The sequence below is a fragment of the Bos javanicus genome, chromosome 11 (assembly GCF_032452875.1).
Source record: "Bos javanicus breed banteng chromosome 11, ARS-OSU_banteng_1.0, whole genome shotgun sequence".
Classification (NCBI taxonomy): domain Eukaryota; kingdom Metazoa; phylum Chordata; class Mammalia; order Artiodactyla; family Bovidae; genus Bos; species Bos javanicus.
In genome coordinates this window covers 62,764,347-62,886,242 of record NC_083878.1, presented here as the reverse complement: position 1 = coordinate 62,886,242, position 121,896 = coordinate 62,764,347, and the positions used below count along the sequence as shown (strand labels likewise).

At 39.3% G+C, this 121,896-nt stretch overlaps 1 protein-coding gene and 1 non-coding gene across 4 annotated transcripts; both read right to left on the bottom strand.

Annotated features, from left to right (window-relative positions):
* Positions 1 to 7,442: 7,442 nt before the first annotated feature.
* Positions 7,443 to 82,058, bottom strand: AFTPH (aftiphilin). 3 transcript variants are annotated; one of them, XM_061432791.1, is made up of 10 exons: positions 81,759 to 82,058; positions 45,771 to 47,724; positions 32,714 to 32,865; positions 30,739 to 30,865; positions 30,268 to 30,324; positions 26,771 to 26,893; positions 21,381 to 21,441; positions 19,774 to 19,857; positions 15,685 to 15,808; positions 7,443 to 8,582 (listed from the first exon to the last, which is right to left on the bottom strand). In XM_061432791.1, the coding sequence occupies exons 2-10, from the start codon at positions 47,691 to 47,693 to the stop codon at positions 8,435 to 8,437; spliced, it is 2,799 nt and encodes a 932-aa protein (XP_061288775.1). In that variant the 5' UTR covers positions 47,694 to 47,724; positions 81,759 to 82,058; the 3' UTR covers positions 7,443 to 8,434. The 3 variants fall into 3 exon arrangements, with proteins under 3 accessions (XP_061288775.1, XP_061288776.1, XP_061288777.1); XM_061432792.1 differs by lacking the exon at positions 19,774 to 19,857; XM_061432793.1 differs by lacking the exons at positions 7,443 to 8,582; positions 19,774 to 19,857; positions 21,381 to 21,441 and having other exon boundaries at positions 15,679 to 15,808; positions 81,759 to 82,008.
* TRNAS-GGA (transfer RNA serine (anticodon GGA)) lies at positions 40,293 to 40,364 on the bottom strand. Its single transcript has one exon. It is a non-coding gene; the product is annotated as a tRNA-Ser (tRNA).
* Positions 82,059 to 121,896: the final 39,838 nt, after the last annotated feature.

Sequence of the window (121,896 nt, the reverse complement as noted above, 5' to 3'; positions counted from 1 at the left end):
GGTGACGCTGGCCCGGTGGTAAAGAAGAGCGACCCTGGGAGGGGGCATTTGGGTCCTGGAGAGCAGCTGGCCATCCTGGCAGAGCCTGCCGCACATGGGTGCAGCCCCAGATGTTTTGTGATACACCGAGGAGTTCAGACTTTGTCATGAGGGCAAAGGAGCACCGGGAAGGCTTTCTGATAGAAGAGCACTCTGCGCTCTGCCAAAGGTTAGATGCGAAGGGAGGCGAGGTGGGGTGAGTCAGCATGGGCTATCACAGTGGTCACTCAAGAGACTCTGGGGGCCTGAAGATGGAGGAGATGGGGGTGTAGGAGGCATCACTGGTAGGAACTCCAGGTCTGAGAGGATTAGGCATGAGGCAGAGGAGCAGGCCCTGAGCAAAGGTGGGGTTTGGATGGTTAATGGGGACAGGCCACCAAGGCCAGGGGTGAGGGTGTGCAGGCAGGGAGAGTGCAGCTTTGTGGTGCACATACTTCGATGCAGAAGTCTGTGGGATCCTGGGTTGGGGTGGCGGGTTTCAGAAGCCTGGGGCAGGGCTGGGGAAGGGGCAAGGATGAGGAGCTTGATCAAGACCGTGTGTTACCTGTTTGGGCTGAGGACCCACTGGGAAACACTACGTCGGCAACCAGGGAGCCCCTTTCCCGAGGCAGACGCAGCACCCACTGACCTTGTGATTTTCTGTGGCTCTAGTCACTGACCCCCAGGAGAGAGATGACCACGTGGGGACAGGAGCGTGAGCGTGGTCCAAAGGTGGGTCGAAAGGTGGAAGCCAAAGGAGCCGACGTCGCCACTCACACTCTTGGTCAGGGTGGGTAAGGGGACCATTGTCTAGTCCTTAAATCCTAGTTTTGGAAAGCTGAAGGAAGGGAACAGTTCTTGAAAGTGGTAAATCTAAAATAAAATATATGAAATGATATGAATTCTAGCTTCAGAGATTGTCCTGTTGAAAAGATAAGGTAACATGCGGAGGCATGAGACACGGAGGGCATCCAGGGACTGTGGATGTCAGGCGGCCTTTCTGACTTACTGTCGGGAGGACAACCATTGCTCCCAGCCTCAGCCTTTTCTCTGTATCATCAGTGATGGAGTGCTGACCTGGACGAAGGATGATAATACAAAATTATTTACTGAGTGCTTCTTATGTGCCAGTGACTCTATGGATTATCCTCATTTAATCTCCCATCCTGAGTAGATGCTTTTATCTCTTACTTGTTTTACCATCCTTACACTTTGGGAGCACCAGGGCACAGACATTAAGCTGAGTGAAGGAAATGCTCAGGATGTCCATGAACTGCCCAGAAGCAGAGTGAGAGGGATTTGGCAAAGCTTTGCCTACTCTTAGGATCCGTGGGCAAGATGGAGAAATGTGAGTGTCCCTGTGCTGGGAAGATGTGTCCAAGTCTTCCTGGCGCTCTGCAAGGGGAGTTGTGGGGATTTGTACAGCTCAACATCTGGGTCGGTGATTGGATCACACAGGTTATTTGTCAATCTGTGGATGACAAAGCTGAGGAAGGAGGGGGAGACTACATGCTAGATGGTACAATTAAGATTTGATGAGATGGACAGGCTGAAATAGTCATCCAAAGCTAACAGGGTAATGTTGTAAAAGGACAAATGAAGAACTGTTTTTGGTTCTTAGAAACTCAAGGACACAAGTAGATGATAGAGAAAATCTGGCTTGATGGCAATTACGGGGAAAAGACTTTATACAATCTAGACAATGTTGTTGCCATAGACAGTATGGTAACATTACATTACAATAATGCAATTGTAGGCTACATTTGAAAGAAGTGTCTGAAATGAAATAAATATGAGCCCTCTGCCAGTGATGAAGCAACATCTGGTCCAGTTTCAGGAGCACATTTAAAAACATTAATTTTATTTATTTATTTATTATTTATTTTGGGCTGTGCTGGGTCTTCGTTGCTGTACAGGCTTCTTCTCTAGCTGTGGCGAGTGGGTCTACTCTCCAGTTGCGGTAAGCAGACTTCTCATTGTGTGGCTTCTTTTGTTGATGTGCCCGGGCTCTAGGCACATGGGATTCAGTAGTTGTGGCCCCTGGGCTTAGTTGCTCCAAGGTATGTGGAATCTTCCCGACCTGGGGATCGAACCTGTGTCTCCTGCTTTGGAGCCAGATTCTTTACCACTGAACCACCAGGGGAGCCCTCGAGAGCACATTGTAAGAGGAATTATGGTAAACTGGAATAATATGCAGGGAAGGATGACAGGTATAGGAAAGACCTGGCAGCCGTGTTGTCATGGGTGACCTGGTAGAAGGCGGGGACAGGGAGCATGATACTGGTCTTCAGTATTTATGGTAAAGGGATTAGGTTTCTCCCTTGAATCAACCTTATCCTGGCGCCCTTCTACCTAACCGTCAGTTCTGGCCTGCAAAGCAGGTGTGTGTGTGGGGGTGTCAAACAACCTGTGAGAGTCTGAGCTCACATGAGGTCCTGCAGTTGTACGGGCAAAGGCTAAACTGGCTGCCTGTTCAGAGGGGAGATGCAAGAGAGCGTAAAAGACCGAGAATTAGGAAACTGGATTCAGGTAGGGCCCCTGGTTATAGATGAGTAACGTTGTGAATGCCAATTTCCTTTTCCAGGCTTCAATTTCTTCAGCTCTGGGAATGTAATCATCATTGGCTCCCAACGTTTGACAGCAATGGAACCCTTTGCTCCAGTGAATCTTCTGCAAATCTCCCTGCTCCCCATATAAACCCAGTGTGTTACTATGGACACCCCCATCGCTGCAGGGCCCAGCCCTCCTGCAACACTGCTTCTGGGAGTGACTTGCAGAGCACTGGGCCAGCTGAACTTTCAGTTCTAAAATTCTGATTCTCTAAGGTTTCTCCAAATTCGCTTTTTAAAATTGTTTTTTTGAAAATCCATGTTTTTTTCATTTGGCCGCTCAGGTCTTAGTTGTGGCACTTGGGATCTTCAATCTTTGTTGTGGTATATAGGGCCTTTAGTTATGGCATACAGAATCTAGGGGGCTTCCCTGGTGGCTCGGTGGTAAGAACCCATCAGCCAATGCAGAAGACACTTGATCAAGAAGGCTTGATCCATGGGTGAGGAAGATCCCCTGGAGTAGGAACTGGCAACCTTCTTCAGTATTCTTGCCTGGAGAATTCCATGGACAGAGGAGCCTGGTGGGCTACAGTGCATGAGGTCACAGAGTCGGAAACGACTTAGTGACTGAACACACACGCAGGATCTAGTTCCCCACCAGGGATCAAACCCAGGCCCCTTGCACTGGGAATGCGTAACCTTAGTCACTGGACCCCAGGGAAGTCCTCCTACTTTAGCTTTTGATTCTGTAGATTCCGACCCCTCATTTTATGCATCAAGTACCTGCGACTTAGAAAGGGATTTATCCAAGATCTTAACAGCTGATTAGTGGCAGAGCTAAACTTAGAACACACAACTCCTAGCTTAATCCAGTGTCCCTTCTACCTCCCCAGACTGCTCCCTACTTCCACCTGTGATTTGTCTCAGCGTTTGTGCCTCTGAAAGGTGCTGGTAAACCTGAGCTACCCCCTATTGATCTCTCCCCCTTGGAAAAGCAACAGAAAGGTGACAGATCCCATTTGAGGCATTGCTACAGCCTGAGACAATGGTCCCAGAATTCATTTCGCTATGTACTACTTTAGCTCCATGACATACTGTTTCTAAGGACCAAGAAGTGAAAAGCAAGAGTGACTCAGACTTCTGGTTGTCCTACATCATCTGTTCTCTTTCCTCACTACTAGAATCCCTTTAAGTTGGCCACCCAGGATAAAGGTATTTCCCAGTCTCTTTTGCAGCTAGATATGGTACTGCACATCTTTTGCAGTTAGATATGGCACTGTGTGAATCACATCACTGTGGAAAATTCTTCAAGAGATGGGAATACCAGACCACCTGACCTGCCTCCTGAGAAATCTGTACGCAGATCAAGAAGCAACAGTTAGAACTGGACATGGAACAACAGACTGATTCCAAATTAGGAAAGGAGTACGTCAAGGCCCCACTTATTTAACTCGTATGCAGAGTACATCATGAGACATGATGAAGCACAAGCTAGAATCAAGATTGCTGGGAGAAGTATCAATAACCTCAGATACGCAGATGACACCACCCTTATGGCAGAAAGTGAAGAGGAAATGAAGAGCCTCTTGATGGAAGAGGAGAGTGAAAAACCTGGCTTAAAACTCATCATTCAGAAAACTAAGATCATGACATCTGGTCCCATCACTTCATGGCAAATAGATGCGGAAATAATGGAAACAGTGACAGACTTTATTTTTGGGGCTCCAAAATCATTGCAGATGGTGACTGCAGCCATGAAATGAAAAGACGCTTGCTTCTTGAAAGAAAAGCTATGATCAACCCAGACAATATATTAAAAAACAGAGACATTACTTTACCAACAAAAGTCCATCTAGTCAAAGCTATTGTTTTCCAGTAGTTATGTATGGATGTGAGAGTTGGACTATAAAGAAAGCTGAGCACTGAAGAATTGATGCTTTTGAACTGTGGTGTTGAAGATTCTTCTTGAGAGTCCCTTGGACTGCAAGGAGATCCAACCAGTTAATCCTAAAGGAGATCAGTCCTGAATATTCATTGGAAGGACTGATGCTGAAGCTGAAACTCCAATACTTTGGCCACCATGTGAAGAAATGACTCATTTGAAAAGACCCTGATTCTGGGAAAGATCAAAGGTGGGAGGAAAAGGGGACCACAGAGGATGGGATGGTTGGATGGCATCACTGACTCGATGGACATGAGTCTGAATAAGCTCTGGGAGTTGGTGATGGACAGAGAAGCCTGGCGTGCTGCAATCCATGGGGTCACAAAGAGTCGGACACGACTGAGCAACTGAACTCAACTGATGGCACTGCAACTAAGTTCTGGTCAATGGGTTGGAATTAGAAATACTGTCTATACCTTATGGAAAGTGTCCTTAGCGGAAAGGAGTATGCCCTTCTCCCATCATGGCTGGAATGCAGACTTGGCGGCTGAATCCCCAAGAGAATACCTGGACCATAAGAGAGACCATGTGTTGAGAATCGCAGGACAGGATGCTAAGAGTTTCCATTTTGGATGAGCTTATGAAGCCTCTTTACTATCCCCAGACTGTTTTCTGATGTTGAACAGGCAAGAGAAATAGACTCCTAATGTGGAAGCCACCATTACCATTTCCAACCAACTCTGTCATTGAATGTAAGACAGCATTATTTTATATATCACTAAGAAAAAGAAACTGCTGCCAATTAAACGGCTACCCCATCCAATTGTATGACACACGCCAATTTCAGAGAAGTTCAAATGTGACGAAAGTATGAGTCTTATTATATGTAGTATTTTTGTTTTTTGTTACTCACAGCCAAGCCTAATCCTGATGCAAGAAACATGAGGGAGCAAAAAGACAACAAGTTCTAAATAAAGAGCATGACAATCATGTAGAGGGAAGAACAAGTCTCTCTATAAATGACTGACTCACAAAAATAGTAGTGACACATGACTCAATTTAGGGAAGTTTCTCCTATAACTTTGTCGTTTGACTTGAATTAACTGGGGGATTAGGTATGGCTATTTGGATTTGGCCATCAAGTAAGATGAGACTCTAGGGCATGAGTGTACTGGTTTTAAGATGTGGAAGATGCAAAGTGTGTTAGTCGCTCAGTTGTGTCTGAGTCTTTGTGACTCCATGATCTGTAGCCTACCAGGCTCCTCTGGTAGCTATCTGTGGGATTTCCCAGGCAAGAATACAGGAGTGGGATGCTATCCCCTTCTCCAGGGGATCTTCCCAATCCAGGGATTGAAGCCAAGTCTCCTGTGCTGCAGGCATCCGGATTCTTTACCGTCTGAGCCAAGGCTAAATCAGTCTTCACTGTGTGTGACTTGGCTTTTAGGGTCTCTGACTCCTTGGTTTCTTCTCCCCACCTCTGCAGGGTCCTCTGGCTGACTTTGAGAAGGACAAATGGGCAGCTGCTCTGAGAAGCAGCTGAAGATCAAGACAAACGTGCAGCCAATAAGCTCTCCCGTCACTGAGATTCCCATGGAGATGTGCAAGGCTTTTCCCGCACCAGCCCTGCTAGTTACTGCTTTCCGGTGTAATTCAAGCCTTGATCTGGTGCAAAGCTGAGCTGAAAAGCTGAAAAACGGAAAGCTGAAAAGCTAAGACTTTTGGTCCTCAGGACTAGACCCCTGAACCTTAACCTATGACAACCAAGTGTTAATGTACCTGTTGTGACTAAAACATCAAAGGCCAATATGACACACGAAAGGGAAATGTGGCTTATTGAAAAGTTGAGTTTAAGGCCAATTATTTACTTTGTGTGTCATTAAAGCAGGGGCACTTTCTTGAGAAATGTCCACCTGACCACTTTTAAATTATAGCACAGTAACTTAAGTGATCCTGTTTCCTGTGACTGCTTCTTGAATCTACTGGGACCACAGGGGCCTTTATAGATTTTGTGAACTATGCTCTATCGTTTATTGATGGTTTCCTCATGTGATAAATGTTTTACATTTATTATTTAATACATCAACCCCACAGGTAGGTGGTATCATTCCCATTTTTAAAGACAGTGGAACTATGGCTCAGAGAAGTTGATTAACTTTTTCATGGTATCACAGCTAATAAATGGGCTCTGAATTTAGGCTGATGAAAGCTACCATTATACTTTAGTTGTAATGGACTGTATAAGCAGCCCTTCAGCTTCAATTTACTGAAACAAGTAAAAGTCTGCTGAGGAATACTTTTATCCTTCCATTCAGAAGGTCCACCGGGCACTGATAACTTGTGATTATTCTGAAGGAAAGCCTTCTCTGAAAAAAAAAAGTTGGGGGAAATGGCAGGAGATGGACTGGATAAGCATCGTTGCTTCAGGCCTTACTTAATTTACACTCCAGCAACTGTTGCAATGGCCCGTGTAATAACCTGGCAACACAGGAATCTCTGTCAATGACAGAGGTACAGAAGAGTTCCAATGGAACACTCCCGTAGCCGATGAGGTGGACTACTGTTGGGCTGATTGCCTGCTTCTAATGAAATGGGTCATGTGACTTTGCTAAAGCAACACCTAATCTAGTAACAATATTTTAAAAGTGCTTTTGAGAAATTTTCTGCTCACCTTAGTTTCATGCATATATTTTCTTAGGAAGAAAAAAAATTCCCTATACATCCCTATTTAACTTCACCAGTTCTGCCAAAGATACATTATCATGAATCATGGAAATTTCTTGTATGCTCTCATGTACTACATAAAAACAGCTTAGCTATTTAAAGGGTTGTTTCAAATTCCTATGGGTGAGAATCTAATTCTTCTTGGTTTTAATAAAGTGAAAGCCCTACCAAATGATTTTCTCTGGATTGAAATACATTAATATGAGATAAAACTTAATGTCCAAATTCATGACATTTTCCTTTAGATACCAAAGTACAGACACCAGGCTAAATTTCTTTTAAATTATTTTATTTTTGTGTAAGCTAAAAGGAAATTTACACACTGAAATCTCAAAAGACCTTAGGCATGCACATTAACCTTGTTAGAGGTTCTTCTACATGTCTTTCTTTTTTCCATAGGAATTTCCCCAAACATTTAAAACCCATAGTTTTTACTGTATATACAGCCTAAACCATAGCAATCTATGATTATGTCATTTTACACTGTGCAAAATCCTCAAAAAATAGTGGTACAATAGAACAAAAAAAAATCAGTAACAAGTAAATTTCATTGTAAGACATTCATGTAATTTGGTCCTTCTCCAAACCAAACTGATTTAAAACACACACAATCTCTTTAAACCCCTTCAATCAAGTTCTGACAATGATCCATACCCTATAACAAAAGACCAATCAAAGCAAGTACCTGGCAAAAGGTCAAACAGCAATAGGCCAGATTGAAAAGATTAAAAAAGAGCACAAAAATGATAACAAAAGCCAGACCTGAAACAAACCCACCACACATAAAATTAAAAAAAAAAAAAATTAAACAGGGACTTGGAGCTTATTTATGATAGCAAAAGTAATTCAATATACAATATGGAAAATTAATGGGACATTCAATGAAATCTGAAAAGGCTGAAGGGGATTTCATAGACAGTGGAGATTTGGGTTTTTAATTTTCATTTTTTATTTCAAAAGTTGTGTAAGAAGGACACCACCAGTGTATTTCACAAAGACATAAATGTATACACCCCAGCAACACAAAAAGAATAAATCTTCAAAAATGTTCACCCCCGATTATTTACATTTGTTTCTAATATAAATTTATGACTTCAGTATGTAAATAAATATACATTACTATGTATACCTTTCTAGTGCGGCTTACCAACAAATCAGCTGAACTTTTAATTTTTTTTTTTTTTAATTAGAGCAGGTATGCTTTTGATGGTAGGGAAGGGCTGGAGGGAAGGAAAAGCAATTGAAACTGTCCAGTTCACATGAGTTATCCATCTGCCTTCTCTTGGGAGCTTGTGGAAGGTGTCAAGGTGGTCGGGAACATCAACACCTTGGCATGCATGAACGTTAGGTCAGGAAGGCTGGCGATCACCTTGATGGCTTCTTCACTCAGGTGCTCTTCTCTTTTCGGTTTCCTGTTGACAAATGAAGAAAGACAAGTGTCTTAAAGTGACTTTAGCTATGGGCCAAATGGGAGAAAATCCACTCTCAAAGCAGACAGCAACCTGTGGGGACCTGAGTATCTTCTCCTCTGCCAGTCCCTGAACCTCATCATACCTTGGTGTTGAGTGCTTTCTGTGCCCGAGGTGAAATTTCTTCTGAAAACTCACACCGCATTTATGTATGTTCATTACAGTTAGACATGCCTAACTGTACCCGTGTACAGCTCACAGCTCTATTTAAGGTTAGAAGAATCTACCCAGGCGTACTTTTAAAATGCTAGGGACTTCCCTGGTGGCCCCGTGGTAAGACTCTGAGCATCCACTGCAGGGGGGCATAGGTTTGATCCCTGGCTGGGGAATTAACATCCCGCATACTGTGCAGCGCAGCCAAAAATAAAAAACAGTTACCAAGAAGAAACATAATGCTGAAGCCCTAGTAAACTCCACCTGATTAGATGTCCCCCTCCCCACTGAGAAACTACCAGTTATCTCAACATAAAGTATGTCTGGCACAAGCCCTCATTAAGTAATTTTCACCTCAGGTGAAACCCCAAAGGGGAATTCCAGGACAGAAAGCCCTCAGCTCAAAAACACCCAGCCTCTGCTCCACTGGGATACAGATGGTTGGTCCAAAGCCTGCAGCACTAGGACCAGCTGCTGAGGCCAAGAATGCACCCAGGCAGGAAGGACTCAGGGAGAGGGGAGTCTCGAAATCTGATGGGTCCTGTAGATGAAATGCCCCTAGTATAAGAAATGAGCAGTGTGGGACCCAGGACAGAGAGGAAGAGCTCCTGCTGACCTGGGTCCTTCAGTGTGCTACAGAAAATGCCAACCGAGTCTCAACTGTGGCTCACATTGAGCACAGGACTGTAATTCAACCTTTATTTTTTCTAGGATGTTAAATACACTGAAAGAATAGTTGCAGTCATAATGATATTAATTTTAGACCAAAGTTCGTTTACAACTGTTGACTCTACAAGGCTCCGTTCTCTTTATGGTACTCTATTAGGTGGGACACAAGTCATTTCTTCCACTTAAAATTTTTCTTTGTCCTTAGGATGTGGTGAAGGAAGTCAGGAGATGAAACAAGAAAGGAAAGATAGATGCAAGCCTTTAATACCTGCACTTTTCTGTTGTAATCACATTTGAGTTCAGGCTGAAACAAAAATATTTTACAGAACAACTGAAAAAACCAAACATCAGACTTTTAGGACTGGTCTTCCAATATGAAGGTCAGCTTCAGGCACACTGAAACCATCAGCAGATCAACCTCAGTTCTAGGGTTTCTCAGAAGAATAGAATTAACACTCCAAATTCTTTCTGATTAAAATCTACATTTTTAATGGCATTTAAATCACAGAAAAACTATGAAGTGGATGGGAAACTATCTGCGTTATTCCAAAATGAAACCAGAGAGGCTGGTGCACTTCTTAGTCTCAGAGTGAACAGCTGGAAAGCTCCACGGGAAAGGGCAGCCTCTCACCAGTAGTCGATCTCAGCATCACTCACAATAGGGTCAAAATGACATTGTGTCTTCTGATGTGACACAGCACCTGTGATGTCTTCCAGCCAAAATGTTTTACCTGAATCCATCAAACCTTTAGACAGAATATCCAGTTGATAGGAAATAAGGGAAATGGAGAAACATTTGAAAACTACTTGAAGGAAGCAAATGGACAAATCCAGAGGTTGGGATGTCCTCTAGGACACATGGACTGATCTTTTCAACCAGCGAGTGTGGTTACACTGAGAAGCCAACAGGAGGGATGGAGGTAGATATACTAGGTTGAAAGTGACCTAGCCCTAACAGTTAAGTACAAAAGTCCTAGACTAGATTTTGATCTGGAGAAAGAAGAGAGAAAGGACACTCTTGGGAATTTGAATACATACAGCCTGAGTGTTAGATGAAATGAAAATTGACTGAAATCGACAGATGGAGACCACTGACTACAAGAGTAGGCTCAATTTGTATAGACTATAAAATCTCATTTTTGGTTAAAACAACTGTATGTGTATATTTGCAAAAATAAAGATCTGAAAGAACTGAACTAGGGAGTTATAGTGATATGACTGGTAAGAATGTGATACTTTAATTAAAAACATTTTGTCTGTATTTTCTTTCTATTCTTACTGCTTTTGTAAAGATAAAAAGGTATTAAAAACAGTAATAAGTAAAATCGCACTTAAATGCACTTCCTCATTTGTGGAGCGCAGCTGGGGTGTGGGGAAGGAGAGCAAAGACGTTTTCACCCAAGGAATGGTTGGTAAAGATTATTCTAGAGTTTCTACCAATTGCCTTCTTTCAGAGGCACTACTTGAAGGCTATCTGAAGTTGGATTTAAAAATAAGAGAAAGTTTACATAGTTGACATATTTTGTGCATTTATCTGTAGTCACTAAGGAATTGATGTGCTCTAGTTTTCTTACAATATAAGAAAGAAGAAAATGCTTGAGAATTTGAAAATAAAATGTTACATCGTGGCCTTTCCCCAAGAGGCAGAGGCAATGACCTATTTTTGATTTATATTCTCCCAAGATTTATCCTTTTGGCCAATGCAATACAATTAAGGGTCTAGAAATAAACCCATACAATTATGGTTAAACTGATTTTCAACAAGAGAGAAACTGGGAAAAAACAGTCTTTTCCACAACTATTGCTGGTATAACTGCATATCCATGTGCCAAAGAATGAAGTTGGATCCCTACCTTACATCATATTCAAAAATTAATTCAAAATGGATCAAAGAACTAAATGTAGGAGTTGAAATTATGAAACACTTACGAGGAAAGTTAGCGCAACACTTCCTGACCTTGAAGTAGGCAATGGTTTCTTAGACATGGCATCTAAGGTACAAGCAATGAAATACACATACATGTATATATGTACATATATAAATATCTATACAGGGCTTCATCAAATTAAGAAACTTTTGTGTTTCATAGGACACTAACCAAGGAAGTGAAAAAACAGCCTACAGAATGAGAGAAAACATTTGCAACTCATACCTGATAAAGGTCAAGTATCCAGAAGAACTCTTACAACAACAAAAATGTCCTTAAAGAAGAGACACAACTGTTCAACAAGCACCTGAAAAAATGCTCAATTTCACTGGCCATCAGGGAAACGTGAGTCAAAATGCCAATGAGATGTCACTTCATACCCACTGGGATGGTTATAACCAGAAAGTCAGACAATAACAAGCCTTGTGAGAATGTAGAGACATTGGAACTCTCAAACATTATTAGTGGGGATGTAAAATGGGGCCACTGCTTTGGAAAACAGTTTGGTAGTTCTTCAAAAAATTAAGTGTAGCATAACCATGTAACACAGCAGTTCCACCAACAAGAAAACTGAAAGCATTTGTCCACACAAAAACTTGTACATGAATGTTCATGGCAGCACTACTTATAACAATCAAAAGGTGAACACAACTCAAATGTACATTAATTGATTAATGGATAAGCAAAATGTGGTACAGCCATACAATGGAATACTAGGCAGCCATAAAATGGAATGGAAAGTACCAAAATATGCAACAATATGGCTAGCTTGAAAATATTATGCTAAGTGAAAGAAGTCAGACACAAAAGGCTATACAATGTATTATTCCATTAGTATGAAATAACCAGAATATGAAAATCCACAGACATAGAAGGCAGATTAATGCTGCCAGGAGCTAGAAAAAGTAGAATATAGGGAGTAACTGCTAATGGGTATGGGGTTTCTTTTAGGGATGATACAAATGCTCTGGAATTAGATCGTCGTAATGGTTGCACAGTGACAGACTTTATTTTCTTAGGCTCCAAAATCACTGCAGATGGTGATTGGAGCCATGAAATTAAAAGATGCTTGCTCTTTGGAAGAAAAGCTATGACAAACCTAGACAACGTATTAAAAACCAGAGATAATACTTTGCCGACTGTCTTTACCGTCCGTCTAGTCAAAGCTTTGGTTTTTCCAGGAGTCATGTATGGATGTCAGAGCTGGACCATAAAGAAGGCTGAGCACTGAAGAATTGATGCTTTTGAACTATGGCACTTGGACTACATACAAGGAGATCAAACCAGTCAATCCTAAAGGAAATCAATCCTGAATATTCACTGGAGGGACTGATGCTGAGGCTGAAGCTCCAATACTGTGGCCACCTAATGTGAAGAGCCGACTCACTGGAAAAGACCTTGATGCTGGGAAAGACTGAAGTCGGGAGAAGAAAGGGATGACAGAGGATGAGATGGCTGGATGGCATCACCGGCTCAATGGACACGAGTTTGAGCAAACTCTGCGAGATGGTGAAGGACAGGAAAGCCTGGCATGTGCAGTCCATGCGGTTGCAAAGAGTTGGACATGACTGAGCGACTCAACAATAACAATGGTCGCACAACCTTGCAAATACACTAAAAGCTACTGAATCGTATACTTGAGGAGGGTGGATTTCATAGTATGTGAATACATGTCAATTAAAAGGTCAAAAAAAAAGAACAAAAAAACCATGTATGCCTTTTGGCAACTAGTCCTTTGGCTTATATAAGCTTCAGCTAAAAGTCTGTGGCTATTAACTAGCTGCTACACACTGATTAAGATTAGGAAGTAATTTTTCTCTGTATTAGAAAAGGTAAGCTAGAAGATGGAACTATTTTAAAACTTGAGAACTTCCATTTCTTTAAAAAGTAAGTCACTTTCACAACCTATGTTTAGAAAGAGAAGAGCACATGTATTTTCTCTTACGTATATGCAAAGGCGTTTGAAAAGAGTATGGAATGTTGTTTGCTATATGGCAAATTCCCTCTACCTAGACCACTGTTTCTTAACCCTTCCTCACACTACAGTTCCTCAATGCTTTTTCACTGTGTCTTCTGTGTAATGACAAAAGCCAATATTTTGCTGGGGTGTACGCTTCAAATTTTGTTTTAATCAAAAACAAAAAAAGAAACAAAACCTAAAAATAACAAAGACACTTAAAAAATTCTGTTGCAACTATGTCACCACCCTCTCTCTTCCCTGTACAACTGAGATTCACTCATGGGGACATTTTACAGTATTACCTTCTAATAGTAAGACCTGTGAATATTTGCACTTCTCACCATTTTCAAATAGTTAATTCCTCAAAACAGAAAATTCAAAGGTGGCAACTTGTTTTCCTTTCAATTTATTGTGTTTTAAATGTGAAGCTGGACAGGTATTAGTGACCAATTCAGTTACGGCACTAACCCCAAGATGCACGCTATAGTTTCAGTTCATCCCATAACAGTAAAGAATAAGAGAAAAAAATGAAAATAACTTAAAGTTATTTAAGTTGGAAGAGTGGAAGAGTGCCTTAGTGTACAGAATGTTTCAAGGGTGAGCTGAAAAGTTAGGAAAGCAAGCAGGTTAACTATGTGGCTTAGAGCTCCTCCTAATGGCACAAACAGTAAATTCTCACCACAGAGACTTTCAACATTACTACCGTTCACTCAGTGAGACTGCAGAGGAAACACCAGGACTGCCCTTAGAAAAGGCTGTACACAAAGCAGCAGGACAAAGCCCAAATGATAAAAAGAGCATCGCTTGTTTGCTTGTTTTTAAAGTCATTAGCCTCTAGCTAACATATATAGAAAAAATGGATGAGAAATTTGTGTAATAAGAACATTAAGTTGAAAATACAACTTATTTGGAAAGAGAAAAAATTAGAAAGCAAGCAAAAAATCCACACTAGCTTGATAGGAGGCTTAACTGTGCCAGGTAATATTACCACAAAGAAATGAGCGACGAGAACGAGGGAGAGAATCTGTGGCTAAGCAAGAATGAGCAGACTACAAACCCATTCCTGGGAAGAGTTCAGGGCAGCCTTGCTTATAAAACATATAATAATGGATTTTCTTAATTATGAACATTAAGTGTATTAACAATAGCGATTGAATGGATACTTCAGCACACAATACAGTTTAAAAGGCCATGTGAGAATTCAAGCCTAAGTGTTAAGACAGGTAAGCATTTATTATTCACAAAGAAAAGGGTTAGTTTTTAAATGGATATTTTTCTACAGAAGAATTGATTTAAAAGATAAATCAGAATTTGACATGTGAATGGAATGTATTTACCCAGGAGAAAGTGCTATAATATCTCTGCCTAACTGGGCAAAGGTAAATATTTCCACTTTTTTTTTTTGGCTACACCATGCAGCATGTGGGATCTTAGCTCCTCAAACAGGGACTGAACCCGTACCCCCCCACCTTGGAAGCGTGGAGTCTTAACCACTGGACTGCAAGAAGGGTCCCAATATTTTATTTTAAAATGTTGATGAATCACAGATTTGGGACAGCAGAGTTGGTATCCCAATCAACACTGGTATTTGCTCTTGCAGTAGAGATTACCTTCATAACCATTCCTTTATAATGATTACCTTCTTATTAGAAACTGCCTTATTCTATGGCTAACATGTCAAAGCAGCGGGTTATTTCAGAGCTTAATTATGTAAAACTAAAGGTTTTTTGAATCCTACACACAAGCCCACATGAGATTCCTGGTATCTGAGAAAACTGCTTTTCTAAAGGTCATGAACCTAAGGGGATCCCAGAAGGCTTGTTAAAAAACAAGGCTTCAGGACCTAAATCAAAGGTGCCACACGTCAGCAAATATTCAGAAAACAAAACAGTGGCTGTGCCCTTCTCTCTTAGCCTGGAGGTGAAAGGATTAGCTTACATGACTCTGGGATTATCAAACTCGGACCCCAAAGATGATCACCGCAGTAGTTAGGAAAGAAAAGGAGGAGCATTTGTGCAGTGGTTTTATGATCTCAATTCTTTAATCAGACTCTTCTTTTGTTACAAAGTTAGGTATAGGCGTAGGGAAAGAGAAAAAGACCACATCTGTCAGCCCTTTCCAGTCTCTCGTGAAATAGCTCTCCTCTTGTAAATTCATAATTAAATGTAACTTGATACTATTTTCTAGAATTGGGCATCCATTGCATTTATATAAATGTAAAGTGAATTTTTAATACAGTATATTGAAATACCACCAACTTATATGCTTTCCCATCTGGGCTACTTTGTTCAAACACAGAATTCAAAATTAGGGTGTAATGAACACTAGCTTTTACCTGGTAGATGTGCTTGTCTTCTCTACTGTGGACATGAGTCTCGCAAATGCATCAGTCACTTTGAGGCTTGAGGTGGAGATTTCCAGCTTAGAAGTTGTTAATTCATACAACTCTGGATCCACACCTTATAGTACAAAATGATAGTCAGTGATGGTGCGCTGCAATGGCTTACTCAATTAGCCACAATCCAAGATGCAAAAGGCAATTATTCTGTAAACATCTGAGTCTTTATAAGTACAACACATCTTTAGAACACTGTAACACTTTATTTATTTCTTAAATTATAAATTCCACTTTTCAGAGTTTCTATAAAGTAGGAAAACACTTTCAAAATTCCACTTTGGTATAAATATAGCCTTAATTAATCTAACATTTATGTAGCAGATATCATTCAAATACTTCTAAAAAAAAAACTGTCTGCTATAGGAAACTCCCTAAGCACTGGATTAGTCTGTGATACGAAAGTTAACAATCTTTTACAAATAGAATGCACAATGATTTGTTGCACAATATGACACCTCAGTTTTTAAATGGACTGATTTAACAGTTTTTGAACTTCCATTTTCCCTTATCTCCATGACCATTTTTCCTCCGTGTTTTCACTCATATCCCCAAATTTGGAAGTTAATGTAAAGTCTCACATACACTAAATGATTTGGTTAATTTAAATACATTCTGACTATCTGAGGACATGAAATATTATCCAAAGAATTAAATTATTACTAAAGAAAAGTTATATATCACAATGTTCTTCTTTAGGTAAGAAGAGGGGAGGTAAAATGTTTTCAGAAAAAGTGAATAAAACAGCTACTTTTGAACAAAATGAAAATCATCTCAAGGGTTAATTATACTCCTAAAGTTTCACAGCTGAATCTAGTGGCTAACAGTTCAAATATCCTCTTGGAAAAATTCAAAATGAAGCTGAGTTCATTAGGATTAGGTTTATTGTAAAAGTCTAGTAAAATCCTTCCCGTCTGACTTCCTTAAAATACACATACATATTTTAAAACTTCCTTGAATATTAATTTATATAAAATATGATGACTACAAAAAAACAAGTAACAAGTATTTTCAACTCATGCTAAGCTTAGGAAAATAAAGACAATCAGACAAAAATTTTTTAATTATACTCTTTCTTTGATTTCAGCAAATTCAGTAGTTTTGAATAGAAAAGCAGATTTTAAGTACAAATGTCTTATAGTTTCATCAATCTCTACTTATTATTTCTTTAAAAAGAAGATCAGCAGATAAAATTATATATAATAGAGTCATATATTGATGCTCACAAGTTTTCTCCTTTTAGGGTATTTCAAGGTTAAGAAGAAAATCAGGAACTGCTTTCTACGAACCAGCTTTGTAGCTGACTAGCAGATATAAACACAGATCTCAGATGTTTACAGAAATTACACCAGCAAAAGCGGCTTTCACAGTTACCATGTCCAACAAGGGAGGAAGGCTATAGAAAATGTTGACTCTCCCAAGTTCTTAATAGTTCATTAAGGTACAGTTTCAAAATATACTTTAAAAGCCCCTTTCTTTGTATTTCTATAATAAGCATAAATATGCAGCTAAAATGCAAAAATTTACAGATGCTTGTAAAGCAGGACCAGATGAACCCAAAGCACCTCCTTCCTCTACTGTGAAAGGTTCTATTCCAAGTAACCACAAAATTTAGGTAGATGGTGAATGCATAATGCAGAATAAACAACTGCAATCTGACTGGCAACAGGAAAGTGCTAGTGAAAATTTAGTTGGGTTTGTAAAATACTGGCCACTTAGCTGTCAAACAGGAAAGTGGGAGATTGAAAAAAAACAACAAAACAAAACCCAAATCAACCTCCCTCAGCCCTGCAAAACCATTATCACCAAAAAAAAAAGTACTATGGCTCTATTTTTCAAAACCAAGATAACTACACAAAAAACCGGAGAGTAAATTTTTTTAATGGAAAAAGATTCTTTTTTTTTTTTTTAAACAGAACCTTAATGAGGCATAGTTCAGTTACAGAAATAAAGCTAGCCAACCAAGTTCTATGCCAACCTCCTAAGTCTCAAACACAAAATAAACAACTGCAAGCTAAGACAAAATGACTTTCCCAGAAACAAGTCAGAAAAAGTGCAAGCAAGTGGTGAAATGGAATACTCAGGAAAGTGTTTACACCTACAGCTTGATGGAAGTTTTAACAAAACCCAGTAGCAATAAAACAAGTCCAAGCATATTTATAGTAATCAGGTTTACATAGAGGCTAGAGCATATTGATGAAAAAATGGAACAAAAATATTTAAGAGGTTCCGAAGTAAGGATCACAATCGACCATGCTAATTTCACTTCCATTACAGCTCTAAACCTCGGAAACTGCTTGTTCTTCTCTAAGCTGTGTATGTATACTGAACCTGGTTATCAAGTCATTTCTGTACTTCTTTATTTGGTCAGATTATTTGTGCTCTTATGGATAATTTTTAACTGAGTTTGAAATGTAACCAAAAGTTAAATTTAAACCAGGTTTTTAGGCATCCAAAAATAGTGACCTCATTTAAGTTATCATACAGTTCATGACAAAACAAAGCTGAGAGCAAATTAAAAATAGGAGCTTGGTTGGTGATGGACAGGGAGGCCTGGTGTGCTGCGGTTCATGGGGTCGCAAAGAGTCGGACACGACTGAGCGACTGAACTGAACTGACTTCATTCTTGGGATTATAGTAATAAGGAAACTGATACACAAGTGTTTTGGTTCCCCTACCCGCCATTAAGTATTAAAAACTACTCAGGTCATTCCACAGCTCACATGTATTTAGAAGTAATTTAAACAGTGAAATACCATATTGAAGTTAAAACCAGACACAGATTAGTTTCTTATATGCTTGTAAAATCTTGGAAACAATGAAAATGATAACCAGGGGATTAGATTTGAGGAATCCATTCATTCTACAAAATGGCCTTGGAACATCCTTATAATACAATCATATTTCCATAACCAGACTTGGAGATGGGTATCCTGGGTCCCAGCCTCACCCTTAGCTGACTATTCTCTTAGCCTCCCCCATTTTCCATTATAGCTCCTGAACTGCTAGAAGTGGGTGGCAGGGTTATCTAGTTGAACAGAACAAAACCAGCAAATTCTCAGGAACCAGGCTGGCTATCTACCTGATCCTAGCGGGGACTGAGAGGGACCCTCACTATGCATTCTGGGCATCAGCATCTACAGGGCACTCTAACAGCCGTCTGGTGATCAAAAGGCGTGATTACCAGAGCACAAGAAGGGATGAGAGAGAGTCATTAAAATCATATTAAATAAAATATAAACATAAAAATGCCATTGTATTTTAATTTTTTATTCAGTTAGAAAATGACAAAGTACATTAGTCCTTGGGTCAATGAACTGAACTTCTGCCAGGCTGAACATTAACAGGCACTCCAATAAGTTTTAATTTCTAGCTTTTAGTATCTCACAGCAATTATTTTCTACTATCACCTTTAACATTTTTTTTTCCCTCCATGGAAAACTAACAGTAAGCTTTCTATTCAAGAGCTACATAAAAACAGTAATAATTCTATGTGGGACTATATAACTAAGTGCTAGACTCCAACATTTTGGAACCTAATTATACATTTAGCAGTGCTAATAAATAACTAATTGAATGCCAGAATCTGTAAAGGTTCTATTATCACAGACACTATAATGTCACTGTGTACTAAAATATTCTCATATATCTAAAGTTGTATTTTTTCAAATGGCTTTGTAGAATATGCTTTAAAAAATAAGCATATAAAAGATCACATTTTCTATTTACAGGGGAAAAAAAAACCACCCTGCCTTTAACTGTGTAAAGGACATTAGGGCTGTTTTATATCTAGAAACTACTTTCAGCTCTGACTATTACACCCTGACAAACCTTTTCTTAAAATACATTTTTCATATAAGTCACCTGTTATAGTCAGATACTAGAAAATAACAGTAGAATAGATGAAAGAAACGTATTAGAAAGACATTACAGAGAATACAATCTGTTTCCTTGTTTATAGGAAAGTCAAGTGATGTGGTCATGCTTTTAGTAAATATACTAGAATTGTGGTTTTAACACTCTGCTGACCTGGGATTGTGGTGCTGCTGCTAGAGCTACTGTCATCCACGGGCCCAAAGAAATCAAGGTTCAGAAGAGTGGAACCTCCACTAGCTTGAAATTCAGTGACCGTGTTGGTAGGCAGCCACACAGAAGGTAAGCCAAGGGAGGAGGGGTTATGTGTAAAAAGGGGTAAGACACACACTTGAACATGCAGGTTATAATTAGTAGTCATTACACATTTTAAAATCAACATTAAAACAATGTGTACAGTATTAGTTTTTCATTGCTAAGGACATTTCTAAAGTAACAGTTTAATTCAATGTACATTTTCTCATGTACAATGTAAAGAATTTAACACTTAGTAAGGTTTTAGTTAGGAGTTCAGTTCTTTCAATTGAAACTTGAAGCCAGACCAGAAAGACCAAGGGGGAAAGTGTACCCGTTAAAGGGAAACAATACTTTAATCTCAACCCAACATTAAATCACTGTACATGCCCAAATCAATCTTTTATGTTAGTAGTGTTGGTTTCTAATGAATGATTTTAAAAGTGACAAAGTTGTCGGTTTCAGGACACACACCAATACATTAACTTAGTTTAAAATAAAATAAGGTAATAGAAATGTCATAACTGCCCTACCCTGATGTGCAACCTCAAGCTGTACTGTTCCCCTTTAACTCTGAAACAGTAATCAGAAATAGTATACATTTTTAAAGAAGTTGTTAATAAAAAGCACGATGATTTGACTGAATAGGACACCAGACAACAGCAAAAGGTGCATCCAGGCTTTCCTTCAGCACTGTTATTCAATTGGATGCTTGCCAGATACCCTAGGATCCCCTACTCTAAGGCAGAGCTGATAAGAGAAACAGGTGTTTCAGACCATGGCTCAAACAACTTATGAAGTATAAGGACTAAGAATAATTGTACTTTAGAGTCCGATTAAAACTTGTGATATCAACACACAGGAAACCTAGGATTTTGTGTTATTAAAAGACCCCACCTTATTAGAATAAGTTAATCCTTCCTCAGGATTTTCTTTTAAAGCTATAGGAAAAACCAATTATTTCTGGAACTACCTACTAGTATTTTGAGCTAAGTTTTAGAAAAGGAGCATGAAAATCATTCATTTTTCATTTGCATACAAGTGCTCTATAAAATATTATTAAGTCTGAAAACTACTTTGAGTCAATAAATATGGATCTATTTGCACATTGTTTTTGGTTAAATAATTGTGCTTTGTGCTTTAAAGCAGCCTCTAGACACAAGACTTGGCATCCAAGAAAATTTCATAAACTAAAACTACAGAAAAAAATTTCAAATAAATTGGTCTACCTAAAATGTTATTTAAACTACCTAGATATTTGTGAGAAATAAAGAAGCTTTTCTTTGACTTAAGATAAAAAGAAATTAAAATTTTATCTGGTTACTACTACTTATATATGGACATTAATAATGTTAATAATAGTAACGGCTGGTTTCTTGAGCAATCACTATTCAGAAAGAAAGCCTGAATTTCCAAAGATAAGAAGTTATGTTCAAACAAAAATGGAAATCAGCAGAGAGAAGTCTGTCTGAACTTTGTAGCTTTCTTAACTCTAGCTCTGGCGCTAGAGGCTCTACGGAGAGACGTACCATCTAAAGGGTTAGTAAGGCCACTGCTACTCCAGTCAAACTGGACGGGTGGTAGAGACTCCTAGAGTTGAAAACCAAAAAATCAAAATTAATCAGTATAGGTTGTAGCAACATAAAGAATCCTTAAAAACAGAACAAAACACTATTATAGCAAGATCATTAGGCAATAAAATACCTAAAGACAAAGTTGGGATAATTTACAATTTCAGATGGTTATCTACAAATATTAACACAAACTGAAATTGCAAAATTTATAAGCAGTACAGCTTGTTGACATTAAAAATGGTGTATCTGAGAAATGGAATTATCTTACGTTTTCAAACAGAAGTTTATAGACTGGTTCTCTATCAAGATTTCAATCTATTCTCCAATCATAATTTAAACTACTGGCTTGAAAACCTCACTGATCTTTTTTCACTAAAGAGTGATCTATTTTATTTTAAATAATTAACCACTTACAATTTCTTAATAGATAATACAAGGCAACAGAGAAGGTAGCATACTGAATTGGAAGCAAGCTGGGTTATTAAGGACTAAGTAACTAGCCGTATAAACATGGATGTTAATTTATTTGGTTTCCTTATATATATACAAATTAAAAAAAAAACTTATAACCTCTAATTTAGAAATTACTTATAATCAGTATTAGAATTTAATTTTTAAAATAATGTAAAGTAAATTCAGAACTCATTTGAATATTCTACGTTTAAAAACTCTGTTAACTGCCAAACACATAAAGATAAAATAAGCAAATGATAAATATAAGATGGAAGGTAGTACAAAACATTAAAAAAATGATCCATGCTTTAAGAATATTCCTGACAGGGCAAAAAAAAAATGCATTTTCCTCTTTTATTTTGGGGGTGGTGTTGGCAACACTTATTGAAATAACCTTTTACTAGACTCTTACTATCAACATGGTATCATCTTTTTTTTTTCTGTTTGCTCATTGTAAGGTAGGCACTTATTAAAACTTTATAATCATTTTTTCTCTGTAGACAAAGACACTGTTCCCTGTAGGAAAGGAACGTGAACTGGCTAATTTTGAAAGTCTAACCCTATGGTATTATAATACAATTGCTTTAATAACCAATGACGGGCATGTTACTATAAGCATTTGGTCTCCCCCATATCAAGTCAGGCCTGGAGATATAAACAAAATAAAATACTGGTGATAGTGGCAGCCAGGATGAGAGAGAGGTGGAATGGGGGGTTGGTGAGGGAGACGGAAATGCTGTATCTTGACTGGTGGTGGTCACATGAAAAAATAGCATAGAACTATACACACATATTGAGCAAATGTCATTCTTGGTTTTGATATTATTCTATAATTATGCAAAATGTGATTGTGGGGAAAACTGGTGAAGATACAAGGCACCTCTTCTGTATGATCTTTGCAACTTCCTGTAAATCTATAATTGTTTCAAATAAAATTTTAAAAATCCTGGTGAAAATCTAGTTCATAACCTACCTGCAAGACTGATAAATAACATTTATAAAAGATCTTCTTTAGCTGAGCTCAAAAACAAACAAAAAGCTCTAGGTATTCCAACAGATTCAACTTGTTCTACTTCTCAGTCAGGAAAAAAACCTTTAGAACTATTCAATACTGACTAGATGGACAGAACTCAGATTTATGTAATAACAAAATTTCTGGGTAAAGCGAAGCAAAGCTCTTTCATTAACATGTTTTATCTAAACGATGTCAAGAACCTGTATGTTTTGAAATATTTCAATGATTTTCTGGAATTTTACTTTTCACAGACATGTATGGCATTTTTAAGATACAACCAATATTATAATAATGAGGTATTAAATCATGAATCAAAATTTAGTGGAATTGAGACAGATGAAAAACAGATACCTAAATAATTACAGGTTAACTAATGGAACTGACACGCAGGCAACTCAAAGAGAAAGCACTGGAATGAAACATTTAAAAACAACTTTATGTGGCATGAATGATTACTGCAGAGACGAAAGGAGACAAGTTCATAATAAAAAGAGGGGGAAGAAAAGGCTAGAGACAGGAGACTTTGGTTCTAGTCCTAAGTACAGCACTGACATGTGATTTTAGGTAAATTACTTTGTCTTTCCAAATATGTTTTCTAATTGTAAAACCAGAGTACAGAGCTAGACTGTCATTTTTTTCTTTCTTCTAACTCTCAAATTCTGATTCACAACTGAAACAGCAATATAAAGCAGCCTAAGAGAGGAAATCTGCTGGTGGTAACCAGCTGGATAACTGCTAGCCAGAGTGCTGACTCCACTTGGCAGTGAATAAAGCATGGTTAACATCCTAACCTTACTAAGGGGGAATCAGTATGGCGCTGTGATTGGTGTGACCTTGAAATTCAGTGAAAAAAGATGTCAACAACAACAAAAAGTATCACTACGTGCTTTTTATCTGTAAACTGTTTTTTTTTTCCAGGTAAAATTATCTTTTTTTAAAAACCCCACATCATTAAAAATCAAAAAAATAAAAATAAAAAATAAAAAAAATAAAAACCCCACATTAACAGATATCAGTAAAATACTGAATTTCTAAACAAGAGATGTAATGGCAAAAAGACTGATGAGTACAAACTCATTTGAAAGAAAAGATAGACATTTAGCAGGTACCAAACTGAAATAGAAAAGACAGATCAAAAAGCATGCAGACATAATGAGAATTATGCCACTATGCTAAGTTTGAAAGTCACTGTTCAAGGATGCCAAAACATAAAAGGAAGGTTTGCCACATGCTTTTTTGGGGAAAAAGATTCAGGTATTGAACAGATCTTTGCTGACACATTTTGCTAAGCTTCTAGCACTAATGTTTATGGTTGTTTCACCTGAAAATTATCATTAGGAGGAAGAATGAATAGCCAAAATGTTATGTGATAAATAATAAATACACTGTATGCCAAGGAAGAGTGATAAGAAATACACTTTATATGGAGAACCTTTAGAATGTATTTCAGATGTTTGCTGAGTATTTTAACCTTAATCAAAAGTATGGAGCCAAAGCAAAGATCATGCAATTTAGTGATGGAGGTCAGGCATCTCAGCACAAAATTCTGATATGCATGCTGAAATCTTCAGTTTGAATGTTAGACAGCAGACCTACATAGGCTCAACTCAATTCAGAAATAACTTTGAACTTCCATTGGGAAATACTGTTTTCATTGGTTTTCCAAAGCCTAAAAACTAAAGCCAATGAGGATCACAAAATACCATAAAAAGTATAGAATAAACTTGTTAATTCAATATTGATGTGTATTTTTAAAAAAGAGAAGTGTACATGAAACACAATAAAAGGAAGTACTTGATTAAAAAGAGCTTTTAAAAAATATAAATAGCAAGAGACCAAGTTCCATCTTCCAGCAAACAAGTTAGATATGCTTCAATGTCACTGAAAATTCCCATACTTGCCTATAACTAGGGAGACAGTCCTTTGATTATAAGTACATAGGGGTCTATATGTATATACAGAAATGGCAGCAGCTGAATCCTTGTGGAGCTGCAACTAACTGCCATCAAATTAATACACGCTGATTTCTACTAAAAATCTTCCATTAAATTAACACACATGCTTTTTATTAGGTTATCTAGACTTTTAATCAAGTCTGTAATTAAATTATATCGAGGTATGACTAGGCAAAAGTGACAGGTGACAGCTAACTAATAAAATAAGCAATAGCTTATGGGGTTGTAATACATAGAAATGGCTGGATGGAGGAGAAGAGGAGAAGGCAAGGAAAAATAACAACAAGTGGCTCAAATTAAGAACTGCTCCATTTCCAGAAAACATACCAGGCAGTTAGTCAAATTACTTTCCTAACACCTAGCACTGGAATAAGAATGCTGACTGAGGCAGAAGTGAGAATGTGCTGTAATTCTGCAATCTGCACAGACATGGCAGGCCTGTGAGAATAGCTGATAGCCAGAGGGCAATATATAGCCAATGAAAGGAAGAGAGCTAAGGACAGATTCAGCCTACTGAGACATCTTGCCCAAGGCTCCTTGCCTGTTGCCCAATCAGTAAGGCCAGGCATTTTATGCATTAGGTCTCCATGCCCATGAATTCAGTGACAGTAATAAACTGGTTTCAGAGGGATGTTGAAGCTAAGCTCAAGTATAAACCACAGTGGTACACAGCAGTAATATTACATGTTTCTTGAAACACACCTGAAAAGGCAGGACCCTGCTTTACAAAATCATTTGCCAAAGTATGTTCTTCAAAACACTAGTTCTACAGGTGTTATAAGCTCTTCTTCCTTGATCCCTACAGAAAAGGGTTCTATGGCCAAGTAAATTTGAGAAATGAAATAAAATTAAATAGCGTTATTCACTGCAGGATTTTTCAGAGTCCTTAATATACGTGTTATGAACCTCCAAGTCTTGTTTAGGGTTTGATATGAAATATTTCCTGATCTCACTTCACTATGGAACCCTTCTTTAGTGAATCAATTCTGGGGATTAGTGTTCAGTGGAACACATCTTGGGAAAGGGTGTCCAAACATGCATTTTTGTGTTAGACATAATTAGTGATGATATTTAAGGTTAAGAAATGACAAACACAGCAAGAATATATTTTAGAAATGGTAATATTCATTAAGAATATTAATATTTAAAAAAACAATTTTAACCTGCACTGAGTCAGTTGCTAACTTGATGTCAAAAAAGTAAGCAAACCAAGTAAGCTATGTTCTCCGAGGAAAAAAGTGAGAGGAAGGGCTTTAATATTAAATATATTTTTAATACTAAATATATTTGACTGAAATATGATTTGTGCTTAAATGTGCCAAAGAAGTAAAGGGTAAGAAGGGTAAGAGAGCCTTCTTTTTCCCTTAATCTATACAATATTTTGTTAAAGGCTGTATCATTTTCAACTTAACAGCTTTATTCAAACTCTTAAAACAACAGTTATTGATATAATAACACACCTAAATTTTATAACTTTATAAAATTTTTGCAAGCTTCAGGAAAAACACATAATGGCAGACTTGAAGAGCTGGTATAAATGCAATGTTTTCCTTTTTTTGAAAATCCAGCACTTACCAGATTTATGTGTCAGTAATAGATCATACAATGTACCAGCTATAAGCGATTTTTTGCTTGCTACAAAGTTCTTATTTTACAGGTAAAAAGACTAAGGCCTAGATAGGTTTAAAGAACTTACCCATAACCAGCCAGTTCTCAAACTGTCTTTTCTATTTTTTAAAATTAAAGAGAATTTTCTCATTGTATTTCAAAGGATGTTAATAAGAAGTGAAATCACATCATGAAACTAAATTTTAAAAATATTTTAAAAATGAAAAGTTATATATTAAGGGAAACAACAATGTGTGTGGACATATGTGTACATACATGCATAAATGTATCTATATACATCCAGATATTTTTACCTGGAATTGGTCAGATGTACATGTGTTCATTTCTGGTGACATAGTGGTGGTCTGACCGATGGAAGCGATTTTTTCTGCAGCAGATAGTGGTTTCAGTGGTTCCTTGGTGGGCTCTAACATACCCTGAAAAAGGCATATTAGCTATTAGTTGGGGGAAGGATTGGTTCATAAACTTCACAAGAAAGTTAAACTAGCAGAAAGCAGAAAGAACACAGGTCATTTGGAAAGTACTGAAGACAAAAAGAAACTAGTCTTAAATTTTGTTTAGTGAAAATCTTACAGCACTCTAATGGGAAATATTTCATAATAATACCTTTGTAATCCAAACTTTTTGAAACAAGACCTTGTAATTTAAACTGGATTTGCTTTAGAGTGCCTGGCTATCACTGTCACACAAATGCACAAACACATGGAATGGTGGGGGAGGGGATGCTACATCGCTTTAGTCGTGTCCGACTCTGTGCGACCCCACAGACGGCAGCCCACCAGGTTTCCCGTCTCTGGGATTCTCCAGGCAAGAACACTGGAGTGGGTTGCCATTTCCTTTTCCAATGCATGAAAGTGAAAAGTGAAAGTGAAGTTGCTCAGTCGTGTCCGACTCTAGCGACCCCATGGACTGCAGCCCACCAGGCTCCTCCGTCCATGGGATTTTCGAAGCAAGAGTACTGGAGTGGGGTGCCATTGCCTTGGTGAGCAAAACAGTATATTACATCCATGTGCTGAGAATGCAATACTGTTCTGATGTTCAGACGTAAAACTGCAGGAAAGGGCACTCTTCATACATGTTACACCATGGTGGTACTTAGAGAGGTGGGAGTGGATGTCTAGTGTGATGACATCCATATGCTACAATGTGAATTTAGTGTCTGATCCTTGCTCACTACAGGATGGGAGCCTTAGTTCTTTGGACTAAGGCTCCCATCCTGGGAGTACTGGAGTGGGGTGCCATTGCCAAGTTACTGGCATGGAAGAAGGCCCAAGCTTTTATGAATTTTAGAAATTTAGAATTCATGTATTTATGAATTTTATGACAAGCTCTTGAATAGTTACCAACCAGATAAAAGTCTCCTTTTATGGGGGTGGGGGGGTGCAGGGTGGGCAGGGAAGCTGCTAAGTCTAACAATCTTATAGTTAGAATCTATACATTTCTTAAAACAAAGCTTTCAGGAGAATCCCCCTACTTTCATAAAATTGAGCACAAGCTAAAATAAATAATTTATATATATATCAATAGTTCTTAACAACAGTACACGTGAAAGGCTTTAATCTAGCATCTTGAAAAATGAAAATAAATTCATGGTCTAATTCAATGTCATATATATTATAAAGGCGTGTGCCCTTCTAGAAAGACTCCATGTGTTTGGTATACCATTACTAGTCTTAGCCAACTTTTCTAATGTGAACTCTCCCTAAAGCCAGTGGTTCTCAAAGTGGTCCCCATCAGTAGCTCCTCTATCATCTGGGAACTTCTCCTACCCCAGACCTACTGAATAAGAAACTATGGGGGTGGTGACTAGCATTCTGTGTTTGAAACAGGTCTTCCAAGCAATTCTAATGCACATCAAAGTCTCAGAACCAGTGACTTAAATGACTACTTCAGGTACTATTCCTCCAGATGAGATCAAAAGATATTGAACATCTCATGTGTGTAAAGTACTATGGAAAAAATTCAGGTATCATTAAAATTTGAAATCAGATAACCCAGATATGAAAAAGAATGCTTCTAAATGTAAGGCATCAAAAAGAGAGAGGAGGAGAGGATATAACCACTAAAACAACTTTGGTATTAAAAGCTTACAAAAATGGTAAAACTACATTACTAATAAAAGGTTGTAATTAAGAGAGGGGAAAAAAACATAGATATGAGTCTTTAACTCTTCATAAAACTTAAAAAATTGCCTAATGTGCTGAGTCTAACACAGAAGCATTAAATAGGTTACTGTCCCCAACATGCAGAATGAAAGTGCCCACAAATTAAATTCCTACTTCCTATTCAGAATGTGACAATACCACCACCAACAATCCCTAGAAAGCTACTTCTTGAGAAAAGAGATCCAAATAACCCAGAAGTTAGAAACATTATGGACTACATTTACCTACAACATAAAAGAAAGTAGGGATGATCAAGGTGTTTTGAAAATACAAGATAACCATTCACAAAGGAGCAGAAATTGATTTTTAAAAAAAGCTCAAAGAAGCTTTTGTCCAATCTCACAAAACAAACCAACAAAAACAAAACAAAGCAAGATTTCAGTTCAGTAACAATAATCAGAGCTTTTTCATAGAGAAGTTTGCAGATTAAAATAAGGTCAAGTTCCACAGCAAATTCATTTTCACATGCACATAAAGGTTTTTAAATTTAAATTCCATACGAAGTGTTCCTTAGTTTTTTTTTTTTCCTTTCTTAAACACAGTATTTTTCTCCTTATTTTCAAGTTATTGGTGAAAAAATTTTAAACTATTTTTAGTTTAATAGGACATTTTTATCCACCAATAACTCAAAGACATGCCAAAAACCACCAACACATCAAACTTTAAAATGTGACTGAGTCTTGATAAGGTAGAGAATGAAAATTCCTCATTTTCCAGGACTACCTGGCATATCTGAAAAAAGAAAATTTAACATGTTTAAAACATTAATGGAAAAACTAAGGACCAATTATAGGTCCTGGCTCATTTTCATTTGTTATAATTTGCTATCTACAACCTTTTGTATATATCCATGGCTTCAATATTGCATTATTTAAAAACAATCAGAAATGCATTTAAACAAATGATATCTAAGGCTTCAGATACTTCAGTTTCTTTTTAAAAGCAAATTAAAAGAGACTTCCAAAGGTGAATTTTACAAAAGTTATAAACACTGCTGCTGCTAAGGCGCTTCAGTTGTGTCCGACTGTGCGACCCTATAGATGGCAGCCCACCAGGCTCCCCGTCCCTGGGATTCTCCAGGCAAGAACACTGGAGTGGGTTGCCATTTCCTTCTCTAATGCATGAAAGTGAAAAGTGAAAATGAAGTCGCTCAGTCGTGTCCAACTCAGCGACCCCATGGACTGCAGCCTACCAGGCTCCTCCGTCCATGGGACTTTCCAGGCAAGAGTATACTGGAGTGGGGTGCCATTGCCTTCTCTGTTATACTACTATTATAAACACTAGTTAGTACTAAAAGTGTCTATAATACATAAAATACAGAAAAATGTCCTCAGATCAAGACTTGAAGGGATTTATGAGCTCAAAAAAGGATATTATTGTATTTATTCTCTTAATGGTCCCATGTTGCTGCTGCTGCTAAGTCGCTTCAGTCGTGTCCGACTCTGTGCGACCCATAGACGGCAGCCCACCAGGCTCCCCGTCCCTGAGATTCTCAAGGCAAGAACACTGGAGCGGGTTGCCATTACCATACCTTAAAATACACTTTCCATGTCATGCTATGTAAGTTGATTTTACAGAATAAATGCAACAATAATAAATACATGCAAAAGCATCATTGTACTTACCAATCCTGCTGCATACATGGGCACTATAACAGGTTGCTTCTTATTGCCCGTGAAGAGCTACATATGTATATTAGAGAGAAAGAATATGTATTTAGAGAATGATCTGTCATACAATGAAACAGTTTCCAAAATACTCTGTAATGCTTTATTATATACATTGTGAGTGAAAAATTGAAGAAATTGTTAAATTGCCCTTATGGGGTTACAGTTTTGATCTCCTAGCCCAATTCCTTCATCTCATAGTTAAGCAAAAACACGAAAACATCTTTTCCTAAAGATAAGAAATTTCAGAGAAAAACCTAGATAGATTTACACTTAGACGTTGGCGTATTTAAAATAAATGAACATTTAAACAAATTAGTATCTATTTTTCTGAGAAACTAGCTTATCATAATTTGTATAGAGGTGTGAAAGAATTTAAAAACATCCGTAAGTTGATTAAAGGATTTTCTAAGGTACTAATAAACTTACAATGTTTCGGGTGTCTATGCCCAGGGAGCATAAAAGTTTCTTGTTGCTATGGGAGCCACCCCACTGATATCTCAAGCCATGTGCATCATGGACATCCTGTAGCTCGGTCCACACATCCAGCAGTTCCCTGCAAAGGTCACAACACAATGAAGCCACCAACAATGGGTTACTCAGTAGCTCTCACCATGAATTCTACTTTTAAAGTGACTATAAAATATTATACATTCCAATTAATTTTGTGTCTAACATGAGTAAATATATGTACCTATTACCTGAATGAAATCAAGAGCCAACATTTAGTCATGAGGAAAGTAAGTTAAACTCATCTGAAACAATCAAGCAAAAATTTAGCCTGTATGTTATGCTTAATTTGAAAACAAAAGCATTTAAAAGGAGGATAGAAATCACTGAGCACTTCATCATCTTACTAGAGCTATTTAATGTTTTCTCCTTGAGTCTTGACCCCCCCACACACAGTTGCAATTACAGTATACAAAAAAATTCTGTATTCTTTTTTCAGACTTTAAGCATTTCCTTATCTACATATGTACCCTTTTCAATGGTTTATTATGTCCTTCCTATTAGACAGATGCATCATCATTTATTTAGCCACAATCCTACAGTTTTAATTAAGTTGTTTTTACTGTTGGCTCCAATTGCTAGTAAGGCAAGAATATCTTCCTGTACTTTACAGTGTGTTACTGTAGAATTCTGTTATTTCCTTAGAATGAATCTCATGGGTCTAAGAGTATGAACTGTCTGTACAGCTAGCATATTTTTAAAAAACATATCTAAATGGTTTCAAGATGGCAAAACATCAATCTTTTTATCTCCTTTTATTCTCAGAAATCACCCCAAAACAAAAGTCAAGAAGCAAAAATAATATTCATCTTAAATGAAATTAAGAAATACTGCTTCCAGAGGTGGTGAGTAATGAAATATAAGAGAAGCATCCAGGAATAACTTTGAAATTAAAATTAGAAAGTCAATCTAGACCCTCTAACATCTAAAAATTAATAGCAGTTTTGGAAAGAAAACAGAGGCACTGGAGGGAAGGTAGCTAGCATTGTAAGACAACTGCTCAATGCTGAAGAACAGAAGCTTCCTGATTGAAAAGTTGTGCCTAGTACTCAGTCAGAAAATGAAAAAAGACCCATACCAAGATACTTCACTGTAAAACATCAAAACACCAGCAATGAAAGACTCTAAATTATAAATGTGAAGTGTGGGTAGAATAAAGTAGTATTTTACTTCCTGGGAACCTTTTCTTCCCCTGCCCCCCCACCTACCCTGCAAGAAGGCTATTAGAGGACGTGCTTCACCAAAATGGGATTTAACTGAAGGGAAGTGCCAAGACAACATGTGACAGGACGCCTAGACTGATCTATTCCAGACTGGAAGGAACTGGAAGATGGAAGACTCCAGGTTAAAAATGGATTGGCCAGTTTGATAGGTCTTATCACAAGTAAGATTGTATTAACAGGCTATTCAAGGGTAGGGACAGATTAAGTAAGTTTAAAAAAAATAAGAGGAAATCATTAAATCCAGGAAAAAAGTGTACTATAAAAGAAATAGTGGCTTAGCTTTGAACATTATTTACATGATCATAATAATGAACATACCAAATAACAATTTAACCAAAAACTATGACATAAGTGTATTGGGAAGATGAAGGGAGGAAAACAGCAGATGTAAGATCTAAATTCTCATCTATCATACTAGGAAATAAAAAAATAATATACAAAATTTGACTGAACAGAATAGTGCTTTAGAAATTTTTTTAAAAAAACAGCTCAAAAGTGGAGAGGTAGAGAGATTTTTTAATTACATCTTTAGGCACAATATGGTTTTTTAAACTTAAACAAGTTAATGTTTTAGAACCTTAACAGTTTAAAATAACCTTAGATAACCTTATAAATGAGAACAGTCAAACTAACAAATATACAAGTAGACCTAAAAAGTGTCTACTACTTACCCACTTTCAGCTAAGGCCTCTCTTGTTTTTATTGGCAAGGTGCTTGTTTCCAGCAAGTGCTTCAGGGAAGTAACTACTTCTTCAGTATCAGGGACAAATATGGAAGGAAAACATGCTTCGAAAATTCGCTCCAGGCGGTTTAGTAAAGCTGTCTGTATCAAAACACCCCCCAAAAGTTTATTTTCACTTTCATAATTTTAACAGTGTCACAGCTTTATCATTAATATAGACACACTCACTCCCACAGACCGATATTCTGTCCACTGCTAAGGGGTGCAGGAACTACTAGACAGATACAGGAAGCACTAAGTGGAAGAAGCGTAACTACTCATAAACAAAAAAAGTGAAGTCGCTCAGTCGTGTCAGACTCTTTGCGACCCCACAGACTGAAGCTTGCCAGGCTCCTCCATCCATGGGATTTTCCAGGCAAGAGTACTGGAGTGGGTTTCCATTTCCTTCTCCAGGGGATGTTCCCGACCCAGGGATTGAACCCGGGTCTACCTACATTGTAGGCAGATGCTTTACTGTCTGAGCCACCAGGGAAGATAACTACTCATAGAACACTTTAAAATAATTGTGGTGATACAATGATGACAAATAAATGTAGTTACACATCAAGCATTATGCCTGTCACTTTACAAACATTACCTTACTTAACTGACTACAAAATTCTACAAAGAAGAAATTATTACCCCCTTATACAGTGAGAAAGCAATCAAAGTTTGAATTATCTTCCCAAAGCAAAAACAAAACAAAAAAACCCAGTCAATATTCATATTCTTTTCAATACACTGGGGTGTTTCTTACTACCACTCACATACTCTCTATTTAGAACAATAAGACTGGATGCTGGCAAGAAGTGTTATGCTATTATATAATAGTTGAACAGAACCTAAATACAAACACTTGAATTTTGAAAATATTTTTTAAAATAAAAAATTTTTTACTGAAATATAGTTGATTTATCAGTTCAGTTTAGTTTAGTCGCTCAGTGGTGTCTGACTCTTTGCAACCCCATGAACCACAGCACGCTAGGCCTCCCTGTCCAACTCCCAGAGTCTACCCAAACCCATGTCCATTGAGTTGGTGATGCCATCCAGCCATCTCATCCTCTGTCCTCCCTTTCTCCTCCTGTCCTCAATCTTTCCCAGCATCAGGGTCTTTTCAAATGAGTCAGCTCTTCGCATCAGGTGGCCAAAGTATTGGAGTTTCAGCATCAACATCAGTTCTTCCAATGAACAACCAAGACTGATCTTTAGGATGGACTAGTTGGATCTCCTTGCAGTCCAAAGGACTCTCAAGAGTCTTCTCCAACACCACAGTTCAAAAGCATCAATTCTTTGGTGCTCAGCTTTCTTTATAGTCCAACTCTCACATCCATACATGACCACTGGAAAAACCAGAGCCTTGACTAGACAGACCTTTGTTGGCAAAGTAATGTCTCTGCTTTTTAATATGTTGTCTAGGTTGGTCATACCTTTCCTTCCAAGAGTAAGTTTCTTTTAATTTCATGACTGCAATCACCATCTGCAGTGATTTTGGAGCCCAGAAAAACAAAGTCAGACACTGTTTCCACTGTTTCCCCATCTATTTGCCATGAAGTGATGGGATCAGATGCCATAATCTTAGTTTTCTAAGCTTTAAGCCAACTTTTTCACTCTCCTCTTTCACTTTCATCAAGAGGTTCTTTAGTTCTTCTTCACTTTCTGCCATAAAGGTGGTGTCATCTGCATATCTGAGGTTATTGATATTTCTCCTGGCAATCTTGATTCCAGCTTGTGCTAGTTGATTTATATGTTATGTTAATTTCTTCTGTACAGGAAAGTGACTCAATTATACATATGTATTATATATATATATATACACACACACACATATATATATTCTTTTCCATATTCTTTTCTATTATGGTTTGTCACAGAATATTGAATGTAGTCCCCAGTGCTATATAGTATGACCTTGTTGTGAAAACCTTTCAGAAATATCTCTGCTGCTAATAGAACAAAGGGGGAAAGAATGTTCATTATGACTAAGAAATTTAACAGCTCATTTGTCATTCTGATTATCTGTGTTATCTTTTAGATATTCCATTTCTCTACTCTTCTATGGTGTGTATATTTGGGGTTTTGAATAGTACACTCCCTTTCCTCCAAGCAAAGCTTGCATACTCCCTAGAGTATTTTCTCTGAGAACACTGGCATTTTGGACTATTTTTACTGATTGAAACTTGTTGTATTTAGACTAACTTAGATTTGGGGGGTACTAGTAGGTTTCGTGTATGTGCAACCTACAAGAACATTTATTCCCACTTTCCTAACTTTATTTAAGATACATGTAAAATATTTTCAACTTAGCTTACCTTACTACTTAAAACACCAACCAGAAATACAAAATGTTAGGTTAAAGCTTACTGCAAGATTAAATGCACCACTGAAAATGCCACTCACTGTACAAGAAAAATGCCACAAAATGATGGTACTTTCTGCCAAGTAACAAAAACAAGTGAATGTTGATTTCTGTTGTTTAGTATAGTCAGCAAACAGGAAGATGAAAAACAAAAGGAAAAACTTTCATACACCTATTTTCCAAAGCAAAATCTCTTTTGAAAACTGTTATCAGAGCAAAAAACTTAATGCTGCATAATTAGTCTCAGGGTACTTTTTTGCTATCTCTACAAAAGTTAGTCTAACACCTTCATTATATTCATCTGTGTGATATGGGAAAAGGTTCTCAGTATCAATTATGAAACCTACAGTAAAGAGTAGAGTCAAGATCCCAAGGCTTGTGAAATTTGAGTGCGTCAAGGGGACCCACACTTACTCGCTTCAACAGAGGGAATGGACAGACATTACTTTTAAAGGGATCAGATAACCATCTAATTGGAAACATAATAAGCACTTGCTCCTCCTGGGCAGGGAAGGTAAACAAACACTCACACATGACCAAATTTTAATTCTCTGTAAATTAAAACAGAATCTTCTTGTATCCTCTTTGTTATCCGTTTAATGGGATAGAAAAAAATATGTATCTCTCTAGGGATGAAAGAAAGGATTTCAAAGCATATTTAATCATTTTGATCAATCATTAAATGTAACTACCAGGTCTTACATATGAAAGTGTTAGTCATTCAGTCGTGTCTGACTCTTTATGATCCCATGGACTGTCCATGGAAATAACCAGGTAAGAATACTGGAGTGGGTAGCCATTCCCTCCTCCAGGGGATCTTGCTGACCCAAGGATCAAAGCCGGGTCTCCTGCACTGGAGGCAGATCCTTTACCATCTGAGTCACCAAAGTCTTAGGTATACTAGTAAGCAAATCCTCACATCAGTGGAATGTATTGAAGAAATAGAATGTTATTTAAACCTAACCACTTTCAAACTTTGCTTTAAACTTCTTCCCCAACCTTTTTTCATAAATAATAAAATTACATGGAAATTTTAAAGGAAAGTTCCATATGACTTTAGGATTAGATATGACAAGTCAATTGCTTCAAATCTTTTTGTTGAATGAGGTAGAGCAGGAGTTGGCAGATTTTTTTCTCTGTAAAGCCAGATAGTGAATATATTTTGTATTGCAGGCCATCCATAAACAAATAAGTGTGGGTGTGTTGCAATGAAACTTTGTTTACTAAAACAGGCAGCAGGACAGATTTGTTTTCTAGGCCATAGTTTGTTGATCCCTGCTGCTGCTGCTGCTGCTAAGTCACTTCAGTGTCCGACTCTGTGTGATTCCATAGATGGCAGCCCACCAGGCTCCCCCCGTCCCTGGGATTCTCCAGGTAAGAACACTGGAGTGGGTTGCCATTTCCTTCTCCATGCTGATCCCTGAGGTAGAGCCAAAAATTTAAAATGAAGATTCAAATAACCAGAATCCACTAACTGAACGGTACCACCCACCATAAGGAGGAACTCTTTAACAGTTCAATAAGAAAGCAGCTAACAGAATTAACATATTCTGATTAAAATTAAACTTCCTAACATTTTATTTTTAAAAATTAAACTGTATATTAAAGTATAGTTTATTTACAATGTTGTGCCAATCTGACTTACAACAAAGTGACAGGTATACACATATATGCATTTTTAAAAAATATTCTTTTCCATTATGGTTTATCACAGGATGTTGAGTATAGTTCCCTGTACTATACATTAGGACCTTGTTGTTTATCCATTTTAAATGTAAACAGTTTGCATTCGTCAACTCCAAACTCACGGTCCATCCCTCTCTCTCTCTCCCTCTTGGCAGCCCAAAGTCTGTTCTCTATGAGTCTGTTTCTGTTTTGTAAATAGGTTCTTTTGTATCATATTCTAGATTCCACATATAAATAATATCATTATTTTTTAAAGTATATTGTTTTAACTATCCACAAGACCAGTTTGATGCTAAAAGGGTTGTATTTCGTTCATGGTAATAAGCATTGCCAAATTTCATTTACTACTAGTTAATTCCAGTAAGTAAATGGCTGATGTAATTATAATACTTCAGTAGAGGACTGTGGACCCAAGGGGCTGAGACTCAGTTTCAGAGTTTATAAACAGAAGCTATCAGGGCCTACCTCACAGGGTGAATAATAAATTAGAGGAGTGAATGTTTGACACTCAGTGTGTTCTCAAGAAGTGATAGCTTTTATGACTACTGTTGTTATACAGATGACACATACAGACAAAATGGCATGCCAAGGAATAAAATAAATATCAAAACTAGGTTCAAATCTCATTAAGGCTATTTCTCTACCACTATTTAACATTCTATATCATGATTAAAATACTTGTCTCAATTTATATCAATTTCTACCATATTGTTAATAAGAAATTAAATAACCAAATATTCTGTGCGCTCCCTAAGGTCTTCCTATCAAGTTAGGAGTCAAGTACCTAAGTAAAAATATGTCATTAAGAGCTGCTTATATAAACAGAATCTGTTATTGCTACTTCTTGAGGATTTTAAATTTTGAAAATTGGTGATCATTTTGGTTGATAGTTGGCATTTGTGACTTATATCTTGATCATATTATGAAATACAAAGAGTATAAACCACACATTAGGGGTATTAAGTGCTTTACTTCCCAAGAAACACAATAAAGCTCAAAGATGTGATGGAACATAGTCCAAATAACTTAGTAAGTAGAAGAGGTATAAGAATATAACATTACTGCCAGAAGAAGAGAAACTAACCTACCGCAAGAATAGCTTCTCCTGTGATCAGGCAGACAAACTTCTTGGAAAAAAAAAAAAAAACGGATTTTCTAAAACACTGTAATCAGACACTAAATTTTAAAAAACTCACTGCTATTTTGAGCAAGATTGATACTGCCAAAGGTTTCAGGTTTTTGTCATGCAATTTTTCCCTCAACACTGCCAGCCAAGGAAATTTAACATGTGCAACAGCCTTAAAGTCAATAAAGTGAAATATTTTTTAAACTTTGATTTAGTCTACTATTGGAGAAGGCGATGGCACCCCACTCCAGTACTCTTGCCTGGAACATCCCATGGACGGAGGAGCCTGCTAGGCTGCGGTCCATGGGGTCGCTGAGAGTCGGACACGGATGAGCGACTTCACTTTCACTTTTCACTTTCATGCACTGGAGAAGGAAATGGCAACCCACTCCAGTGTTCTTGCCTAGAGAATCCAGGGACGGCGGAGCCTGGTGGGCTACAGTCCATTGGGCCGCTGAGAGTCAGACACGACTGAGTGACTTCACTTTCACTTTAGTCTACTATACATGAGCAAATTATTCATCTAACACTACAATTTAGTTTCTGACAAAGTAAACTGTAAATTTTTACTAAAGAGTCAGTGTTGCACTCCTAATCAATGTGATGGTAACAAAAAAAAGTACACACACATTTAGCATATCAAATATTTAGCTGAAGTTATAACAGTAACTAAATAGCAACTAAATAAAAAACTACCCACTCCAGTTACTTGAATTTCAAATGCCTTCAACTTCAAAGAGGAAAAATAACCATCAGTTCTCTCTTGAATTTAGAATTAGAAAACTGGTGACTGAGCCATGTTTGTCACGTTTGACATATCAAATTCCAGCCTGCAAACAGCAGCGCATCTGGCCATTAAACCTTTAAAGAAACTTGGGCTCTGACAAATGTGGGGTACTTGCTCTTCCAGGCAAGTACCAGGCTCCATTTTATTTTCTCTGTTGTGTCCAGTGCTAGGAAGCCAAGGGAGAAAGTTTGCTACTTACAGAGAAGTGCACTTGTGCTCAGAAGAATTCCTACTTGTCAAAACTATACTGAGAAGGGAAACTAGCCAGAAGCAGCAGTTTCACTCTCAAGATAGTCTGACAGATGAGTATACAGGCCAACTAGGGGTATCCTACACAAATTATCATTTGCCTATTACATTTTGCTATTCACCAAAACAGTTGGCAACACTGTTTCTTGCACCTTTAAAAGCCATTTTAAAGAAATGTATTTCTGAGATTATTCACGAACAGCTAACATTTATTAAATACTTGTTATGTGCAAGACACTGTGCTAAGCACCTTCACATGTACAATTTCATTTTATCTTGCGAGTTTTGAAGTAAGTCCTATTACTGTTCTCTACATCTCAGGTTCAGGGGAAGTAGCTAATGCAAGTCAGTGCTGAACCTGGATCTGAATCTAGGAGGGTGACTCCAGAGCCTTGATTTTTAGGTATCAATAATTTCTCATCATGGCAAATAGATCGGGAAACAGTGGAAACAGTGTCAGACTTTATTTTCTTGGGCTCCAAAATCACTGCAGATGGTGACCGCAGCCATGAAATTAAAACACACTTGCTCCCTGGAAGAAAAGCTATGACTGACCTAGACAGCATATTAAAAAGCAGAGACATTACTGACAAATTCGTATAGTCAAAGCTATGGTATTTCCAGTAGTCACATATGTGAGAGTTGGGACTATAAAGAAAGCTGAGTGCCAAAGAATTGATGCTTTTGAAATGTAGTGTTGGAGAAGTCTTGAGAGTCCCTTGGACTGCAAGGAGATCAAACCAGTCAATCCTAAAAGAAACGAGTCCTGAATATTCATTGGAAGGACTGATGGTGAAGCTGAAACTCCTGATGTGAAGAACTGACTCACTGGAAAAGACCTTGATGCCGGGAAAGACTGAAGGCAGGAGGAGAAGGGGACAACAGAAGATGACATGGTTGGATGGCATCACTGATTGGATGAACATGAGTTTGAGGAAGCTCTGGGTATTGGTGATGGACAGGGAAGCCTGGCGTGCTGTAGTCCATGGGGTCACAAAGAGTTGGACGTGACTGAGCGACAGAACTGAACTGTATTATAACCAGGACCAACTTCTGCAGTAGGCACAGGGCCTGGGGTCCACAATAATTTTAAGGGTTCATGAGAGCATTTTAATAGTTAATATCAGCATACTCATTTTTATACCAAGTTATAAAACAGAATTTATGGGGAAGGGGCTCACAAAAATCGTATGTGAAAGTGAAGTCGCTCAGTCGTGTCCGACTCTTTGCGACCCCATGGACTGTAGCCTACCAGGCTCCTCCGTCTATGGGATTCTCCAGGCAAGAGTACTGGAGTGGGTTGCCATTTCCTTCTCCAGGGGATCTTCCCGACCCAGGGATCGAACCTGGGTCTCCCGCATTCCAGGCAGATGCTTTAACCTCTGAGCCACCAGGGAAGCCCAAAATCATATGTGGTCATGGCTATACTACCTTCCAAAGGTTCACTGGCTTTTATAGGATTTCTCTATCTTTCCCAATTTTCTCATTTCTCATATATTTGTTTTCCTATTAGGAAAGACGTATTAGGGTCTTTATTACCTTGGATGTCTCTATATTTTATTTTCTTCAACCCATACAGGATTTCTGGGAAAGCAAAAATGATTACCAAATAAATGATTACCAAATGTTTTAATTCATCAATGAGGGCAAAGCACTAAGCCTGATTTATACTCACTCCCAGTTCTGTCCCATCTCCATGTCTGGGTTTGGAGGAAGAAAGCCCTCAGATATACAAGCAATCATTTCATTTTATTCACTGACGCAAGTCATACTATCTAATACAGGGCTTCTCAGCTGATATGGCTCAGTTACAAACAGGTTTACAGGTTTTCCAAAAATACTGAAAACTATATATGGACATATGGTATTATTCCCTCTTGTGATGGCTAATTTTATGCATCAATTTGACAGGGCCAAGAGGTGCCCAGACATTTGGTCAAACATTTTTCTAGATATATCTGTGAGGGTGTTGCTGAATGAGATTAACATCTGAATTGGTAGACTAAGTAAAGCAGATTGTCTTCCTTAATATGGATGGCCTTCAATCAATTGAAGACTGTTTGCGGACTGTAGATCTTAGGATGTCCATGATCACCTCCATAACTGCATGAGCAAATTCCTTATAAAAAACTGGTCAGTCTGTCTCTCCATGCATGCATGCATCTATGCATCCAACTTCCTGGTTCTATTTCTCTGGAGAACCTTTGACTAATACACCTCTGTTTTGTATAAATGACTACACTGGGGTATAAAGAGACTGTGTACTGAAACTCTCATTCAAAGTTCCAAAGGAGTGTATAATGCCAGCACCAAAGATCCTAGAATCTGGCTCTTAGGCTAGACAAAGGCACACCTCCTTTAAAGCACCTTGATTTTTTAAGGTAATTTCTAAAATTCCTTCAACATATTTCTAGTTAGTTTTCCTTTCTTCCTTACAAACAGTAGTCGATCGTGTCAACAGTTTTAATATTGATAGCATTAGGTCTTGTTCTTAAGTGGAAGTTTAGAAGAAACATAAAATCCACTGGGCAATTTAATCTTCCATTTAAGAGGCTATCTTATGCCTTACCATCATTAAATATTAAGTAAGATATCAAGTACAATCTACAATTGTATACTTATCAATCCCTAATTTCAAGCTATGTAAGAAGAGTAACCAATTCCCTATGCTCTAAAAAAATGGTTTGCTGCTTTTGCACAATTTCTGGATAAATCTAATAAAGTATTTCTATTTTGGAATTAAAGACCAGAAATTCAAATTTTCTGAAGGAAATAAAACAAAAGTAATTGCTGTCCAAATACTTCAAGCAAGCAAAGAGCTATAACGCCTAAAATCTCCATTTCTTTCTTTCTTTTCAAATTGAGATGTTACTGACTTATAATATTATGTTTCATACGAATAGTTCAATATGTGTATATACTACAAAATGATCACCATAGTCACATATTTTTCTTTTCTTGTGATGAGAACTTTTAAGAACTACTCTCTTAGCAACTTTCAAAACAAAACGCAGTATTACTAACTCATCACCATGCTGTACATTGTATCTCTAGGACTGATTTATTTTGTAACTGGGAGGTTGTACCTTTTGACTACTTAATTTCTTTATTTTGTTGCTTACTTATGTTTTCAGTCATAAGTTCAAGTGTTTACCTACAGAAAGGAAAACCTGCACAAATCTCAGGCAGGTGATTAAATAAACGAAGGTGAATATGTCATTACACTCAGTATGAGAATGCTGGCTCTGCTAAGCAAACCAATAACTGAATCTCAAAATAACATAAGCCAAAGTATTAGTGATTCTCTTCTTTTTCCTTTTCGGGACATTCAATTTTTAAAGCTCTCAAGATAAATCTTCTTCTAATAACATTTTCCCAGTAGTGTTATCAGTTAGATGGCTAATAAAAGAAAATGATTCATAGCTTCCTTTTCTATAGTCAATTAATATAAAGAGATTACTTACCCCAATTACCTAAATTCTCAAATAACACCCAGAGAAACATTTTAAAATTTTTACAAAAGCTCAGGGTTTAATGCAGTGTTCATGACATTATTGCCTTTACCATGTATCTAGGAAAAAGCATCTTGACTATTTCAATAAAGGTTCCTTCCTAGAAGATTAACAGATTAAAAAAAATAAAACTGTTAGAACAATATACATAATGGTCTTTTGAAAAAACACTGCTTTCAAAGTAAGGAGATTTTTATTATTGTCATTTTATTTTGTTCAACTCTTAGCCCCAAAAGTGAAAAATAGTTTTGACCTTTTTCTAATTCGTACACTAGAGACAGCACTAATTTGCTTTTCTCTACAATTTATAAGAATGTTAACAGGAAAATGAAATAAACTGAACTCCAGGCTCTCAGAAAAAAAAAAAATTCACTGAGGGGGAAGAATATTTCTCAATAAATGGTCATTATGGTTTTTACATCAAGGTCTGAACCCTCTGAGGCTTGCTGGAATCACATTTGAGAATTGGGTTGACTAGAGCATTTTAGAAATTTGAAAGAGTTTTTTCTAGACTCTTTCCTAAGTAACAAATTATTGCAATAAGGTTGCAATAATTGATTGTCTCAATCTAGGAAAGATATATTTTATTAAAATGTTAAGATATCCCTTTGTAGGCTGAAAAAAGGAAAGTACTAAAAATAGGGACCTGGACAATGTCACATACATAGTGAAAAGTCAAAGAAATTTCAAATAACAACTATATCATTTGTCTGACTTCACAAACAATGAACTGTTGCCTGTGTTTGCTTAATTGCATTAACTGAGCTCTGAATTCTAAAAGACTCTCACAACATTCTGTCAAAGTACACTTTGATGGCACTCTGTTCAGGACAGAATTGCTGTATCTTGGTAAGATTCAATCTACAATCAAAGTTTTACAACTTACAATTAAAAAAAAAAACCCAATGTTTACATTAATATGTGAGGATTTCTGCGCTGTCCCCCATTACATGGTAGCAGCTAGGATAAAGATTTTAGGATAAATATTAGTAAATCTATTCCTCTCTAAGAGAACTAGATTAATGTGCATTTCAGCAGATTCTGAAAAAGGAAGAAATTACAGGTCACAGGCCTCCTTCACAATAGCAGGATAAGGATGAAAGTCACTTTCCATCTCCCCAACTCAATTCCTTTCCAAATTCCTCTTCTAGCCCCACTTCCAGCAGTTTCTCCTTTCCAACATCCATCTCCAAGTTTTGCTCATTTTGCATAACCCATTCAGCAAAAAGAAAAGCTTGAGGATGGAACCAGACAAATCTCAGGAAGTCAATGCATCCTGCTATATCTATATCATTTGTGTTTTATTTTTACAAAACAGAACCATACTACAAGATTCTTATTTTTCAGTGTATTTTTTTCACTCATTAAAAGATTTACTGTCCTTTTATCTTCACAAAAGTCTACTGCAACAGATATTATCTACTTTTTATAGACAACTGAGTTCAGAAGTAGTTTGTCCAAAATCATAATGCTATACGACACTGAGTCAAAATTCGAACTCAGATCTGTAAGATTCCATAAAGCCCATGTACTTTATTTCCTCCTAGTATATCTAGTTATCAAATTATACATAAATAACTAATCAGTTCATAGGTTGCAAAAAAAAAATCCTTTTTTAAGTGGTTATACTTTAAAAATTCATTATATAATGACAATGTTTAAAGTTCTAAGGTTATAAATTAAAGACCATCCAATACCAGTGTCACCCTATACTCTAGTAAGATGAAAGTAAACAGGGAAAGGATTAGGTCAAAAACCAATAGTCTTTGCTTTGCGTTATATAATTAATTCACTCTTTGTTTAAAATTGTAAGCTTCTGCCTCAATAATGAATTCAATAATGAATTACTCAACAAGAATAATACATATTAGCCAAACCATGTAATAACAGAATTAGCAAATTAAGCTATTCAGACACTCAATGTCAAATGAAAAGTGATCCGCTGTGCACTCCAATGGGTGGTACCATAATTTCTATAAAATCTTAATGTATTAGAGATATCAAAGCAATGATGTATAACCATTTCAATTAACCAGACTTCGGAAATATTTTCAATTGAAAATGGTTTGCTTAGCAAAAGATAACTGAAGAATTTGTTGATTCTGATTCTCAGTATCTTTAAAATAGGCCTGTGGACCAAGTTAATACTTGGTAATAATACATGTATCAATAAAAAGCAGTGATTTTCAAGGAAATGCTCTCTTCTACACTCCTAGGGTTGAGGAAAGGTTAAATGTAGCACAGGGTACAACTCAGGACTGCGGAACAATCTGAATAACATACTGCACCTCTACTTTAGGGGCTACTTTAGGTCAAAATAAACCTTAATGAATCTTCTATGAAATTCTGGACCAGAAAAAGATAAAGGACAAGGGCTAAGGGGTACAAATATTCTCCCTGACAAGGCTAATTCCTAAGAAAAGTAAACATAAACACACATTTGCAAGAAATTTTAAGCAAATAAACAGTCACATTAAGTCAAGGTATGGCTGTTTCCTGTCCTAGGTCTAACCCTCAGTTGTGTCCTACTCTTTGCGACCCCATAGACTGTAGCCCACTAGGCACCTCTGTCCATGGGATTTCCCAGGCAAGAATACTGGAGTGGGTTGCCATTCCCTTCTCCAGGGAATCTTCCCAACCCAGGGATCCAACACCGGTCTCCTGCATTGCAGATAGATTCTTTACCATCTGAGCAACCAGGGAAGCCCTCTTGTTCTATGTCTAACCCTTAATTTATCTCACAGCCTCATCCCAGGTCTTTTATTAGCTATTAAACTCTGAGGCCCAAATCTGCTTTTTTCAAATCCTTTTTCTAACCTTCAAGTCCCTATAGCCTTCAGCACAGACTGAGGTTTCAAATTCTGCTTGCTCTTGTCTACAATCAAAATTTGTCCTAGACAAAATTAAGAGATTATTTTCTGAAGCTTAAATCTTAGTTTAACCTTGTAAAATCACTCTTAAGGTAGAAACTGAAGGATTTGGTGGAATAGTTCATTAGCTAATTAATGAATTTTTACATAAGTGGTATTTATATCTACCAAAAAACTAAGTTGATGAATTTCTATAAATATTAAAGAAACAGATAAAGAAAAATCTTACCAAGCATTATTATAGGAATGTCTCTTTAATCAAGTGATTGTGAAACATGTAACTAATCTACAAATCTGGCAAACATTATGTATCATAAAGAGACTCCTTTAACAGGTACCCAATTACAAAATGCTCTTTGAAAAGCTGAATTAGAGACCTCCACAGCATTGTTATACAAAACAGAGAAAAATCAGTAAATACCTGAACTGAAGTGGTTGTTTCGTGTAAATGACCACCAGCAACTGCTCCTTTGGAAGCTGCTAAGGAGACACTGTGCACTTTGGGGGTTCCCGGAGTATCAATCTTTCCATCTGTCCTATGTGACTGCCAGGCTTCCTTTCGATGATGAGATTCAGTGGCTTGCTGGTCTCCAAAAGCAGCCCAGGAACAGCTATCTTTCTGTTCATCCTCAAAAGCATTCCAATCTACAACCTGGCTAGGACCAGCTGAACTGAAGTCCGCAAAATCATCTGAGTCTTGAAAAGCACTGCAGTCATCTTGAATATTTGGCACAGAATCAAAGTCTCCAAACTCACCTTCTTGCCCAATTTCCAGTTTTGAAATAGGTTCAGTGCCTGTCCCAGTAGGTTTTCTTGCCAAACTGCATCCCTCTGATAAACTATCAGAAGTCTGTTTTAGGTCTGACTCAGTAAATATAATTTCCTCTTGGCAAGAGACAGTATTTGATTCCCCGAATTCTCCAAAGTCATCACCTGGTTCACTCAAATGTGGTAAGTGCTCTGAGGACTCTTCAAAAGTGACATCACTCATTGAGTCTTGTGTACCAGCAGTAACAAAAGGTGGAGTTGTGCCACTGGCTGTGCCAAAGTCACCAAAATCATCCTCAATGGTATCGTTGCAAGTCACAAAGTCATTACTACTATCACCATTTTTTACACTCACAGAATCATCTAAAACATTTTCTTCTGTAGGATCAAAGCTGAGGCTCTGGGAGTCAGTAAACCCTCTAATTTCTTCTTTGGAAGAACCAACTTCATCATCTGCATCCAAAGTTTTAGTAGAAACCATGCACAGATCAGAACATTTAGAAGTGAATATATCAAGATTTTCCTCAATTTTACATTGTTCTCTCCTACTGGCTTCTGAATTTTCAGCTGGGTCTGCCAAACTCCAAGCCTCTGACTGAACACTTGAATTGAAAAATTCATCTTGTTGCAATGTGGGAAGGCCTTGCTTTCCCCTGCTGAAACCCCTGTCACTCGCTACGCTTATTTTTGAAACACAAACCTGATCCTTTCTAGCAGTGTCTCCTTTATCATCACAGCTTCTATCCAAAGACACTTCTTTTATAGAATTCAGTTCATTGACTCTATTAATTTTGTTTTCCTGAATGGTTAGTGCCTCATCATTTAAAACTGCACATTCTATTTCTTCTAGTTGTATCCTTTCTTTTCTGGAAAATGTGGCAAAATCTGCAAATTCCTCAGCAGGACTAGGTGCATAGTCTAAATTATACTCAGTACTATAAGTGCTAAGAGGCTTTCGTCCTTTTGAATCAGCTGCAGCGTCCAGATCATCTGTTCCCTGAGGATTTACAGTTTCCAACACTGCAAACCCATTTGTTAGAATCTCCAGACAAGGCGGCTTTTCACCATTGCAGCTCTCTAACTGCTTGTTCTGATGAACAACATTCAGGTCAGTTCTAAAATCTCCTGGAGAGAAACTTTCAGGTGTTCCAACATTCTGTCTCTGCTCCACTTCTTTATCTCGTGGACTTTCTATGCCATCAATGGAAGTATCTAAAGTTTTAGATGAAATTATTTCTTTGCTGGTGGTAGAAAGTAAAACATCAGACTGTCCTTTCACAGGAGAAGAAAGTTCAGCAGTGATGTCTTTATCGTTACTATTTTTAATGGACTTAAAGCTTGTAAGGCTATCTACATTTTCTGAGAAATCATGAATTGGCATAAAATGGTTTGAAGGTACAAACTCTTCCTTGGGACGAGTGTAATCTGGTGTATCAAAATCAACAAACCCTACACCAGAAGGGCTAACTTCAGAAAACCCACCAAATTCCCCAAATTCATCGTCATCATCATCCTCAGCTCCGTTGTCTAGTGGTGGTGGGGACGAAGAGTACATTCGAATGATGTCTGGCTCCATTGTTCAATTGCTTTCAATACTTAATTTATACCTGGAAAAAAAAAAAAAGATTTCTTTTTAGGGAACAGATTACATACAACAAAGTCATTCAGAATTCTCTCAAAGAAACTTCAAAACAGTGTAAATTTACAGTGCTCTGCTTTTTATTTTTTAAACTATTTTTCTGTAAAGCAATTATCCTTCAATTAAAAATTGAATTTTCAAAATTTAAAAATTTTTAAAAAACCTAAAAAAAAACAACTATTTTTATCTTAGGTAAGATTACACAGCTATAATATAATGGCAAAAAAACCAAAACAAAACAGCTTTTACACTGTATGTTTCCAAGGGCATTGGTAGCATATTACTGAATCTGAGGATTCCAGAAAATTTCAAATAAACACTTACAAAAGTACATCTATAAGAGTCTCTCTTGGGGCACTTGCTTGTTCTCTTAGACTCTCCTTCTAGTTCACTGGGGATTCAGGGCTTGCCTTGTGGATTTGTAGGAATTCTTTATAAATAAAATGAAAATTCTGTCTCTCATAATGACTGCAAATATTTTCCTCAATTTGCTTTTCAATGTTTATTTCTGACTCAAGTTAATTTTTTCTGATTTTAAAGACTTTATTTTTTCAGAGAAGCTTCAGGTTCACAACAGAATTGAGCAGAAGATATAGAAACTTCCCATACGGATCCTACTCCCATTAATTTGCACAGTCTCCTCTGTTATGAACATCTTCTACCAAAGTGGTAAATTTGTTACAACTGATGAACCTACACTGACGCATCATTATTACCCAAAGTCCATAGTTCATATTAGGGTTCATTCTTGGTGCTATACATTCTGAGTTTGGACAAATACATAAAGACATGCATCTACCAGTACAGTATTACACAGAATAGTTTCACTGTCCCTCAAATCCTGTGTTCCACCTCCTCTATTCATCTGTCCCTCTCCCCTACCCTGGCAACCACTGATTTTCTTACTGTCTCCATAGTTCTGCTTTTACTAGAATGTTATTTAATTAGACTTATAGAGTATGTAGCTTGTATATACTGTATGATTGGCTTCTTTCACCTAGTAATATGTATTGAAGGTTCTTCCTCCATGTCTTTTCATGGCTTGAAAAATTTATTTTCTTAAACTATTGAATAATATTCCATTACCTGAATATACCATAGTTTAATTTTTTATAACTTTCCATTTTGAAATTGCTTAGGACTCACAAGAAGTTGTAAAAATAGTACAGAGTTCTCACATATGCTCTCACCCAGTTTCCCTCAGTAAGAATACGGTAAACAACAGTACACGATCAAATCCTGAAACCGACATCCGTATAACCTATTAAATCAGCTACAGACCTTGTTTAGATTTCATCACTTTTCCTCTCTTAGGGTGTCTGTGCAGTTTTATGAAACTGATTATACGTGCAGATTAGATTTCACTGTCACTATAATTGGGGTTAGAACTGTTGCAAAAATAGTTCAATAATATCAGTATAAAGTCCTTTGTGTAATCCCTAAATAGTCATGCCCTTCCATAAACCCAAACTGTTGGAAACTACTAATCTGTTCTCCATCATTATAATTTTGCTATGTCAAGAGTGTTATCTAAATGGAATTATGTAATATGTAACCCTGTGAAGTTGGCTTTTTCACTCCCCTTAATGCCCTCAAGATCCATCCATGTTGTTGTATGTGTCCACACTTCATTCCTTTTTATTGCTAAGTAGCATTCCACTATTTAACTTAAATGCAGAGTACATCATGAGAAACGCTGGGCTGGAAGAAGTACAAGCTGGAATCAAGATTGCCGGGAGAAATATCAATAACCTCAGATATGCAGATGACACCACCCTTATGGAAGAAAGTGAAGAGGAACTAAACAGCCTCTTGATGAAAGTGAAAGAGGAGAGTGAAAAAGTTGGCTTAAAGCTCAACATTCAGAAAACGAAGATCATGGCATCTGGTCCCATCACTTCATGGTAAATAGATGGGGAAACAGTGTCAGACTTTATTTTTTGGGCTCCAAAATCACTGCAGACGGTGACTGCAGCCATGAAATTAAAAGACACTTACTCCTTGGAAGGAAAGTTATGACCAACCTAGATAGCATATTCAAAAGCAGAGACATTACTTTGCCAACAAAGGTCCGTCTAGTCAAGGCTATGGTTTTTCCAGTGGTCATGTATGGATGTGAGTTGGACTGTGAAGAAAGCTGAGTGCCGAAGAATTGATGCTTTTGAAGTGTGGTGCTGGAGAAGACTCTTGAGAGTCCCTTGGACTGCAAGGAGATCCAACCAGTCCATTCTGAAGGAGATCAGTCCTGGGTGTTCATTGGAAGGAACGATGTTAAAGCTGAAACCTCAATACTTTAGCCACCTCATGCGAGAGTTGACTCACTGGAAAAGACCCTGATGATGGGAGGGATTGGGGGCAGGAGGAGAAGGGGACGACAGAGGATGAGATGGCTGGATGGCATCACCAACTCGATGGACCTGAGTTTGAGTAAACTCCGGGAGTTGGTGATGGACAGGGAGGCCTGGCATGCTGCAATTCATGGGGTCACAAAGAGTCAGACGCAACTGAGCAAGTGAAATGAACTGATTCCACTATATAGATGTCACCACAGTTTGTTTTTCCATTTACTCCATGTAAGACATCTAGGTTATTTTCAGTATTTTTACAACTACGAGTAAAGCTGCTATGAACATTTGTGTACAGATTGTTATGTGAACATGAGTCCTCATTTCTTTAAGATGAATACTCAGGAGTGCAAAGGCTGGGTCACATGGTAAGTGTGTAATTAATGTTATAAGCCAAACTGTCTTCCCAAGTTAACTTTTAAGGGGTCAAATTGATTTTCCATTAATAGTTTTCTTCATTATTTTGCTGTCATAAAGGCTTAAATTTTAAATTTAATAAATATTCACTTTTATTTTCTTCTATTTTACAGGGTTTTTTTTTTACATTTAATAAATTTACAATTTATTTTGGCATATGGTCTAAAGCAAAGGTCTAAGTGAATTTTTTTGTAACTAGCAATTATCACAGTCACATTTCTTGAATAATTCTTCCCAGGCCTGTTAGTTTATGATATCTCCTTTTTTTTTTTTTTACACATTCAATTCTTAAATGGAATCTGTGTATGAGTTATTATTTTCCTCTGTACTAAACAGTCAAAAGTGTCACAAGACAGACTTATCAGTAAAAGGAAAGGGAAGATTAATATCAAAGTCCTAGAATAAAACAGCCCATAAACAATAAATTGATCCTCACAGTTGTCAAGTTAGACACAAGAGGAAATTGTTTACTACAAAATTTAACCAGTTTTGCAAGATAACAACAATAAATTCTTTCAACTCTCAGGATAAAATTTCTTAAGATCTTCCAGTTTTAGAGAGAAGGTGCCTTATAAACCACATAATTTGATTCAGAGAGGAGGAAAATGAGGCTCACTGATAAGCAACTTTACTGAGTTATAGCTGGTTAGCAGAAAATGGCTTCAGAATACAAAAAGATCTTTAGGTTAATGACTGGTCAGTGCTGAGAGAAATAAGCAAGTCAGAAGAAAAAAGATCCCACTGTAATGTATCTACTTTAAATTGTGTACCTTACAAAATCAGCATTATGAAGAAGGAAATAACTGCTTTAGTTCCAAGATACTTTTTTTTCCCTGACGATTTAAAGAGAAAATCATACACACAGTAAAAGATACACATAAATTCTATTTTCTTCCCTTGTTGAGCTTCCTGATAACTCCTTCTAATGCTGGGTGTACAAGGTCATTTGGCCTCTAACAGTTTCCCTATAATTATGAAGTTCCTAGTGTTTAAAAATATTCTCCAATTGTTAAAGTGTGGAGAAAGGGACACTTGCACACACATACAGAAGGCAATTTGGCTATACTATGTGAACTCTATTTTTTTTTTTTTCGTTAAACAAAACGCTCCAGAGGGATTACTTAAGCAAATTATGCCATATCATTAAAATAGGATCCTTCTGAATCTTTTTAATATAATTCCTTTTTTAAATTTAAAAGCAATCATAATGATGCAGACATGTCAAAAGGACACAAAAACCAGCTTGAAGGGATTACTACTGTTTAAATCAGGGACAACTTCAGGATCAAAATAAAGATGATGATGGATTATAAGTCACTGAATAAAATAATAAACTATCAGCCCTCATGGATATAAACATGTAAATAAATAAATTGAAAGTTTGATTAGGAACAAGATATTGCACAGCTTCAAAATACCTCCCCACAACATACTTAATTACAAAGGGAACAAGGGTAACTTTCCCTTGGTGAAGACTGACACTTAAATTAAGTGATCAAAGTCAGTATCATTAGAAGCAGAAATACAGAAATCATGCATCCACCACCTGATAAGATGCAATGAGGACACAGACTCCTTTCTGGAATCCCTGCCAAAAAATACACAGTCTGACTCGATTCATGATGAAACTTCAGACAAATTCAAATTGAGAGAGAATCTATAAAACAACTGGTCTATAATAATCTTCAAAAGTATCAATGCCATGAAAGTAACAGAAAAATTGGAACTGTTCCAGATTGAAGTTGACTAAAAGAGCTGTGGCAAGTAAATACTACACTTGATTCTCAACTGGCTCCCCTTTCTATATAGGTCATTATTGGATGACTGTGAGACTTGAACAGAGCCCAAGGAGTAGCAGCAATGCACTGATGCTTTCTTGATTTTGATGGTAGTGTTGTGGTTATGTAAGAGAAGTCCTCAGTATACACACTGAAATATTTGGAAGAGATGGGGCAACAGTCTCAAACTGTTCTGGGGAAAAAAAAATCTTATTTGTACTAAACCCGCAACTTTTTATAAGTTTCTGATTACTGCAAGATGAAAAATGAAAAAAGTTAAAAGCATCCCAGGAGATTTATGCTTGCATTTAAATATACCTATTTTATAATAAAATGTGTTACTTACACAATAATAATGCTTTATTAAAAATTACAGCAGATATGCATAAAATTTACCAAATTTAAACTACTTTTAAGTGTACGGTTCAGTGGCTTTAAGTGTATTGACACTGTTGTACAACCATCACCAGCATCAATCTCTGGAACTTTTTTATCCTCCAAAACATCAAAGTGCCTTTGTACTTACTAAATGACAACTCCCCATTCTCCATCCCCACCCCCTAGCTCCTGCAGCCACCATTCCACTGTCTGTCTCTAGGAATTTTGACTACTCTAGGTGCCTCCTGTAAGAAGAATCATGCAGTATTTGTTCTTCTGTAACTGGTTTACTTCACTTTCCATGATGTCCTCAAGGTTTATACATATTGCAGCAAGTGTCAGAATTGCATTCTTTTTAAGGTTGAATACAATCCTATTGTATGTGATACTATCATCTGCTGATAGACAGATGGGTTGGTTCCACATTTTGGCTACTGTGAATCATGCTTCCATGAATGTGCGTGTATAACATATCTTATTTTTTAAAACGTTTTACTTTGAAAGAATAATAGATGAACGAAGTTGCAAAAACGGTAAAATCCTGTGCACCCTTCACCCAGCTCCTTCTAATGGTGACATCTCAGATAGTTCTAGCATAATAGCAAAACTGGAAACACTGGTATTACCATCAACTGAACTACAGACCTTTATTCTGTTTTCACCATTTAAAAAAAAAAAAAAAAACTTGCATTCTTTTGTGTTTGTGACTGTGAAGAAGGCTGAGCACCGAAGAATTGATGCTTTTGAAGTGTGGTGTTGGAGAAGACTCTTGAGAGTCCCTTGGACTGCAAGGAGATTCAACCAGTCCATTCTGAAGGAGATCAGCCCTGGGATTTCTTTGGAAGGAATGATGCTAAAGCTGAAACTCCAGTACTTTGGCCACCTCATGTGAAGAGTTGACTCATTGGAAAAGACTCTGATGTTGGGAGGGATTGGGGGCAAGAGGAGAAGGGGACGACAGAGGATGAGATGGCTGGATGGCATCACTGACTCGATGGACGTGAGTCTGAGTGAACTCCAGGAGTTGGTGATGGACAGGGAGGCCTGGCGTGCTGCGATTCATGGCCTCGCAAAGAGTCGGACACGACTGAGGGAATGATCTGATCTGACAGTTCAATTTTACGCCATGTACAGATCTATGTAACCACCAGTATCAAGATACAGACCTGCCCCCACTCTTCCAACCCATTCCTGTCCCTGTTGAGGTTGTTCAGTTGCTCAGTTGTGTCCAGCTCTTTGCGACCCCATGGACTGCAGCACGCCAAGCTTCCCTGTCCTTCACTATATCCTGGAGTTTGTTCAAACTCATGTCCATTGAGTCAGTGATGTCATCCAACCATTTCATCCCCCTTTTCCTCCTGTCCTCAATTTTTCTCACCATCAGGATCTCTTCCAATGAGTTGGCTCTTTGCATCAGGTGGCCAAAGTGTTGGAAGTTCAGCTTCAGCATCAGTCCTTCCAATGAATATTCTGGGCTGATTTCCTTTAGGATTGACTAGTTTGATCTCCTTGCTGTCCAAGGGAGTTTCAAGAGTCTTCTCCAGCACCACAGTTCAAAAGCATCAATTTTTTGTCACTCAGCCTTCTTTACAGTCCAACTCTCACATTCATACATGACTACTGGAAAAACCATAGCTTTGATATATGGACCTTTGATGGCAAAGTGATGTCTCTGCTTTTTAATACACTGTCCCTGGGCAACCACTAAGCTATTTTACATCTCCTTTAATTTTATGAAAAGTATTAGGTAAATAGAATCATACAGCATGTAACCTTTTGTGGTTGACTTTTTTCATTCAGTATAATGCACTTAAGGTCCGGGGCTGGATGAAACACAATCTGGAATCAAGACTGCAGGGAGAAATATCAATAACCTTAGATATGCAGATGATACCACCCTTATGGCAGAAAGTGAAGAAGAGCTAAACAGCCTCTTGATGAAAGTGAAAGAGGAGAGTGAAAAAGCTGGCTTAAAACTCAACATTCAGAAAACTAAAATCATGGCATCCGGTCCCATCACTTCATGGCAAATAGATGGGGAAACAATGGAAACAGTGACAGACTTTATTTTCTTGGGCTCCAAAAATCACTGCAGATGCTGATGACAGCCATGAAATTAAAAGACGCTTACTCCTTGGAAGAAAAGTTATGACCAACCTAGACAGCATATTAAAAAGCAGAGACATTACTTTGCCGACAAAGGTCCATCTAGTCAAAGCTATGGTTTTTCCAGTGGTAATGTATGGATGTGAGAGTTGGACTGTGAAGAAAGCTGAGCGCCGAAGAATTAATGCTCTTGAACTATGGTGTTGAAGACTCTTGAGAGTCCCTTGGGGTTGTGGTAAGGACTGCCTGAGTGGATGCATACTGGAGTGGGTTCAGTTCAGTCGCTCAGTCATGTCTGACTCTTTGCGACCACATGGACTGCAGCATGCCAGGCTTCCCTGTCCATCACCAACTCATTAATAATACATACACTGTGTATTTAAATAGTATTTATAATAAAGATGCTAAAGACATTTACATATAGGTTTCTGTGTGAACACAGGTTCTTATTTCTCTGGGATAACTGAGCAAGCACAGGATCACTGGATCTTATGTTAGCGCATGTTTAGTTTGGTAAAAAACTGCCAAACTATTTTTCAGAGTGCTGTATCATTTTACATTCTTATAACATTTTATTTGTAAAGGACCATCTGTGATGTTTAAGTAGAATCTGTTCATGGTTAATCTACTGCCTTTTCTGTTGTTTGAAAAATGAAACATTTTATTGTTTTCAGGCTTACTTCAAACTGGGATGTTAAGGCAAATACAAAGATCTGAATCAGGAACTTTGTAACCAACAACAGAAAGTAGTTTTTCTTCTTGTCCCACTTTAGCAAGGTATTCTCTCTCTCCTCCTTAGGTGTGACAGGCTTTATGAGACCCCCGGACTATGAACGTTTCCCCATTCCTCAAAACTGTGTCACCTATTGATGAGAAGAACACGGGTTGCACATTCACGTCAGCAGGTCTTGGCTCTGGTCCACCTCACCCTTCAGAAACCTGAGAGAGCCACTGCTCCTGGGTCTCAGCTAAGAATGCCAACCAGTCAGTGTGGAGGAGGTCTGAAATTTTCCAGAAAATTCTTCTGTGCCCAAGCCAATTCAGTAAAATTTGTTAACTGAAGTATATTTGTTCATTTTAGCTTAAGTGTAATGAATTTAAATATTAAGTCTGACTTAAACAAATCTACTATTTTTTTTTAACCACAGGAAAATATGGATTTTTAAGTAGTTCTTTCTACTGAACAGAAGTATAGATGAGCTGACATTAATACTGTGCCTGGCACACAACCACCTCAATAAATATTTCTTCATCCTTAATGAACTACTTACTTCACACACAAGGAGTCCTATCTATTATCCAATTTCTTTACAATCTGAACAAGCACTTGTGGGTGTGTGCATGTGGGTTTTGCAGGGAAGGGGGGGTATGCTCAACTTGCCTTTTTCTTGTCTGCTGATTCCAAGATCTGTTAGAGGACAGTAAACAAGTAACGGGGATATCTAGGAAAGACTGAAGTCACAGTTTACACAAGGCTCTCATGACTGAGTAGTCATGGTAGTCCTAAAGGTAGTCAGAGCAACCCTGTGTCAGAGTGGCAGCCAGGAAGACAGGGGTACAATGAGTGAAGGTGATTCAGAATTCATCTCTCTCAAGAGGAAGAGCCACATTTGCCTAACGAGCTCTAGCCAAGTCTGAAATGGTCTTGGGAAAAAAAAGATGGTGAGTCTTCAGGCTGAAAGCTCTGGGCTCAAGTGGCAAGATGGGCTTGGGAAGGCAAAGGAATGAAAAGAGGGATGGGGCTGATATCATTTAAGACTATCAACCCATTTAAAAATAGTTTCTCAAGAAGCACAAAGTTGGAGGACTTAACCTAACCAGATACCAAGCCTTTGTTTAAAGCTATATGGCCATGTGATAAACCAAGATGCCAGTGCAGAGTGGTGGGGGGGAAAGAATAGGCTTTCAACAAATGGTGCTAGATCATCAACTGGGAGAAAAAAATCTTTGATTCTACCTAATATCTTACTCAAAAGTTAGTACCATACAGAGTGTAGGCCTAAATGTGAAAGATAAAATAATCAACCTTCTAGGAGGTAATTTAAGAGATTATTTTCATGACTTCAGGGAAGGTAAGGTGCTTTAAACAATAGAAAGCAGCAATCATAAAAGAGTAAATTGATAAATTGGACTCAAGGTTAAAAACTTCCATCAGGAGAACATTAAGAGAATGAAAAGGCAAGCCACTGTCTGGAAGATACTTGCAATACATGTAACTGTCAAAGAACTCACACCCAGAATATGCAAAAAATTCCTACAAATCGATATGAGACGATCTAAAAGAAAAATGGCCAAAGTATTTAGACAAAAGAGTACTTCACAAAGGAGGATGTCCAAAAAGCGAATAAGCATATGAAAAGTCATCAGGAAAATGCACATTAAAACCACAACAAGACACAACAACATCCCCACTAGGATGGCTAAAATTAGAACAATTTAAACTATAGCCACTGATGGCAAAGACTGGAGCAACTGGGATTTTCATTCTTTAATGGCGGGAGTGTAAACTGGTATGCCCACTTGGAGAATGCCTCAGAAGTACTTACTAAAACTATACCAGGTTTATATCCCACAAAAGCGAGTATTTACATGTGCTAAAAGACACGCACAAGACCGTTCTTGACAACTTTATTCTTAACTGAAAATAACCTAAATGTACATCATCAGAATGGTTAAAATAAACCACGGTATAAGCAAACATGGCAATGAAATGAATTATTACTAATATGCAACAACACAGATGAGTATTACAGACATAATGTATAAAAGAAACCAGATAAATATATATAAAATACACATTGCATGACTCCATTTCTATGCGGTTCCAAAGACACAAAACTGATCTATGATGGTAATTCAGAATAGTGGTTATCTGATGCTGGGAAAGACTGAAGGCAGGAGGACAAGGGGACAACAGAGGATGAGCTGGTTGGATGGCATTACTGACTTGATGGACGTGAGTATGAGCAAGCTCTGGGAGTCGGTGATGGACAGCCTGGTGTGCTGCGGTCCATGGGGTTGCAAAGAGTCGGACACAACTGAGCGACTGAACTGAACTGATAGGGAGGGGTAGAGTACTGACTGAAGAGCAGCATTGAAGAGCCTGCTGGACACTAACAGAGATAATGTTATTATCGCTCCACTGGGTAGTATTTATACTGGCACATACTTTTATAAAAACTCATCCTGTTGTACACTTACGGTTTGTGTGCTTTGCTGTGTGTATGCTATATGTCAAAAAGTGTTTCTCAGAAAATCAACATACTTAGATTAACAGCAGTTATGTTACAAGTGAATGACTATATGACCATAGCTAAAAATATACTACTCTAGAAAAAAATTTTTTTGCTTATTAATACCTTGCCTTATTCTGGGATATAAATATAAGGCTGTATTTATATAGATATAATATATCTCAAGAGGTAGTATGGCATGAGGGCAAGATCTTGGATCTGGAGTTAGACAGAGACCAGGTTTAGGTTCTGGTTTCCCTGTTTACTAACTATGTGAGTTTGCCCTCTCTGAGCCTTCAGTTTCCTATCTATAAAAAGCGGCTTGCAGTCCCTACTCTACAATGCTGTTATGAGGATTTTAGATAACAGACCTTAAGTACCCGGCACATTCTGTGCACTAATTATCAACTATCATCACATTTAAACTTATACCCAAGTCTGTGGCTCAAATCACAATCTAGCCTTAACAAGATCTAAGCCAATGTTTGCTTACTTGGCTCAAACATTCACACTACTCTGCATAGACTTTTAAAAGGTCACTGAGGGACTGCCTTGGTGGTCCAGTGGTTTGGACTTTGTGCTTCCAATGTCGGGGTGCAGGTTGGGTTCAATCACTGATTAGGAACTAAGATCCCACATGCTACATGGTGCAGTCAAAAATTTAAAAATAAAACAGAATCACACAGCTTAAAAGGTCACTGAAAGAATAAATCATTTAAGAAAACTATTAGTAACCACATTAAAGATACAGGAAGTTGACTTTATTTCTAATTTCTATAACCAATCCCAAGAAAATATGAAACAATGCCCAAGGTTAAAGGACTGAGACCATAACCTCTGAACTAATTCAAAGGACCGGTAGTAGTCTGTTAAAAGATAGAGGCTTTGAAATAGAACAGGATAGTGTAACCCAAAAGTTCTCACCAGTAGTACCTTGAAGGATACTGGCTGTAGATACTTCCAAGTTAGAGAAAAGACCACAAGAGGAAAAGCTTCTAAGCAGGTGCTTAGAATGATTCTGCATACTTCTCTGAGAGAGAGAATCCTCCACCAAACCTCTGTCCTTCATCATCCACACAAAGTATCCTCTACCCCAAAGAACCTTGAGCACACATTTGGTGGTAATGGTGGGGTCTCTAAGAGGCCCTCTAGGGAATCCCAGAATCATCCATTGAGAGTTCCTTCTGGATAAGCTAAAAACTCACCAAAGAGAAATCCCCATCTTTTACAATAGTGGTCCCCAAACTTTCTGGCAGCAGGGACCGGTTTCATGGAAGACAGTTTTTCCACGGTGGGGGAAGGGGATAGTGCAGGAGGTAATGTGAGAGAGATGGGGAGCGGCAGATGAAGCTTCCACTCACCTGTTGCTCACCTCCTGCTTTTGCTTTTTGCTTCCACCTCCTGTTGCTTTTACTCCTGCTGTGTAGCCCAGTTCCCAGCAGGCAAGGACTGACACTGGTTAGGGAACAGGTCCAAGGTCTGGGGATTGGGGATCCCTGTTTTACAGGACACCAGCCCAGCTTAATCAATGTATACATCAACTTTCAAGGCCAGACAGCACTTTCAGATGACGTAATCCAGCTTTACCAAGGACCCTTCACCCCAAACACATTTTTATAGGGACTGAGTTGGAAGTGGATGGTTGTGGTGAAGAACACAAGCAGAAAGGTTAGTGGTAAGAAAAGGGAAAAGACAACTGTATCTGAACGTATGCTACTGACTTAAATAGTACAAATGACACTGCTACTGCTAAGTCACGTCAGTCATGTCAGACTCTGTGCGACCCCATAGACGGCAGCCCGCTAGGCTCCCATCCCTGGGACTCTCCAGGCAAGAACACTGGAGTGGGTTGCCATTTCCTTCTCCAGTGCATGAAAGTGAAAAGTGAAAGTGAAGCCACTCAGTTGTGTCCGACTCTTCGCGACTCCGTGGACTGTAGCCTACCAGGCTCCACCATCCATGGGATTTCCCAGGCAAGAGTACTGGAGTGGACTACCAAGCTTTATTTAATGGAACACACACACACACACACTCACTACCTTTTTACCACAATATGTTTGAGGTTTATAATTAATCACTTGTTTAAAAAAAATATTTTTTTTAGAAAAATGAAAGAAAATACTATATAAACAATTAACATCGATTTGCATTACAAATGTTGCCTGTTATTTCAGTAGTCTAAATTATTTAAATCTTTACTGTAATATCCTCATGGGAGTTTTCAGATACTATCACTATCAAAATGCACTGTCAATGAATCCTCCCAGCCTGCATTCCTGCTTAGGAGTCATCTTGTCATAAAAACCAAAAGAAAAAGCTTTTCTTCTGAGCCATATGAAGATTTAAATTCAGTTAACTCTTTGTTTTCAACATATCTAGAAATGCCTTGGCCATGATGTCACAAAAGTTTTCATGCTTCTAAAATTTTAAATCTATAAAATGATCATTTTCTTTTCTCTTTTTGAGTGGTTTATTCTCAGTGTATTAAATTGTTCAGTCGCTAAGTGGTGTCTAACTCTTTGCAATCCCATAGACAGCCAGGCTTCCCTGTCTTTCACTATCTCCGAGAGATTGCTCAAACTCATGTCCATTGAGTTAGTGATGTCATGGTGCTCAACAGTGGCTAGCAAAACATGGTGTTCAATGGTGGCTAACAAACCAAAGAGAGCCCCTAAAAATAAAATCTTTTTAGTAAAGACCTGAGAAAGGTGACGGTGTTTGTTTCATTTTAGGATTATCATCCTCCCTTCAACATAGGGTACAAACTTTAAAACTCCCACAATTCCAAAGCTGAGTATTTTTCAGAGACCTCAAAATTTCTCTGAACTTGCCATTTTAAAAACAAAAATCCAAGACACTACTGGCATCAACTGTATCAATAATACACAATATTATTTAAAATATCTGTCAAATAAATAGTATATTCTACATACTTTTATTTCCTGCTTCCATCAATATTAATATTACTTTGGCACTATGTATCAATACTTATGTGAGAAGCACTCGTGAATTATCTCATTCAGTCCTCACACTATGGTATGAGATATGAATGATTATATTCATTTTACAGATAAGTTTCCTGAAACATCCACAACAATTTGGAAGGAGAAAAAAAGGTGCTTATAAGGTAAGATGAAGAAAGTATAACCAACAGAAATGCCAAGAAGTGAATCTCTTATTTCAATATTAATGTACATAGTGGCAAAAATGTGGCAAATAATGAAAATAAGCAGCAAAATATCTTTATATCTAAGTTGTGCATGTGTGCTCAGTTACATCTGACTCTTTGTGCCACCATGGACCTTAGCCTGCCAGGCTTCTCTGTCCACAGAATTTTCCAGGCAAGAATACTGGAGTGGGTTACCATTTCCTACTCTAGGGGATCTTCCTGACCCATGGATCAAACCCAAGTGTCCCATGTCTCCAGCATCGGCAGGCAGATTTTTCAAAAGAGAAGACTGCCAAAAGTGACAACTGAATTATTTGTCTTCCTGGTTTTGATGTAAGGATGAGTCACAAAAGTAAAATATCCTATATGTAAGATAAATGACACCCAGAGCAGCAAAACACATTTACTCTTCAATGAAGGTGGCTAAACAGCAGTAAGAGTTATTATGGAAGCTAGTTTTCAAACATTCCTAAGAGCTTTTCTTTCATTGTATACTTTAACCTCCTATGCAAATCCATAAGTACTGTACTTATTTGCATGGTTTTACAGCAAAAATTAAAACAAGATAAATAAAAATATTAGAAACTGTTTTCTCTTTAACTTGTTATATCAACAGACCATATTTAAGAGTTTACTAGCCATTTTCCCCAAAAGGTTTAGTTCAGTTGCTCAGTCATGTCCAACTCTTTGTGACCCCACAGACTGCAACACACCAGGCTTCCCTGTCCATTACCAACTCCCAGAGCTTACTCAAACTCATGTCCATTGAGTCAGTGATGCCATCCAACCATCTCATCCTCTGTTGTCCCCTTCTCCTCCTGCCTTCAATCTTTCCCAGCATCAGGATCTTTTCAAATGAGTCAGTTCTTTGCATCAGGTGGTCAAAATATTGGAGTTTCAGCTTCAGCATCAGTCCTTCCAATGAATATGCAGGACTGATCTCCTTTAGAATGGACTGGTTGGATCTCCTTGTTGTCCGAGGGACTCTCAAGAGTCTTCTCCAAAACCACAGTTCTAAAGCATCAATTCTTTGGTGCTCAGCTTTCTTTATAGTCCAACTTTCACATTCATACATGACTACTGGAAAAACCACAGCTTTGACTAGATGGACATTTGTTGGCAAAGTAATGTCTTATGCTTTTTAATATGCTGTCTAGGTTGGTCATAACTTTTCTTCCAAGGAGCAAGTGTCTTTTAATTTCTCAGAAGGTACTTCAACTTAAAACTGAATAAATGACACTGGATAACTGTTGATAACAAAGGCAATGGAAGAGAAGCAGCAGTGCAGGCAGATGCACTAGCCCTCAGAAAGCCACTTTTCCCCTAGTACCTTCTGCTCTTATGTAGTTGCAGAATAAATTAAGCACTCTAATTTTCCACCTTAATATCCCTGAAATGTTACACTGAAAGTAGAGTCTAAAAACAGAAACTATTTCATGTCCCTTCACTAAAATCTTGCTTACATTCACAGTATTGTGTACAGATAAACCCTGGACCTTCTGTTTTCTTTCTCAGCTGCTTGCTCAGGGGGCTCTTTTTAAATTCTCCATTAATACTGATGCTTTCAGCCAATAAATGTTCCAGAATCTTCCATCCTCAAACAAATCAGAGCGAAACAAAACAAACCCCTCCCTTCTGTGCCCTTTTAGCTCTCCTCCTCCTCCTCACCACCAAGCTGCTTGAAAGGGCCCTGTCTATTCACTATCTCTACTTCCTAACCTCCCACTCACTCCTCAACCCAGCACAATCTGGCTTCCACCCTATCACTCCACTGAAACTGCTCTTTCAAGAGTCACTTTATTTGAGTGCAAAAGACTATCAAGACAGTGCAGGCACAGGCCTATGTTTCTGACCACTGCATCCTCAGGGCCTGGCTCACACTACTTCAGTTTCCTTCTGGGGCACGTGGTCACTGACCTCTCTTTTGTTTTGAAAGCCCACAAAGTATGGTTTGGGGATTTGTTTCTCAGCATAAGGGGAGGTATCAGCCGGAGTATCACCAGAGTGTAATACTACTCTGGCTGTTGCTGTTTAGTTGCTGAGTCATGTCTGGCTCTTTGTGACCCCATGGACTATAACCCGTCAGGCTCCTCTGTCCATGGAATTCTCCCGGCAAGAATACTGGAGTGGGTTGCCACTTCCTTCTCCAGTGGATCTTCCCAACCCAGGGACTGAACCCAGGTCTCCTACTTGGCAGGCGGATTCTTTACTGCTGAGCCACCTGGGAAGTCTGATACCACTCAGGGCAGAAAGCTGCTGGGAGCAGAGAGCAGGAGCAAGGGAAATTAGCTGACTGAAACTACTCTGGGCAGTCAGCTAATTTCCTTTGCTTCTGTTCTCTGCTCCCAGCAACTTTCTTTAGTACTTCATGTAAATTTTCCACAGATTTTGCCATCAGCTGACAAGAATAACTGACACGTGTTGAAAGAAATTTCTCACTGTGAAGTTTTAAATTAGCATTCTGGTCAAGACTAGCAAGAGTTCAACCTCCAGAGACCAGGGTATTCTGGGAAAAACAAACAAATCCCAAAACTGTACTTTGTCGGCTTTTAAAACGAAAGACCCCCTTTTAGTCTGTAACTAAAATATGTACACCTTGTAAAGCTCTTGGCAGCTGCCCTTTCCCTAACAGTGTTGTTACTCTCTATATCATGAATACCTATGAAAGCAACTCATCTTTTGGAGGAAAAAACATCTAGCAAAAGTTATAAAACTGCAACCAAATGCAGTTAAAATTCAATTATCTGAACTAAAGAAAGCAGTGTCCAAGATAATCTAAAACTCACAAATCTGGCCTTAAAATATGACCTATGGAACAGAAGATTTACCTCACAAATGATGTCTTTCCCGAGTACTATTAGTTTTAATTTGTTCCCTGACCACCCATCAATTGAGAAGAAGACCTAGAGACATGTGAGGTAACAGAAGGAAGCCAGACAATGAACCAGGCTTAGAAACAGCCATAAATTATCCAAAGACAATAACACATAATGGCTCTCTTGGGGTAGATTATCACAGAACAAAAGTTTTGTATATCTGAAAAAATCAAATGTAAACACATTCCAAAACAGTGCTCATGACTGTGTGTGTATACAGGTAACATAGGTAATAACCATAGGCGGATCTACCTGCACTGATATCTTTCATGGAAACTACAGAAGGAATTCCCATGACAAACAAATTTCTAGCTAGCCAACCTTTTAATGTTGTTATGGTTTAAAGTTTTACCTTCTTCTGAGAGGTAGAAAGACTAAAAAGGGTAAAAAGGAAAAACAAACAAACCCAGACAACATTTATTATTTGCAATGTACTATTATACTTTTGATTAGAAATGACTTGAGAATTAACCTATTGGATAAAGCCAAATTTTTCAAAAATCTCCCCTCTGTAATTTACAGAAGAAATGTATACAAATTTCACCAAACAGTATTTACTCTTATTCTCTGTGTACTTTTGATATTTTTAATGTTTTAAAATTTTTTCTTAAAATCTGGTCATGATCCCCTATAACTGATTTTACAAACCAGAAACAAGTCATAACCCAGAAAGCACTGACTCTCTCCTATGATCAGCTTTCTAAGAATAACTCATTTTACAGTCTTGGGGCCATGGCTGCAAGTTTATATAAGAAGCGAAAAAAAAAAAAAAATCAAAATATCTCTGTACACAATCTTAGCACAGAATTTGTGTTGTTTATGTCATTATGTCTCCAACTGCATCCATTAATTCTGTTCAAGTTTAATTCACCTCACAATAATATTATCATCTCCTTCCTTCTGATCCACTTCCTCTAAATCCAATTATTGCCTCCAACATATAAGAAGAGGAAAAAGAGCGTCTTTTAAAACAAAGAACTCCTTGATGTGGTACTTACAAGGACAAAATGCATTCCTAAATAATATTATTTGAATGAAACAAGTAATCTGATAAAGTGTTCCCTTTCTCTTTATAGAATTTTGCATAAAAGTAATAAATAAAAAATATTATTCATTTTTCAAGTTCATACTACCCTCAGTCTAGGAAGCAAGCCACTTTAAAGATAAAATTAAAGATACCATCAGTGGGGGTATATTTCAGTTCACATATTCCAGGCAAATCAGTAATATATCAGAAATTTTATAAGGCATATTCTTCTGATTAAGTAATTTTATCTCCAAGAGTGTATTCCACAGATGCAGTTATATAAGTATGCAAAGATATTTCCACAAAATGTTAATTCCTGCATTGTTTATTTTTATAGAAGCAACTGAAAACTTAAAGGGTAAATAGAAACTGTAGCCTTTTTTTTTTTAAGACAAAGCCAAATTGCTCATAGGGAAAGGTGTTTAAAACACATTTTTAAGTGAAAAAGCCTTACTGAAGAGGCATCCTCTCTTGATTCTCCTATCTATCATATCCTTTCTTTCTCCTCCTCTAGTGGATCTGCTTCTTCTGCTTGCCTCATAAATGTCCATGTTCCTCAGGCTTTGGCTTCCTTATATTCTTATCCCTGAGAGATCTCTTCCCCATTTTGTTTGATAGTATATGCCCACAATGCCCAAACCTCTATCTGTGGCTGCCCAATCTCTGTATACCCAACTACCTTTCTGAATCTCTCTACATGGATTTCCCACATAGATCTCATATTCTCCAATTTCCAAACTGAAGTTAACCTCTACTCAAAGAACAGAAACCACTTGTTCTTATACAATATTCTGAATTCTAAATCCAGAAATCTGAGTTATTTCTGTCTGTTCCCTCTGCCATCTTCTTCCATCTTCCTCCCTCAAATTAAATCAACCACAAACTAACTCCTTAACATTTCTTACTGTATTTAACATCACACAACCAGTATCGGATTTCAAGGCCTCATTATTTTCGGCCAAGATTCCTGTAGTCACTTGAAATTCCTTACCTTACCCAGTATGGCTAAGATACTCCTTCTTTCCTCCAGCCAGACAAAACTACCTTCTGGTTCCTCTACTGGCTCCACATTACGTCTAAGTTGTCCTATATGCCACTTCTACCAATTTACTATTCTTATAGTTACACAGAACTCATTTGCTAAGCTTCCAAAAGCCTATTCAGGCACAATGTTTTTCTGTGAAGTGGTATCAGCAATATTTATCAAGTTATTATGTGATAGGAACTGGGCAAGGTACTTATTCATACACTATCCAACTTAATTTCAACCATCCATTTTTAGAAGAAGGAATAGGCTCAGAGAGGTCAAGAAAATCTGCTCAAGGTCCTATAAAGAGTTATGTTCGGAAAACAGGGCTCTAACGTTAAAAAAAATCAGTGTTCTTTTCATTACGTCAGGTTGCTTGTCTGAAATAATTCTTTATATCTATTTCATTTAACAAAGTGAATCAAATTTATTTCCATTTTTTTTTCTCTAGTAGGCAATAAACCAATGCTTCTCAAGCTTAACTTTTAATAAAGTATCTTTTAACAGAATATGGCCTGAATATCTGCATTAAAAAAAAGTTTCAAAAGTAATTCTGATGGCAAGTGAAGGTTAAGAACCACTGTGTTAAGTTTCCAGAGAATATAAATATTACTGGAGTTTATTACTCTTGGGGATACCATAAACGTCTCTAAACTCCACTGTTGAACTCAGTAATATAGGTAAATCAATGAAATAGTACTTTTTCTTAAAAAACATTTTCCCTTACTTACAAATGATTTGATTACACAAATATTTCTTAAAGTTCTGTCAGTATACATACATGAGAAAATCACTATTAAATTTAACTCTCTTAAGATTTCAAAAACAAGAAGTTTAGGATAAATCTTCAACACTTTTCTTAAGAATTAAAATCAAAAATTTTCCTTTAACGATCAAACTTAAATTACTATACTAATCCTTGAAACAGTTATAATTATGTATATAATTTAAATCTTATAGAATTCTTGGAAAAAACCCCACATTTTTTAAAATTAATCACGATTTCACTTGCAGTTGAACACTAAGAAATAAATATGTGAATAGCAGTGACAGAAACTTTTCTTCACTTCCAGAAACCAAGGTCACTGGTAATCTGATTAAAATCTGTATTTTTTATTCAGGTGTAACACTTGCACTGTGCTTCAAGTAAACTTCTGAAATCTAATGGGACAGAAAGCTGTCATCTACTGGCTCATTATGATACAGAGGAATAAGTCCTAAATACAGAAAGAAGTAAGAAGACATGGTGATTTAAGTACAAGTAAAAAGTAATGAATAATCAAACATTCTGTTTTGGCTTCAGCTAAGAGAAAATTTGAATTTGGTACTATATGTATATATATGTATATATGTATGTATCTTATATAGTTTTTTTTTAAGGAACAAAGGTGCTACTAAAAGTATCCAGTGTAAAAAGTTAGGGAGCTCCCTGGTGGCCTAGTGGTTAGGATTTCATGCATTCACTTCCACTGCCCAGGTTCCACCCTAGTCAGGGAACTGAGATTCTGCAAGCTGCGCAGCACAGCCAAAAAAAAAGAGAAAGAGTTAAATTATTTCTTAATAATAGGCTCATTATTGTTTAAAAATAGCTACTAAAAACAAAAGCCTTAAGAAAATTAATCATTGCTTCAGATTTTGAGTGCTGCTGTAGCAGAAGTGTTTATCTGCAAATACTCCATGTTAATGTTTCTGCATGCATACAATAAACAATCACTGATGCTGAAGCTCCAATACTTTGGCCACCTGATGCCAAAAGCTGGCTCTTTGGAAAAGACCCTGATGCCGGGAAAGATGGAGGGCAAGAGGAGAAAGGGGCAGCAGAGGATGAGATGGTTAGAGAAAATCATTGACTCAATAGACATGAGTTCAAGCAAACTCGGAAACAGTGAAGGACAGGGAAGCCTGGCATGCTACAGTCCCTGGGGTCTCAGAGAATTGGACACAACTTAGCAACTGAACAACAACATGTAACATGATAAACTGCAGCAAAACAAAAAATACTACAACACACAAGCAATGATCAAGAAGACAGCAACAACAAAATGCCCACTTGGGAGGCTGGGTGAGGCAGAAATGTTATTCAATGCATCCATTTAAAAAACTGTGGTCACACTAAGATCTAAGATCTTAATGTAGGATTAAAGATCCTACTCCTAGAAGTTTTGTTTTGAAAAGTATCGTTTAAAGAAAGCATTTAAAGAATAAGAACATATGACTCAGGATGACTTCTATTATCTAAACACAGAATTGTTAATAAAATTGAAGTAGCAAAGTAGGGTTTTTACATTTATTATTAAGTTTATTGTTAAGTATTTTACCTTTCTTTTTTTTTCCCCCTTCTGCTCACTTATCTCTGAGATTGTGATGAACCGGGGAGCCTGGCTTGCTGCAGTCCACAGGGTTGCAAAGAGTCTTGGACACAACTTAGCAACAACAACAAAAAGGCAAAAGGCAAAGCACTCGCTCAGTCGTGTCTGACTCTTTGCGACCCCATGGACTGTAGCCTACCAGGCTCCTCCATCCATGGGATCCTCCAGGCAAGAGTACTGGAGTGGGTTGCCATTTCCTTCTCCAGGGGATCTTACCAACCCAGGGATCGAACTCGGGTCTCCCGCATTGCAGGCAGACGCTTTACCGTCTGAGCTCCCAGGGAAGCTCTGGCAGCTTCCTACCAGAAGCAACAACAACACATCTATCTTTTTTTCTAACTGCTGAGTGCTGTTTATAAAACCAAATCGTGTACCATCACATCATAAACAAATCGGGGTAGTTTGCCTTTTCCTTTCCAATTCTCACCTCTCTTGTTTTTCCTCATTGACTGTCATGGCTACTGCCTCCCATATGAGATCTAATAATAGTGGTGAGAGTCGGCATCTAATATTTCCCCTTAATTAAGACACTGGTTTTTGGTCTGAGGTAAATATGCTTGATCATATTACAGAATTTTCTAATAATTCTTAAAGTTGTTTTGTTTTAAAAAATCAGAAAATGGCTTTTTAAAAATATCTTTTCAGTACTTAGGGAGATAACTACACAATTTTTCCTCAGATCTACTAACGTAGCAAAAACACCAATACATATTCATAAATATTCTCAGCCTGTTTGCTATTAGGGAAGCCCAGTTTGTTTTCTATTGCAGGAAAAAGGTATGTTTCCAAATAATCAAATAAGAAAGGTGTTAGATTATCTATTCAAATAAACATAAGTCAAAAAGAAATATTTAACTTATTTGATATGGTATGGACCCAACAGAAACAGAAGATATTAAGAAGAGGTGACAAGAATACACAGAACTATACAGAAAAGATCTTCACGACCCAGATAATCACGATGCTATGATCACTCACCTAGAGCCAGACATCCTGGAGCATGAAGTCAAGTGGGCCTTAGAAAGCATCACTACGAACAAAGCTAGTGGAGGTGATAGAATTCCAGTTGAACTATTTCAAATCCTAAAAGACGATGCTGTGAAAGTGCTGCAGAAAATATGCCAGCACATCTGGAAAACTCAGCAGTGGCCACAGGACTGGAAAAGGTCAGTTTTCATTCCAATCCCAAAGAAAGGCAATGCCAAAGAATGCTCAAACTACCACACAATTGCACTCATCTCACAGGCTAGCAAAGTAATGCTCAAAATTCTCCAAGCCAGGCTTCAGCAATATGTGAACCGTGAACTTCCAGATGTTCAAGCTGGTTTTAGGAAAGGCAGAGGAACCAGAGATCAAATTGCCAACATTCGTTGGATCATGGAAAAAGCAAGAGAGTTCCAGAAAAACATCTACTTCTGCTTTATGCCAAAGCCTTTGACTGTGAAGGCTTTGACTGTAAAGTCTTTGACTGTGAATCACAACAAACTGTGGAAAACTCTGAAAGAGATGGGAATACCAGACCACCTGATCTGCCTCTTGAGAAAACTGTATGTAGGTCAAGAAGCAAGAGTTAGAACTGGACATGGAACAACAGACTGGTTTCAAATAGGGAAAGGAGTCCATCAAGGCTGTATATTGTCACAGTGCTTATTTAACTTATATGCAGAGTACATCATGAGAAAAGCTGGGCTGGATGAAGCACAAGCTGGAATCAAGATTGTCAGGAGAAGTATCAATAACCTCAGATATGCAGATGACAAACACCCTTATGGCAGAAAGTGAAGAGGAACTAAAAAGCCTCTTGATGAAAGTGAAAGAGAAGAGTAAAAAGCCGGCTTAAAGCTCAACATTCTAATAGTAGAAACAGTGTCAGACTTGATTTTTTTGGGCTCCAAAATCACTGCAGATGGTGACTGCAGCCATGAAATTAAAAGATGCTTGCTCCTTGGAAAAAAAGTTATGACCAACCTAGACAGCATATTAAAAAGCAGAGACATTACTTTGCCAACAAAGGTCCACCTAGTCAAGGCTATGGTTGTGAAAGTTGGACTATAAAGAAAGTTGTGTGCCGAAGACTTGATGCTTTTGAACTGTGGTGTTGGAGAAGACTCTTGAGAGTCCCTTGGACAGCAAGGAGATCCAACCAGTCCATCCTAAAGGAAATCAGTCCTGCATATTCATTGGAAGGACTGATGCTGAAGTTGAAACTCCAATAGTTTGGCCACCTCATGCGAACAGCTGACTCATTTGAAAAGACCCTGATGCTGGGAAAGTTTGAAGGCAGAGAAGAGGACAACAGAGGATGAGACGGTTGGATGGCATCACCGACTCAATGGACATGAGTCTGAGTAAACTCCAGGAGTTGGTGATGGACAGAGGCCTGGAGTGCTGCAGTCCATGGGGTCGCAAAGAGTTGGACACGACTGAGTGACTGAACTGAACTTATTTGATCCAACTTACTCCTTACTTTCACATTTATGAGTAGGCTATAAAACAAATATTTTCTTGTAAGTACTGAACATACTCAAATTAGTAGCAGAAGTTCCTCCAGGTTTCATCCACCGTCTATTCTTACTCAACTCGCCCTCAATCAATCTCATCCACCTAAGCCTTAATTAGTACATTCCAGGATTCCTGAGTTTCCCCTGCAGCCCAGCCCTCAAACCTGAACTCTAGTCCAGACAAATCACTTCTTCTCAGTCCTCTCCATTTGAGCTCCTCAAAGACCTGGAACTCAATAAGAGAACCCAAGTTTTTCTTTCTCAAACTCGGTCCTCATTCACAGCTCCTTCACCCCAAGCAGATGGCCCCACCACCCACCCAGTTCTAAGTCAGAAAATCCAGAGTCTTTCTTGACAAAGCTCCCCTCCCTTTGCTATCTCTAAGGAACAGTTTTTATCTCATGAATCCCTCAATTATGGTATACCTGTGAATGAAGTTGCTCAGTTGTGTCCGACTCTTTGCGACCCCATAGACTGTAGCCTATCAGGTTCCACCATCCATGGGATTTTCCAGGCAAGAATACTGGAGTCGGTTATACCTCTTTCCAATTCCCCTGACTCCATTCTGATGTAAGCTGTCATTATCTAATTTCCCCCATTAGTACTTAATCATGCCCAACCCAAGTAATCTTTTATTTATTTATTTCTTTGATTTCCGCCCCCACCCCAGGCTGTGGTATGCAGGATTAGGGATGGCATCCCTGATTAGAGATGCTAAGAACTGACTCATTGGAAAAGACTCTGATGCTGGGAAAGATTGAGGGTAGGAGGAGAAGGGGACCACAGAGGATGAGATGGTTTGATGGCATCACCGATTCGATGGACACGAGTCTGAGCAAGCTCCAGGAGTTGGTGAAGGACAGGGAAGCCTGGTGTGCTGCAGTCCATGGTGCTGCAAAGAGTCGGACATGACTGAGCGAATGAACTGACTGAACTGATCAGGAATCAAACCCAGGTCCCCTGCAGTGGAAGCCTGGAGTCTTAACAACTGGACCTCCACGGAGGTCCCCCAGGTAACCTTTTAAAAAGTTAACCTGATCACATTAATCCCCTGCTTCCGATAAAGACTTTTAAAAGGTCTTTAATACAGTTTACGGAGAAGGCGATGGCACCCCACTCCAGTACTCTTGCCTGGAGAATCCTATGGACAGAGGAGCCTGGTAGGCTGCAGTCCATGGGGTCGCTAAGAGTCGGACACGACTGAGCGACTTCACTTTCACTTTTCACTTTCATGCACTGGAGAAGAAAATGGCAACCCACTCCAGTGTTCTTGCCTGGAGAATCCCAGGGACAGTGGAGCCTGGTGGGCTGCCATCCATGGGGTCACACAGAGTCGGACACGACTGAAGTGACTTAGCAGCAGTTAATACAGTTTAAGCCATTCCTAACAGAAGCAGAAGATATTAAGAAGAGGTGGCAAGAATACACAGAAGAACTGTACAAAAAAGATCTTCACGACCCAGATAATCACGATGGTGTGATCACTCACCTAGAGCCAGACATCCTGGAATGTGAAGTCAAGCGGGCCTTAGAAAGCATCACTACGAACAAAGCTAGTGGAGGTGATGCAATTCCAGTTGAGCTATTTCAAATCCTAAAAGATGATGTTCAATATACCAGCAAATTTGGAAAACTCAGCAGTGGCCACAGGACTGGAAAAGGTCAGTTTTCATTCCAATCCCAAAGAAAGGCAATGCCAAAGAATGCTCAAACTACCGCACAATTGCACTCATCTCACAGGCTAGCAGAGTAATGCTCAAAATTCTCCAAGCCAGGCTTCAGCAATATGTGAACTGTGAACTTCCAGATGTTCAAGCTGGTTTTAGGAAAGGCAGAGGAACCAGAGATCAAATTTGAAAATCCAACATCTGCTGGATCATCAAAAAAGCAAAAGAGTTCCAGAAAAATATCTATTTCTGCATTATTGACTATGCCAAAGCCTTTGACTGTGTGGATCACAATAAACTGTGGAGAATTCTGGAAGAGATGGGAATACCAGGCCACCTAACCTGCCTCTTGAGAAACCTATATGCAGGTCAGGAAGCAACAGTTAGAACTGGACATGGAACAACAGACTGGTTCCAAATAGGAAAAGGAGTACGTCAAGGCTGTATATTGTCACCCTGCTTATTTCACTTCCATGCAGAGTACATCATGAGAAATGCTGGGCTGGAAGAAGCACAAGCTGGAATCAAGATTGCCGGGAGAAATACCAATAACTTCAGATATGCAGATGACACCACCCTTATGGCAGAAAGTGAAGAGGAACTCAAAAGCCTCTTGATGAAAGCGAAAGAGGAGAGTGAAAAAGTTGGCTTAAAGCTCCACATTCAGAAAACAAAGATCATGGCATCTGGTCCCATCACTTCATGGGAAATAGATGGGGAAACAGTGAAAAAAGTGTCAGACTTGATTTTTTGGGGCTCCAAAATCACTGCAGATGGTGACTGCAGCCATAAAATTAAAAGACGCTTACTTCTTGGAAGCAAAGTTATGACCAACCTAGATAGCATATTCAAAAGCAGAGACATTACTTTGCCAACAAAGGTCTGTCTAGTCAAGGCTATGGTTTTTCCAGTGGTCATGTATGGATGTGAAAGTTGGACACGACTGAGCGACTGAACTGAACTGAACTGAACTGAAGCTATTCCAGGCTGAGATCTCTCCAGTCACAGAATCCCTCTCCCTTCCCCCGAGATTTTCAATGTTATAAACTATGCTTTCAAACAGTGGTGCTGGAAAGACTTGAGTGTCCTTTGAACAACAAGGAGATCCAACCAGTCCATCCTAAAGGAAATCAATCCTGAATATTCAGTGGAGGTCTGATGCTGAAGCTTCAATACTTTGGCTTACTCACTGGAAAAGATCCTGATGCTGGGAAAGATTGAGGGCAGAGGAGAAAGGGGTGACAGAGGATGAGATGGTTGGATGGCATCACCGACTAACTCAATGGACATGAGTTTGAGCAAACTCCTGGAGATAGTGAAGGACAGGGAAGCCTGGAGTGCTGCAGTCCACAGGGTCACTAAGAGTTGGATACGACTCAGCAACTGAACAACAATAACAAGGCCTTCTTTCAATTTTTGAAAGTCAGACAATAACATTCTTTTGTGCCAAGGGCTTTTGCATCTGCTGTCTATTGCACAAAACATGCCCACAAATGCTTAAATTCTTAAAAGAGTAACCAATTCCTCAAGTAAGTGTCCTGACACCCTCCCCCAACTCCTACTACACATATTTCTTTCAGAACATAAGAAGTGCAATAAGTTATAGTTTGTAAAAAGAAACATAATTTCAAAAATCACTGTGCAAACTGAGTATACTGGGGAAAACACATAGATAGGCTTAAATGTGGAAGGTAATTTTAAGAAACCTATTAAATACTTTCTAAAACAATGAAGTTACCTTGTATTTCCCTTCCATAGATAAAAATGTCATGCTCTAGAGCAGCACTATCCAACAGAAATACAATAAAGCCACATATACAATTTAAAATATTCCACAGTTGATTAAAAAAGAAACAGGTGAAATCTAATATATTTTAATTAACCCAAATATCCAAATATTATTTTAGCACATAATAATGTATGGATGTGAGAGCTGGACTGTGAAGAAAGCTGAGCGCAGAAGAATTGATGCTTTTGAAGTGTGGTGTTGGAGAAGACTCTTGAGAGTCCCTTGGACTGCAAGGAGATCCAACCAGTCCATTCTGAAGGAGATCAGCCCTGGGATTTCTTTGGAAGGACTGATGCTGAAGCTGAAACTCCAGTACTTTGGCCACCTCATGTGAAGAGTTGACTCACTGGAAAAGACCCTGATGCTGGGAGGGATTGGGGGCAGGAGGAGAAGGGGACGACAGAGGATGAGATGGCTGGATGGCATCACCGACTCGATGGACATGAGTTTGAGTGAACTCTGGGAGCTGTTGATGGACAGGGAGGCCTGGCGTGCTGTGCTTCATGGGGTCACAAGGAGTCAGACACAACTGAGTGACTGAACTGAACTGAATGTAAATCTATATTTTACGTTAGTTTTTGAAATCTGGTGTGCACTTTACACTTAATAAAACACATCTTTACTTTGGACTAACTTTATTTCAAGTGCCACATGTGGCTATTGGTTTCTCCTCTGCTCAACATAGTCCTAGAAGATAATATTCTATTTCTTGTAACTAAAGTGAAAGCGAAAGTTGCTCAGTTGTATCTGACTCTTTGCGACCCCATGGGCTATAAAGTCCATGGAATTCTCCAGGCCAGAATACTGGAGTGGGTAGCTTTTCCCTTCTCCAGGGGATCTTCCCAACCCAGGGATCGAACTCAGGTCTCCTGCTTTGCAGGCGGATTCTTTACCAGCTGAGCCACAAGTGAAGCCCAAGAAAACTGGAGTGGGTGCTGTGTGCTTAGTCGCTTAGTTTTAGTCGTGTCCGACTCTTGCCACCCCATAGACTGTAGCCTGCCAGGCTCCTCTATTCATTTTGCCTTCTCCAGGCAAAAATACTGGAGTGGGTAGCCTATCCCTTCTCCAGGTGATCTTCCTGACCTAGGAATCGAACCAGGGTCTCCCGCATTGCAGGTGGACTCTTTACCAACTGAGCTATCAGGGAAGCCCAAATAGCATGCTAACAGAATCAGAGTTATTTTTAAAAGAGCATGAAATTAAAGTTAACCTCTATCAACAAGGATATGCCTCACATTTAAATCCTTCAAAAAATTTTAAATTATGCAAACATTCTATGCTGCTGAAAAGCCTAAATTCAAAATAAAAATTCAGGTAAACAATTTTAAAACTGCATATTTATTGACCATTTGAGCAGACTGCGGGAAGAGCAGTGCTCTAAACCACTGCTGGTAGGAGTGACTTTATCACAACCTCTTGGAAAGCCATTGACTTTCCCTTTGATTTAACAACTCCACTTCTAAGACTTAGTCATATGGGAATAACCAGAGACAAAGATTTACCTACAAACTGTTCACTGAGATACAATATGACTCATACATACACATAGTGTGTGTGACACTCATATGTCCATAGGGAAAAAAATAAAACCAAGTGTAAAACACCGAAATGCTTACAGTTCTTTTTTTGTGGTGTGATGACTAGTAATTATTTTTACTATAATTCATTTAAATATATATAATGAGTGCTACTCTGTCCCAGGTGGATGCTGTTTTGGGCAAGTCAGCTATAAAGGAACATTTTTGGGTCAAAGGGGGGAGAATTTGAATATGGCCTTGAATATTAAATTTTTTGAAGTGGTACAGGAGTCTAACTGAATAAAACTAAACAACCTACAAAACAGTCTGTATGATAAGATTGCACTCTGGTAAGAAGTATACATATATATGTATGGAATAATAGGCAATAAACTGTTAACAGTGGGATTTCTGGGTAATGTGAATGTAAATTATTTTATTATTTTCTACAATGCTTTTATATGCTTCTATAATAAGACTTTAGAAAATTAAACTATATATACACCTTATTGAGCATCTACTACATACAATACCGCTAGGTTCTATAAGGGGTAGAATTGAGTAAATGGAGTCACAGGCTTAAAGAAACTTTAATTAGGAGGAGCATATAAGAAAACAGTACAAGTAATTAATGCAAGGCAGAATGTAAACATCAAATAAAGTAAAATGTGGTTATGAGTCTAAGAAAAAAGACCTCACTTGATTGGGAAGAGTAGTGGATGAAAATGAGGAAAAACTTCATCAAAGAGAATTTGAAATAAGGATTTTAACTGACAGAGGAAATGGCAGGCACAAAAGATAAAGCATGGAGCAACTGTCAGAGCAGGAAGTCACATTATAGACTTTGGCTGAAATGCAGGATATATGAAGGGAGCAGGAAGTGTACTGGGAAAGCAGGCTGTGAGGGCCTTGACTTCTCAGAAGGGATCAAGTACCTCTAAGATTTTTGAGTTTAGCAATGGGCAAATTTGCTGAGGTTCCAATTCAAGAAACTGTCCTACCACTTCTCGTCATCTTGGTTCCATCTTTCTACCATCTTGGTTCAAGCCACTACTACCATCTATTCATTTTTAATTTCTGCAATAGTATACAGGTGTACTACATATAGAGCCGACATCTGTATTCCTTATGAAATGATCATAATGATGATGTTTAGCTGTATCACTCAACAATTTCTAATGAAATCTTCTGGCTGCCACTCTGGTACTCCTATAATCTACTTTCTCTACAGCAGCCCGACAGATCCTTTTAAAAGATAGATTGTCACATCGCTACTCAAAACCCTGCAATAGCTTCCCATCTCACACAGCAGAAAACCAAAGTCATGAGAGTTTCCACAAAGCCCTAGATAGAGCACTGTCCTCTCACCCTCTAAATCACTGAGTCCCATACACAAACACAAACGTTCATGTGCACACACACATATACAAAAATGCCAAGACACTGAAGCTCTATGACGGCTACTATTTTTGTTTAAATTTGATAATTTCAGTGTTTCCAGCACTTAGAACAAGGCCTGACATATAGTGAGTGCTCATAGGTATTTGCTATATGAATGGAAGGAACAGAATACCATGATATCAGTAGATATTTAGTTGGAAAGGTTTGTGGCATGCTATAAATATTTATATAAATAGAACACGCACTGAATTTATTCTAATTACAACTTAATTTTCCTCTGGGAACTACTCACCAAAATAGTGCTTGTAAATTAAGTTCTAAGCATACAGACAACCTTTAATTTATTAGCAATTTATCTTCACAAGGTTTATTTAAGTTAGTTATTTGGAACAGGAGTGGTGGTGAATGAAAAATAACAGGATGGAGCCTTAAATTTCCTATTTTTCCTCTTTTTTCACTTTTCCCAAACTCCTTACTTCCCTGCGTCCCTCTTCTCCTCCATATAGTTTCAGATCTTTCCCTTTCCCAGGGAATAGGTCTAATCCAGACCCCTAAGCCCTACCCTAGGCTGAGGTCAGAAATAGAAACTGGAAGTGTGATACAGGGCTGTTGAGATGGCTGGCAGCTGGTAAAGGAGAGCCTAAGCAAGAGAAGTAACTGCAGAGGAAGCTCAGGAGGCCAACAATTCTTCATTCAAATATTTTCAAACTAAAACTTTTTATATTTTAAAAGGAAATCAACACAAAATAACACTAACTCCTTCCTGTCCTCTTTTTAAATACACACTGTTGAAAGACAGAGTAATACTTTGTTTTTAAAGGAAAAACCTGAACTTTGTATTTTACTATGATTTCAAGGGTACAACCAAGTTTAGAAAAATACATAGGATGAAAGATCAAGTACACACCACCTGGCTGTGTTAAATCTTAATCTTTACCAAATCTGCCTCAGATTTAAAAGTTACCGTTGAAAAGCTATGGGCTCTTCCTAGATCTTTTATTCCTCTCCAGTTCTCCAGAGGTAACTTTTACTTTGATTTGGAGTTTATCATTGCAATGCAAGTTTTCATACTTCTGTCACATATTATTTGTTGTTGTCATTTAGTCATTAAAAGTCGTGTTTGACTTTTTGCAACCCCGTAGACTGCAGCATGTCAGGCTCCCCTGTCCTTCACCATCTCCCGGAGTTTCCTCAAATTCATGTCCATTGAGTTGGTGATGCTATATGATTCCTATAAAATATACTGTATTGGCATGCTTTAAAAACTATATAAATATGGGAGAATGGCATTGAAACATGTGAAATGTCATGTATGAAACGAGATGCCAGTCCAGGTTCAATGCACGATGCTGGATGTTTTTTGCAACCCCGTAGACTGCAGCATGTCAGGCTCCCCTGTCCTTCACCATCTCCCGGAGTTTCCTCAAATTCATGTCCATTGAGTTGGTGATGCTATATGATTCCTATAAAATATACTGTATTGGCATGCTTTAAAAACTATATAAATTTGGGAGAATGGCATTGAAACATGTGAAATGTCATGTATGAAACGAGATGCCAGTCCAGGTTCAATGCACGATGCTGGATGCTTGGGACTGGTGCACTGGGACGACCCAGAGGGATGGTATGGGGAGGGAGGAGGGAGGAGGGAGGAGGGAGGAGGGTTCAGGATGGATTTTCTTTTAAAAATTTAAAATAAAAAAAATAAAAATAAAAATAAAACCAGCTTGAACATCAAAAAATAAAAAATAAAAAAATAAAAACTATATAAATATGATAAATAGACCTATTAAATCCCGCCTCTGTCATCACTTGCTTGACCTCAGCCAGGTTACTTAACATCTCTGTGCCTAAGTTTCCTTTCTGAAAAGTGGGGATAATACCATCTCCTAGTTTACAGGGCTGTTGTATTAAGTGAGTTAAATGAATGTATATAAATCACTAAGAAAAGAATCTTGCTGGGAGTTCCCTGGCAAACCAGTAATTAAGACTCCCCACTTTCACTGCCAAGGGCATGGGTTCAATCCTTGGTGGGGGAACTAAGATCCAGCAAGCTGCAAGGGCTAAAAATAAATATCTTGCTCATAGGAAGTAATGTGTATTTGTTTAGTAACATCATATAAAGTTGAAAAGGAATCTGTGACTGTGTGTGTTATGTATATGTGTGCATATACACTGATTGAGAAAAGATTAATTATCAAAATGATATGTATATATAATCCATGCTGCTGCTGCTGCTGCTAAGTCACTTCAGTCGTGTCCGACTCTGTGCGACATCAGAGACGGCAGCCCACCAGGCTCCCCCGTCCCTGGGATTCTCCAGGCAAGAGTACTGGAGTGGGGTGCCATTGCCTTCTCTGATATAATCCATATAACACCATATATTTTCAAAATTGTGTAAAAACTAGAAATACTTATGAATTTCAGGCTGGGAATACTTAAGAATTTCAGGCTAGCCTACTTAAAGAGGAATTGAAAGTACTAAGCACAGAGAGAAAAGGGTATTTTTTAACTCACAAATTCTAGATAAAATTAAACAAGAATATAAACATTTGATTTAAATAATGTGATCGTTTAAAAATACCTAAAAATTTAATGTCCTCCTTTTATGAGTTTTTGGGGGTAGGTAGGGAGAGAAGGGGTAATCTCTCAATGAGACGCTAATCAAAGATTTATTAGACTGTTAAGGGAGGCACTTTAGAATTTCACACAAAATAAAACATTATTTGATAAATTTCACTATTTCTCTGAACCAGTTTTTCTCTAAGTAGGAAGAAATTAAATTTTAAAATGATCTATTTTAAAATAGGATTCACCTAGATTACAAGATTTTCATAGGCAACTGGATTCTGTAAAATTTATCAATGCAATTGTGGATGTATTTTCTTTGAGTACAAGATTACTTTTATAATAGTCTCTAGGTCAAAAGATCAGAAAATATCAAAACTTAAATGTCCTACATACTATGTGAATTCTAGTGAATTTCTTTCAAGCACTTTAAAAAGATTTATCTATGTTTTTAATAGATATCTATAAAAAGATATCTATGCCTTGAAGATTAATATATCTAAAGATACATAAATGGAAGAATTCGATCTAATGAGCACTTAATAAAGGTTAACATTTACTGGTCTAGATGTTATACACAGGATCTGTTTTTTAATCCATGTGAGATATCTTCATGAACAAAATTTTGAAGACTACTATAAATTCTTTAAATATTTCTGCAAAGAATTAAAAATGACTACTACAAAGGCCAATACTGACGAAGTCGGCAAAGCACATAAAATGTAGAGTAACTGTGTAGATTCTGTCAACACAATAGCGTTCAAACAGCTGTTTCCCTTAGAGTTTTGGCATATACTCACGTCTAAAAGGTTAACGGAAAGCAATAGTTAAATGCCACCTCAATGATTAAACTATCTCCGCCTCCCATTCTACCAAAAAGACTAAAACGTAGCTGGTGAAAGGGAAGATTAAAGTTCAAGAGTTTTACTTCTCCTAAAGCGAGAACTTTGAAACGGAACTACCGATTTTGTTTCATTTGCCCCCCAGTAAAATATTTCCAAGTCTGGGTTAGTCCTTCCCTTGGCCCCAACGGAAGATTCAGTGGGAAATCAACGTGAACTAACCAGCAAAAGTAAAACCTAAACATTCTCAGTACTTTCCCACTGGGGAAAGGATCCTATGACCATTTACCTTATACTATGTCCCCTGCCCAAGCAAGATGTTAGCACCTGCCAAACTGGGCGCTTCAAGAATAATGGTCCAACTTTTCGCACGCAGTCTGGGAAGGGGACTCAGGCGATTTCTTAGGCAGTGCAAGAAGGGAGTAGAAAAGGTCCTCTCAGGAAGGGATGAATGAGCTTTGGTGCCGTCTCCTCTGCCTGCTGGAGGATTCAAAAGCTGTTTGCTTCAGAGACCCTAGGAAGCAGCACAATCTGGTCGCCGCTGGCCTGGGGCCTGGGCGAAGCAGGCAGTGTTTACACCTGTCACGAGGGAGGGGGAGGGAGAAAGAGGAAGCCGGAGCAAAGCCCCAAACTTCTCAACAAGCTCCGGGAGGGAGCGGCCAGTGCGGAGCCGAGGGCAGGTGGAAGCGGAGGGGCAGGGGGAGCCAGCGGCGGCCAGGGACGTGGGAAAAGCTCTCACTTCGTCGGCCGGTGCCCGGGAGGGCAAGGAGGGGCCGTGTGCCTCAGGCGCCGCGGCCGCCGGCGTCCCCACACCCGCTGTAGAAGAGGACAGAGCCGGGAGCCCGCAGGCCCGCAGAGCCGGCAATGTCCCCGCAGCCCCCGGCTCCGCAGCGGGCAGGTGTCCCCGGCCCAGGCGAGGATCCGGCGGGTGGGCCGGGCCAAGTCCCCTAACCTCTTTCCCCGGCGCGGCTGGGAAAGCTGGTGAAGCTTACCTGGTTCGTCCGGGGCGGCCGCGATGGGCATGGCTCAGGGGCCCGGGGAGGAACTGGCTCCCCGGGGAAGGACCGGCTATTCGGACGCGGCGCTGGTGAGAGCGGAAGGCAGGCTGTTCACAGCCCTGTCAGCGAAGCAGCGCCATGGACGCCCACCCGGAGTTTCAGTGCTGCCGCGAGACCCCCATCCCATTACCCTCCGCCCTCTTCCGCCGCCGCCGCCGCCGCCGCCGTCGCCGCCACCGCCTCCACCTCCTCCTCCGCGGAGACCCCCGCCCACTCCACACACTCTCCCATCATGCAGCGGGGGAACCGCTGCCGCTGAAACGTCACTTCCGGGCGCAGGTGGCTAGGTCGGGGCCCGGCGCTTGGTGGGTGCAGAAGGGGTGGGGGGGCGGCGGAGGACACACAGAGGGAATCAGTGTCACAGAATGCTTACCCCTGCGCAGGCGCCATCGTGCAGAGCGCCGGCAGCCATTTTGGGTGCGGGCAAGCTGCCCTTTCCTGACTTCCTAGCGAGTCATCGAGCTGTGGGGTGGGGGGAAAGACGTCCTCCTGCACTCCGCCGTTCCTGAGACAGCGCTCCGAGCAAGGGGCAGGTGCTCCTCAGCCCAGTAAGATTAACGTTCAGCTCGGGACCGTCTTAACTCTCTTGTTGTCCAAGTAAAATTTGCAAAGGTTTTGAGGTACGGAACTGTATCTTCACCAGAAACCTACTGGAGAGCACTTATTAGCTTGCCCTTTTCGCCACGAAAAACGACTTTTTCGTTCACAGTCTAAGTCCCTTCCTCTTTTTTAATTTACGCTGACAGAAGAGGAAGTTGATATATAAGAAGAGTTAAATCAAATTTAAAATGGGAAGCAAGAGGGAAAGCACCCGCCGAACTGAAAACCGTCTTTGAGACCAACAATAACAAAAATTTTGGGGATTCTGCTAACAGATTGACACGGTGGTCGTTTATTCATATATGCTGCGTAAGACTATTCGATTAAAGTAAAGAAATAAAATTAACTTGCGCGTTTCTATAACAGCGGTCATAACATTTTTCTATCGTCAGTCTTGATCGTTTGCGTTTTTATAACCTTTCCCCTTCCTTTGTAATGAATATCTGTTAGAACACCAGCCACTGTAAAAACCAGACTGCAGGACTGCGGGGATTATTATCGTCTGGGATGATGAGCCTGGGATCCTATCCGGCAATCGTGAGCGCTACCGGCTGCTCCTTCTTACTTTCGCCAAACCTGAACGGGCAATTTGAATAATTTAAAATAGTTCCAAAACAGCAAAGCTCAGCAGCTACGCAAAGAAACAAGGATGGAAAACACCTTCCTCAGCCACAGAGAAGTGTCCACCCTTTTGAGTGGAGGAATTACACAAATCAGGGGGAAGATAAGGACAAAAGCAGTTCATCACGGTTTATCCCGCCTCTGCAATGTTCTAGACGACTTAACTTGGAGCGCTAAAATAGACCCTCATTTGTCTCTTTACAACTCAATGGCTGTAAGATATACGGAGACTGCATCACTTTAAATTGGAGTATCAATTGTTTTGCAATGGTGGTGCTGGATTTTTGTTATTGCTCAGTCACTAAAGCAAGAAAAATCTATACAGCTTGTCAAATTTATCCCTATTGTATTTCGCCCCCTGCTGGTATGGGAGCTTGTTGTTCGTGCTCAATCTCTCAGCAGAGTCCGACTCTTTGCAACCCCATGTACTATATAGCCCACCCGACTCCTCTGTCCATGGGATTTCCCAGGCAAGAATACTGGAGCAGGTTAACATTTGCTTCTCCAGGGGATCCTCCCTATCTAGGGATTGAACCAGTGTCTCTTGCATTGGCAGGCGGGTTCTTTACCACTGAGCCGCCAGGGAAACCATGTGTGTATATGTATATGTATGTGTATATGTATATGTATATCACTATAAATGTTTATTGACTGGGAAGGAAAGAAACAAAACTATTTGCATTTGTATGTATGTGTTCAGAGACTGGAAATGAATTGATTTTAGATGTATTCATAGCTGTTGCAATTTGCTAGTTCAACTAAACAGAAATAGCAGAAGAAGAACATATGACAAAAAGCAGACCCATCATCAAGAAAATGTTTAAAACGAAATAATAAATTTAAACATCAAAACTTTAAAAAGAAAACTCTGCTTTCAAAAAAATCTTACTTATTTCATACATAAAGTATTACAGAATGATTTTTGTGAGGTAACTGCAGAAGCCAGTTCTATTCACTTAAGGACAACAATAGAGAAGTCAGTGTCCAACATTGTGTAGAGCTGTTGAGTCCCTGTTTGGCCAGCTGACTTGAGAGCAATCAACCAACTTGTAATTAGTAATGTTACACATAATTTTGGAGGCAGCATTCCAATGCTTATGAAATTGTATTACAAAAAGAAAATACCTCTGAATATTTTTAAGATGAATGGAGGAGGAAGAATTATTAAAAACCATTGCATTTGGATCCAGTGATCGTTTTTATTTACTTTTTAAAAGTTAAGGCCATAATTACTTAAGATTTTGCATCAAGAAACATTGAATGACTAGTTACCATTTGTTGTAGTTCTAATTTTTTCTCTTGTGCTCTTTACAAAATTGTCATCATCGTGTAAACCAATTTTGTATCCCTTTTCTCAATATTATGTTGTAAGTATTTCATCCTGTTTCTTAACATTTTATAAAACTTTGATTTTAATTGCCTACATAGTATTAAATGGAGTGGACATACCATGAGTTACCCATTATCCTGTTTGTGGAGATTTTCCACTATTACAAATGATACTGTGTTGCTCTTGTGCTTGTGGCTTTGTCCAGTTTTAGGAATTTTTTTCTCAATATGAAAACAATTAAGCCAAAAGGCTCAATGTTTTATTGGCACTTCATCATCTCATATTATTTACCAAAAGACTATGTTGATTTACAACACCACCAGTAATACAGGAGTATACCAATTTTACTACTTTCTCACCAGCAGTGAATAATAATTAATAATAATTAAAAGAGAAAAAAGATTGAATTTTACTTTGTAGACTAACAGTTGAAAGAAATTTAACTCATATTATATTGTGTGAGAAACCAAGAAACAAGCAAGCACAAAACCCCACCAATGTGATGTATTGCAAAAGCAATAGGTAGACCTGAGTCTACCAACAGGCTCTTTTGTCACTTTGATTTTGTGTGATTTTGTGTCTTCTTATATGTCAAATACGGAGAAGGCAATGGCACTCCACTCCAGCATTCTTGCCTGGAAAATCCCATGGACGGAGGAGCCTGGTAGGCTGCAGTCCATGGGGTCTCTAGGAGTCGGACACGACTGAGCGACTTCACTTTCACTTTTCACTTTCATGCATTGGAGAAGGAAATGGCAACCCACTCCAGTGTTCTTGCCTGGAGAGTCCCAGGGACGGGGGAGCCTGGTGGGCTGCCGTTTATGGGGTTGCACAGAGTCGGACACAACTGAAGCGACTTAGCAGCAGCAAGACATAACTATTTAGCACATTTATCCCTTTGAGAATATGGTCAAAGCTTTGGTTCTTTATGCAAAAAATGCTCATTCCACGAATGCTCGAATTTCTTAGATCTTGTAAATCTCAATCATAGAAGAGATTCTATGAACTCAGTTTAAGAAACCCTGTACAAGATGATCTCCAAGGTCCTTTCCATACCTAAACAGTTCCTATGATTTTATTTTATAATCCAGTGAATGCTGTCTAAAAAAATTTTTAGTAGATAAACAAATTGTGATATATTCATAAGTGGATTACCATTAGAACTATGAGTATGATTAGATTATGAAAACAAAAGTGAATGAAGTTCAACTGAGTATAATATATGAATTTTACAATATATGTGACTTAAACCAATACCTTTTTATTTACAGATGTACTGTTTTCCTACTTTACATATTTTAAATTGGAATATAATTGCATTACGGGCTTCCCAGGTGGCACTAGTGGTAAAGAATCCACCTGCAATGCAGGAGACATAAGAGACGTTGGTTCGATCCCTGGATTAGGAAGAGTCCCTGGAAGAGGCATGGAAACCCCTTCCAGTATCCTTGCCTGGAGAATTCCATGGACAGAGGAGCCAGCCAGGCTACAAAGTGGCAGTCATGACTGAAGCAACTACTCATGCATCCATAACTGGTTTACAGTGCTGTGTTAGTTTCTTCTGTACAACAAAGTGAATTTCCCTGTGCTATAAAAAGTAAGCTTCCTGTGCTATAAGCTCAGGTTTTTGCTAGCTAGCTATTCTACATATGGTAATGTGTATCTGTCAATCCTAATATCCAAATTTGTCCCACCTTCCTCTTCCCTACCCTGTGTCACAAATTGTGATATATTCATAAGTGGATTACCATTAGAACTATGAGTATGATTAGATTATGAAAACAAAAGTGAATGAAGTTCAAGCTGAGTATAATATATGAATTTTACAATACATGTGACTTAAACCAATACCTTATTATTTACAGATGTAGTGTTTTTCTGCTTTACATATTTTAAATTGGAATATAGTTGCATTACGGGCTTCCCAGGTGGCACTAGTGGCACTAGTGGTAAAGAATCACATCCGTTCTCTATGTCTGCATCTCTATTTCTGCCCTGCAAATAGTTCACGTGTACCATTTTTCTGGATTTCACATATATATGTTATTATATGACACAATATTTTTTTTCTCTTTCTGACTTACTTTACTTTTCTTTCTGACTTACTCTGTATGACAGACTCTAGGTCCATCTCTACAAATGACCCAATATGCATTTTCATAATAAAATATAAAAATATGGACTGGGATGATATACACAACATTCATTAGGGGCTAGGATGGAATGGCTCAGATGGTAAAGAAACTGCCTGTAATACAGGGACCTGGCTTTGATACCTGGGTCGGGAAGATCCCCTGGAGAAGGGAATGACAACTCACTCCAGTATTCTTGCCTGGAGAATCCCATGGACAGAAAAGCCTGGCGGGCTACAGTCCATGGGGGTCCCAAAGAGTCAGACACAACTGAACAACTAACACTTTCCCTTTTTTTCACATAGAGCAGGTCAGAAATCACTAAAGGGGATTTTATATGTTATTTCAAAGTTTTATATCAAAAAATTTTGAAGCAAATGTGAAAAACCATGTACATTTTTGTTTCCAGTTTTATTGAGATATAATTACAAAAAATTATATGGATTTAAGGTGTGCAACCTGATGTTTTAATCAAACTATTTACATTAAATTCCAGGTAGGGATTACATGAGTGTTTGTTACATAATTCTCTGACATATTCTACATTCATTTTTTCATGGTTAAAAATAACTCTTCCAGAACCAGTTAGTTTAAAACCATGAATTGTGAGCAGTATCCTAGAGATAATTCCTAAGGTACTATGCTAATGCTAATATCTTAAATTTGTGCAACTTTTCAAAGTGCTTTTAAATATATTAGCTCTTCTGACTCTCACATAGACACCCTTAGAGCCAATTAATCTCATTTTATAGAACATGTGATCACAGATTTAAGGATTTTACAAAATTTAAAAAGTTAGGGCTGGATTTAGGACTAGAATCGTGATTTCCTGATTCACAATTCTTTCCCCTGAAACTCTCTGGCTTTTTCACTTTATAGAAGACTACTTCCTCAGTTTCCTCATAGTAAAGACATTTTCATCATTTGAAGCCTTGTCCCCATTTTCCTCATGTTTGAATTGCTTTCAAATGGAGTTTTTCTTCTCACAAAAAGTGTTGGTCAATAAACGGAACATGACTTCATTATAATCTAAAATATTGTGTTTATAGAATTTGGGCCATTGAAAACTTTCCTGAAAAAGTTTCAGGAATTTGAGAGATCATCTAGTCCAAAAGTAGTCTCATTCCTACCTACCCTTCCAGTTTTATAGGTTAGATCAATAATGTCCTAAGAGATAAATGACAGCAATGTCCTCAGTCATCCCACTAATTTGTAGAGAACTAGGTATTAGAAACTAAAAGCCAGATTCCTAATCCAGTAACCTCCATTTATTCTCCACATTATTTCTTGTTTGTTATTATCTTCTCTTTTATCAAAATACATGAGAAACCAAAAGTATTTGGGACCCTCATGAACTTGTTTTCTATATACTTAGCTGGCTGTGGTCATAATATGCACTGAAGATAAATATTCATGTTAGATATAAATTGCATTAATCATGTGGAATAAAAGCATAAAAAGAAACTTGTTTCATAGTGGGAATACAACTAAATTTTTTTGTTGCTGGTTTGATGAGGATTTTGTCATTTTATACTTTGTAAAGATGTGATGAGCATCAGAGATATTGTTTCTTATTCCCGCTGGTCCTTCTTGAACTTGCTTATCAAGTTTATTGCAAAAATAATGGGAATTATAATTTAATGCTGTGGTACTTTCTGGACTACTGGATAACTAGACCATTCTGGAAAAATACTCACTATGTCTGGGCAATATAGACCTTTCCAAGGATGAAGTTTTGAAAGATAGGCTCCTGGGAGTAGGAATTCACATTAATATATCACATTTAAATTAAGGACTCCAAAGACATTTCCAGGGTGTAGGGGATAATGCCTAAACTTAACTTAGTTGACTTTATTAACATACTGATATAACCATCATAAGGGGCTTCCAAGGTGGCGCTAGTGGTAAAGAACCCTCCTGCCAATGCAGGAGACACAGGAGATGCAGGTTTGATCCCTAGATTGGGAAGATCCCCTGGAAAAGAGAATGGCAACCCACTTCAGTATTCTTGCCTGGAGAATCTCATGGACAGAGGAGCCTGGTGGGCTACAGTCCATGGGGTCTCACAGAGTCAGACACAACTGAAGTGACTTAGCGCACACACACACACATAACTATCATAGAAGAGAGAGGCTAATCAAATAAGCTACTTAAGAATGACTAGATCTACATTATCCAATATGGTAGCCACTAGCCACATGTGTGTATTCTGTATTGAGATGTGCTGTTCTATGATATACACACAGGATTTTGAAGACCTAGTACAAAAAATAATGTAAATGATCTCATCAGTGAAGATATTGATTATATATGGAAATAATATGTTAGATACCTTTGATTAAACAAAATCTTTTGAAATTAATTTCACCTATTTCTTTTTACTTTTCTAAAAGTGTAGCTACTGGAATTTTTTACATTACATATGTAGTTCAAATTATATTTCCATTAGATAATGCTGAACTAAAGTATTACCTTTGTGAAAAGTTCATGTGTATCTTTAACTTTGTGTGGTAGTAGGATCCAGGGAAATATGACAGAGATAATTTCATGTGGCTTATACTTGCATGAGGGCAGAGATTTCTGTTTTATTCACTTCTGTATTTCCAACTTCAAGAACATCGATGACAATATATACTTGTTGAACAAATGACATTCTCTTAAATCAGTGGAATGTTTCCAGAAAAAAAAATTGAAAAATACTTGTTACTAGCTTTCTTTTTTGAACCTTTGCTGTTTACCACATTCTTCAGTGATTTTATAGTTACCCTATCCTTGATTATTTTTGTAATTTGTCTTTCAAAATCAATTAACAATTTACTGAACACCTTTATGCACTCAGCATTGGCGGAGGGACTATCAAGAAACAGGCCTTGGTTCTTGACCATAAACAAAAGAATTTACAGTCCAGTTAGGAAGACAAAACCAATATACTTGAAACAAGTGCCACTTGAAAACTGACTCTCTAAAACGGAGAACAATAAAACTCTGAGGACTGCAAAGGACTGACGAAAGTAACCGGAAGTGAGAGAAGAGAACGATCTGCTAGAGTAGTTGGAAAATGCTTCATTTCAGGTATGTACTTGCCTCAGTGTATCCCATAGGTTCTACTGGGGGCTGGGTACTTCTCCAGACTCCTTTGGACTCAGTGCATCAAGCCCTGGCCTGCCTTCTTTGCTAGGGTATCTGCTGAATTGCTTTCAACTCCACTGTTTCCATGGAGGTGCAATCTGTCCAGGTACTGTTCTCATGCTGCAACTCCTGAATTATCTCAGGCTTCTTTGGAGCCAGGATCTTATACATTACTTAAAGAACTTAAGGATAATCTTCTCATTATTTCTCAGGGCCCCACCACGTTTCCCTTCCATGTTTTTAACATGTTCCATGTTCTCCCAACCCTCAAGCCAGGTCTCTGCGACCCCCTTGGCTGTCCCTTCCTCATGTCTTTGGTCAGGCCAAGTAGCAGCAGCCCCATGAAGACCACCAATGGAAACTTCCCTGTGCCCTTGAACAGCCAAATTACTGACGCTGAGCTGGAAGCTACTCCCTGCCCTGAGCTAAAAAAGCTCCTTCAAGACTGTCCCTCATACTCCTCACCTGCTTTGAAGTTCAGTGCCAGCAACTGGACTAGATGCTGGTGTTCAGGCAGCAGCTCCCTGCTGCCAGAGAAAGAGGCAGCTGGGCATATGGACAGACGATTAGATTTATAATTTTATTTATTTATTTACTCATTTTTGGCTGTGCTGGGTCTTCACTGCTCTGAGGGCTTTTCTCTAGTTGCGGTGAGCGGGGACTACTTCCGAGTTTTGGTGCATGAGCTTCTCACTGCAGTGGCCTCTCCTGTTGTGGAGTACGGGCTCTAGGCCACTTGGGCCTCAGTAGCTGTGGCTCACGGGCTTAGTTTCCTCACAGCCTGTGGGATCCTCCTGGATCAGGGATAGAACCCATGCCTCCTGCATTGCCAGGTGGATTCTTTACCACTGAACCACCAGGGAAGACCAAGAATTAGATTTAAAGTGGGATAGACCCTGGACAGAACCTTAGCCACATCACAGAACCTTGCTGAGAACTTTTCTCACTGTAAAATTCGAGACAGTACCCCTGCCTCACAGAGCTGCTGCTAATTGAGATGCACTAATGTATGTAAGACCTGGGTTCGATCCCTGGGTTGGGAAGATCCCCTGGAGAAGGAAATGACAACCCACTCCAGTACTCTTGCCTGGAGAACCCCATGGATGGAGAAGCCTGATAGGACTACGGTCCACAGGGTTGCAAAGAGTCAGACACGACTGAGCAACTTCACTTTCACTTTCACTTTCAATGTATGTAAGAGGTTTCAGTAGAGAGCCTGGTGTTCGTCCCTCAGTGGAAAACCCTATGGCTACTTAACTGATCCTTCCTTTGGACCAGTGATTCAAAACCAGGGGCAATTTTACCACTCTGCCTCTGCCTAGGCCATTTAGCAATGTCTAGAGAAACTTTTCATTGTCACAGCTAGGGTTGGGGTGCAGCTGGCACCTAGTGGGTAGAGGCCAGGGATGTCATGAAACATTCTGCCATGCAGAGGATGGCCTCCACAATAAAGAATTATTCAGCCCCAACTGTCAGTAGTGGCTAGGTTGAGAAATCCTGCTCTAGACCACCCTGAGGGTGCCAGTTGTTACTGTATTGCCTTGGCTAATTCTGTCCACTAGGGCCGCTAATCCTGGGTCCTTAAGTATTTGTTACTGCACCTACAAACTTGAGAGCACTCCAGGAGCCACACTTCTTCACCAGCTTTCCAGAGGATTTCCTAATGCCATTTTTGGGCTTCTACTGGTGTGTTAGAGCTGACAGTGACAATAATTCCGGTGTTTGGCCTCTGGGCCCATGTAAGTACACCAGACCCTAAATTCTCACAACTCCATAGCTCCCAAGAAGTAAATGTTGATGTACTGCTTTCCTTGTTAGAAAATCAGGCTAGTCTTCTCCCAGGACAGGGTGAGAAAGACTTGTTCAGGGGCTGTGCTGAGATCTTCCTCTCTTCTGAGCTAGAGAGGAGGATCTATCTTCAGACTCCAGCCAGCATCTTTGCCCTCCTTCATTAATACTGTCAAGATGAGTCTCTCTTGGAACTTTCCTGGTGGTCCAGCGGTTAAGATTTTGCCTTCCAATGCAGGGGGTGTGGGTTTGATCCCTGACTGGGGAGCTAAGATCCCTATATCTCTTGGCCAAAAAAACCAAAACATAAAACAGAAGCAATATTGTTACAAATTCGATAAAGACTTAAAAAAGATGAGGGTCTCTTGTCTCAGGTGAGCAAGTCAGCCCGAAGCTTAGTGCTTAAAAGCCGACAACACCCCAGTCATGGGCTAGTTACCACTTCTCTCCACACCTTTAGTCTTGCTATGACCCTGGCTTAGACTGTTTTGCCTCATAAACCTGATGTGTATTATTTTTGCTGTTTCCTCCCCAAACTAAAAGACAAAGACAACTGACCACCGTGAGCCTCCTGATATGATTCAATGTATATTTCATTGTATTCAATATATTGAATTGTATTCAATGTATACAATTCATTCAATTGTATATTCTCATCACAGATGAAATATACTGATCACAGAAGTACAGGGTATTCTTGCCAAATATATTTAACCTGAATCTAAACAAGCCTGTAAATATACATTTCGTTTTACAGGAAATACTGGAAGAACCAGTTGAACAGGGCTGCAAAGAAACAGTCATACCAATCCAGTACCCAGATTACTGGACAAACAAATAACTTGGTCTCTTCAAAAGGGAAATTGTAGATTAAAAGAGACTTAAGGGAAATAACAACCAAATGTAGTGCGTGGTTCTTAATAGAACCTTTATTTGAACAAATCAGTTATAGAAGATGTTTTGGGGATAACTGAGGAAATCTGAATGTGCGCTGGTATGAAATTGCCTTGAGGAATTACTATTAACTTTTTTAGATATAATAACAAAATTATGGACATGTAGGAGAATGTCCTTACTTTTTGGAGGTGACTAAAATATCATGTTATATGTAACTTATTTTAAAATGGCTCAGAAAAAAAGACTATGTACATAGAGATAAAGAAAATATGGCAGAATGCTAGCAGTTACTGAATTGAATCAAGATGGTGGATATCTTGGGGTTAATTGTACTTTTCTTTCTACTTTTCCCATTTTGAATATTTTCATAATTAAAATAAAAGACTATTAAAAATACCTGAGCATATAATGGGGTTTGGATTTTCCTTACTTTTATTTCCAAATTACTGCACACCTTAGGCTATCATTGTCAAACACACATTTCTGATTCAGCAGCAGATCTTGTAAACAGTGATCTTGTAAAGTGTTTTAAAGATGTAGAAAGGAGAAAACAAGCAAGGACTGCAACTCCCAAATCAATTGTAATTAGGTTAAACTCTCTAATACGCACAAATGCAGTAGAATTACAACTCTGCTCAACAAAGAGCAGTGCTAATGCAGTGTTAGCAAGAATTAAGCTATCATGAGTAGTACACTATTTAAGTGGCAGGATCAACTGAAGCCCTGTCTGTCTTTCCAATACTGTTCACTCTGCATGGAATGCCCTTCTTCCTGCTTCTTACAGTGGACAATAGTCTTTTTTTTTTTTTTTTGAGAGTTCAGCATCTGAACCCTTTTTTACACCTTTGAGAAAATCTCTAACTTAGACTAGGTGGAAGGCAAAGCTTTCCTCTGAGTATTAACACGAGAGCTGAAAGTGCCAGTGTGGGGACTTTAAGACAGCTGCAGGGGTTTTGCCCCTCTTTGTATTTTGAGATCTACTACTTGAGTGTGTGCTAATCTGAGGCTTGATTTGACTAACAGAATTGGTGGAGGCAGTGCTGTGTAACTTTTCAGGCCAAGCATTAGCAGATCTGAAGCTTCTGACTTTGCTGCTTGGAATGTCCCCACTTGGAAGAAAGATATCATGTGAAATGTACAAATTTTCCAAGAGCACCAAGCTGTGGGGAAGCCCAGTCTACATGAAGAGATCCATTGAGGAGAATTTGACCTGCTAGAGTTCTACTTCTTCCTCAGTCTTGTTTTCTCCTCGATTAAGTAATGTTCAACCAATCAAATTGGCTGATTAAGTAGAAAATAACTTTATTAAAATAATATTAGGTGACTGGCTGAGTTCCCAGACAACAGCCAGCCATGTGAGCCATCTTGGATGAGCTTTCAGATGACTTTAGACCCAGAAGACACCACTTGGAGCACAGCTGACCAGCTGAGCCCAGTCAACCTACAAAATCTTGAGATATAATAATGGTTGTTGATGTTTGAAGCATTGAGTTTGGGGGCAGTTTGTTATGCATGCTAATTTGCTTCAGTAGTGTCTGACTCTTTGCAACCTCATGGACTGTAGCCCTTCAGGCTCCTCTGTCCATGGGATTCTCCAGGCAAGAATACTGGAGTAGGTTACCATTTCCCTCTCCAGTGTTATGCAGCAGTGGGTAACAGGCAAGTGTTGGCTTTCCTTGCTTTCTTTGCAACTAGAGATAGCATGTGACCTAGGCTTTGCTGACCAGACTTTCAGTTGGGAGCTAATGATACACAGAAGCAGGAGTTCAGAGAATTTTTGCTGACGGTGATGGTAGCAGCTGCAGCAAGACTGAACTTCAAGGCAGCAGGGGCTAGTTGCTGTTGAGTGTCCAGGGCCAGTGGCACCGGCAAGACCAAATTCAGCTGCATCCTTACTGGACTAGATCTCTGGCATAATTTGGGGAAATGTTTCTGGCTGCATGGACTCTGAGCATAGTTGTTGGGTCATTCATGAAATTCTGTGAGCTATCTGCTATCATTTAAATAAATTTCTTTTCTTCTTAATCAGACAATCTCAAGTTGTGTTGCTTGTGACTAAGATCTGTGAACAATACTCCTTTAAACCAGTTGGCTTCTCTTTTTTTCCTTAAGATAAAATTCAGAGCTCAATTTTGGAAAATTTCACTGATATCTTCTCTGTACTTGCCCACCCCCGCCCCCATCTAAATATTTTGCCCCTCTTCTAAGCCCCTGCAGTGCTTTTTGGTGTATCCATAATGTTGCTCTTATATCAGTTGTAATTTCCAACTTCCTTAATTGTCTACTCCATTAAACGCACAACTTTAAAGGAATGGAGTGTACTTTCATCCCTGTATCTCTAGCATCTACTGTAGGGTTCATCTAACATCTGTTGGATGGGTGAATAATTGAAAGATAATACAAAATTGACGGTATGAAATTTAGTTTGTTACAACAGCTCTGGAACCTCTTCTTATTTGATTCCCTCTGCCTTTCTTGGTTACTTGGTTACTGACCAAGAGTCCTTTAAGACTTGCTCAGACATCAACTTCTTTGGGACCGTGTTCTGACCCACTCATCTGAGAATGCCCAATTTCTAATACCCCCATATCACACTGGTGGTGCATCATAGGCACAGAAATAGTTAAGGTTCTTGAAAGCAAATAAACATAGGATTAGGGAATCTGAGTTATTGAGGTTAACACATCAAAATTAACCACATCTGCTGGGAAAGCCCAGGGAACATTCTGTCTACTTACACCAGCGGTGCTCAGACTTTAATGGGAGGGAGATCTTATTAACCTGCAGAACCAGATTCAGTTTGTCTGGCTTGAGACATGTAATTCTGCATTTCTACTCAGGTGATGCCTATGGTGCTAGTTTAGGTTACATATTTGAGTAGCAAGGGGGTTATATTATGTAAAGGGCACCCTCCTGATGGCTGGGAATTCTGAGGCACCTCCTGACAAGTGGTTCATGAACTAGTTGAGGAGATAGGATATATATGTAAAAAGACTAACAAGGGTGTGATACCATAAAATTAAATTTCTCCTTTTAAGGTGTAAAGAGTCGTTATCACTCACTTTACTGTCACTTTCACCTTACTAGAAGGTTAACATGCCCCAAGGCAGGAGTCCCCAACCTCCTAGTGCCTGATGCTCTTGAGGCGGAGTGAGTGAGTGAGTGAAATCGCTCAGTCCTGTCCGACTCTTTGCGACCCCACGGACTGTAGCCTACCAGGCTCCTCCGTCCATGGGATTTTCCAGGCAAGAGTACTGGAGTGGATTGCCATTTCCTTCTCCAGGGGATCTTCCTGACCCAGGGATTGAACCCGCATCTTCCACATTATAGGCAGACAATTTACCGTCTGAGCCACCAGGGAAGTCTGAGGTGGAGCTGATGTAATAATAATAGAAATAAAGTGCTCAATAAACATAATGCACTTGATCATCCTGAAACTGTCCACCCCCAACCTGGTCCACAGAAAAATTGACTTCCACAAAATGGATGTCTGGTGCCAAAAAGGATGGGGACCACTGACCTAAGGGTTCAAACCATATATATCCAGAACCATTTGAGACTGCACATATTCATAGAATGATAGATACGTTCTATGAATAATAATTTTTTATTTTAATAAAACAAAATATTCACTTAAGTGCTTTAGAGTTCTTTCTGAAGGAATTCAGAAAATATGTATGCCATTAACTCCATGAACCATTCCAGCATCTGTGTCCAAGGAGTAAGTATAAGAACACCCATTATAGCTCCACTTATAACAGTGGAATAGGGGAACCAATCTGTTCTTTTGCAAGGGGATGGTAAACCAACTGTGGTTATTCACACTTAATGTGAATGAACTGGATCTACGTATATAAATTTCAAAAACAAGGTTGATTGGAAGAGAAAGCTAGTAGCTAAAGGACATGTGTAATTTGAAATTATCTATGTATATTTAAATATAGAATAGCATGCATGCTCTTTTACCATATTAAAACACACATGGGAAATACAACGTACAATCTACAGGATATCTGCATAATCTCAAAATGGGTAGGAGCCTGAGAGGAATCAGTCCTTCCATAATCAAAGACCTTCATGTCACACATTCTAAAAGTTAAAACTGAGTTCCTTAATATGCTACTGATTCTTATTCTTCAAACAAATGCTGGAACTCCTTTCATTTTCAAATATATGTTTTCAGTTTTTCCTTTCAAATAAACGTTTGAAGCTTGTGAAGAGGAAAGTCATGGATGACATGCTGTCCACCAATGCAGAGCAGAGCTTTGGGTGGAGGAGTATCTGTCCTCCTACTTCAATCCTTCAGGTTGGGCATTCGCTAGAGACGGATGGCCTGCATTTTCCCAGCAGGTGCTTTGGACCCATGTCCCATGTGTCACAAGGCCTTTCCTCTCTTGTGGTTCACAAAGCAGTTCCCAGAGTAGCATGGGGACACACTGAATCTCGGGTTGTACTTGGGTGTAAGAGACCCTACAAAATCAAGGAATTGGGGAACTAGGGAACTGGGATTGGTGGTTCCCAGCCCCGAGCTAGGAGTCCTCTCCTCCTTCCTTTTGGCAATGCAGTTCTTATAAATAGCAAAGGTGGTTTTTTTGTGGTTTTTTTTGATTGTTTAATTTTTACTTTTTGACCATATCAAATGCCATGCGGGATCTTAGTTCCCCAACCAAGGATGGAACTCTTGTCTCCTGCATTGGAAGCACAAAGTCTTAACCACTGGACCACAAGGGAAGTCCTGCAAAGGCTTTTTCTTTTTTTGAAAACGGGTCTGTTAGGACTTCCCTGGTGCTCCAGTGGTTAAGACTTTCTGTTTCCAATGCAGGTGGCCTGGGTTCAATCCCTGACCAGGAAACTAAGATCCCACATGCTGTACAGCATGACTGAAAAAACAAAATAGTATCTCAATACATCAAAAATCTGTTTCTGTCTTCTGCTTTCTTATTGCTGACAAATTTCCTCTCCTTCGGTCTCTATCCAAGTAATCTTTAAAAAAAATGAGTCTGTCAATTTTTTTAACCCTACAATATATTTATAACTTTTGACCTTTATGTTGCATAATTTTTAAAAATTATAAAAATGCAAAAAAAATCCAGAAATATTTTTTGTCAGATAATACAGTAGAATGGAAATACAGAAAAGGGGAAAATGTCTGCTACTGTAACTCCACAATTTCCTCTCCTTAGTGATAGCTAATGTTAGCAGCTTGCTAATATATACATATCTGCGTGTGTGTGGGATATGTAGTTATAGGTTTTTTGACCCATATAAACACACATAAACATTAAAAAGATAAAGGTAAGATAATATGAAAGAGTGAAGAGATGAAACAAAAGCAACAAAAACATCCAGTTGTGGATGTGAAGTAAAGTGGTGATGGAAGTAAAGTCCAATGCTGTAAAGAGCAATATTGCATAGGAACCTGGAATGTTAGGTCCATGAATCAAGGCAAATTGGAAATGGTCAAACAGGAGATGGCAAGAGTGAACATCGACATTTTAGAAATCAGCGAACTAAAATGGACTGGAATGGGTGAATTTAATTCAGATGGCCATTATTTCTACTACTGTGGGCAAGAATCCCTTAGAAGAAATGGAGTAGCCATAGTAGTCAACAAAAGATTCCAAAATGCAGTACTTGGATGCAATCTGAAAAATGACAGAATGATCTCTGTTCGTTTCCAAGGCAAACCATTCAATATCACAGTAACCCAAGTCAGTGCCCCAACCACTAATGCTGAAGAAGCTGAAGTTGAATGGTTCTATGAAGACCTACAAGATCGTCTAGAACTAACATCCAAAAAAGATGTCCTTTTCATTATAGGGGACTTGAATGCAAAAGTAGGAAGTCAAGAAACATCTGGAGTAACAGGCAAATTTGGCCTTGGAATATGGAATGAAGCAGGGCAAAGGCTAACTGAGTTTTGCCAAGAGAACACACTGGTCATAGCAAAAACCCTCTTCCAACAACACAAGAGAAGACTCTACACATGGACATCACCAAAATCAGATTGATTATATTCTTTGCAGCCAAGGATGGAGAAGCTCTATACAGTCAGCAAAAACAAGACTGGGAGCTGACTGTGGCTCAGATCATGAACTCCTTATTGCCAAATTCAGACTTAAATTGAAGAAAGTAGGGAAAACTACTAGACCATTCAGGTATGACCTAAATCAAATCCCTTATGATTATACAGCGGAAGTGACAAATACATTCAAGGCATTAGATCTGATAGACAGAGTGCCTGAAGAACTATGGATGGAGGTTCGTGACATTGTACAGGAGGCAGTGATCAAGACCATCCCCAAGAAAAGAAATGCAAAAAGGTAAAATGGCTGTCTGAGGAGGCCTTACAAATAGCTGTGAAAAGAAGAGAAGCAAAAGGGAAAGGAGAAAAGGAAAGATATAAGCATCTGAATGCAGAGTTCCAAAGAATAGCAAGGAGAGATAAAAAAGCCTTCCTCAGCGATCAATGCAAAGAAATAGAGGGAAACAACAGAATGGGAAAGACTAGAGATCTCTTCAAGAAAATTAGAGATACCATGGGAACATTTCATGCAAAGATGGGCTCAATAAAGGACAGAAATGATATGGACCTAACAGAAGCAGATATTAAGAAAAGGTGGCAAGAATACACAGAAGAACTATACAGAAAAGATCTTCACGACCCAGATAATCACAATGGTGTGATCGCTCACCTACAGCCAGACATCCTGGAGTATGAAGTCAAGTGGGCCTTAGGAAGCATCACTATGAACAAAGCTAGTGGAGGTGATGGAATCCCAGATGAGCTATTTCAAATCCTAAAAGATGATGCTGTGAAAGTGCTGCACTCAATATGCCAGCAAATTTGGAAAACTCAGCAGTGGCCACAGGACTGGAAAAGGTCAGTTTTCATTCCAGTCTCAAAGAAGGGCAATGAGAAAGAATGTTCAAACTACCGCATGATTGCATTCATCTCACATGCTAGCAAAGTAATGCTCAAAATTCTCCAAGCCAGGCTTCAACAGTACATGAACCATGAACTTCCAGATGTTCAAGCTGGATTTAGAAAAGGCAGAGGAATCAGAGATCAAATTGCCAACATCCATTGGATCATGGAAAAAGCAAGAGAGTTCCAGAAAAACATCTACTTCTGCTTTATTGACTATGCCAAAACCTTTGACTGTGTGGATCACAATAAACTGTGGAAAATTCTGAAAGAGATGGGAATACCAGACCACCTGACCTGCCTCTTGAGAAATCTGTATACAGGTCAGGAAGCAACAGTTAGAACTGGACATGGAACAACAGACTGGTTCCAAATAAGAAAAGGAGTATGCCAAGACTGTATATTGTCACCCTGCTTATTTAACTTATATGCAGAGTACATCATGAGAAACGTTGGGCTGGAAGAAGCACAAGCTGGAATCAAGATTGCTGGGAGAAATATCAATAACCTCAGATATGCAGATGACACCACCCTTATGGCAGAAAGTGAAGAGGAACTAAAAAGCCTCTTGAAAGTGAAAGAGGAAAGTGAAAAAGTTGGCTTAAAGCTCAACATTCAGAAAATGAAGATCATGGCATCTGGTCCCATCATTTCATGGCAAATAGATGGGGAAGCAATGGCAACAGTGTCAGACTTTATTTTTGTAGGCTCCAAAATCACTGCAGATGGTGACTGCAGCCATGAAATTAAAAGATGCTTACTCCTTGGAAGGAAAGTTATGACCAACCTAGACAGCATATTAAAAAGCAGAGACATTACTTTGTCAACAAAGGTCCATCTAGTCAAAGCTATGGTTTTTCCAGTAGTCATATACGAATGCGAGAGTTGGACTATAAAGAAAGCTGAGTGCCAAGAATTGATGCTTTTGAAGTGTGGTGTTGGAGAAGACTCTTGAGAGTCTCTTGGACTACAAGGAGATCCAACCAGTCAATCCTAAAGGAAATCAGTCCTGAATATTCATTGGAAGGATTGATACTGAAGCTGAAACTCCAATACATTGACCACCTGATGTTATGAACTGACTCATTTGAAAAGACCCTGATGCTGGGAAAAATTGAAGGCAAGAGGAGAAGAGATGACTGGATGGCATCATTGACTCAGTGGTGATGGACAGGGAGGCCTGGCATGGGGCAGTCCATGGGGTCACAAAGAGTCGGACACAACTGAGCAACTGAACTGAACTGAAGATAATATTATAAATACTTATTTTATGATCTTTTTTTTTTTCTCTATGGAATCATGTTAGATACCTATTTCCATTATCATTGTGGTATCCGCTCAGTTGTGTCCAATTCTTTGCGACCCTTTGGACTATAGCCCCTCAGGTTCCTCTGTCCGTGTGATTTTGGGGCAAAAATACTGGAGTGGGTTGCCATTTCCTCCTCCAGGGGATCTTCCCTACCCAGGGATCAAACCCACATCTCCTGTATTGCAGGTGGATTCTGTACCCACTGAACAATCAGGGAAGCCTACCTATTTCCATGCAAGTATATGAAAACCTATCCTAGCCTCTTTAGCAGGTGTGGTATATTTCATTGAGTGGATATACTCAATTAATTTAACCAGTCCCCTGTTGAGGTATATTTATGTTTCAATTTTTTAAATATTAAAATAGCACTGAACCATTTCTACCTATGCACATTTGAAGACTTATCCTACCGTTTCTCAGAAATGGAACTGTAAGATCAAAGGGTGGACACATTTTGGGATGATCTACATTCTTACAATTAGGTGAAATATAATTGTATGAGTGTCAAACTCTGAGTGTCACACTATCACATAGTTGCTGTATGAGTGTCAAAACTATAAATTCAGTTGCTGTAGAGTGTCAAACACACTGCGGATCTCAGTAGGAACATAAGAAGTTCTTCTTAAATTGTCATCATGTGTATTAATATGATTGAAGGCACAAGCATACTACCGGATGTCCTTCAGAAAAAGGTTGGCCAGCAATAGACACATGGGAAGTAGAGGAGAAATAAATGCAGCATTACTTTGTCCAGGACAGAGAAGCCTTGACGTTTGACCAAGTGCTGATTCAGTTGGGTTTATCCTGTAGTAGAGCATACAGCAATGAAGTATCACAGTTTGATGACACTTTTGCAAACTTTTCGCACACACTAAGCGACCTTCTGAAGATAATTTGGTTTCTCAGAAAGGTTTGGCCCCAGACAGAATATCTATGTACCACTATCTCGTCTACCTAGTATTTATTCTTCTTATTATAAAGTAATTAATTGATGCTCTAGTCAGTCTTTTGTAAGTGTGGTCAGCAGGCTTCAATTTACTGGCACCTGACCATCCTTACATGTCCATGGAAAAAAGTAAGAATGTAAACCACCTCCCCTTTGAAGAAAAAGAACATGAAACTAGGGTATCTACCAGATCTGCCACAACTATTAAATGTAGTGGTAACATTTTAGAAACATTGTCTTTAAAATCAGAAATAAAACCAAGATGCCGGCTGCCACTGCTTTATTCTGCATTGTCTTGGAGGTCTTAGACAACATGGTAAGATAATACGCAAGTAAAAAAATATAAATGTTATTATATTATGTATAAGGGAAGAAAAAACAACAGAAAATCTAAAATACTTTATAGACAAATTGTTGGAGCTAAAGTTTTCTGGATAAAAGATTAATATGAAATAATCAACTGCAATACTATACATAATAAACAGTGAGAAAAGTGTAACTTAAATATGTATGTCATTCATAATACCAACAACAAAAAAGAAAATTTAACAAAAGATGGGCAAGATTCTATAGAGGAAGATCATAAATTTTTTAAAAAATGTACTAAAACCACTTAAGTAAAGAGGTACACTGTGTTCATAGAAATGAAGCTGCAATATGCTAGAGACATCAATTTTTCATGGATAAACTTACAAATTTCATCATTTTCCAACACAAATTCAAACATGCCTTTTTGCATACAATTTAATAAGTTGATTTAAACATTTGGAAGAGCAAAGGGCCAAGAAAAGTAAAAATTTGAAGAACATGATGGGGGCGATTACCTTAACAAGCCATAACGTAAAGCTATAGTTTTGAAAAAAGTTTGTATTAGCTTAGAGATATACAGGTAAACCAATGGAATAGATTAGAGAGCCCAGAAATAGATCTACACAAATGCAGTGTGATACATGACAGAACTGTCACTACAGACAGGAGAGGGAAAAGACACCATGGGATAAAAAGTGCTGGCAAATTACTTCATTTGAATTTTCTTTTTAAATTTATTTTTGGCCTTGCCATGTGGCATGCGGGATCTTAGTTCCCTGACCAGGGATCGAATCTGGACCACCTGCATTGAAGGGCAGAGTCTTAACCTGAATTTTCCATTCAGATGTAGAATTAGAACCATGCTTCAAAACAAATGAAAAGTAAATTCTAGATAGATTAAAAGCCTGAAAATGAAAAAAAAAATTTTAAAACTTTCAGGGAAATATACAAGAATACTTTATGACCTCATGATAAGGAAATAGTTCTTAAAATAACTATTTTAAGAACTTTTAATAGTTCCTAAAATAAATACAAAAAATACAAACCACAAGTGAAAAGATTGATAAATGTGACTACATTAAAATTGAAATAAATCAAAAGACATCATATTTTAAAAGCATAAAGTTACATCAAAAACCAAGAGAGGGTAATTGTAATACATTCAACAAGTATTAATATCCAGAATATAAAAATGATTCCTATAAGTAAACAAAGGAAAGTTAAATATCCCAATATAGAACGAATAAGAATATTAACAGGTAATTCACAGAAGAAGAAAACTCAAATGTCCAATAAACATAAAATGATTTCCAACTTTGCTAGCCATCAGGAAAAAAATATTAAAATCACATAGTAAGACACAATTTAACAGCTATTAGTTTGCCAAATTAAAAAAAATGATACATTTAATGTCTATAGGAATATAAATTGGTACTTCCGTTCTGGAGAGCAATTTGCCAATATTCAATAAAACAAATAGCACACACCACCCCTCCTCATCAGTCAGTCAGTTCAGTTGCTCAGTATTGTCCAACTATTTGTGACCCCATGGACTGTAGCACACCAGGCTTCCCTGTCCATTACCAACTCCCAGAACTTGCACAAACTCATATCTATCAAGTCAATGATGCTATCCAACTATGTTATCCTCTGTCGTCCCCTCCTCCTCCTGCCATCAATCTTTCCCAGCATCAGGGTCTCTTCCAATGAGTCAGTTCTTTACATCAGGTGACCAAAGTATTGGAGCTTCAGCTTCAGCATCAGTCCTTCCAGTGAATATTCAGGACTGATTTCCTTTAGGATTGACTGGTTGGATCTCCTTGCAGTCCAGGGGATTCTCACCCCAGCAACTCTGCCTCAGAAGTATATCTTAGAGAAAACTTTGCAAGCCAGCATAATAAGGTGAGAATATGAATGTTGATGGCAACATTGGTTGTAACAGCAAAAATGTGAAAATCACTTGTCACCATTGAAAAGAATGTATAAATACATTATGATGTGGTTATACGGTATAGAACATCTAAAATGAATGAATGACATGGAGTTACATGTATAAACAGTCTAAATTTCTTTTTTTAACTGAGGTATTTAGTTGATGTACAACAGTATGTATTTTAGGTGTACAACAGTGTTTCACAATTTTTAAAGGTTAGCTGTGACAAACCTACACAGCATATTAAAAAAGCAGAGACAAAAAATCAAAAGCTTTTTTATTTTGTCAGAGACTTTGCCAACAAAGGTCCGTATACTCCTCCTTTCTCACTGTCCTCCAGGTTTTTCTTCAAGACCATACGGTGTAATGTCTAGTGTTTGAAGCAGCAAACACCAACTCTGCTTAAAAATGAATAAATAAAAGTTCTTCTGCTAATTTATAAACTTAAAATTCAGCGAGGAGTTTTGTTTTTCCACAGTGTGCAGAAAGATGTTCTGAACTGAGAAACTCGTTCTAGAAAGTGGCAATCACACCACAGCCCAGATGACTTGCCGAGTAACTGTCAGAACATCCCCTGTGTAGTTCCTCTCCCCGTGGTATGGCGTCTCTCCAGTCCCTTCTTTTCTCCTGCCCGGGATGATTCACCTGGTGTCAATGTTATCTCAAAATGCATGCTGTGGGTGAGGGGCCTGGTGCCACTCTGAGTTTTGAGACATCTCCTTTCTATAATTAACAGCTTGCTAGTAGCTATTTAACTACTAAAGACTAGCAGAGGGGCACTCTTTCTGTCCCCTTCTGACGTCTATGTCAGAAGCTTTCTCTATCTCTTTTATACTTTAATAAAACTTTATTACACAAAAGTTCTGAGCGATCAAGCCTCATCTCTGGCCCCGGATTGAATTCTTCTCCTCCAGAGGCCAAGAATCCCGGCGTCTTTCGTGGTTCAGCAACAACGTTTCACCATCAAGGTGAGTCTCAGGCTCTTGCCAAACAGACTACCTGCTGTTCCCCAAGCTTACTCTTGGGGTCTCAAGGCATCTATACATTCCTTGGTTTTATTCATTTTACAAAGATGGAATCATTTGACTTCTGACATAGTTTCAGACAAACCACTTTTTGAAAAAACTCAGCAATATATTATGGACATTTCTCCTATCAATTTACACAGTGTGTTTCCCTTTCTATGGTTGCATAGTACTCTACAATATGCTGACTATAATTTTTTAACCAATTCCCATGATGATTGGCATAAAGTTGTCTCTATTGTATTTTGCTGTGACAGATAATTCCATGGTGTCTTTATGGATTTGTCTAACAAATGGGGCAGAAAGTGGAAGGAAAGGGGTGTAAGTAATTTGAAGCATGTCAAAGAGCTGCCAGCCTAGTTTGGGATGTGATAGTAACTTCAGCTAGTCAGAAAGCACCTCCAGAATATAACTGGATGTCTTGGAAAGGGGGTGAGCGTGAAGGAGGGACAAAGTGGAGAGGGCAGCAGAGGAGATGGGACAGTGCCTTGACCCATGGGCAAGCCTTGTTCTTCCTACCTTCTCACTCCTTTGTAGACAACCTGTCATTTCTATCAGTTATCAATGTGGTGTCAGGTCCAATGTTAATTCATCTTTTCCCAACCTAATGCATTATCCACTGGCTCTTCTATGTCTTATTTTGGAAAGGCAGGCTGAGACCAATCTGTAGAGGGTCTTCACTTCTGCACCAAGGGATCTATAAGCAATAGGGATGTGTGTGGACCTATAGTTCTTCAGTTTCAGCCCAGAAGTTAACTTTGCAAGTACTCAAGTGTTCTTAAGAGATAAACAGCACAATTAAAGAACAGCCAACCTTGGGAAAGAACACAATATATCACCTGTCTGGTTATGCTTCAACTCAATTACTAACCTTTATCTCCCAGGCGGTAGCCCCACTCTATTCATTTAACTCCATATTCTTTGTACTTTCTTTTTTGTTGTTGTTGGCTGTGCTGGGTCTTCGTTGTGGCTTAGGGGCTTCTCTAGTTGCTGAGTGTGGGCTCTAAGGCACTTGGGCTCAGTAGTTGAGGTGCTTGGGTTTAGTTGCCCTTGGGCATGTGGGATCTTTGTTCCTGACCAGGGATTGAATCTGCATCCCCTGCATTGGAAGGCAGATTCTTACCCACTGGGCCACCAGGGAAGTCCTTTGTACTCTTTAACTGCCCATTACTATGTACCCATAGCACTGCTAGCCCCTGCTCCCCATACCTGCTGGTTCCTTTTTTTTTTAACCACTGGTGGATTCATAATTATAACAGATATGATCTGTTTATACCAAACTACAGGTCTCACTGCAATCTAACAGCTCCCAAATAACAAAATGCTGCAAATTCTAAATTTAGTAGAGTATTATTAGAGCCTCTTAATTTAATTAATTCTATCTTCTGTGCAGGGATGACCACACAGGAAAGCTTTCATTCCTTTCCTTTTCTTGTTGCTCACCTTTTGGTCAAAGCATGGCTCTGCTTCCCAAACCTCCTTCAATCTCCATTCTGTTTTGGGTTCCCCTTTGGGCAAACTGCCACGGGGCTCCTGGTTGACTTGGGACTTCCCAGGCTGCGTTACTCAGGGTCACGTAAAAACAGCTCTCTTTGCTGCTTCACACTGCCATTTGCTGAAAGCCTGAGCCCATGGAGAAGCCATTTAGGGTTGAGAAGAAGCTGCCATAATCATTTGGGTATCTTGCTTCTGGCATCAGTCCCTTACATTTCTCCCCCTGCCAACCTTTTGCTACCCCTCTCTGGAGAACTGTCTCCTTTCCTGCCAGGGCTTTCAGCCTTCATTTCCCCAGGAAATGATTTTCTCAGTCTCTCCACAAAAGCCCAGAAGGAAAGGCCTTTCATTCATAATTGGCCACAGTGTGGTGTGGGAGTAAATGTTCTCTAGAGTTGACATAAATGCATCTTCCAACAAAATCCAGCTGCTGCTGTCACTGGAACTGGTAGAAAGCTTACTTTGTTTGGAATGATCAATGATGGGATTACCAAAAAGTCGGTATGTCAAGCAGTGACTTAGAGTATCTTACTGGATGAGGAAATGAAGATCCATTTATTTTATTCATAGTGTCTATGAATGGATGTGTGTGTGTGTGTGTGTGTGTGTGTGTGTGTGATTTCCTTCCTTTGTAAAGGAGCTAGTTTCTGAAATTGAAAGGGCTGGGCTCCAAGGAGATAATTAGGATTTTAACAGCTTACTGTGAGTGGAACATTTCATTTCTCTAAGTATTGAGACGTGCATGCTAATAGCTATCCCAGCCATTAGTTAGTCTGCCAAAGATTTGTATCAGACTTAGACATTCAGATGGATGTTCCAACAAGCAGTACAATCAGCAGAGACCTGTAAAGACTTTTTTTCTGGAGGAAATCAATCTGTATCCAATGCATTATCCAGGCATGTTTGATTTTCAGATTCATATGTCATTTTGTTGAAGGAGTAGCCTTTTTATTCCTCTTGACTTTCTATTAAATTCTTCAAGACAGCTGTTCCAAATCCTTTTCTGGAAGAACTTCTGACCTTCCCCTTCCCCACAGATGGTCTCCACACCTAGTTTACTGAGGGAATCAAAGCCTCAGCTCTCTTCTCTGCTGTCTCAACTTGATCTGCATTGTCATCCATCCTTTACTTTTTTCCTTCAGTTTTTTTTTACCTAATTCCAGAGAAGCCTATTTTTGTTTCCCAAACTAATCTTTTCTGGAGTTCTTGATTTTATCAATAATTCCCCACCTCCTCCTCTGTTGACAGTTATCTTTCTCTTTCTGGCATCTTCAAGATCCTGTTCTCGTCCAGCTACTTGAAAACAGTCCCTAATGCCTTGATTGCAAAAACCTACAGCATGACTATGCTTGTCTATCAGAATTCGGGCTCTAGTCAGTTTATGTGGAACTACAATTTCCCATATGGTGCCAGTGGTAAAGAATCCACCTGCCAGTGCAGGAGACACAAGAGACTCAGGTTCGATCCCTGAGTTGGGAAGATCCCCTGGGGAAGGGAACAGCAACCCACTCCAGTATTCTTGTCAGGAGAATTACATGGACAAAGGGTCGCCAAGAGTCAGACACAACTGATCACACAACAGACATTGTCAGAGCCAGAACAGCAGGTCCTGTCCATCCTGGTGGGCTTGGGTGCAGCACTGCTTAGGCAGAGGAATGGCTGTATGGCTTTTGTTTGGGGGATTTGAACAGACACCCCAGAACTCATAGGGAATTTTCCTCTTACTTGATGGACTTAGGCATATTGCTAAAGCTCACCCCAAGTGAGCTTTATCTAATCTATAGAACCCAATTACTCTAAATGCATGACTATATCCAGGAGTGGAAGATAACTTGGCTGTTCTCTCTTTCTTCAGATACTTACCACGGTTTCCGTAACACCATGCTCTTCCTCCCTCTCACCTTTCTCTTCCACTGGCTCATTTGTTGCACCTGCTATAAAAGTCAAAGCACTTAGGTTTCCAAAATTGAAAAGGCAGAGCCACAAGATGGAAATAACCTGGATCCTGGAGTCATTTCACAGGGGGTAGATGCTTGGAAGAATCACCCCACTCCTGTTGGATTTTGTGTGAACAGGAAATGAATCTTCTGTTGTATTAAGCCACTGAGCTGCTGGGCTTTACCTAAGACCATAGTCTGGCCTATGTAGCTACAAGAGCTTAAATGCCTGCAGGGACTTGACCAACTGAAATGAATGAAGTAGCAGAGAGCCAAGAGAGGTACTAGGGTGGGGAGGGGACTGCACTGAGTTGGAGATGCTTGTTCCATTACAGGGGAAGAGCTGCTGTTTAGATCTGGCTCATTCTCTTATGGTATAATTTGGGGCCAACATTGCCAGATCCTAACTGGATTTTTTTTTTTCCAAGAAAAAGTGGGAATCTGGATGTTGATGTGAAATCTTCCAATTTTTTAAATGTTGGCAGCTCATATAGATTAAAAAACCAGAAAACATTCTTGCTGTTTCCTAAACATCATAGGTGTTTCTGCCTCAAAGTTTTTGCACTTCTTCCTGGAATATACTTCCTCTAGGCATCTGTAAGGCTTGTTTCTTCTTCTCTTCATGTCTTTGCTCAAATGTCACCTTCTCAGCCTTTCCCAACCACCCTCTTTAAGCCACAACACCCTCTTCCTCCTGCCTTATATTTTCTCTTCTTTTCCTGTTTTTTTCTTCTCCATATTGTTTATTACCTTCTAAATGGTAATACCTTCTAAAAGGTAAGGGAATTTATTACCTTCTAAAAGGTAAGGGAATGGCAACCCACTCCAGTGTTCTTGCCTGGAGAATCCCATGGATGGAGGAGTCTGGTGGGCCCCAATCCATGGGGTCGCAAAGAGTCAGACACAATTGAGTGACTAACACACACAAATAAATAATAATTCAAAAACCTAGTGATTGATATGCCCATTTCCTACCATTATAATAAAAGTATATGAGAGCAAGGATTTTTTTTTTTGTCTTGTTTTGTTCACTTTTGTGTGCCAAGTGCCTAGAATAGTACCTGGTACTTAGAGAGCTCAACATTTATTTGTTAAGTAAATGAATTTTAAAAAAACATCCTAATATGTGGGTCAGACAATGCACAGCTGGAGATGGGATTTAGTGCATGGCTCATGAGTTTACAACTTCTGTTTTAGACCCTTACTGAGATGTCCTTGGAGGAAAGTGCCATTTAGAGTTGCAAGCAATTTCCTGCCTCTCACAAAGGATGTTTGATTTATTTTGTTCTGAGAAATAGACCACAAGGAGTTTTTAAGAAAAGTTTTATAAATTCCAGGGAGCCCCATGCCTGCCTGCCTGCCTGTCTTTTCACAGAAGACTGTGACAGAAGTCTTTTTCTCATACTACCTCTACTATAAATTCTAGAATTGTTCACATCCAAATTTCTGTCTCAGTCCTGCTGTGGGGACCAATTGTGGCTCCCATAGTTACACCAGCCGGTACATTCCCTTTTGGGTATTGAATTGGTTTGAGCTGGGTTTCTGTCATTGTGAATGAAAGAGTCCTGACAAGTTTAAGGTGATTTGGGCCAAGCTGTTTCACATTTCTGAGTCTTAGCTTCCTCTCTTATAAAAAGGGAAGGGGTCAGATTAGATAAGTAGCAAAGCCCCTTCTAGGATTTTAACATTTCAGAGTTCTAGTACATGTAAGGCCACCAATCTATGGAACCCAAACATTTTTGACTGTGGGCAAACTTGGTTCCCTGGAGCCACATGCCACTCTTGGCCTGATCACCACTGCCCCTCCAACATGACAGTGTCTTATCGCTTCCACCTCTTTTGGGGGGTTGGTTGTTCTAATCATGTGTCCTGAACACATGCTCCTGTTGGAAGAGCTGCCTGTATTTTCCTTCTGGTGTCTCCAGATATGTCCTACAATATGATCTTTGTGGACACATTTTCCTTCTTCCTCACCCCAACTACTATTTGCCTTTTCCTCTCTTGTTTCATGTCTTGCTAGAAAGTCATGATCACCTGTTCCACAGCACTTAGACATTCTTAGATCTTTCATACCAGGACCCTAGTGTGTGAATCTTCCTCTTGCTTCAGCTCCTGCCCCATCCCTCCCCTAAACACAGCCCACTTCCAGAAGAATAGAAAATCCTCAATGAGATTACAACTTTCATTTAGGCCAGGAAAAGAGCTTATCTTCTGAAAACACCAACTTTCCACTTAGCAAGTGCTCTTGAGGGTAAGAAATATAAGTATTAGCTTAACACTTTTTTGGAATGCAGAGACAGGATATTCAGAAAACAAAGCAGAATTAGCTTTGAGTGTGAGTATGAGTGTGTGTGTAATGCAAGTGTGTTGATAATGAACATGCCTTTTATACCCTGAGCTCCCTTTCCTACACCACTGCAAGATCCTCTCCTCTGCCTCTTTTAATTGCAGTCCCAAAGTCCAGCTGGGCTACAAATACCTGCTGAAGTCCCTCTGAATGGAACAGTCTTGTACAAAGCCCACCTCCCAAGAGGGCTGAAGGGAGTAGAGCTCCCACTGAAATGTGAAAAAGGATTGTCCTTCTGTTACTGGACGAGTTCCCTCAGTACTTCCTCAGTAGTTTCAGCTGCAGCATTCAGTTAAAGCCTATGGCAAAAATGACTCCTCCAAATCTGAGGAGAAGGACAGCTTTTCCTTTGTATAAAGTCTCCTCCACTGCCCACCCTGCCCAGTGGGTAGTGGGTGGAAAAGTGTATATGGTGATGTTCTGAAACAAAGGAGCTCTGGACCTGTCACCAAGGCCGTGCAAGTGGGGAGTGTCAGGGGATCCTCCGTGGCTATGTGCAGAGCTTAGAAAAGGGGCCGATTGCTTCTCCAGTCTTTGACAGAAAGCTGCGTGTTCAAGGTATAATCTCCCCTTGGGGACCGAACCCCTCTGATTTTGTTAGCAAATATATTAGATGCCATTTAAAAATTCTTTTTACACATAGCTCTTTATTAGATGCTATTCTCTTCTCTCCTACCCACCCCCCCCCCCACCCCCCGGCTCCCCGGCCCTTCTAGAAAATCAGCGTGCATCTGAACACTGGGAGGAGAGGGAGGCAGTGCATACCCTTCATCCCAGCCTTCCAGAAAGACGCAGGCGCTCATCTGCAAAGCCAGCTGCGGCTGAATAGGATGTGTTTCCATCCTCCAGTGTTTCCTGTCTTTCTAGTGACTTCCTATCTCTCGTTGATTGACAAATCGTTTTAAGATGCTGGAGACTGATGAAAAACAAAACCAAATCCTGCTGTGATCCTTTCACAGCTGGGCCCTTTCTGTTCCATATCTGAGTGGCAGGCAGGACTTAGTGTGATCAAAAAGGAGAAGGCTGAAGGAACATCGCTCTGAAGAGAGGAAGGCAAAGCCAGGGGCTCTGTCTCCAGGCCTAGAGCTCTGAGTCGCCCTGGCACAGGCGTGGGAAAGCTAGACCCGCAGAGAGGAATGGGCAGAGCCCCCAAACCCAGGTAGGTCTGAGGAACCCCGGGAGGGTTACTTTTCCTGGCCTTCCTTTTCCTCTCGTGTAATTTGCGAGGTTTGTGGGAGAATTCCCTCACACCCTTGTACCTCACTGTTCTCATTTGTAAATGGAAGGGCTCTGCAGTAGGCACTTCTGAGATCCTGTGGTTCCGAGGCTGACATGAGGCAGGAGGGGCCGCGTCTCATGTAGCGGGGCTGTCTAGTAGGGCCCCCAGAGGTAGCTACACTGCTCTTTCCAGACCAGTGGTTCTCAAACTTGAGGTGCATCAGGATCCCCTGGAGGGTTTGCTGAAGCGGGCTGCTGGCCCCACCCCCAGAGTTGCCTTTCAGTAGGACTCGGGTGGGGCCTGAGAATTTACACTTCTAACAAGTTTCCAGGTGCACCCCTGCCGCTAGTCTGGGGATCGCCTGTTGAGCATCACATGGAGCAACGCCCAGGGCGTGGGGGAACCTCTGAGAAGAAGGTCACGTGGGTTGAGCAAAGGCCACCTGGGCAGCAGCCTTCAGGAGGCGTACCTCTCCCTCCCACCTGCAGGGGGCAGCCTAGTTCTGCCTCAGCCTAGAGGAAGCACCGGCTTATCTCATGATAAAATAAATATTCCGGTTTCCTGAAAAATCCTAGGTAGATGTAAACCTACTTCTCAGGAACCCCTGTAGAGTGAGTGTTCTCAGCCTGGATGGCTTTTTTTTGTTGTTGTTCTCAGCCTGGATGGGGTTTTACGACTGAAAGAGACCAACTTTGCTAAAGCTGGACTCCCGGGTAGGAAGCGTGTTCTTTCGCCTGAAGGCTCCCACTGCTGGCGAAGTGCGGGCTTTGCCTCAGGGCCCCGGAAATGTTCCACGGACGAACAAATTAAGACCCTGAATATTTGTGCAAGAGCTGATGAAAGAGAAGGGCAAAGAGTGATGGAATGAGTTTTAGACATGGTCAGTCTACCGAGGCACTGACCATTGTTTCGGAAAGCAGGAGTATCTTCTGGTGTTAGGTGATTCTCCCCTGTGAAACTGCCCAGGCCTTCCCAAAGGCTAACGTGTTCAGATGGGCAGAGGGCTGCAGGAGCAAAACCAGCCAGCAGGGGTCGCCTCCACATTTGCTCCTTGGTGGGGATGGGTCTTAGCCTTCTGCAAGACATTTCCCAGTCCCTCTGTTCTTAAAATTTTTAAAGCTCGTTATACTGAGAAGCCTAAAACTTTTATTTAAAACAAAGTGAGAATAAATAAGCAATACAAGACAAAACAACAACAACAACAACAACAACGAAAACCTCCAAGCTGCCTTCTATATATGCAGCAGAGACAGACAGCCTAAGAAGTCCGAACTGCTCCAATAGATAACAGCTCTGCCACCCAGGAAGCTGCTCGGCTCATAGACTTGCCCAGTGTGGAAAATAAAGGGTTTATGGGGACGTGGGAGGAGCAGCAGAGGCTCTCAGATGAGGAGAAGGTGCTTTGGGGGTCAAGACAGAAGACTAGGGTTCTTGGAAAGAATTCCTCTTTCCCCTCCAGGCTTCCCTGGTAGCTCAGACAGTAAAGAATCCACCTTCCATCCCTGGGTCAGAAAGATCCCCTGGCACAGGGAATGGCTACCCACTCCAGTATTCTTGTCTGGGAAATCCCTTGGACAGAGGAGCCTGGCAAGCTACTGTCCACAGGGTTGAAAAGAGTCAGAACTGACTGAGCGACTAAGTATACTTCATCCCTCAGGTTAGGAGGTCAAATTTGGGCAGAGATTCAAGACAGAGCCTGAGGACGATCATAGCAGTCTGATTGTCTACTCTGGTGTACTCAGTTTTCCACTACCTGTGGATTTCTGCCCAAGCTCAAGATATTTAGGTGTGAAAGTGGTACACACCAGGCCCACTATCAGTAAAGAGAGAGGCCTTCTGGGTGGTCTCTAAGGGTGGTCCTAGGCTTGTACTGCCCCATTCCCACATTCTCAAAGTTCCTTTAGTGGACATAGTGGTCATGCCATGGGGCACAATCAGCATGTAAGACCAGCTGTGGATGTGAGACAGAGCCACCCAACATGGTGCCGCTGTAGGTCAACCCACAATTGACCACTGGAACAACACATGACCCTCCTTAGCAACATTATCTGTCCCCTTCACTGGTAATGGGACACATCATTACATGGCACTTTTCTCTAAGGTGGTTCCTCATGCTTTTCATCCCCTCTTCTCCAAAATTCTCCTCCTCTGTATTGTCAGTCTTTGGTAATGTCATCATTTACAAAATCACCTAAACAAGAAACTTTCTAGTTAGTTTTTGCTCTTTCTCCACCATCCACATTCTGGCCAAGCCAAGAAATTCTGATTATCCTCTCTCCTCCACAGCCAATAGTTAGGACTCATCTGGATGGCTACTGACCTCTATTCTCATCCTCAGCGCTGATTCTAGATGCTGGATGCTCTAAAAGTCTTATTTAAGCAGGGAGTTCCCCTGCTTAAAATGCGCAGCTCCCCAAGCCTATAGAATATGTGGCTGCATTCCTTTCCAGAACCAGGAACCAGACAGGGTATAGATAAATGAGTGAGTGAATGAAGAGAAACTAACAGATGGGGAAGAACAATTGGTAAGCGTTTTATTGAATTCCTGTCATGAGGGAGACCACCCACTGTAATCCTGTAAGCCCTACTATGCCCTGGAGTTGAATTCCAGTGAGTACAAGGGAGCAAACATTGTATTAAAAATTTTTTATTCCATTATTCATGCCACAGGAGCCAGGCATGCTTCCCATTTCCTTTTCCACACTACTTATAGATTCCAAAAACACTTTGCACTGCTTCCCTGACATCCACACAAATGAGAAATGAAGTGTGTATAGCCTAGGAGACCATCCCCCAGAGCATTTTCCTGGCGTCAGTAGGGTGGGTGCACAGTTCTAACCTTCTAGTCCTGCCTGGCCTCTAGCTGGAAAAAAGAATGTGGTCTTAGAAGGAGAGAAATATTTCCTCTTTTAACACAGGCCCTTATCATTTACCTGCCTTAGAAAATGACCACTTTTTCTGAACACACCCACACAAACACATTGGCTTCTTATAAAAACTGCTGTTCTTGTGTTTTTGTCCTTAATATCTGCATTTTGAGGGTGATCGGCCCTTGCTGCTGTGCTTGACAGGAGCTGACAAGTAGCCACATGTGGGTGTCACGGATGCGGTGACTGGACTGTCCCAGGGATGAGGCCATGAGAAGCTGGTTTGGTGTTTGTACACCCAGGCAACCGTCATGTTTACTTGCTGTCTCTGGTCAGCTTCCAAACCAGCAGCACCGCACCCATTAACACTGGGCTCCACGCTGGTTACTGATGGGTTGGACTGCCAGTTGCGAGGAATTATTACTCTTCACTTGAGCAATTGATGGTTTCATTGGAGGAGAAGCTTTACAAACACACAACAGAGTTTCGCTTGACAAAAATCCTAAATACCCAACTAGGTCATGAAACCAAGAGATGTGTCCTCCTCCCAGTCAGATCATCTGCTCCTCTGCTTTAGAGGCTGATGTATATTGTGCTTATCCACCTGTTTGGATTTGTTGAGATCCAAATTGTGTGTTTGGCATGAATCTAGACTTTAAGAACCCACAGATAAATAAGGTATGGTTGGCCAAGAGTGATAACTAGGTGAATAGGTAAATGTAATGCAAGTTCATAGGACTAGAAAAGCAGGCAGGAATAAAGTGCTGTGGGTGAGGGGGCACAGAGGAGGTGGATGGACAAGAGCGGATGGTTTGTGGAGTGGATGATACTTGAGCTGGGTGTAAAAGGCAAGGAAAAACATTTGAAGAACAGCACAGGCCAAGTACTGTGCTTGGTGCTTTACCTGCATTGACTCATATGTGGTGCTCACAATAGCCCTGTGAGAAGGGAACTACTATTATCCCCAATTTACAGATGAGGAAGCAGAGGCTTACCTTATAGAGGGTAAGTCACTTGTCTAAGGTGACATACCTAGGAAGTCAAGAACTTGGGATGTGAGATATTGCCAGGTATGTAGTACTCACTCAGTAAACATTGTATATTATTATTTTATTATTATAATCATTAAGCACAGGGCTACTGCCTCTAAAATCCATGTCCCTGAAGACTGTGTTATCATAGCTCCAGCAGTATATGAAATAAGATGTTTGATTCTTACCCTGGGTCACTAGAGGCATGAATCCTTTTTGGTGGAATTCTTAATGTTCTGAGTTAAAACTTGGAGCCTTGGTAAATTCTGGAGAAGGCAGACTTGGTCTTTGGCTCCCACGGGTCACAGGAGAGCCCCTGTCCCCCTCGTGTGCTCCTCTTCCTTCAGGCTGCTCTTCTTTCCCCACTTCTGAAAAATCTATTTCTTGATAAAGGATCAGACCATTCAAGTCAAAACCTTAGAACTTGAAACATGGAATCATTTGGTTTAGCTCTTTGATTTTACAGATGCAAAAACCTAGGCCAACTTAACCAAGATTCTTTTTGTTTCAAGAGATGTAACCCAACTTAAACTATCTCAAGTGAAAAGGGGAGATATATTCATTTTCAAGGGTGAAACTAGCTTCAGGGGTTAAAAACAAATGCCATTGATTTGTTAGTGCTCTCTTTTTGATCTTAGATCTTTTGTCTTTACTTCAGAATGTGATGTCTTAAATTGTTCTTTGTAGAGTTGGAATTCTTTTTTATGATTAGTAGAGGATATGGCCATGGGAAACCCCAGGCTACATCATTTCATATTAGTGATTTCAGATGAAACAGAGAACTTCTGTCTCCTTGTTTTAGTATATATAAATCCCAGGGAAAGACTCTGATTGGCCCAGTTTGGGTCACATGGCTACTTCTTGAACCAATCACTGTGGCTAACTGGATGTGCTATGATGAAAGATGACCTGGGTCTCATGTTATCCCATTGAGGGGTCCAGGAGAGATGGCAGGTATTATGGAGGGTTGCTCTCACCAGAAGGGCAATGAGGTTATCAGCCTTCTAAGTCCCCAGTGATCACCATGTCCTGATGTCTAGGCCTTTACATAATCCCCTCCCTTTAAGTGTGAGTTTGATCTAGTGATCCACTTCTAATGTATAGAATACAGTGAGGGTGATGGAATATCCTTCTAACATTATTTTACCAAAGTCTATGATCCCCTTTTCCCTTGCTTACTCTGATGAAGCCAACTCCCATATTATAAGCTACCCTATGGAAAGGCTCATGTGGCAAGAAGTTGAGGATCAGCTCTGGCCAATAGACAGCAAGGAACTGAGGCCCTCAATCCAATAGCCCACAAGGAGCTGAGTCCTGTCATTAACAACTCGCTGAGTGACCTTCGGAGTGGATGCCTCCCCATATGAGCCTTGAGTGAGGGCAGACCTGGCCGACTCCTTGACTGTAGCCTGTGAGAGACCCTGAGCTGGATGATCCAGCTAAGCTGTACTTACATTCCTGACCCATAGGAACTGTGATGTCAGCAGTGCACATGGCTTTAAGCTGCTAAGTTTTGGAGTAACTTGTTATACAACAATAGAAAGTTAATACAAGAAGGAAAGACGTTGAGCAGACAGAAAAAATACACAGTTATCTTCTGCAGAACCTACTAGTACCCAAAATACCACCGTTGTTCTAGTTTCTGAATGTCCTGAGCTTTCCTCATCAGACTACCTGCCAGTTCTGTCTTCCTCCGTGCCTGTAATATCCCCGTCTTCTTCATAACTTTTATTTCTTTCCATTCTCCTTGTTTTTAGGAAAACCAGCAGGAAAGCAAAAGAACAAAGAAGAGACATATATTGAGAAACTAGCAATAATGAGAGCCTACTATGTGTCAAGCACTTTGAAGCCCACTTTCCATGATTAGTCTTATTGAATCATTTCCCCAAACCCTAGGAGGCTGGTTTTATTAGTTCTGTTCCACAGATAAGAAAATTGAAGCATGGAGGGTTGACAAAACTTTCTCAAGATCACTAATCAGGGAAGTGGCAGTGATGGGATACAAACAAAGCATGTTGGTCCCACTGCCGAGTGCTGCCTGCTGGCACGCAGGTAATTGTTTTCATCCAATAATAGGCCCTTTGTTCATGCTGATGGGGGCATGGGGCTGACTCCAGCATCAGGCCTTCATTCAGAAAGGGCTGACCAGTTTGATTGTACAGTTTTGACAGAATTACTCTGTTCTTTTCTTTCTGTGCCAACAGGTAAATTTCTAACCAGAACTGCTGCCAGCTAAACAGATCCCTTGGGGAGGGAATCCCTTCATCACTCTCCAAGTCAAATTGCTTCTGTGTTAAACCAAAGCTGAACATGCCAGGGAAGATGCAGTGCCACCTGCTCTCATGGGCACCTGCAATGGCCCACCTCAGTGGAGAAGGCCAGCCAGGAATTTTGGGGCCCAGAGAGGATGTCCTAAGCTTTCTCACTATGAAGGAGGAACCCTTACTCTCAGCTTCTGCCACACCAGATGGGACGTGTGATGGAGTGGAGTGTTCTATTTGCGGATATAACTCTGATTCCTTCACCTGGATGGCACTGTAAAGTCTTATCAGCTGAACAAGAGAAACTAAGAACAGGGACTAGAGACAGACACAAACAATTTTCCTGAAATGCTGTTCTGGGCCATGTGAGTAATAGCTGAACCACCAAGGGAAGCATTTTTAGAACATCACAGAGGGGATAGTCATAGGCCCAAGCCTTTAAAGGACTGCATTTTTTAGAAGGTCAACTGCTTTTTCCCTGGAGGGGGTCCTTCTAATAAGGGAGTGTAGAAATGGATAATTAATAATTGTAATACTCTGAAAGTGACCTAAAAAAGGAAAGAGTTTACACAGAATGAGCCTCTTATCCAAGCTATGGCTCTTGCCTCTCTGCTTCGCTCTGATCTAGGGAAGAAGTGATGCTTAGCTCAAGTTTCCAGACCCCAGTTTTTACAGTCCTTACCAACCTACAGTTGCATTTCATTATCAATCTAATTTATAGAGCTGAGAATCACATTTTATCAGGATACCACTACATGAGTGGAAATGTATCACAAATTCCTTTTCCTCCATTTTGTATTTTCAATATTCTGTATTAATTACCAAAATCTTTTCATCAGGACAAACATGTGATGTATTTGTGCATGTGCCACTATCAAGCACATACCTGGTGTGTACCAGCTTAATTAGAACAAAATTGGGGAAAGGAGTTAGATGTATTGGATCCTAAGGCAGAATTGCCTCCATATTTCTGAACGTCAGTCATTTTTGGCTTCTGTCCTCTCTTTAAGGAGTTCTCCTAGGCTCCTCTTCCGTCTCCACTGCCCCATTTTTTTTTCTGTCCCTGCTTTGTGGGCTATTCCACCACCTCCGATGAGATTCTTCAAGGCCCTCTCTCTGCTGAGACTGTGACCTGCAGAGGCCGCATCTTCTTAGTACTGTAGCTGACCCCAGAACAGATGAAATACTTTTTGCTCAGTTCCTGCAGCTGAGGGTATTCTTGTCAGGCTCATTCTCTAAGAGTTGCTAATAAATATGCTGGGCTCATGTTAAGCTCTTTATGTGCTTTGTTTTCATTAATCCCTGCAAGAAGCTCGTCCCTCTTGTCATGCTCCTTTACAAATGCGGACAGTGTGGAACAGAGAGGTTAAATAACATGCACAGAGTTGCCCATCTTGTAGTGGTGCTGGGAGTTGAATGCAGTCAACGGGCTCTAAAACCTGTATTCTGCACCGTGATGCTAGTGACTGATTCTAGATCTTAGCCTATTTCTTGCAGAGTCCTTTGGGTCCTAGTTGTTTGGGTCAGGTACAGCTGTATCATGAGAAAAGACAGGTATTCAATAAATTCTGTTGAAGAATCTTGTGTTGAACAGCCACTGAGTGTGAAGCACTGCTAATTTGCAAATGTGGGATGTGAGATTTGGTATGGAGATGAAGCACACTAGTCTTTCATATAATGATTGGGAAGGGAATCCTTTTGCTGGTAAGAATAGTAGATCTGACCTGAGACAAAATTGTGAAGTCTCTGTGTGTCCCCCTATCTGGCCCTTCTTGAACCTTTTCTGTTCTTTCTTTGACTTAGCTGGCTTCTCCTTCTCCTCCACCCTGTGTCTTCTCTCTGTGCTCTGCACCCAGTGCTGCACTCAGAAATAGGTCACATGCACCCCAATGCATCTTTGATGTAAGACATATCTTTGGATTATCCAGGAGTGCATATGTCAACATCTATTTAGTTACCTGGCTCCAGACATGCCATGACAGGTCATGGTATCTTCAACCTCACCGAGCTTATATTTTGGTAGGCGTAGGCTCACATGAGTTCTTATAATAGGATAAAATGAAATGAGAATTCTAAAGGGGACTATATAAAGTGAGGCTGGACCCCAAGTTGATTAATACAAGGCATTGTTCTTTTCTGTGGTGATGGAAATATTATAAAACTTGATTGGAACATTGGTTGCATGGGTGTGTGCATGCTAAGTTGCTTCTGTTGTGTCTTACTCCTTGCGACCCTATGGACTGTAGCCTGCTAGGCTCCTCTATCCTTGGGATTCTCCAGACAAAAATACTGGAGTGGGTTGCCATGTACTTCTCCAGGGGAATCTTCTAGACTCAGGGATCGAAACCACGTCTCTTATGTCCCCTGCATTGGCAGGTGGATTCTTTAACACTAGTGACACCTGGGAAGCCCTTGGATGCATAGGGAATATCTATTCCCTATGTTCATCAGACTGTGCACTGAAGACCTATACATTTCTTTGTGTGTAAATATTACCTAAATAAAACCTGTTTTTGTTGTTGTTATTGTTGTTGAAAAAATGAGAAAAGAAGTATCAGTAAGCAGACACAGAGTCATTCCCAAATGCCATTTGGTCAGTCATCTGTCTAAGAGTCATTCATTCAGCAAATATTTCTTGAGCAGTTAGTATGTATTAGGACTATTCTAGAATCCATCAATGAAGAGATAAAACTACCTGTCTTCATGGAGCTTACATTCTAGCAAGACCCTTTAGGGGACAGAGAGGTTTCCCCTGGTCTCAGCTGGAGCCCCTGGAATTTCTGTTCTCAAATGCCCCAGTGATCCATGGAAAAGGGGGATTCGTGAAAAAGACTCACAAAGCAGCAAACAAAAATTCCTCACAAGCTTCATAGCCTAGAACTTCTCTTTCAGGTGGGGCCCAGAGGAAGAGACTGCGTATCTTCCGGCCCCAACCCCAGAGTCTCCCTGTGACTTGGGGGAGGGGAACAACAACCACATCACCGCCCCACCAGCCACTCCACAGGCGGAAAAGATAGCGCTTCTGCCAGAGGGTCTGGGCTCCTTCTGGCACATCTGCAAAACAGGGCGTGGACTCTGGCCAAAGCCCCAAACCAGAAGGTGGAAACTCTGAGCGCTGGGAGAGGCGAGACGTGTTGGTGCTCTTAGAAACCAAACCTATGTCCTTAGAAACACCGCAGAAGGGCTTGGCAGAGTGGCTGGGATTTGATGGTACTGCAGTGAATCACAGAAACTCCAGGCAAGAAAAGGCCATTTGAGAGGGGAGGCAGGCTCTTTTGAAGTCTCAAAATCTTCATTAAATAAAGGATCCAAAGGGTCTCAATCATACAGCAAAGTATAATAACATCATATATAGTGAGGAAAAATGAAGCAACATCTAGTTATTATTAATTTAAAAATGACCTAAGTGACGTAAAATATTTTAATTTATAAAGATAGCGCAACTTATGCAGTAAATCATATTTTGCAGTTAGGCATTTTTTCAGTAGTAACAATAAGATAATTTTACAGGAATAGGGTTAGGGTTGCCATTTGTGAGGCATATCATAACATTGCTAAGCTCTCTTTCCAGTTTTTGCTCTTCCTATAATCCGTTTTGTTGTTGTTGTTGTTGTTCTTGTTCTTGTTCTTGAGTTGGCCACACTCACATTATTGGCTTTCTCTTCCATTAATTGAAAACATATTAAAACTTCCAGATGATATGGGAACTTCATTTAGAGGTTGAATAAGTGCAAAGAATTAAATTCAGAAAGAGTTTCCTTAAGCCTAAAAATAGTGAAAACTTCAGCAATGTTATGAAAATGACCAAAATGCCCCAATGACCCCAGAAAAAGTGAGCACCCAAGTTCTTCCCAACGCAAGGGAACGCTTTACCACATGTGGTCTCATTCACTGGTTTGCCCAGGGCAGCAAACTGACCCACAAGGGCAAGGAGACAGAAAAAGAGAAGACACAGTTCAGAGGGATCAA

Bases quoted from the DNA above. Each gene is read 5' to 3' on its own strand.
- AFTPH (XM_061432791.1), bottom strand. From the start codon at position 47,693: ATGGAGCCAGACATCATTCGAATGTACTCTTCGTCCCCACCACCACTA. The intron at 26,894-30,267 runs GTAAGTACAATG...TGCCTTTTTCAG, and splicing joins CCATGTATGCAGCAGGATTG to GGTATGTTAGAGCCCACCAA. The intron at 15,809-19,773 runs GTCAGCAGAGTG...TTGTACTATAAG, and splicing joins CAGCAGCACCACAATCCCAG to GTGTGGATCCAGAGTTGTAT.